Below are 109,654 nucleotides of genomic sequence, written 5' to 3' on the forward strand. Positions count from 1 at the left end.
TGTATAAGGTAGTTTTTGTAGAATTGTTAGATTATATGTTAGATATTGCTGCATTGTAGGATCTAGAAGCACAATCATTTCGCTACACTCGCAATAACATCTGCTAACCATGCGTATGTGACCAATATAATTTGATTTGATCTTTGACTAAAACATAATAATTTTAAACCTTGCATACATTTGTATACATTGACATATTATTATATTATGCGTGGGAATACTGTGGAACAGATTTCCAAAATTAAAACCACATGGAGCTGATTTGCTGGTGTTTTTACAGTATTTTATGTCCAACAATCAAAATAAAAGTGTTTTGTTTATTTTTGCAAAGAAAACTTGTGAACTGCAAGTTGGGGAACCCTGCCCGATAGCCTTGGTATTTGCTCTGATAGGGTGAAGTGTATCCTATTCTATGCCTTTAACACAACATGTACATATAGCATGAATCTTTTACAAAATATATATATATATATTTGGAGTATGTACGATGCATTCGGAAAGTATTCAGACCCCAAGACTTTTCCACATTTTGTTACGTTACAGCCATATTCAATATTGATTAAATCGTTTTTTCCCTTCATCAATTTACACACAATACCCCATACTGACAAAGTTTTTGTAAATATATTAACAATAAAAAAGGAAATATCACAATTACATAAGTATTCAGACCCTTTACTCAGTACTTTGTTGAAGCACCTTTGGCAGCGATTACAACCTCGAGTCTTCTTGGGTATGACGCTACAAGCTTGGCACACCTGTATTTGGGGTGTTTCTCACATTCTTCTCTGCAGATCCTCAAGCTCTGTCAGGTTGGATGGGGAGCGTCGCTGCACAGATATTTTCAGGTCTCTCCAGAGATGTTCGATCTGGTTCAAGTTGGGCTCTGGCTGGGCCACTCAAGGACATTCAGAGACTTGTCCCGAAGCCACTCCTGCGTTGTCTTTGCTGCGTGCTTAGTGTCATTGTCCTTTTGGAAGGTGAACCTTCTCCCCATTATAAGGTTCTGAACCCTCTGGAACAGGTTTTCATCAAAGATCTCTCTGTACTTTGCTCTGTTTATCTTTCCTCTCGATCCTGACTAGTCTCCCAGTGCCTGCCGCTGAAAAAACATCCCCACAGCATGATGCCACCACCACCATGCTTCACCGTAGGTTTCCTCCAGACTTGACACTTGCCATTCAGGCCAAAGAGTTCAATCTTGGTTTCATCAGACCAGAGAATATTGTCTCTCATGGTCTGAGAGTCCTTTAGGTGCCTTTTGGCAAACTCCAAGCGGGCTGTCATGTGCCTTTGACTGAGGAGTGGCTTCCGTCTGGCCACTCTACCATAAAGGCCTGATTGGTGGAGTGCTGCAGATGTGGTTGTCCTTCTGGAAGGTTCTCCCATCTCCACAGAGAAACTCTGGAGCTCTGTCAGAGTAACCATTGGGTTCTTGGTCAGCTCCCTGACCAAGGCCCTTCTCCCCAGATTGCTCAGTTTGGCCGGGCGGCCAGCTCTAAAAAGAGTATTGGTGGTTCCAAACTTATTTCATTTAAGAATAATGGAGGCCACTGTGTTCTTGGGGACCTTCAATGCTCTAGAAATGTTTTGGTACCCTTCCCCAGATCTGTGCCTCGACACAATCCTGTCTTCGAGCTCTACGGACAATTCCTTCGACCTCATGTCTTGGTTTTTGGTCTGACATGCACTGTCAACTGTGGGACCTTATATAGACAGATGTGTGCCTTTCCAAATCATGTCTAATCAATTGAATTTACTACAGGTGGACTCCAATCAAGTTGTAGAAACATCTCAAGGATGGTCAATTGAAACAGGATGCACCTGAGCTCAATTTTGAGTCTCATAGCAAATGGTCTGAATACTTATGTAAATAAGGTATTTCTGTTTTTTATTTTTAAAACATTTGCAAACATTCAAAAAATTAGATTTTCGCTTTGTCATTATGGGATATTGTGTGTAGATTGATGAGGATTTGTATTTATTTAATCAATTTTAGAATAATGCTGTAATGTAACAAAATGTGGAAAAAGGGAAGGGGTCTGAATACTTTCTGAATGCAAGTGTCTCCTTTACAGGCCATACAAAGTACGTGGACAACACTTCACATTAGTGGATTCGGCTTTTTCAGCCACACCTGTTGCTGAAAGGTGTATACAATTGAGCACACAGTCATGCAATCTCCAAAGACAAACATTGGCAGTAGAATGGCCTTACTGAAGAGCTCAGAAACTTTCAACGTGGCATTGTCATAGGACGCCACCTTTCCAACTAGTCGGTCAACTGTAAGTGCTGTTATTGTGAAGCAGAAACGTCTAGGAGAAACAACGGCTCAACCACACAAGCTCACAGAATGGGACCGCCAAGTGCTGAAATGTCTGTCCTCGGTTGCAACACTCACTACCGAGTTCCAAACTGCCTCTGGAAGCAACATCATCACAAGAACTGTTCGTCAGAATCTCCATGAAATGGGTTTCCTTGGCCGAGCAGCCACACACAAGCCTAAGATCACCATGCGCAATGCCAAGAGTAGGCTGGAGTGGTGTAAAGCTCGCCGCAATTGGACTCTTGGAGCAGTGGAAACGCTTTCTCTGGTGTGATGAGTCATGCTTCACCATCTGGAAGTCCGACTGACAAATCTGGGTTTGGTGGATGTCAGGAGAACGCTACCTGCTTGAATGCATAGTGCCAACTGTAGTCTCTGGTTCGAATCCAGGCTGCATCACATCCGGCTGGGATTGGGAGTCCAATAGGGCGGCGCACAATTGGCCCATCATCGTCCAGGTTTGGCCGGGGTAGGCCGCCATTGTAAATAAGAATTTGTTCTGAACTGACTTGCCTAGTTAAAGGTTAAATAAAAATGATATACAAAAAAAACTGTCAAGTTTAGTGGAGGAGGAATAATGGTCTGTGATTGTTTATCATTGTTCGGGCTCCTTGATTCCATTGAAGGGAAATCTTAGCGCTACAGCATACAATGACATTCTAGTTGATTCTGTGCTTCCAACTTTGTGTCAACAGATTGGGGATGGCCCTTTCCTACATAAGGGACTTAGCATAACAATGCCCCCTATGTACAAAGCAAGATCCATACAAAAATGGTTTGTCAAGATCGGTGTGGAAGAACTTAACTGGCCTGCACAGAGCCCTGACCTCAACCCCATTGAATACCTGTGGGATGAATTGGTTCACCCAAAATCAGTGCACAACCTCACTAATGCTCTTGTGGCTAAATGGAAGCAAGTGCCTGCAGCAATGTTCCAACATGTAGTGGAAAGCCCTCCCAGAAGAGTGGAGACTTTTATAGAAGCAAAGGGGGTACCAACTCCATATAAATGCCCATGAGTTTGGAATGAGATGTTCGACAAGCAGGCATCCACATACCTTTGGCCATGTAGTGTATATTTTCAAATAATTTGTTATCATAGGGTGGCTACTTTGAAGAATATAAAATCTAAAATATGTAATGATTTGTTTAAGACTTTTTTTGTTACTACATGATTCCATATGTGTTATTTCATAGTTTTGATGTCTTCACATTTATCCTACAATGTAGAAAATAGTAAAAATAAAGAAAAACCCTTGAATGAGTCGGTGTGTCCAAACTTTTGACTGGTATTGTACATCCACTGGAGGACAGGTGACATACGACTAACTAGCCATACTCTGACTCTGCACTAGCCATGCTAACGCGACTAAGGAACTAATATCTTGACTAGAAACGCGTCTTCACCCTGCTTCCAAATAAATGACAATTATTCTTCCAGTAACTTAACATTATGAAGTAATGTAGTAAGATAGTAAGATTCGATCTTAATCCTGTATTGACGCTTTGCTTGTTTGATGGTTCGTCTGAGGGCATAGCGGGATTTCTTATTAGCGTCCGGATTAGTGTCCCGCTCCTTGAAAGCGGCAGCTCTAGCCTTTAGCTCGATGCGGATGTTGCCTGTAATCCATGGCTTCTGGTTGGGATATGTACGTACAGTCACTGTGGGGACGACGTCATCTATGCACTTATTAATGAAGCCAATGACTGAGGTGGTGTATTTCTCAATGCCATTGGATGAATCCCGGAACATATTCCAGTCTGTACTAGCAAAACAGTCCTGTAGTGTAGCATCTGTGTCATCTGACCACTTCCGTATCCGTATTGAGCGAGTCACTGGTACTTCCTGCTTTAGTTTTTGCTTGTAAGCAGGAATCAGAGGATAGAATTGTGGTCAGATTTGCCAAATGGAGGGCAGGGGAGAGCTTGTATGCATCTCTGTGTGTGGAGTAAAGGTGGTCTAGAATTTTTTTCCCCCTTGTTGCACATGTGACTTGCTGGTAAAAATTTGGTAAAACTGATTTAAGTTCACCTGCATTAAAGTCCCCGGCCACTGGGAGTACCACTTCTGGGTGAGCATTTTCTTCTTTGCTTATGGCCTTATAGAGTTGGTTGAGAACGGTCTTAGTGCCAGTTTAGCTTTGTGGTGGCAAATAGACGGCTATGAATAATACAGATGAGAACTCTCTTGGTAGATAGTGTGGTCGACAATTTATCATAAAGTACTCTATCTCAGGTGAGAAATACCTCGATACTTCTTTAAAATTAGACATCGTGCACCAGCTGTTATTGACAAAAATATACACACCCCCACCCCTCATCTTACCAGACGTAGCGTCTCTGTTCTGCCGGTGCATGGAAAATCCCGCCAGCTCTATGTTGTCAGTTTCTTTGTTCAGCCACGTCTCGGTGAAACATAAGATGCTACAATTTGTAATGTCCCGTTGGTAGGGCAATCTTATTAATAGGTCATCAATTTTATTTTCTAACAATTGCAATTTAGTAGGGAGAATGGAAGGCATTGGGAGTTTACTTGCTCACCTTTGGCTTCTCAGAAGGATCCCCGATCTCCTTTGGATCTGGGCCTGTTCCAGTGAAAGCAAGATATCCTTCTCGTCGGACTCGTTAAAGGAAAAGGTTTCTTCCAGTCCGTGGTGAGTAATTACTTTTCTGATGTCCAGAAGTTATTTTCGGTCATAAGAGATGGTAGCAGCAACATTATGTACACAATAAGTTTTTTTTAAAGTTACACAAAACGCAAAAAAAATAAAATTGCACAATTGGTTGGGAGAATGCAAAACATCAGCCATGTTCTTCGGCACCATCTTAATTTGTCTCATTCTACTGTGTGGGAGTCGTTAAAAGCATGTCTAAGGTGCCAAATTATTTAATACACAGCATATGACAAAAAACGCACTAAACGCTTATCGGAGCTATCTCAACCCATTCTAGATGTGGACAACATGGATTCCTCAATAAGTGATGATGAAGCTACTCTGGCATTCCAGTCCATGTAGAATGGCAAAGCTTCTGGGCCTGATGGCTCCCCTATTGTAACAGTATTTTTATTGGAATTTCACAATTTTCACCCATATTAAGAGATACAACAACAGAGACAAAGCACACAGAAAAAAAACAAGAAAAACAGCACCCACTTACACATATCTAAGCGTATATATATATACATATACACACATATACATACATACATACATACACACACACATACACACCCATACATACGTACACCATTTTCCTCTTCCCGCTCGGTGCTTCTCTCACCCCATCACCAATACATACATTTTAAACAAACTTACAAACAGAAATTAAACAAAAAAGCTCAGTTTAAACCAAGAGGTTTAGGTTCCACACATGGAACGTACAGTGTAGTTCTGAAATACATAGATCCCCGCCATTCTACGAGAATCCTTGCAGCATAATAGCTGATACCTCAGGTTCTAGGTAATTTAGATAAGGTTCCCATACTTTGTAGAACTGGTCTGTTTTAGAATGCAATGTACATGTCAGATATTCCAGAGGCACCCATTCAAATAGTATCTTATGCCAATCTTTAATAGAAGGAACCTTATCACTAATCCACTGTAAAAGGATGTTTTTCCTCGCTGCGAAGGTAAGGATGTTGTAAAGCCTCCTTTTACCCACAGAAGTAACATGCCTACTAGGGAGACCTAACAGTAAAGAAACTGGGTCCAATTCTAGATCAACCCCTAGGATCTTTTCAATTTCTTGCAGAACACCAGACCAGTATCTTTGTATTTTGGTACATGACCATAAACAATGTGTTAGGGTGCCTGTATCAGTTTTGCATTTAAGGCACTGAGGGGAAGAGGAAGTGGGGCTAAAAGCATGTCTGCGATTTGGGGATATATGCAATCTGTGTATTATTCTTAATTGGATTGCTCTAGTACGATTACATATAGATATTGTTTTTGCATAAGACCAAATGTCCTCCCACATCTCTTCGTCAATAGTAACAGACAATTCTTTCTCCCACACTTGTTTCACCCTCTGTGTGTTGACAGCAGAAAAGGACCTTAAAGTATCATAAAACAGACTTACAGACATTTTCCTTTGTGGGAAAAAAAGCATTCTTTCAATGACAGACACATCAGGGTTACCAATTAAGGTGGTGCTCTTCAGAATATAATGTCTTACTTGTAGGAAGCGGAAAAAGTCCTGCTTTGGGAGTCGATATTTCTCGACCATCTGCTCAAATGACAACAAAATCTTATCAGCAAATAAGTCATTTAGCCTGCGTATGCCCTTATTAAGCCAAAAGTTAAAGCCAGCATCCAGCAATCCTGGACTGAAATCTGGGTTGTTAAGAATTTGGGTAAGAGCAGAGGTTAGTTTGGACCTTCCCAGGAAGCGTTGAACTGACCTCCATACTTTGAGTGTGTTAAGTGTAACGGGATTATTGCAGTGATCTTCTACAGACTTGAAACTTCTGAAAAATAAAAGATCCTGTAAGGGGTATTTTGAAAGAGAAGTCTCAATGTCTAATCAAATAGAGGAGTCATCATTTGTGATCCAGTCAGAAATATAACAAAGGTGGGCACACCACTGATAGAACCTGATATTGGGCAGGTCCAAGCCGCCCATAGAACTTGGCAGCTGCAATATTGCCATCTTAAGTCTTGGCTTGCGTTTACTCCATATAAAGGAACTTAGCCATCCATTTACATCCTTTATTATTATTGGAGATTAATACTGGGATCATTTGGATTGGGTAAAGTAGTCTAGGTAAAATGTTCATTTTCAAGAGGGATATTCTACCCAACCAAGAAATCGGGAGAGAGTTCCAGTGCTCTAGATCCTGTCTTATTGTATCAAACAAGGCAACAAAATTGGCTTTGTACATTTGCTGGAATTTAGGAGTTACAAATATACCCAGATACATGAAACCTGAGAGAGACCATTTAAAAGGGAAGGGGGGAGAAGTATTAGGTACAGAGTGTATGCTACCAAGTGGCATAGCCTCTGACTTAGTTAGGTTAATCTTGTAGCCTGAGAATTCGCTGAATAATTCAATAATATTAATAAGAGCTGTAATTGAAGTCTCGGGACTAGAGATGAATATCAGGACATCATCAGCATACAAGCTTATTTTATGGTGAACATCACCAATGAGCAGCCCCTGTATAGCAGGCGTTACCCTGATGGCCTCGGCCAGTGGTTCCATAACGAGTGCAAAGAGGAGGGGGGATAAAGGACAGCCCTGTCTGGTACCTCTGTGTATAGAGAAGCTATTTGACCTTAGCCCATTAGTAAGGACAGCAGCCTGAGGATCATCATATAAAACTTTCACCCATTTTATAAAGTTGTCACCCAGACCAAATTTATTTAGAGCAAATAATAGGTAAGACCACTCCACCCGATCAAATGCTTTCTCAGCATCTAGGGAGAGCACAAGACCATCCACAGCACTTTGTTGGTAAGCTTGAATTACATTAAGAAGCCGCCTGACATTGTTGCATGACTTACGGACCTTAATGAAGCCAGTTTGGTCTCCTTTCACAATTAGTGGCAGTGAGTCCTCTAATCTTGTGGCTAGGATTTTAGAAAGCAATTTTCTATCCACATTCAGAAGGGAAATTGGTCTGTACGAGGAACAAGACTCTGGACATTTTCCCTTTTTGAGAATAAGTGAAATGTTGGCTTCTCTCAGCGTTTGAGGGAGTTGGTCATTTGAAAATGAGTGATTAAACATATCACGCAATGGCTCAAGGATCAGGCCATGGAACTCTTTATAGAACTCACTACAAAACCCGTCTGGTCCTGGGGCCTTACCATTTTGCAGATTCTTAATTGCGAACATTATCTCTTCCTTGGTAATAGGGGCATTAAGGAGGGACCGCTGCTCTTCGGAGATAGTAGGGAGCTCAATCTTACAAAATAAGTTCTCCATTAATTTGGGTGCATCATTTGGCAGTTCTGAGGCATAAAGATTTGTATAAAATGTCTTAAATGAGTCACTTATCAATTTATTTTCATATAAATGATTACCATCAGAGTCAGTAATAGTAGCAATTGACTGAGAGTCAGCTCTCTTTTTAGCTAGGTATGCCAAGTACTTTCCTGGCTTATCGCCATGTTCATATAGCTTTTGCCTGACAAATCTCATTTTCTTTTCAGCGTCCTGTGTTAGGAGAGAGTCTAACGTTGATCTAATGACTGATATTTCCTTTAATAGGGCAGGAGTGGGCGTTTTAATGTAGTCCTTCTCTTTAGTTCCTAATTCACCCTCTAACATTTTTTGCTTTTCACGCTTTTTCCGTCTCTTAGTAGCTGTGTATGACATAATCAGACCCCTGGCATACGCTTTACAGGTCTCCCAAAGGAGCGAGGGGTTATCTGTTGATTGAGAGTTAATAGAGAAAAATGCTTTAAACTCTGTAATAAAATATGATGTGAATGTATGGTCTTTAAGAATGGTTGTGTTCAACTTCCAATGTCTTGACCGATTGAATGCCCCGTTGAGTTTTATGTCCTAGATCACCTCAGCATGATCAGATATGACTATGCTTCCTATCCTAGCGGATAGAACAGACTGCAGAGACGTCCTGGGCATAAAAAAATAATCTATTCTAGTCTGACATCCATGAGGTGCAGAGAAAAAAGTGAACTCTCTGTTGGAGGGATGAAAAGCTCTCCAGACATCCGCATACCCCAGATCATCACAAATAGCTTTAAGTGACTTAGCTTGAGGAGAGAGTGAAGCTATACCGCTGGGAAACCTATCAATAAGGGGGTTCAACAAGCAGTTAAAATCTCCTCCAACCACTGCAGTGTCCGAGTTTAATTCTGAAAAGTCTAGAAATACCTTAGTGAGGAAATCAGGGGGGTGGGCAGGGGGGTAAGTAAATATTCATTATAGAAATGTTCTGCCCTTGTAAAGTACCATTAATTATAACAAAGCAACCAAATTTATCTTTCACACAATTCAAGACCTTAAGTGGTAATTTATTTTTCACCAGAATTGCTACCCCTCTACTTCTGGATGTAAATGATGAGAAAAACACTTGACCAAACCCCCCTTGTTGAAATTTCAGGTGCTCCTTATCATCCAAATTAGTTTCTTGCAACAGGGCAATATCAATATTTTATTTTTTCAAAAAAGACAGTACCTTCTTCCTCTTAATGGGGTTATGGCTCCCTCTGATGTTCCATGTACATACACGCAGTCCGTTACCTGCCATTGTATCTTGACCATTCAATATCCAGGCAGGATCCCACTGTAAAAGTGGGGTTGTACCTTTTTCCATGTGTTGAACTCTCCTCTATCTCACCGAGCATAAACAAACAATATGAACCCTGAACTCGAACTATACTAAACCCAAAAATTAAACATGTAAAGATCCAAAAGGGGGTTTTCCCACTAGCTAACATGCAGTGGATTTCAACTCTCCAATGTAGACTCTTAAGTCTGCATTGCCACTCCATAGCCTCATCCTTTATATGTATGGAAAAGAAAATCAATAGGAGAATATTGAGGCTCTTCCACCTAAAACCAAGCCTGGGCACCAATATGGATTCACACATATCTCAGCCTGAGCTATAGCGGCTATTACTTTAGCAAGAAAAATAATAAAGATACGAATATTACTGAACAGGGGCACGTGAGGACTCACGCCACTGTGTCATGATCAGATTCAACCAAAAATAAACTAAGTTATCCAATGCTGCTGAGGTGCAGCTTAAAAGTTATTTACCCGAGAGAGTCAATAAACGCAGCAGCCTCTTCAGGTGTGTAGAGCTTTTTAGGTGATCCGTTGACCAAAATCTTCAATGTGGCCGGGTACAACAGTGCGTAGTCCATCTTCATTCTCCTGAGTCGAGCCTTCTCCTCATCAAACGCTTTGCGTCTTCGTACAACTGCAGTGGAATAATCATTGAAGAATGAGACCTTAGGACTTTTACGTTGACTGCCATCAGAGCCGATGTTTCTAGCCGCGTCCATGACGCGCTGCTTGTCGGTGAAGTTGTGGAACTTTATAACCACCGGCCGTGGGCGCTGATTGGGACCGGGTATCGGTACTTGAGAGCGATGGGCTCTGTCCAGCTTCACACGACCAGCCTTAGTGTCCATTTGTAGGTAGCCAGGGATCCATTCCTCAAATAATTTTACTGAACGTGTCCCTTCAGAATTTTCCGGGAGTCCCACAATGCAATATTGCATCTGTGTCCTCGATTATCCAAGTCATCAATGTGCTCCGCCATTTCGCGCACCTGTTTCTCAAGTGCTTTTATCTTAGCGTCCATAGATGTAGTTGAAGTTTCCACTGCATCAATTCTTCCTTCCGCCTCAACAACACGTTCCACACCCTCTGTAGTTCAGCTGAATGGCCTGCTATTGCTTCCAAGACCGTTCTTATCTTAGCATCGATCACTTTAGTAATGTTATCAGTCATCTTTTGAATCACCAGGTCCATTGTGCCTGGATCCGCAATGGTGCTAGCCTCGCTAACGTTAGCTAGCTCCTCATGTACATCCACAGGGGTGGTGGTTTTGGTCGACTTCTTAGTAGTTCTGTTGGGCATGTTGTCGGAGATTTTTGCGAAATAGCCGTCAAGACTCATTATATGGTAACTTATTTAGCCAATTCTACCACTTTTTCAAGCTAGGAGATTAATGTAAAAATATAAATTTACGAATGCCACGAGAGCTCGCTGAAACACCGTGTTCTCTCTACGGCGCCATTTTCATCCATGGCTCCCCTATTGAATTTTATAAAGCATTCTCCTCTAAACTATCCCCTATCCTCAGCTCAATGTACAATGAAATCCTTTCTAGTCAGAAACTGCCCAAGACACTTTCGGTTTTGCTTAAAAAGGACAAAAATCCCCTAGACTGTGGCTCATACCGCCCTATAAGCCTTTTGTGCTGCATTATAAAATTCTCACTAAAGTGCTCTCCCGCAGTTGAGACACATGATACCTAATATAATTAACTCTGACCAAACCGGATTTATCTCAGGTAGGCAATATTTCTATAATATGCGCCGGCTATTTAATGCTCTTTATTCTGCCCACTCAATTCAACAGCCAGAGGTTGTCATCTCTCTTGATGCTGGGAAGGTTTTTCGACCGGGTTGAGTGGGAATATCTATTTACAGTACTAGAGATATTTGGGTTTGACTCGTCATTCCTTTCCTGGATTAAGATTTTGTACTCGTCCCCAGAGGCTTGTGGCCAGCCTTCGATGATCTTCTTCATAGGACTTCATGTTACACAATACATGTATGTTTTGTTCGATAAAGTGCATATTTATATCAAAATATCTAATTTTACATTGGCGCTTTACGTTCAGTAGTTCTAAAACATGCGGTGATTGTGCAGAGAGTCACATCTATTTACAGAAATATTCATTATAAATGTTGATGAAAATACAAGTGTTATACATGGAATTATAAATATACTTCTCCTCCAACCGCTGTGTCAGATTTCAAAAAAACTTTACGGAAAAAGCAAACCATGCAATAATCTGAGTACAGCGTTCAGACAACAAAGCAGCCAAAAAGATATCCGCCATATTGGGTGGTCAACATTAGTCAGAAATAGCATTATAAATATTCACTTAACTTTGATGATCTTCATCAGAATGCACTCCCAGGAATCACAGTTCTACAATAAATGTTTGTTTTGTTCGATAATGTCCATAATTTATGTCCAAATAGCTTCTTTTGTTAGGGCGTTTGGTACACAAATCCAAAAGCGCGTTCAGGTCCAGCCGAACGTTGGACGAAGAAGTTAAAAAAGTTCCGTTACAGCCCGTAGAAACTTGTCAAACTAAGTATAGAATCAATCTTTAGGATGTTTTTATCATAAATCTTCAATATTGTTCCATCTGGAGAATTCCTATGTCTGTAGAAAAGCAATGGAATGAGAGCTAACTCTCTCATGACCGCGCCTCAGAGCCTGTGGCACTCTGCCAGACACCTGGCTCATTCCTCTCTCATTCGGTCCCACTTCCCAGTAGAAGCCTCAAACAAAGTTCTAAAGACAGCTGACATCTAGTGGAAGCCTTAGGAAGTGACATAACCAATATCCCACTGTATCTACAATAGGGGCTGAGTTAAAAAACTACAAGCCTCAGATTCCCCACTTCCTGGTTGGATTTTTCTCAGGTTTTCGCCTGCCATATGAGTTTTGTTATACTCACAGACATCATTCAAACAGTTTTAGAAACTTCAGAGTGTTTTCTATCCAATACTACTAATAATATGCAAATATTAGCATCTGGGACAGAGTAGCAGGCAGTTTACTCTGGGCACCTTATTCATCCAAGCTACTCAATACTGCCCCTGTCACCAAGAAGTTTCAAACATAACTTCAAATCACCCCTGGAGCGCACTAAGCAGAATTTCATTTCATTAGCAGGTCGCATTAATTCTGGCAAGATGACTGTACTACCTAGGTTTTTTTTATTCCAAATTATTCCTATTTTTCTGCCAAAGTCTATGTTCAAACAACTGGACAGCTACATTTCCAACTTCATTTGGAGTAAGTCAAATCCACGAATGATAAAGGTATATTTAGAGAGACCTAAGCCCCAATTTTCTACACTACTATTGGTCAGCAAGTATATCTAAATGTGTTTATTTGGTTTCTACATTTGAAAACAAGGATGGTCCAACTTCGGCCATCATGGAGTTACAGTCAAGCCTTCCAACTTCTCCTGTCTCGCTCCTGTGCTCCCCACTGCCCATGAACCTTGGCACCCATGTTTTGAATCCCATTGTCAAGAACTCCCTTAAAATCTGGTCCCAATTCCAAAATCACTTTAGGTTTAAACAAGCAAGCGGCTTCTCTATATTAACATTTAATGATCTCTTACCAACATCACAGATTGACACAACGTTCTGGTATAGGAATGGTCTGGTGTTTTTTTGTGACCTATTTGTTGATAACACATTTGTCTCATTCGATACTCTGAAGGGTTGACCATAATATTCCCAATACCCACTTTTTTAGATATCTGCAAACTCGCAGCTTTGCCAAAAAACATTTCCATTCATTTCCACTTGAGCCCACTTAGTGTTCAATTGATAGGTGCTTAGATCTTAACCCGTATCTGAAGGACACAATCTCCAAATTATATGACATAATACAGAACATTAATCCGCCTTCCTTGGCAGGTACAAAATCTGCATGGGAGCAAGACATTGGTGTTGTCCTACCCAATGATATATGACAACAAAGTATTGAGCATATCCACACCTCATTATTTTGCACAAGGCATGGGCTCATTCAGTTTAAGGTTTTGCACCACCTTCATTACTCAAATGACAGATTGTCAAAAATATATCCAAATGTTGACCCCAAGTGTTTGAGATGCCACCAGTCCAGCGACTTTGGGACACATGTTTTGGTCATGCCAATCTTTGAGTGGCTTCTGTGATCCCATTTTTGAGGCATTCTCACATATGTGTCATACAACTGTTAGCCACAACCCGTTCACTGCCGTTTTTGGAGAGCCTGTCTTCTACTTTGTTTTTAAAAAACTTTTTCCATTGTTTTTGTTTGTATTAGTGTTTGCTTCTGTCATATTTAATTTACTTTTCTAGCATATGATGCCTTGGTGGGTTGGAGGGATGGATGGATGGATGGGAGGGAGGGAGAGATGGGAAAATTAGGTGTTGGGGTACTGTTTCTGTTCTCATCTGAAAATCTATAAATAAAGTTATACATTTTTTTAAAGAAGTAAAACATTCACATCACTATACCCTTGTCCTAACACAGGTAAACTAGGCTGCGTCTAATAGTCAGTACATCGGTGGAAACCTACCATTTCTTCTCCCTTTTTTCTCCCTTTTAAAATGAAAATCAGCTCTTTTGCATTCAGGCTACAAAGCCCTACATCCATTATAAAATAAAACTTCCATACCACATCACCACCACCCAGACAGAGCCCAGACAGAGCCCAGACAGAGCCCAGACAGAGCCCAGACAGAGCCCAGACAGAGCCCAGACAGAGCCCAGACAGAGCCCAGACATAGTATGTCAGATCTGGTTTTAGCTTCAGAGAGATAAACCTGCCCAACCAGGGAGATGGAGGTCACTGAGGAAAGGTCCATCCTCTCCACAGTCACTCATGAACAGCACAGCAACCAGGAGAGGAATAGAGACACAATTTGTCACTTTAATGCTGCCTACTTTGTGTTAAATTATACATTCCCAGTACAGTAGAGAGCGAGATAGATTATCGAATGTCATCCCCAAAGCTAAGAGCTTTAAATAGCCTTGTCAGCTCTCTCAGAGGAGGCTTTTAGGATTGGGACTTTGTAGTGTTTAATGCTTAGTGATATTAATGTTTTCCTATGTTGACACTGTGAGACCAGAATCACCTATTGTATGTGATAGTTACAGTTTTAGGTTGCCTGTCTTTATTTTAGGTACTACTCTTTATTTTGCTCACCACTTGGTGATGTAATTTATTGTAAAATAAAAATGTGTGATGCACCTGTCAGGTATTCCACCCCCCCCCCCCCCCCCCCCCCCCCGCTCCCCCTCTCCAGCACTCGATGTCGCCAGTCTACTAACCAACGTCCCTTACGCACACCTGGACTTCATCATCACCTTGATTACCTTCCCTTTATTTAGCCCTCAGTAGCCTCAGTCATCAGGCATTATTGATTTATTTTCACATTCAGTACGCTACCCTTTTGTTAATCTACCTAGCATCATCATTATTAAACTCTCTTTCTGCACCTGCTTCTTGACCCCCTTGTGTATACGTGATAGAGGTGAATCACACAAAGTGCTTTTTAATGTAATTCTGTCTATCAATGTTCTGCTCATGTATGTGTCTAACTTCAGCATGATATGAAAATTATCCCCCTCCCACCTTCAGCAGTACAGGAGTGTCAGGAAACCTGAATTATGCAACAAATCTGTCTGTTTAATTCCTCCAGTCTCTCTGTGCCATGACTCATTCTGTTCCCTCTCTCTACTCAGTGGAGGAAGGAGAACACCCAGGTGAAATGTGTTTCTCTCCAGCCCAATGTTGTCAGAGTAGCTTTTATGAAATTGTGTGTGAGTGAGAGAAAGGGCAAAAAGAGCTGGAGAAGAGGGGTGAAATGTTTTCTCTCTCTCTCTCGGTTGTCAGAAGAGCTTTGTGGGATGTGTTCAAACCATGTTCAGTGGAACTTTCCTCAGACAATTCAGACCGTTGGGCTTTTACACCAGCCATGGTCACAGATACAGTTGAAGACAGAAGTTTACATACAGTACACCTTAGCCAAATACATTTAATCTCAGTTTTCACAATTCCTGACATGTAATCCTTGTAAAAATTCCCTGTCTTGGGTCAGTTAGGATCACCACTTTATTTTAAGAATGTGAAATGTCAGAATAATAGTAGAGGGAATGATTTATTTCAGCTTTTATTTATTTCATCACATTCCCAGTGGGTCAGAAGCTTACATACACTCAATTAGTATTTGGTAGCATTGCCTTTAAATTGTTTAACTTGGGTCAATCGTTTCAGGTAGCCTTCCACAAGCTTCTCAAAATAAGTTGGGTGAATTTTGGCCCATTCCTCCTGACAGAGCTGGAGTAACCGAGTTAGGTTTGTAGGCCTAATTGCTCGCGCAAGCTTTTTCAGTTCTGCCCACAATTTTTGTATTGAAATGTTGCTTCAATATTTCCACATAATTTGCCTGCCTCATGATGGCATCTATTTTGTGAAGTGCACCAGGCCCTCCTGCAGCAAAGCACCCCCACAACATGATGCTGCCACTCCCGTGCTTCACGGTTGGGATGGTGTTCTTCGCCTTGCAAGCATCCCCCTTTTTCCTCCAAACATAACGATGGCCATTATGGCCAAACAGTTCTAGTTTTGTTTCATCAGACCAGAGGACATTTCTCCAAAAAGTACAATCTTTGTCCCCATGTGCAGTTAAAAACTATAGTCTGGCTTTTTTTTATGGTGATTTTGGAGCAGTGGCTTCTTCCTTGCTGAGTGGCCTTTCAGGTTATGTCAATATAGGACTTGTTTTACTGTGGATAAAGATACTTTTGTACCCGTTTTCTCCAGCATCTTCACAAGGTCCCTTGCTGTTGTTCTGGGATTGATTTGCACTTTTCGAACCAAAGTACATTCATCTCTAGGAGACAGAGAACATCTCCTTCCTGAGTGGTATGACGGCTGCGTGGTCCCATGGTGTTTATACTTGCATACTATTGTTTGTACAGATGAACGTGGTAGCTTCAGGCGTTTGGAAATTGCTCCCAAGGATGAACCAGACTTGTGGAGGTCTACAATTATTTTTCTTAGGTCTTGGCTGATTTCTTGTCAAGTTAAAGGCACTGAGTTTGAAGGTAGGCCTTGAAATACATCCACAGGTACACCTCCAATTGACTCAAATGATGTCAATTAGCCTATCAGAAGCTTCTAAAGCCATGACATAATTTTCTGGAATTTTCCAAGCTGTTTAAAGGCCCAGTCAACTTAGTGTATCCTAACCGACTTGCCAAAACTATAGTTTGTTAACAAGAAATTTGTGGAGTGGTTGAAAAACAAGCTTTAATGACTCCAACCTAAGTGTAGGTAAACTTCCGACTTCAACTGTATCAGCTGGTGGCTGGAGCATGTGAGCAACAGCCTTAATGGTTGCACTATAACCCACTGAGAGCTTTACCATTTGAAAAGAATACATTTACTTTAACAAGAGCATTTTCACAGCAGTTTAAATGGTGTGTGTTGTGAGAAAGGTCACATAAGTAAACAGACTTATGGAGGCAAAAATGTAGGTGTATTATGTACGATATCAGCGTAGGCTACTGTCAATCATCTATAAATGTACTGTTTGATCAGTACATTTAGCGTATAATAAAATTATACCAGGTAGTTGTAGTGACATTTGCTCAATGTATTTTATATTATCTTGTTATGCTGTCTATTTCAATGATACATATATTTTTTTATACTATCGATATATTGTGTGACCATGATACTCTAGAGTAGGTTTCAGAAGCCTCCTTTATTACCTGGCACTAACATGCGCCCTTCGTCCTGATCTGGTCCACATTCTGATTGTGCCCACATTCACAGAAATATATCTACACATGGTAATAAACCGTTTTTCATATCCATTCACTGTGTCAGTATTGTGACCCAATTTACTGGTCCCTCCCTGTATGCAAATTATTTGTCAGCTATTCGTTCAAAATAATATTTATTTATTTGATACACATATTGATTTTATTGATTTTTATTTTTATATATTTTTTTTCACCTTTATTTAACCAGGTAGGCAAGTTGAGAACAAGTTCTCATTTACAATTGCGACCTGGCCAAGATAAAGCAAAGCAGTTCGACACATACAACAACACAGAGTTACACATGGGAGTAAAACAAACATACAGTCAATAATACAGTAGAAAAACAAGTCTATATACAATGTGAGCAAATGAGGTGAGATAAGGGTGGTAAAGGCAAAAAAAAGGCCATGGTGGCGAGGTAAATACAATATAGCAAGTATAACACTGGAATGGTAGATTTGCAGTGGAAGAATGTGCAAAGTAGAAATAGAAATAATGGGGTGCAAAGGAGCAAAATAAATAAATACAGTAGGGGAAGAGGTAGTTGTTTGGGCTAAATTATAGATGAGCTATGTACAGGTGCAGTAATCTGTGAGCTGCTCTGACAGCTGATGCTTAAAGCTAGTGAGGGAGATGTGTTTCCAGTTTCAGAGATTTTTCTACTTTGTTCCAGTCATTGGCAGCAGAGAACTGGAAGGAGAGGCGGCCAAAGTAGGAATTAGCTTTGGGGGTGACCAGAGAGATATACCTGCTGGAGCGCGTGCTACAGGTGGGTGCTGCTAGGGTGACCAGCGAGCTGAGATAAGGGGGGACTTTACCTAGCAGGGTCTTGTAGATGACCTGGAGCCAGTGGGTTTGGCGACGAGTATGAAGCGAGGGCCAGCCAAAGAGAGTGTACAGGTCGCAGTGGTGGGTAGTATATGTGGCTTTGGTGACAAAACGGATGGCACTGTGACAGACTGCATCCAATTTATTGAGTAGGGTATTGGAGGCTATTTTGTAAATGACATTGCCGAAGTCGAGGATTGGTAGGATGGTCAGTTTTAGGAGGGTATGTTTGGCAGCATGAGTGAAGGATGCTTTGTTGTGAAAAAGGAAGCCAATTCTAGATTTAACTTTGGATTGGAGATGTTTGATGTGAGTTTGGAAGGAGAGTTTACAGTCTAACCAGACACCTAGATATTTGTAGGTGTCCACATATTTTAAGTCAGAACCGTCTAGAGTAGTGATTCTGAACGGGCGGGCAGGTGCAGGCAGCGATCGGTTGAAGAGCATTCATTTAGTTTTACTTGTATTTAAGAGCAGTTGGAGGCCACGGAAGGAGAGTTGTATGGCATTGAAGCATGATGCCATAAGTCAATGGTGCCACCTGTAAATTATTTTAGAAGGTGGGATAATGATGATTTAAATGGTTTCACTGTCCAGATCAGTCTACACTTGTAAGTGTTCAATGTGTGCCTGACTACCTACGAAAGTAGTCAGGAAGATCTGATCACAATCCACTCCTTGCTCCCCTCCTGGCACTGAGGATGTCAAATGGTAGTAGCCCAGCTGTGAGATGTGCCACCAGAGAGGAGGATCATCTCACTTCCTGTATGAGATGGACATGCCAGCCATTGTGATTGCATTTGACAAGCAGACTGGCTGTTAGATGCCTGGATGGGCTCAGTGAGTTAGTTCTCTCTCCGGGAGAGAAACATGTGAAAGTGACAGAGGGGATAGAGGGCACAACAGCAAATAGGAGATGAGGAATAACCATAGACTTAAACCATAGACCATAGCTAGAAGACTCATATTTTAATTTGTCCCATTAGGTGTCTGTGAGAGCAAGGGCAGTGCCATTGATGACTGAAACAAATATTGTGTGTCATTCATTTATTGTTGCCACCAGTGGTGTAAACAACTTTTTTTTTACGTCACTATATTCCTAAAGAAAAGTATGTACTTTTTTACTCCATACATTTTCCCTGACAGCCAAAAGTACTTGTTACATTTTGAGAGGTGGAGGATGACAGGAAAATGGTCCAATTCACATACTTATCAAGAGAACATCCCTGGTCACCTCTACTGCCTCTGATCTGGCGGACTCACTAAACACAAATCCTTCATTTGTAAACGATGTCTGAGTGTTGGAGTGTGCCCCTGGCTATCAGTAAATTAAACAAAACAAGAAATCTGTGCTGTCTGGTTAGCTAAATATAACTATTTTTAAATGATTTATACTTTTACTTTGGATACTTAAGTATATTGTAGCATATATAATTACTTTTGATACTTAAGTATATTTAAAACCCAATACTTTTAGATTTTTACTCAAGTAGTATTTTACTGGGTGACTTCCACTTTTACTTTTATGTTAAGGTATCTTTACTTTTACTCAGGTATGACAATTGGGTACTTTTTACACCACTGGTTGCCACTAGATGGCGGTGATATAGCTTAAAGCCACTAACAAACAATAGCACCCAATTTGAAGAAGAAACAATGCTCTGATCATTGGCTGACTGCTCCCAACCCATAGGAATCCCCAGCCCACTATTTTAAAATGGTGGAAGCCCTCAATGGTAATGTCCTTGGGAAAAGGGGTTATTTCTAAGGAGAGATCCCTTTCCATCTCTATATGACTAAGACAGAGGAATGGATTTAGCTTTGAGGTAACAAAAATTATAACAAAATATTGTATGAAAATATGGGGTATTTAGGGGCATTGTAGTAAATCTTTCAGCACAGAAAATCATATGCTCCAACAACACGAGTCACGAAGCAAAAACAAAAACTGCTCTTCAAATGTCATCTAATACCCAAAGATCGATAAACTCACATCAGAGGGATTCCAGCCTAGCCTGAGGCCATCCGGTAGCAGGAAGGTGGTCTGTTTTCCAGGCTATTCTGCAGCAACTATCCACCCTGATCGGTCAGTGTCACTGACATAGGTGGCTGGCTGGTTTCATAATCAATCCACTCAAGTTAAGCTGTCTGTTTGTGACACACACAATTTATTTGTGTTCACCAGCTATGTGGAGACAGAAACATACAGCTGAGTTTGGAGGTCGAAAATAAACTTTGGAATATCTGCCAACCTTGTGTGACTGCATATTGAAAGTCAAGAGCCATCTGTTGTAAGTGATGGCAGGTAAGCTCTGACATGCCAGATACAGGTATAATATAATATACCTCTGCCCCCTCTCACCGTTGTAGTGCCAGGGAAAGAGTGGTAATATGAGCCAACCACAGGGGCTGTGAGCGTCTGGGGGCAGGAGGATGGGGGCTCATAAAGCTATACTGTAACATTGGCTCTGTTTAGTGTGTGAGTACCAGAGATGCTCCAGGGTTTGCCTATGAAACTGGGGAATGTTAGAAAAAACACCAGTAAAACCACTGGAAACACAGACATCACATCGGCAACAAAAATGTTTTTCAAACACTCCACTTGGAGATGCCTCATACTCCCATTGTGCAACCCAACGAAAGGGAACTCAACTACCTACATCCAGTGGTCAGAGAAGTTTTTCTCTAGAGATGCTGATTGCTTGTTTGTTTGTATTTGGAACCCAATTCAGTCACTGGTTTGTGTCTGGAAAGATAAATTATATCAAATATTTACAACCTTTCTTTCTCTTCATCGTTCATGTCGAGAGATTTGTCTGTAAGGGGCTGTTTTATCATTCTCTCCTGCTCCATCATGGAGTGCAATGGTAAATATAGCACTCCTACCCCTTGGGATTGGCTGTTTGCCAATAATTAATCACTCTGAGTGGGAAAGTGTGTGTGTGTGTGTGTGTGTGTGTGTGTGTGTGTGTGTGTGTGTGTGTGTGTGTGTGTGTGTGTGTGTGTGTGTGTGTGTGTGTGTGTGTGTGTGAGTGAGGAGGAACTGACCCATTTCTAAGTGTACAGTTGGTACGGATGAAGATCTATGCACAGTAATTTGAATATTTGTAATATATACTCAAATTATATGATTTGAATGATTTATTCTGATTTGTAATACAGTGCACTCGGAAAGTATTCATACCCTTTGACTTTTTCCACATTTTGTTACCTTACAGCCTTATTAAACCAAGCCATGAGGTCGAAGGAATTGTCCATAGAGCTCCGAGACAGGATTGTGTCGAGGCACAGATCTGGGGAATGGTACCAAAAAATGTCTGCAGCATTGAAGGTCTCCAAGAACACAGTGGCTTCCATCATTCTTAAATGGAATAAATTTGGTACATCCAAGACTCTTCCTAGAGCTGGCCACTCAGCCAAACCTAGCAATCTGGGGAGAAGGTCCTTGGTCAGGGAGGTGACCAAGAACCAGATGGTGACTCTGACAGAGCGTCAGAGTTGCTCTGTGGAGATGGGAGAACCTTCCAGAAGGACAACCATCTCTGTAGCACTCCACCAATCAGGCCTTTATGGTAGAGTGGCCAGACAGAAGCCACTCCTCAGTAAAAGGCACATGACAGCACGCTTGGAGTTTGCCAAAAGGCACCTAAAGACTCTCAGAAACAAAATTATCTCGTCTGATGAAAACAAGATTGAACTCTTTAGCTTGAATGCCAAGCATCACGCCTGGAGGAGACCTGCCACCATCCCTGCGGTGAAGCATCGTGGTGGCAGCATCATGCTGTGTGGATGTTTTTCAGCAGCAGGGACTGGGAGACTAGTTAGGATCGAGGGAAAGATGAACGGAGCAAAGTACAAAGAGATCTTTGATGAAAACCTGTTCTAGAGCGCTCAGGACCTCAGACTGGGGCTTAAGGGCGCTGTACTGCCGCACCAGCTGTGCCATCAGAGTCCCTGGTTTCGCGCCCAGGCTCTGACGTAACCGGCCGCGACCGGGAGGTCCGTGGGGTGACGCACAATTGGCCTAGCGTCGTCCGGGTTAGGGAGGGATTGGTCGGTAGGGATCTCCTTGTCTCATCGCGCACCAGCGACTCCTGTGGCGGGCCGGGCGCAGTGCGCGCTAGCCAAGGTTGCCAGGTGCACGGTGTAGCCTCCGACACATTGGTGCGGCTGGCTTCCGTGTTGGATGCGCGCTGTGTTAAGAAGCAGTACGGCTGGTTGGGTTGTATATCGGAGGACGCATGACATTCAGCCGTCGTCTCTCCCGAGCCCGTACGGTAGTTGTAGCAATGAGACAAGATAGTAGCTACTACAACAATTGGATACCACGAAATTGGGGAGAAAAAGGGGTAAAAATTTTTTTTTAAAGTTCCCGTTACAAAAGGACAGCAACCCTCAGCACACAGACAAGACAATGCAGGAGTGGCTTGGAACAAGTCTGAATATCCTTGAGTGGCCCAGTCAGAGCCCGGACTTGAACCCGATTTAACATCTCTGGAGAGACCTGAAAATAATTCTGCACCGACGCTCCCCATCCAACCTGACAGAGCTTGAGAGGATCTGCAGAGACGAATGGGAGAAACTCCACAAATACAGGTGTGCCAAACTTGTAGCGTTATACCCTAGAAGACTCGAGGCTTTAATCTCTGCCAAAGGTGTGTTGTGTCTTTGGCATCATGGAAAATCTTCAGATTACAAAGTTATAATTTTCCTAATATAACTCTTCTAATTAATTAATTATTCTTTACCTCACGTTAGTCTCATTCCAAACGTCGTAAATTGTTGGTTATCTGCACGAACCCAGCTTATACTATGAATCATCCATACACCAATTGTCTTAATCATTTATTTACTAACTAACTAAATAATCACAGAAATGCATAAACAAACAAACAGTAGATATGGTTACTAGGAAATGATAGGGGAGGTTCCCTAGTGGGCTAAGCTGATATGACGGCTTGGTGGATAATGGGAAGTGGGTGTGGACGGAGAATGGCGGGAAAGACAAAAGACACACTACACAGTTGATAATTATATTAATTTAAATGCTAATCCTTTGCACATGAATGCTCATTCATTTGGGAATAATTGTAATCAATATATATTTACGCTCAGTGTGTCGTCGTGATCTCTGTTGGAATCGTCCGTTTCTCTGTTGGAAAGTTAATCCAAGCGTCTCTATGCTTCCCTGGAGCCTTTCGTGGTTTGAATGGATACTTCAGAGTACCATTCAGAAATGTTCTTATAGAATAGATGTTTCGGTGGTTGTCGGTCTTCGCATCTCAGGTTCACATAATTTCTAGCTGCAGACTAGTAATTAGTATCGAAGATTTTCTCTTATTCTGTCTGGATCGATAGTCTCAGAGTTGAACCATTTCCACCCATGTAGCCAATGCTCCATGTGGTATGGTTAGGGATTCAAAAACCATTACAACCTTAGCTTATATTGAGGTTTTTGTGGTCTCTACTCAACCTTCGCCCCCTCAGCTGACCGAGGTACGTGTGGTCTGAAGAGGATTTCTTCAGGTGGGGTTTTTATTCATAACAGTAGAAAAGGGATGTCCCATGAGCCAGATCATGTCTGTGCTCATGGGGGCGGGCCAATGACTTAGTTGTCTGTGCCTCGACCTGAGTTGGGCAAAACTAAACATGGCGGTGTTCGCCTTAGCAATCTCACTAGGATAAAGACCTCCTCCATTCCTGTCATTATTGAAAGAGATCGTGATACCTCACATCTCAAAATAGGGCTACTTAATGTTAGATCCCTTACTTCAAAGGCAAATATAGTCAATGAACTAATCACTGATCATAATCTTGATGTGATTGGCCTGACTGAAAAATGGCTTAAGCCTGATGAATTTACTGTGTTAAATGAGGCCTCACCTCCTGGTTACACTAGTGACCATATCCCCCGTGCATCCCGCAAAGGCGTAAATGTTGCTAACATTTACGATAGCAAATTTCAATTTACAAAAACATTTTGAGCTTCTAGTCATGAAATCTATGCAGCCTACTCAATCACTTTTCATAGCTACTGTTTACAGGCCTCCTGGGCCATATACAGCGTTCCTCATTGTGTTCCCTGAATTCCTATCGGACCTTGTAGTCATAGCAGATAATATTCTCATTTTTGGTGACTTTTATATTCACATGGAAAGTTCCACAGACCCACTCCAAAAGGCTTTTGGAGCCATCATCGACTCAGTGGGTTTTGTCCAACATGTCTCTGGACCTACTCACTGTCACAGTCATACTCTGGACCTAGTTTTGTCCCATGGAATAAATGTTGTGGATCTTAATGTTTTTCCTCATAATCCTGGACTATCGGACCACCATTTTATTACGTTTGCAATTGCAACAAATATTCTGCTCAGAACCCAACCAAGGAGCATCAAAAGTCATGCTATAAATTCACAGACAACACTAATGTTCATTGATGCCCTTCCAGACTCCCTCTGCCTACCCAAGGACTCAGAGGACAAAAATCAGTTAACCACCTAACTGAGGAACTCAATTTAACCTTGCGCAATACCCTAGATGCAGTTGCACCCCTAAAAACTAAAAACATTTCTCATAAGAAACTAGCTCCCTGGTATACAGAAAATACCCGAGCTCTGAAGCAAGCTTCCAGAAAGTTCGAACGGAAATGGCGCCACACCAAACTGGAAGTCTTCCGACTAGCTTGAAAAGACAGTACCGTGCAGTATCGAAGAGCCCTTACTGCTGCTCGATCATCCTATTTTTCTAACTTAATTGAGGAAAATAAGAACAATCCGAAATTTATTTTTGAAACTGTAGCAAAGCTAACTAAAAAGCAGCATTCCCCAAGTGAGGATGGCTTTCACTTCAGCAGTAATAAATTCATGAACTTCTTTGAGGAAAATATCATGATTATTAGAAAGCAAATTACGAACTCCTCTTTAAATCTGCATATTCCTTCAAAGCTCAGTTGTCCTGAGTCTGCACAACTCTGCCAGGACCTAGGATCAAGAGAGACACTCAAGTGTTTTAGTACTATATCTCTTGACACGATGAAAATAATCATGGCCTCTAAACCTTCAAGCTGCATACTGGACCCTATTCCAACTAAACTACTGAAAGAGCTGCTTCCTGTGCTTGGCCCTCCTATGTTGAACATAATAAACGGCTCTCTATCCACCGGATGTGTACCAAACTCACTAAAAGTGGCAGTAATAAAGCCTCTCTTGAAAAAGGCAGAAAACATTGACCCATAAAATATAAAAAACTATCGGCCTATATCGAATCTTCCATTCCTCTCAAATATTTTAGAAAAGGCTGTTGCGCAGCCACTCACTGCCTTCCTGAAGACAAACAATGTATATGAAATGCTTCAGTCTGGTTTTAGACCCCATCGTAGCACTGAGACTGCACTTGTGAAGGTGGTAAATGTCCTTTTAATGGCATCAGACCGAGGCTCTGCATCTGTCCTCGTGCTCCTAGACCTTAGTGCTGCTTTTGATACCATCGATCACTACATTCTTTTGGAGAGATTGGAAACCCGAATTGGTCTACACGGACAGGTTCTCGCCTGGTTTAGATCTTATCTGTTGGAAAGATATCAGTTTGTCTCTGTGTCTCTGACAAATCAACTGTAAATGTTGGTGTTCCTCAAGGTTCCGTTTTAGCACCACTATATATTTTACCTCTTGGATGTCATCCGAAAACATAATGTTAACTTTCACTGCTATGCGGATGACACGCAGCTGTACATTTCAATTAAACATGGTGAAGCCCAAATTGCCCTCGCTAGAAGCCTGTGTTTCAGATATAATTCTAACTTTATTTAACTAGGCAAGTCAGTTAAGAACAAATCCTTATTTTCAATGACAGCCTAGGAGCAGTGGGTTAACTGCCTGTTCAGGAGCAGAACGACAGATTTGTACCTTGTCAGCTTGGGGATTTGAACTTGCAACCTTTCAATTACTAGTCCAACGCTCTAACCACTAGGCCCTGCCACCCAACGAAGTAAGGAAGTGGATGGCTGCAAATTTCTACTTTTAAACTCGGACAAAACAGAGATGCTTGTTCTAGGTCCCAAGAAACAAAGAGATCTTCTGTTGAATATGAAAATTACTCTTAATGGTTGTACAGTCGTCTCAAATAAAACTGTGAAGAACCTCGGCGTTACTCTGGACCCTGATCTCTCTTTTGACGAACATATCAAGACTGTTTCAAGGACAGCTTTTTTCCATATACGTAACATTGCAAAAATCAGAAACTTTCTGTCCAAAAATGATGCAGAAAAATGTATCCATGCTTTTGTTACTTCTAGGTTAGACTACTGCAATGCTCTAGTTTCCGGCTACCCGGATAAAGCACTAAGTAAACTTCAGTTAGTGCTAAATACAGCTGCTAGAATCCTGACTAGAACCAAAAAATGCGATCATATTACTCCAGTGCTAGCCTCCCCACACTGGCTTCCTGTCAAGGCAATGGCTGATTTTAAAGTTTTACTGCTAATCTACAAAGCATTACATGGACTTGCTCCTAACTATCTCTCTGATTTGGTCCTGCCGTACATACCTACACGTACGCTATGGTCACAAGACGCAGGCCTCCTAATTATCCCTAGAATTTATAAGCAAACAGCTGGAGGCAGGGCTTTCACCTATAGAGCTCCATTTTTATGGAATGGTCTGCCTACCCATGTGAGAGACGCAGTCTCTGTCTCAACTTCTAAGTCTTTACTGAAGACTCATCTCTTCAGTGGGTCATATGATTGAGTGTAGTCTGGCCCAGGAGTGTGAAGGTGAACGGAAAGGCTCTGGAGCAACGAACCGCCCTTGCTGTCTCTGCCTGGCCGGTTCCCCTTTCTCCACTGGGATTCTCTGCCTCTAACCCTATTACAGGGGCTGAATCACTGGCCTACTGGTGCTCTTCCACGCCATCCCTAGGAGGGGTGCGTCACTTGAGTGGGTTGAGTCACTGACGTGGTCATCCTGTCTGGGTTGGCGCCCCCCTTGGGTTGTGCCGTGGCGGAGATCTTTGTGGGCTATATTCGGCCTTGTCTCAGGATGGTAAGTTGGTGGTTGAAGATATCCCTCTAGTGGTGTGGGGGCTGTGCTTTGGCAAAGTGGGAGGGGTTATATCCTTCATGTTTGGCCCTGTCTGGGGTATCATCGGATGGGGCCACAGTGTCTCCTGACCCCTCCTGTCTCAGCCTCCAGTATTTATGCTGCAGTAGTTTATGTGTCGGGGGGCTAGGGTCAGTTTGTTATTTCTGGAGTACTTCTCCTCTCTGATCCGGTGTCCTATGTGAATTTAAGTACGCTCTCTCTAATTCTCTCTCTCTTTCTCTCTTTCTTTCTCTCTCTCGGAGGACCTGAGCCATAGGACCATGCCTCAGGACTACCTGGCATGATGACTCCTTACTGTCCCCAGTCCACCTTGCCGTGCTGCTGCTCCAGTTTCAACTGTTCTGCCTTCGGCTATGGAATCCTGACCTGTTCACCGGACGTGCTACCTATCCCAGACCTATTATTTGAACATGCTGGTAATTTATGAACATTTGAACATCTTGGCCATGTTCTGTTATAATCTCCACCCGGCACAGCCAGAAGTGGAGTTTTTCCTAGCCAACGTGCTTCAACACCTGCATTGCTTGCTGTTTGTGGTTTTAGGCTGGGTTTCTGTACAGCACTTGGAGATATCAGCTGATGTACGATGGGCTATATAAATACATTTGATTTGATTTAATTTGAGTTAAACTTACCAGGGAATACAATTCTCTCACATTAACGGTTCAACATCACCTTACATCATTTCACAAATAGTTTAATCTTTACTCATTCATTTTATACAATAACTAGACGCAAACCTCATAATGGAGCCATATGTATAAACAGAGTTATGGTAATGTGGCTGTATTGTCTTTCATGAGGTCACAAACATGAAACAAAATGGGCCGGGTCGTAGCTGGCTTCTCCACCGACCGCTTACACATTCTCCAAAACATGGATATTGTTCAGTTCTCAGGTTCTGTGATGTAGAAGAAGTTCCTTTTCTACTGTGAAACTCTCTCTCTCTCTATACTGCATGGCCAGAAGTCGAGAGTCTCCTCCAGGAACTTATGACCTGAGATAACAGAACCTGGGTGTAGGAGGGAGAGAGGGAGAGTGGGATGCCACGCTCTATCCCCAGAAAGTGCCATGTCATGACAGGTGCTTCAAAAAAGTACTGAGTAAAGGGTCTGAACTCCAATTTGCATACCGCCCTAACAGATCCACAGATGATGCAATCTCTATTGCACTCCACACTGCCCTTTCCCACCTGGACAAAAGGAACACCTATGTGAGAATGCTATTCATTGACTACAGCTCAGCGTTCAGCACAATAGTGCCCTCAAAGCTCATAAATAAGCTAAGGACCCTGGGACTAAACACCTCCCTCTGCAGCTGGATCCTGGACTTCCTGACGGGCCGCCCCTAGGCAATAAGGGTAGGTAACAACACATCCGCCACGCTGACCCTCAACACAAGGGCCCCTCAGGGGTGCGTGCTCAGTCCCTTCCTATACTCCCTGTTCACTCATGACTGCATGGTCAGGCACGACTCCAACACCATCATTAAGTTTGCCGATGACACAACAGTGGTAGGCCTGATCACCGACAATGACGAGACAGCCTATAGGGAGGAGGTCAGAGACCTGGCCGGGTGGTGTCAGGACAACAACCTCTCCCTCAATGTGATCAAGACAAAGGAGATGATTGTGAACTACAGGAAAAGGAGGACCGAGCACACTCCCATACTCATCTACGGGGCTGTAGTGGAGCAGGTTGAGAAATTCAAGTTCCTTGGTGTCCACATCACCAACAAATTAACATGGTCCAAGCACACCTAGACAGTCGTGAAGAGACCATCGAGAGCATCCTGACTGGTTGCATCATTGCCTGGTATGGCAACTGCTCGGCCTCCGACCGCAAGGCACTACAGAGGGTAGTGCATACGGCCCAGTACATCAATGGGGCCAAGCTTCCTGCCATCCAGGACCTCTATACCAGGAGGTGTCAGAGGAAGGCCCTAAAAATTGTCAAAGACTCCAGCCACCCTAGTCATAGACTGTTCTCTCTACTACCGCACGGCAAGCGGTACCGGAGCGCTAAGTCTAGGTCCAAGAGGTTAATAAACAGCTTCTACTCCGAAGCCGTAAGACGCTTATGAAATGGCGACCCAGACTATTTGCATTGCCTCCCCCTCACCCCCTCTTTTTCTCCGCTGCTACTCTCTGTCATTATCTATGCATAGTCACTTTAATAACGCTACCTACATGTACATACTGCCTCAATTACTTCAAACAGCCGGTGCCCCCGCACATTGACTCTGTACCGGTACCCCCTGTATATAGTCTTGCTATTGTTATTTTACTGCGGCTCTTTAATTACTTGTTCCTTGTATTTCTTATTCTTATTCATAATTTTTCTAACTACATTGTTGGTTAAGGGCTTGTAAGGAAGCATTTCCCTGTAAAGTCTACATTTGTTGTATTCGGCGCATGTGACTAATACAATTTGATTTGATTTGAATACTTATGTAAATGTATTATTTCATTGATTTATTTTTTTTATACATTTGCAACACATTTTTAAAACCTGTTTTGTAATTATGGGGTATTGTGAGTAGATTGATGAGGGAAAAATGTTAGAATAAGGCTGATCTGAATTCTTTCTGAATGCACTGTACAATTATAACTTTATCTTAGAGAAACATACTAGAAACAAATCTGTCTCATGAAAGGATTCACACTGTGACAGTTCAGATGATTGTGACAAAGAAACTGTTAATGTGTCATTTTATGCTGCTAACTGAAGTTCTCCTCGGCTCTGCCATTTGTAGTGCCTCTTATCTACAATTGATTAAAATGACATTTAATGTGTGCTGGAAAGGTTACAGGGGTGACCTTCTGATGTGGTACATATGTGGACTGCATCACTAACAGAGAGAAGTAGCCTTGAGTTCTTCACTGAAATGATAGTGGTCATGTTACACTGATTAATCTTATTCTATAAAACAAGCATTCAGAAAGTGAATTTTTGTTTGTAATTCTGTAGTGAGGCTGTTGTTCTATCTCACTGATTACATGAACTGAATGTATAGTAGTTTAAGTTGGTGTGGTTAAGAGCCTTTGCAGGATAAATTACTATATGGACAGTAAACAAGAGGGAGAGAATCACTGTTGGGAGATTACACTGTAAATCTTTATGGCTTCATTGGAGGAGCTCTGCCTCTGAAGGTTCTCTCTCACCTTCACATAATTTACAGTGAGTGAATAACTGCCAAAAGACATGCCCTCTCAAAGCCTTAATTTCAGTCCTTGGTCTGGGTGGGAAAAGACAGTCGGGCGCAAATGCACAGGCATGTCCTAGTTTTCCTGACCTTGGCCTCATTTAAGCATAATGACCCTGTCATGAGAGTTCTCTGCCCTGCTGCCCTGATGATGGGGCGAAAGGAGGCTGAAAGTGATGTTAAAGGCTGAGGATGCTGGGTGGGTGGTGAGACTGAGCAGAGATAGGTTAGGTGTGGTGTGTGGTGGGGAATCTAACTTGACCCATCACGACCCGCTTTGAAGGACCTGTTTGAAGCCAGCAGAAGAGGAAGATGAAAGTGGGAACACAGCGTGGGCACCACAAGAACAAAGATCCCTTTTAAAAGCTGAAAAAAACACCTGATGCACCTCACCTTAATGCTATTCTATCAAAAGGCACTTTTACATCAACAGGGAGGGAAGTGGCTGTCTGACGTGGCTCACTCTTTGTCCTACAAAATGGAACAAAATAGAGGATGGAAAAAACACAGACAGAAGGTTGTAAATGTACTTGTGATGATAATCACCATGATAAAAGGGACACTGGTGATGGTGATTGTATCAACATGCAGGGAGAGAATCAACAGGCATGTTTTATACAACTGGGTCAAATATAGCTTCAGAAATGATATGGAAATCTGCTTGCCATGGTGATGCAGTAGCCATGTCAAACGGCTGTTACCTTTTGACATGGCTGTAACTGTATCTTGCTGTATGTAAAAGCACAACTATTTCTACTTGCAGGCACAATATGCTATTGTGAGCAAAGAGAAAAATGATGTATGGTGTTTATGTTGAAATAGTTATAATAATAATCAAGGAGTAACATACTAAATCACTAGAGTCCTGCTGCAGCAGTATGGTATATGGTATATTTTTGATACATCATTGCGCGTCTTCATCAAATTTGAAGACCCAGTTAGCCTCTAAATAGTGCACAGTATTGACATTCCATTAAAATAATAGACGTTTGAAAAAAATATTCTACACCAAATTTATTTTTTCTCTTTCACTCCTTTGCTCTCCAATGCTGCCCTTCTGTTTTTCCAGAGGTGAGCATGTTTGCTGTGTTCCGAAGCGCTCTTAACAAGGCTGTCAGCTGAAAGGTCACATTCAAAAAGGAAGGAGAGATAGAAAAATAAGATTGAGTCCCTGCCACTCATGTCTGTGTTTAGATGAAGACACTGAATCTGACCTATACCAGGAAACCAGATTCAAGAGAGCCATCAGACATGGGGATTGTGGATGGTGGGGAGTGGATCGACATGAAGGGGGTGAGAGAGAGAGGGGGAGAAAAGTATAAAGGCACAGGCTGACAAATTCAACAAAAAAGGTTTGGCAAGCCTAAAGACTTTATTGTCTGTGCAATAACTGGGGCTTCAGTCTCAGCACTCACTTATTGACTGTTTATAAAAACTGCAGATGAGAAAAATGCATTTGCGGTGCACACACAGCATTTTTACTCCCATTGATTGTAACAACTAGGACTATCTCTGGATTTTAGCTGTTGCTTTTTATGGTAGAAAAAGTTGAAAGAACTCACGTACACAATCAGAATCATAGTTTTTCACGAGACAGGAATACCCACAGTTGTCACCACTTTATATAGCTTACATTTTACTTGGAGTATACATGCTGGACACAGCTTTGAATACTGCTGTTCAAAAACACCTCAGTTCTTACAAAGTATTCCACATTTTTACACAACGTATCAAAATATCTACAATTAGAGGACAACAAAATTATTCAGTGCTGCGTAGCTGTGATCTAGTCTGCATGTATATGAAACTGCACAAGCAAGCTATTTAAGACAGCTTTAACAGACCGCTGTACAGCCTGAAACGTCAGAATGAACTCATTGGTTTTCTTGCAGTGCGCAGGGTGTGAGGGTAACGACCCTACAAGTCCCTCCTCCACTCTCCTCAGTGCCCCTGCCCACCTGTCTATCTTTCTTATTCTGGACACATTTACAGTGAGAGCAGCTGTGGAGGTGGATGGATGATCTTCTCAGTTAGATTCCTCCACTACGGCCCCATACACCACTTCACTGCTGTCCTGCACCCCGTGATTCAGATCTTCATCTGGGAGACACATGGAGAGAGGTGTCACAATCAGATAGGGAAAGAGTCTCTCTCACACACACACACACACACACACACACTTTACATTGAGGTAATCAGAATATCATGCCAGGTTATCCTACCTGCGGCCTGGTCCTGTGTGGTCTGAAGAGGAGTGTGTTTGTGGGGCTGCATCCCGCCTGGGGCCTCTACAGAGTTGGGATCCATAGGGGGCCAGCGGAGCTCCCCGCTTTCCACATTGCCCCCATCAGAGGGCTCCACCACAATAGAGGGAAGTCTCTTGGACAGCTTGGGATTCCGCTCATGGGTATCTGGGAAAATCTGGACACAAGAAGTAGGATGGATTGACTCTTTATTAGGGTGTTTTACTCTTTCTTATAGGGATTTGAAGTTCAAATCTGAGATCCTTGCAATGAGAGCTCATACAACATTTTACCAGAAAGATCCAAAATTAAAGGCACATTCATAATTAGTAGGCTGTCAATTAAACTCTTGGTTGAGTGACTGGTGGATGGATGGATGGATGGATGGATTGAGGCAACAGTAGACTCACCTGAAAGGATATGCCCTGATCCCCTGATGCTGCTCCAGCTACACTGAAGTCCTTTATCACAGGTTCCTGTGTGTTCATCACCTCAGTCATCCTATGAACAACAAGGGGACCAAGGCAATACTGCTGTTGTATACCCTTTTATGCAAAGAAACGGATACAGATGTAGGATCTTAATTTGATCACCATGTTGCAGGATAACATTCTTGCAATACACTTGTTGTGTATTTGAGGTTTAAAAAGGCTTCTGAAGTTTGTAATTTCCATTTAGAAATTTCAGACTTGATTTTCCCTTACAAAAATGTATAAACCCCAACAAAAATATCCATTCATTATAATCCACATAATAATTCACATTTCCTGTTGCTGCAGGATTATTTTCCTGCTGTAGAAAACTGTCTCAAATGAAGATCCTACATCTGAATTGCAGTTCTACTCAGAGCTACTCAAGTCAATTGTGATGCTTTTTAATCTCCCTTCTTGGTCATTCTTACTTCCCTCGCTCACTCAGCTGTTGCTTATTTGATGACAACTTAGATCAGAGAGTACAGTAGTGCCAAGCCAGCCTTTGTGGTCCAACGAGACAGCCCTAATGCTGAAAGTGTTTTGACACAGAAATCATAGTCACTCTACAGGGTCCTGTACTTCCAGTCTCACATGCAAATAAGCATACAGAAACCTGGCGCTTCAAGAACAACCTAAACTCAGAAAATATGAAGACAGTGTAGCAGAAACTTGTCTGAAGAAGGCTTCTTTTTTTTATTTTTATTTTTGATGTGAACGTAAGCAGCGTATGAAATGGGAATGAAAGTCTGTGTGATTTTCTGAGTATAGCAGTTGGCAAAGTTTGGAAAAAGACAGCTGATTTGGGTGTTTTCAAGTGTGTACTATGTAGTAATTACTGATGATATGAAAGTCTGAATTCTGTCCTTTAAACCTGGATGTGTTTTGTTTTTTCTTCCTTGTGTCGTATTACTATGGTATATTTTCAAGCTAATTGCTCCTTTATTCCTACTCAAAAGCACATTGTCCCTAGATGGAATTCCTGTGGTCATTTTGTGTCTTGACCCCTCGGCCGTCCTCGCTCCAAGGGAAAGGCTTCTCTTATTCAATATCAGTTGGGAAGTCATGGTTCAACGTAATTGCGAAAGCTTGGGTACACATTGCTGTGGGTTAAGAGTTTGGTATGTAGTGTTACTCCATATAAACACACCTACCTACTGTAATGATGGCATGACACCAACAGACATCAGGTTAAAATAAAATACCACAGCATGATGTGACTAGGAGGAAAGGTGTGTGAGTGATAAGATGGATGCAGATGGAAAGAATGTCATCAAGGTGCATCCAACTATTCAAACGCAAAGTCTGCATACATTCCAACCCAATAAATTGTTTCCCTTGTCTGAGACACAGGTTCAAATACAGTAAGTGTAATCTTTACTATTGTCCTATTTCAGAGCCAAGCAATATTGTTTAGCTGGAGTAACTGCTAAAATGCACTCACCTATATCCAATCCTTTCATATTAGTAAGGACTAAGAAATATGACATAGGAAAGGAGGCAGATCCTCGTATTAAGACGCACCCATGTCATACCCTGACACAATGTAGTTGCAATGTCCAGCTCTGTCCGAAATGCACACCCATAGACTCAGTGCTAAACTGTAAAACACTACATTTGAACACTCTATTCTCTATCATTATAGGATATTTGTGTTCGTCCTACGCCATTTGTTGATAAACACAAACTGTTTATAGGCTACTAACTCTAACTGTGCGCACCTTAATCATGAATGTCTGTCTACCTGTTTGGAGCGTTTACGTCCTTCAAAGCAGAGTTGAGGAAGATGTTTTTTTCAGAATCTTTTTTTTTTCGATAGAGAGAAATCCGAGTGGCAAGTGTCCTTATACACAGTGATATCCGAATGAAGTTTCCCCAGCACGCGAGGACTGGAGTATGCGCACTTGCGTAGTCGGGTGACTCGACTGACACCATTGCCTACTGAGAGACCACAGGTAGGATAGAGACAAGAGAATAATAGATTATTCTGCCAAAAGTATTACCCAAGAGTGTACACTAGGGCAGTTGCGATTTTAACATGTAATTCTTGGTGGGGCAAAAACATCAAACAAATATTAATGCATGCCAGTAAGGCCACTACACAGCACAACACTAAAAAATATATTACTTTAACGGTGACAAAGGTACCCACAAACTGTTTGGGACTACATGAAGCTGTCCCAACAGCAGAGCTTTTTTTTCAGCACCATGGAGTGAATCCTTACCACCGCTACACCTGGCTCTCAAATCAAATTTATTTTATATAGCCCTTCGTACATCAGCTGATATCTCAAAGTGCTGTACAGAAACCCAGCCTAAAACCCCAAACAGCAAGCAATGCAGGTGTAGAAGCACGGTTGCTAGGAAAAACTCCCTAGAAAGGCCAAAACCTAGGAAGAAACCTAGAGAGGAACCAGGCTATGTGGGGTGGCCAGTCCTCTTCTGGCTGTGCTGGGTAGAGATTATAACAGAACATGGCCAAGATGTTCAAATGTTCATAAATGACCAGCATGGTCGAATAATAATAAGGCAGAACAGTTTAAACTGGAGCAGCAGCACGGCCAGGTGGACTGGGGACAGCAAGGAGTCATCATGTCAGGTAGTCCTGAGGCATGGTCCTAGGGCTCAGGTCCTCCGAGAGAGAGAAAGAGAGAAAGATAGAATTAGAGAGAGCACACTTAAATTCACACAGGACACCGAATAGGACAGGAGAAGTACTCCAGATATAACAAACTGACCCTAGCCCCCCGACACATAAACTACTGCAGCATAAATACTGGAGGCTGAGACAGGAGGGGTCAGGAGACACTGTGGCCCCATCCGAGGACACCCCCGGACAGGGCCAAACAGGAAGGATATAACCCCACCCACTTTGCCAAAGCACAGCCCCCACACCACTAGAGGGATATCTTCAACCATATAGCCCACAAAGATCTCCGCCACGGCACAACCCAAGGGGGGGGGGGGGGGCGCCAACCCAGACAGGAGGATCACTTCCGTGAATCAACCCACTCAGGTGACGCACCCCCTCCAGGGACGGTATGAGAGAGCCCCAGTAAGCCAGTGACTCAGCCCCTGTAATAGGGTTAGAGGCAGAGAATCCCAGTGGAAAGAGGGGAACCGGCCAGGCAGAGACAGCAAGGGCGGTTCGTTGCTCCAGAGCCTTTCCGTTCACCTTCCCACTCCTGGGCCAGACTACACTCAATAATATGACCTACTGAAGAGATGAGTCTTCAGTAAGGACTTAAAGGTTGAGACCGAGTTTGCGTCTCTGACATGGGTAGGCAGACCGTTCCATAAAAATTGATCTCTATAGGAGAAAGCCCTGCCTCCAGCTGTTTTCTTAGAAATTCTAGGGACAATTAGGAGGCCTGCGTCTTGTGACCGTAGCGTACGTGTAGGTATGTACGGCAGGACCAAATCAGAGAGATAGGTAGGAGCAAGCCCATGTAATGCTTTGTAGGTTAGCAGTAAAACCTTGAAATCAGCCCTTGCTTTGACAGGAAGCCAGTGTAGGGAGGCTAGCACTGGAGTAATATGATCAATTTTTTTGGTTCTAGTCAGGATTCTAGCAGCCGTATTTAGCCCTAACTGAAGTTTATTTAGTGCTTTATCCGGGTAGCCGGAAAGTAGAGCATTGCAGTAGTCTAACCTAGAAGTGACAAAGGCATGGATTATTTTTCTGCATCATTTTTGGACAGAAAGTTTCTGATTTTTGCAATGTTACGTATGTTACGCTATCAGCGGAGCCTTGTCTGGCAGCAAAACAGTTCATTCAGCCTCATTTACTGCAGTTTAAAAAACATAGCTGATATGGCTGACTTGCTTTAACAAATGCTGTTTCTACTGTAAATTGAGATGAACAAACTATGGCGTAAGGTAACGATGAGCGGATAAGAAGCCATCCGTAATTATCGTCGAAGGAAGGAGTGTTACATCGAGGGCTGTACTCTGGAGCAGGATCTATTTGGAGGTGGAGGGTCCGTCATGGTCTGGGGCGGTGTGTCATAGCATCATCGGACTGAGCTTGTTGTTATTGCAGGCAATCTTAATATTGTGCGTTACAGGGAAGACGTCCTCCTCCCTCATGTGATACCCTTCCTGCAGGCTCATCCTGACATGACCCTCCAGCATGACAATGCCACCAGCCATATGCTTGTTCTGTGCGTGATTTCCTGCAAGACAGAAATGTCAGTGTTCTACCATGGCCAGCAAAGAGCCCGGATCTCAATCCCATTGAGCACATCTGGGACCTGTTGGTTCGGAGGGTGAGGGCTAGGGCCATTCCCCCCAGAAATGTCCAGGAACTTGCAGGTGCCTTGGTGGAAGAGTGGGGTAACATCTCACAGCAAGAACTGGCAAATCTGGTGCAGTCCATGAGGAGAAGATGCACTGCAGTACTTAATGCAGCTGGTGGCCACACCAGATACTGACTGTTGCTTTTGATTTTGAACCCCCTCCCCCCCTTTGTTCAGGGACACCTTATTCCATTTCTGTTAGTCCCATGTCTGTGGAACTTGTTCAGTTTATGTCTCCGTTGTTGAATCTTGTTATGTTCATAGAAATATTCACACATGTTAAGTTTGCTGAAAATAAACGCAGTTGACAGTGAGAGGACATTTCTTTTTTTGCTGAATTTATAACTATTTGTTCAGCACTTTTGAAATGTACAGTGACAGAATTCAGAACATGGTCCATTCTTACAGTATTCTCTATGTACACCAAGTCAGAACCGTAGGATAAGTAAATGGGGCATATAAGCAGACAACGAAAGCTCTTACAATAGTCAAGGATTACATTTCTCTAAAACAGGCTATAGGCTACATGGGCACAACCAAGTCACAACAGTAGGCTATGTTATGAGGGGGAAAGGGACCAAATTATTAGGGTGAGGCACATGGGCTACTAACAGCTTACTACACAACATACACTTAGTATTACTTTCTAAGCTACAGTATACATACCTCCCTGGCATATTACATAATTTATGCAACAGCATACAATACATTTTTGGACTCACATTGTTGTGCTGTGCCCACTTGAACAGGAAGGTGGCGCGGCAGTTCTTGTGGGAAAATTTTGTCATCAAACTTTGTCAAACAGGCAAAAAATAAATAATGTACTGTATATATATGTATATATGTATGTATGTATGTATGTATGTATCTATGTATGTATATGTATATATTATTATATATATACAGTTGAAGTCGGAAGTTTGCATAATCTAACACGGAACCCAAACCGGCTGCGCGCGTGTGCCATCGTGCGCTCTCGTGCATACATTTATTTTGTCCCCCTACACTAAACGTGATCACGACACACAGGTTAAAATATCAAACAAACTCTGAACTAATTACATTAATTTGGGGACAGGTCGAAAAGCATTAAACACATATGCAACTTGATAGCTAATTTGTCCTATTTAGCTAGCTTGCGGTTGCTAGCTAATTTGTTCTGGGATATAAACATTGAGTTGTTATTTCATCTGAAATTCACAAGGTCTTCTACTCCGACAATTAATCCACACATAAAACGGCCAACCGAATCGTTTCTAGTCATCTCTCCTCCTTCCAGGATTTTTCATCTTTGAACTTATATGGTGATTGGCATCTACACTTTTACCACGACAACCGGCAAAACATTTCGTCTTTCAATCACCCACGTGGGTATAACCAATGAGGAAATGGCACGCGGGTACCTGCTTTTATAAACCAATGAGGAGATGGGAGAGGCAGGACTTTCAGCGCAATCTGCGTCAGAAATAGAAAGGAGTTCTCTTTTAGCCCTTGGCATCGCAGATGCTCGTTGGGGCGCGTGAGCAGTGTGGGTGCAATAATTGAATAACGAGGATTTCAAAATGTATTTTGTGACACTCGTGCACGCGATGTGTCCGGACTGGTATGCATGTTAGGTTGGAGTCATTAAAACTTCTAGGGGGGCAGTATTGAGTAGCTTGGATGAATAAGGTGCCCAGAGTAAATTGACTGCTACTCAGGCCCAGAAGCTAAGATATGCATATTATTAGTAGATTTGGATAGAAAACACTCTGAAGTTTCTAAAACTGTTTGAATGATGTCTGTGAGTATAACAGAACTTATATGGCAGGAAAAATCCTGAGAATAAATCCAACCAGGAAGTGGGAAACCTGAGGTTTGTAGTTTTTCAACTCTTTGCCTATCCAAGGTACAGTGTAAATTTGGTCCGATTGCACTTCCTAAGGCTTCCACTAGATGTCAACAGTCTTTAGAACCTTGTTCAGGCTTTTACTGTGAAGGGGGAGAAAATGAGAGCTGTTTCAATCAGGTGTCTGACAGAAGGCCATGAGCTGGTCACGCGCGTGGCCGTGAGAGCGACCTGTGTTCCATTGCATTTCTAAAGACAAAGGAATTGTCCGGTTGGAACATTATTGAAGATTTATGGTAAAAACATCCTAAAGATTGATTCTATACATCGTTTGACATGTTTCTACAAACTGTAACGGAACTTTTTTACTTTTCGTCTGGACCTAGTGCTCAAGCATCATACATTTGGATTTGTGAACTAAACGCGTGAACAAAAAGGAGGTATTTGGACATAAATGATGGACTTTATCGAACAAACAAACATGTATTGTGGAACTGGGAATCCTGGGAGTGCATTCTGATGAAGATCATCAAAGGTAAGTGAATATTTATAATGCTATGTTTGACTTCTGTTGACTCCACAACATGGCGGGTATCTGTATGGCTTGTTTTGGTGCCTGAGCGCTGTACTCAGATTCTTACGGCTGAAATCCAGTTAACAGATTGACATGACAACAGCCAAACAACAGAAATCTCATAATTACAATTCCTCAAACATACAAGTATTATACACCATTATAAAGATACATTTGTTATTAATCCCACCACAGTGTCCGATTTCAAAAAGTATTTCAACGAAAGCATACAAATTCGTTTTTCAACCACTCCACAAATTTCTTGTCAACAAACTATAGTTTTGGCAAGTTGGTTAGGACATCTACTTTGTGCATGACACAAGTCATTTTTCCAACAATTGTTTACAGACAGATTATTTCAATTATAACTCACTGTATCACAATTCCAGTGGGTCAGAGGTTTACATACACTAAGTTGACTGTGCCTTTAAACAGCTTGGAAAATTCCAGAAAATGATGTCATGGCTTTAGAAGCTTCTGATAGGCTAATTGACATCATTTGAGTCAATTGGAGGTGTACCTGTGGATGTTTTTTAAGGCATACCTTCAAACTCAGTGCCTCTTTGCTTGACATCATGGGAAAAGGAAAAGAAATCAGCCAAAACATCAGAAAAAAATTGTTGACCTCCACAAGTCTGGTCCATCCTTGGGAGCAATTTCCAAAAGCCTGAAGGTACCACGTTCATCTGTACAAACAATAGTAGGCAAGTATAAACACCATGGGACCACGCAGCCGTCATACTACTCAGGAAGGACACACGTTCTGTCTCCTAGAGATGAACGTACTTTGGTGCAAAAAGTGCAAATCAATCCCTGAACAACAGCAAAGGACCTTGTGAAGATGCTGGAGGAAACAGGTACAAAAGTATCTATATCCACAGTAAAATGAATCCTATATCGACATAACCTGAAAGGCCGCTCAGCAAGGAAGAAGCCACTGCTCCAAAACCGCCATAAAAAAAGCCAGACTACGGTTTGCAATTGCACATGGGGACAAAGATCGTACTTTTTGGAGAATTGTCCTCTGGTCTGATGAACCAAAAATATAACCTTTTGGCCATAATGACCATCGTTATGTTTTAGGAAAAAGGGGGACGCTTGCAAGCCGAAGAACACCATCCCAACTGTGAAGAACGGGGGTGGCAGCATCATGTTGTGGGGGTGCTTTGCTGCAGGAGGGACTGGTGCACTTCTCAAAATAGATGGCATCATGAGGGATGAAAATTATGTGGATATATTGAAGCAACATTTCAAAACATCAGTAAGGAAGTTAAAGCTTGGTCGCAAATGGGTCTTCCAAATGAACAATGACCCCAAGCATACTTCCAAAGTTGTGGCAAAATGGCTTAAGAGCCAAAAAGTCAAGGTATAGGAGTGGATATCACAAAGCCCTGACCTCAATCCTATAGAAAATGTGTGGGCAGAACTGAAAAAGCGTGTGCGAGCAAGGAGGCCTACAAACCTGACTCGGTTACACCAGCTCTGTCAGGAAGAATGGGCCAAAATTCACCCAACTTATTGTGGGAAGCTTGTGGAAGGGTACCCGAAATGTTTGACTCAAGTTAAACAATTTAAGGCAATGCTATCAAATACTAATTGAGTGTATTTAAACTTCTGACCCACTGGGAATGTAATGAAAGAAATAAAAGCTGAAATAAATCATTCTCTCCTACTATTCTGACATTTCACATTCTTAAAATAAAGTGATGATCCTACCTGACCTAAGACAGGGAATTTTTACTAGGATTAAATGTCAGGAATTGTGAAACACTAAGTTTAAATGTATTTGGCTATGGTGTATGTAAACCTCCGACTTCAACTGTATATACAGCACCAGTCAAAGGTTTGGGTTTTTCTTTATTTTTACTATTTTCTACATATATTGAAGACATCAAAACTATGAAACAACAAATATGGAATCATGTAGTAACCAAAAAAGTGTTAATCAAATCAAAATATATTTCACATTTGAGATTCTTCAAAGTAGCCACTCTTTGCCTTGATGACAGCTTCTAATTTGGGTTGAGGTCGGGTGATTTTGCAGGCCAGGTCATCTGATGCAGCGCCCCATCACTCTCCTTCTTGGTCAAATAGCCCTTACACAGCCTGGAGGTGTGTTGGGTCATTGTCCTGTTTAAAAACAAATGATAGTCCCACTAAGCGCAAACCGGATGGGATGGCGTATCGCTTCAGAATACTGTGGTAGCCATGCTGGTTAAGTGTGTTCTAAATAAATCACTGACAGTGTCACCAGAGAAGCACCCCCACACCATCACATCTCTCCCAACAGATCCACAGATGCCCTTTCCCAAAAGGAACACCTATGTGAGAATTCTGTTCATTGACTACAGCGCAGCGTTCAACACCATACTGCCCTCCAATCTCATCACTAAACTCAGGACCCTGGAAATTAACACTTCCCTTCTGCAACTGGATCCTGGACTTCCTAACAGGATGCCACCAGGTGTTGAGGGATAGGCAACAACACATTCGCCATGCTGACTCTCAACACTAGAGCCCCTCAGGAGTGTGTGCTTAATCCCATCCTGTACTCCTTGTTAGAGGTCTTCACAGACCCACCTGTACCTGAATACCGAGACTCGATCCGGGACCTGAGCGGGTCCGGTTCCATAATCCATAACAATGTCACAGGTTTGGGTCGGATCAGATATAATTGTCACGGATCACAGGTATGTGTAATTTTAACTGACTTGTCCAGAAGCGCCTGTATAGACCCAAATGCAACTGCTGCAGTAGAGAGAGAGATACATTTTATAATTAATGCTGCTGCGCTTGCTTTTCACTAGAGTGGAGCATGGCATGTGTAGTTTGTTGTTGTTGTTGGTCAATTATAAGTCATCAAAGCGGCAATAGGCTACAGGCTATAGCCTCCGTGTGTGGTAAACGTTAGGAGATATCTAATCAATGGAAGATGGAATTTAAATGACTGGATTAAAAGTTAAAGGAGAAGGATAGGCTACAATGACGAAGAGCCAACAGGTAGGCTGCTACTTAATAGTCTGAATGGATCTGTTGTTATTTGCAACTGTAGGATGACAAAGTGCATGCACTGCAGCCTTAATTAGCCTAGCTAGCTAACTTTAACTAGCTTAACTAGCTTGTCCCGGTTTGATACAGTCAAGACGGGTACTATGTAATCATATTTTACAATAACCTAGCTATGGCAGCTATTGGTCTAGGCTTGGTTGGTTGCTTTCTCTGTCTCTCCCTCTCTCCTCCCTGCTCCCTGTGTCACTCGCTCACAGTACAGCCCCTCCCCCGCTGCACCTCTGTCTTCCTCCACTCATGCTTTATCAGCTCCGGTTAAGGAAGTAGCTTGAAAAATAAATGCTCTGTTGCTTCCCTCACTCTGGGTCTGGATCCAACCAGGTCTATACGGAACGGGTCTAGTTGTCCTCGGGTCAGTTCGGAACGGGTCTCAATATTTAAACAAATAAGCTATGCATATCGGGTGGGAACTTTTTGGACCAGTGAAGACCTCTACTCCCTGTTCACCCACAACTGAGTTGCCGCACATAACTCCAAAACCATTATTAAGTTTGCAGCCGACACGACGACAATGAGACAGCCTATAGGGAGGAGTTCAGAGACCTGGCAATGTGGCAAACTGGCTGCATCATCGCTTGGTATGTCAACTGCTTGGCATCCGACCAGAAAGGCGCTACAAAGGGTAGCGAGTACATCACTGTGGCCAAGCTCCCTGCCATCCAGGACCTCTATACCAGGCGGTGTCAGAGGAAGGCCCTAAAAATGGTCAAAGTCTCCAGCCACCCAAGTCATAGACAAAATTCTCTCTGCTACTACACGGTAAGCGGTACCGATGCACCAAGTCTGGAACCAACAGGACCCTGAACAGCTACCCCCAAGCCATAAGACTGCTTAATGCCTCCCGAGTGGCGCAGTGCCACTAGAGGTCTTGGTTCGAGTCCAGCCACTGTAGCAGCCGGCCACGACCGGGAGACCCATGGGGCGGCGCACAATTGGCCCAGCGTCGTCCGGGATAGGGTTTGGCCGGCAGGGATGTTCTTGTCCCATTGGGCACTAGTGACTCCTGTGGGAGGCCAGGCACAATGCACGCTGACACGGTCGCCAGGTGTACGGTGTTACCTCCGACACATTGGTGTGGCTGGCTTCCGGGTTAAGCGCCCATTGTGTCAAGAAGGAGTGCGGCTTGGCTGGGTTGTGTTTCGGAGCACGCACGGCTTTCGACCGAATTGGATACCACGAAATTTGGGAGAAAAATGGGTATAATAATACAAAATATAATAAAAAAAAAAAAGACTGTTTAATAGTTTGTTAAATAGTGAACCAAATAGCTACCCGGAATATATACAGTGCAGTCGGAAAGTATTCAGGACCCTTAACTTTTTCCACATTTTGTTACGTTACAGCCTTATTCTAAAATGTATTACATTGTTTTTTCCCCTCATCAATCTACAATACCTCATAATGACAAAGCAAAAATTGGTTTTTAGAAATGTTTGCAAATGTTAAAAAAATACAAAGCTGAAATATCACATTCACATTAGTATTCAGAACCTTTACCCAGTACTTTGTTGAAGCACCTTTGGTAGCGATTACAGCCTTGAGTCTTCTTGGGTATGACGCTACAAGCTTGGCACACCTGTATTTGGGGAGTTTCTCCCATTCTTCTCTGAAGATCCTCCCACGCTCTATCAGGTTGGATGGGGAGCATTGCTGCACAGCTATTTTCAGGTCTCTCCAGAGATGTTTGTTCGGGTTCAAGTCCGGTGTCTGGCTGGGCCACTCAAGGATATTCAGAGACTTGTCCCGAAGCCACTCCTGCGTTGTCTTGGCTGTGTGCTTAGAGTCGTTGTCCTGTTGGAAGGTGAAGCTTCACCCCCAGTCTGAAGTCCTGAGCGTTCTGGAGCAGGTTTTCATCAAGGATCTCTCTGTACTACGCGCCATTCATCTTACCCTCAATCCTGACTAGTCTCCCAGTCCCTGCCGCTAAAAAACACCCCCACAGCATGATGCTGCCACCACCATGCTTCACCGTAGGTATGGTGTCAGGTTTCCTCCAGACGTGACGCTTGGCATTCAGTCCAAAGAGTTCAATCTTGGTTTCATCAGATCAGAGAATCTTGTTTCTCATGGTCTGAGAGTCCTTTAGGTTCCTTTTGGCAAACTCCAAGCGGGTTGTCATGTGCTTTTTACTGAGGAGTAGCTTCTGTTTGGCATCTTTATCATAAAGGCCTGATTGGTGGAGTGCTGCAGAGATGGTTGTCCTTCTGGAAGGTTCTCCAAACTTTTTTTATTTTTATTTAATTTAATTTAACCTTTATTTAACTAGGCAAGTCAGTTAAGAACTAATTGTAATTTACAATGACGCCCTCCGAAAAGGTAGAAGGCCTCCTGCGGGGACGGGGTCTGTGATTTAAAAAAATATATATATGTATATAGGGCAAAACGCACATCACGAGAGAGACACCACAACACTACATAGAGACCTAAGACAACAACATAGCATGGCAGCAACACATGACAACACAGCATGGTAGCAACACAACACGACAACAACCTGGCAGCAACACAGAGTACCTCTGGAGCTTCTGAAACCGGTGTGAAATGGCTAGCTAGTTAGCGGGGTGCGCGCTAATGGCGGTTCAATCAGTGACATCACTCGCTCTGAGATCTTGAAGTTGTTGTTCCCTTGCTCTGCAAGGGCCGTGGCTTTTGTGGAGTGATAGGTAATGATGCTTCGTGGGAGGCAGTTGTTGATGTGTGCAGAGTGTCCCTGGTTTGAGCCCAGGTTGGGGCGAGGAGAGGGACGGAAGCAACACTGTTACACTCTGTCAGAGGTACCATCGGGTTCTTGGCCACCTCCCTGACCAAGGCCCTTCTCCCCTGATTGCTCAGTTTGGCCAGACGGCCAGCTCTAGGAAGAGTGTTGGTCGTTCCAAACTTTTCTTGGGGACCTTCAATGGTGCAGAAATGTTTTGTAACTCTTCCCCAGATCTGTGCCTCGACACAATCTTGTCTCGGAGCTCTACAGACAATTCCTTCGACCTCATGGCTTGGTTTTTTGCTCTGACATGCACTATCAACTGTGGGACCTTAAATAGACTGGTGTGTGCCATTCCAAATCATGTCCAATCAATTGAATTTACCAGAGGTGGACTCCAATCAAGTTGTAGAAACATCTCATTGATGATCAATGGAAACAGGATTTACCTGAGCTCAATTTCGAGTCTCAAAGCAAAAGGTCTGAATACTTGTGTAAATAAGGTATTTCTGTTTTTCATTTGTAATAAACTTGAAAATATTCTAAAAACCTACATTTGCATTGTATGGTGTATTGTGTGTAAATTGATGAGGAATTTTTTTTTTTAATACATTTTAGATTGAGGCTGTAACATAACAGAATATGAAAAAGGGAAGGGGCCTGAATACTTTCCGAATACACTGTATGTATGCATTGACCCTTATCGCACTAACTTTTTTGACTCATCAAATACACTGCTGCTACTGTTAACTATATGTCACTTAATTCATAATTATAAATACATATCTACCTCAATTACCTCGTACCCCTGCACATCGACTTGATGTAACCCTTGTACAGTATATAGCCAAGTTATCGTTACTCATTGTGTATCTAATATTATTACGTGTTTTACTTTTCTATTATTTATCTTGTTTCTGCATTGTTGGGACAGGCCCGTGCGTAAGCATTTCACTGTTCGTCTACACCTGTTGTTTATGAAGCATGTGGCTAATATTCTTATTTATTTTTATGAATTACAATCCCGACGCTCTGTTTTAACATTTAGAAATGTTTAGAATCCCTGCTTGAGCTATGGGTTTTGGAAATGTTTGGAACTTAAGTTTCGTAGGAAAAATAATTTTTGAAACACAAAAGAGTAACTTACAATGCACCATTTTAATGGAATCCCATGGAGGTGTTTTGCATTGCACATTTACCTGAACTAGCCTAAAACAACAACTGAGCTAATGGAAACTTGGGAGGGAAGAAAAAAAATTCATTGCCTCATGTACCTGTGTTACACAAAAAAACTCAGTGTAAATCTGTAAAACAGATAATAAGTCATTTTGGGCTGATAATTAAGTTGAGTATTCACGGTTTCCAAAATCGTATCATAACCAAGGATCTATTTGTTTCTAGAAAAAAAATGTCACACTTAAATAATCCCCTCAGCTAATCAAAAGGGATGTGGAATGACTCCAATGCAACGCAATTGGAGTCATGATAAGGGCAACTGTCTACCATTCATAGCCTCCATGACTAAACACCAGTGTTTAATATTTCAAGTTTCTCGTCATCTCAATTGCAATTCAAAGGCCAGGCATCTTCAGGTTTAACACCACACATCTGGAGCTTGTGAGATTTCCCTATCTTTTCCTTGTCCTTTTCCTTGTTTTCAATTCAAAATTGATAATGGGAAATTCCACGATAACGGATTTATGCTGAGATTCAGGTTTTTTTTACATGAAAGTGTGTGCCAAACAAAAACCATTGATTTCAAAGTTTAACAAGCCATACAACTCTATGCACAATCACTACTTTAAACAATTTACACAGTCAATCAAATTATATAAAACAATTACTGGAAAAACTGTGCAGATGCAAAGTTTGGCAACAGAATTACAGTAAAATCTCCCTCAGTTTTATTCTGTTAACAAACTTTGTATCTGCACAGTTATTCCTTTAAATTAGTTTTTGTTCAATTTTCAATGAAAATTGTGAAAAGTAGTCCTTGTGCATAACATTGCATGGCTTGTTAAACGTTGAAATTAATGTTTTTTGTTTGGTATACATTTTAAAGTGAAAAGTCTCTTGAGTAATTCTGTTGCCATGGAATTGCCCTTAAGTCACTTCCAATTGAAACAGATCCCACAAATGGAGATGCCACGACATTATTGGACATCACATACATAGCAGCCTACACTGTGTGTTGCACCGTTTATATTTATATTACATTATGAAGCTCACTCATTTTCCCTCAGAGCAGTTGAACAGTTAACTGGCTATCTACCTCCCTCTTTTTATGCAATATGGAAAGAGTAGGACACAGTAGGCTACTGTAGGCCTACAGTTACAACACTTGGATATAGGGTTGTGTTTATGTTGTGTGTAGATAGGGCAATTGGAGAACTGGTTAACAGTCAGTGGTCTGTCTGACTGATTCATTGTGGAGCTGCCGATGTAGCTTTGAGATATCACTGTCATCCCTGCTGCCATCCTCTAAGGCACGGACAACTTTACTGACACTGCTCTTACACAGCTGAGTGCCAAATTCATTCTGAGCTGTAGGATTAGAACACTACTAACCTCTAGTGACAGCATTCAGGTACTACTGCATCAGTTCATTCCGTTGCTGCATAAAACATGATTGAAACACTTCAACGCACTTCCTCAAGCAAACATACAGCTTTGCAAATGTTCCTATCATCCACATTAAATGAGAGGCATTTAGTCATGTTTATTCACTAATAATTGCAAACCTCTCCTCTCCTAGACATCTAACTAAGCCTGCCTGAGAAAGGGTCTTATGGTATTTAAAACCACACTGTCAAATGTGCACACATACCACCAAGAGTGGGCCTACCAATTCAATTATGTTGAATAACTCATAATCCACAACAATGGTCCGTAGCCTGCTATAGAAACTAGCTTGATTCTACATTGCTGGATATGGCATGTCTGTAAAGAAGAAAACAGAAATCTGAGTGTAGATACATGTAGCAGTAAGGACATACACTTCTTAATATTTTAGAATATTTATTATTCATAGTTTTGCAAATAAATTGACTACATCAGTGCAGAATAAGGCAATAGCAACAATCAAAATAAGGCAATATAAATGAATAAATCAACTATTTACATAGGTGTTAAAATGTTTCTACTTTGCACAAATTCAGAAAACAAAATCTATTAGTTTTACATTATGGCAAATCAAAACTAGGCATCATTATAATCAAAATATAGTTGCATCAATATATATTTTCTGCTTTTTACTGTGATTACAAGCATTCAATTTTAGCATCATGTATTTCATGGTATTAAGTGTACAGATTTGAATAGTTCCTTATATGTGTTCTGTTTTTGTTCTATTAATGTTGCATGGTTTGTATGTATATCATTACGTATTCATTTTTTCAGACTCATTATCATTTATACCTTATATCTATATATGCCTGCCCAGAAGTCGAATAAAGAGCAGACATCAGAGATCATTCATAAATGCATATGGCAGTGGATTAACAAGTTCCTCTTCATTATATGTACAGCATAACAATTTGCAGAGATGTCTAAAAACAGCAATGGTCTCAGTGGTGTACAATTCCATGGTAACAGAGTGACACTGAGACTCAGATATTTTACTTTAAAATGTATGTCAAACCAAAATCAATGATTGCAAAGTTAAACAAACCATACAACTTTATGCACAATGACTACTTTTAAAGCTGCATTACGTAACTTTTTGGGCAACGGGACTAAAATTCCTTTCTTTGAAAGCAAGAAGTGGAAGATCTGTTCTATGTGCGCTATTTCTATGCTTCCAGTTCTTACGTTTCGTTTTTGCGTCTTATATTTCCAGTTTTGTACACCAGCTTCAAACAGCTGAAAATGCTCTATTTTTAGTTATGGAAATATATTTCACAGTGGTTTAGATGGTACAATGATTCTCTACACTCTACATGCTTGTTTTGTCACATAAACTGAAATTAGGCAAACTATTACAATTTCTGCAAACAAGGAAACAACCACCAAAAATGCTGGTAACAGAATGAGGCACAAACTCTCATTCTGTTATAAAACTTTGCATTTGCACTGTTCTTCAAGTAAATGTATTTTTGTAAAATGTTCTGATTTTATGCGAAGAAAGTAGCCTATGTCAGATAAAAAAAAATCACAACAGACCTGATGGAAACAGCACATTTGTCAGTAAATGTATTTTTTGGGGGAGAAAACTAAATAAGCTAGACAAGGTGGGATCATTTTGTGTCAGTAAAATTAATTATGCGAGAAATGGTGGTGGAAATGCTTTTATGTGCAAATATTTACAGTATATAAAAACCATCATATTGAAGTCAATTGGAGTCACATGATGCTGCAACTCAGGGGTAGACCTAACATCGTAAATGTATATCCGATACATATCATACAATATGTTACGAATTTGCAAAAGGTATGATATGTTAAGAATTCCAATTTGTTGTGGCTAATGTTAGCTAGGTGGCTAGGTGGTTGATGTTAGCTAGACTAGGGGTTAGGGATTAAGGGTTATGGTTAGGAGTTAGGTTAAAGGGTTAAGGTTAGGGAAGGGTTAGTTATCATGCTAAGTAGTAGCAAAGTTGCTCACAAGTAGTAAGTAGTTACAAAGTTGATAATTAGCTCAAATGCAAACGTTGTCCATGATAAGATTCAAACAGACAACCTTTCGGTTGCTAGACTTTCCTGTTATACACCCACCCCGACCAGCCACCTTACATTTATTTTTGCTTTATGTAACCTTCTGTCTTATGTAACCATACCAAACTGATTTGTATGTTGTAATTGCGTTTACTATGTTATGTCTAGTCTATGAGACCAGGCTGAATGCTATTGTATGGTCCACCCACTATGACTTTGGAAGAGGCAAGTCACCCCGATAGATGTCAGTATTGGATGACCATTCATGTCTGAGGAAGTTGGGAGATGATGTGTATTTGCCAAAGGTTTCATGTTCGAATCCAGCGAAAGAAAGTTTTTTTTTATATTTTTGTTTTATGCCTGTCCCAAATCCTTAACCTTTACCTTAAACATTTGGGGTTAATGTCTAACTTTAATAATTCTGAGTTAATGCATAAACTTAAAGAAAAATTCCACCCGGAAACGATCTTTTGGTATTTGTTTCATTAGTTCATTGTTGACATAGTCCCAAAATGTTTTGCTTGTCTGCAATCAAGTTTTCAAAATATGTAACTTTCAAAATATAGAAATCATCCCTGTATGCTGCAAATTGCATCATACGGGGATGATTTATGTATTTTGAAAATGACATATTTTTAAAACTTGATTGCATATTTTCTTTATGCAGATTTTTGAATATTCCCAATTGGATGGAAACCTAGCTGCTGTCACTCTGTTACTGTGGAATTGACCTGGTCTCAGCGGAAGTAATTACATTGACAAAGTTGGCTTTTACAACGCTACCTGTATCATGGGGCTTGTATGCCAATTTGTGTACTTATATAGTGTACTAGGTAAACACTCAAAACATTGAACTGTATATATTAAAACTTGGTCATAAGTGAAAGCACAATTAATAAGAGCACAATAATAATCTGACTGATATTACTCCTGAATGGAGGGATTTATCATACTGTATTCCTCCCAGTCACTCCAATTCAGCCCCATCAAAAAATGTCATTTTCTCAGACTGCATAGTGTCTTTTATCTGTTTGATAGATGAGGCTGTTTCATCTGAGATGGGCTCAGCCACAAACACATGTGTAATTTTTTGGGTTATGACAACCGTTTCCTTGTCAGTGCCTGACATTTCCCTAACTACATGCCTCTCAATAACTGTTTGCCCATCACTCTGTGTTTTGTTGGTGTCGTCCACTGACCAAGATGCAGAAGAAACTCCGGCGGTCCCTGTCTGCACTCCAAAATCTGTTAAGAGTGTGGCCTTCTGTGTGTCTGGTATTGCTTGTATATTGGATGTGCTGACATGTGTACCAGACTCCAATTTTAGGGTGTCCACTGATGAGGAGGAAACTCCGGAGGACATTGGAATGGTGACTTTATCTGCCAAGTAGGGTTCAAAGGCAATCAATTTTGTCCTTTCTGTGGAGGTGATGACATCACCCTGTACTTCAGTGGCAATAGGGTCAGAATATTTCACTGTGACTTTGGTTGGAGAGGCCAATGGTGGACCAAATTGTTCGCTTGTGACTATTGAACTAATATCTGCAAAAGCATCTGATGAGTGTACTGAAAAGGTCAAGCTGGCGTCCTGTTCCACAGAGTCAGGGCTTTTCTCACTTCCTCCTTTCTCAGAAGTGTCTTTTTCTAAAATCTTGGCAGATTCTGAAGGAGAAGATAGTCCAAATGTGGGAAACTTAACCCACCCAAATTTAGATTGTTCTTTGGCTTCTTCCTCTTTATGCACAGACTGGGTTTCAACACTGGTTTGAGCATTTAGTTCGGTTTTCCCTGAGGATGTTATATCTTCCCTTGAGCCTGTGAGCTTCTCTTCCACTTCCTCTAATTTGGGAACATCAAATTCAACATCAATGCTTCTTAATAGCTCCCCAAATGTTGTCAAAGTCAACTTTGGTGATTTCTCTGGTCCTTGTGGTTTTACTTGAATCTCATAATTCTCCAAAATAACATTTGGATTTATATCATCATGTTCATTCTCAGGTTTGGATTTTGAAATGCTTAATCTGGGCATTTTAAAGGTTGGAAGTTTGAATTTACTAGGCGAGCCTTGACCTTTGCTGGGGGAACCATGGCCTTTATCATCAATTGTCAGTTTTGAAACTTCAACTTCATGAACATACACTTCGGCTATTGCCATTCCACCTTTAACTGAGGGCCTTTCAGATCCAGCATCATGTAGATGTACTTCTCTAGATCCTTTAATGTCAACTGTGTCCCCGTGCTCGGGTAAATCAATTTGTAATGAAGCTCGAAGTAGTTGATCTATAATTTCTACCCCAGGCACTTTAATATCCTTCTCTGTATCAGAGACATCAACTACAATCTTTGACGTTGCGCCAAATTTAGGGAATTTGAATGTTGCCATTTTGAATCCCATCTCTGATGTTTCTAGTTTTCCATCAACTGATAAATCTTCATGTTTCATTTCAACTTGACTCTCCGGAGCTTTCATTTCCACCTCAGGCTCTTTGACCTCCACATTTCCCTCTGAAAGCGAAATGTCAACCTTTGGACGACTGACATCAATCTCAGGTGGTTTCACTTCTGGTTTGGAAAACAATCCAAATGACATCTGTGGTATTTTCATTTTCACATCAATTCCTGTAGCAGCTCCATCGGGCATTTCAATTTCACCAGAAGGCACTTCGATATCAACATCAGGTGGTTGGACCTCCACTTGGTCCTCTGGTAAAGTGACATCTATGACTTTCTTTGATACACTGAAATCCATTTCAGGACCTTTTACCTTTGGCAATGACATTCCAAATTTGGGTAGTTTGAACTTACTTCCTTGTCCCTCAAGCTCAATATCATGTTTCACTTCAACTTGAATCTCTGGAGCTGTCATTTCCACCTCAGGCTCTTTGACCTCCACTTTTCCCTCTGGAAGAGAAATATCCACCTCTGGAAGACTGACATCAACCTCAGGTGATTTCACTTCTGGTTTTGAAAACCATCCAAATGACATCCGTGGCTTTTTCATTTTCACATCAATTTCTGTAGCAGCTCCCTCAGGCATTTCAACTTCACCAGAAGACACTTTGAGTTCAATTCTAGGTGGTTGGACCTCCACGCTGGCCTCTGGTAAAGTGACAATTTCAAGTGTTTTACTCTTCACATCCACATCTATAGATGGGCCTTTAAGGTCAACACTTGGCTTTTCAATGTTAATTGCTGACATTGTCAGTTTGAGCTCTGGAATTTCAGATCCATGAACCTTGACGTCCTTGTCCACATCAGGTACCTCTACTGTGATGTTTGGAGCAGCTGCTCCAAATTGAGGGAATTTTAAAGTTGGCATTTTGAATCTTGAGGGGGAGCCTACGGTATCTTTCACCTCAATTTGAATCTCTAGAGCTTCAATTTCCATCTCAGGCTCTTTGACCTCCACCTTTTCTTCTGGAAGAGAAATATCCACCTCTGGATGACTGACATCAACCTCTAGTGCTTTAACTTCTGGTTTTGAAAATCCAAATTTGGGGAATGACATTCGGGGCTTTTTCAATTTCACATCAAAATCTTTAGAAACTGCTTCTGGTATTTCAACTTTAACAGAGGGCACTCCTACTTCAACATCAGATAGTTGGTCTGCTCTTCTCTCTGGTAAGTTGACATCTACATCTGTCTTTGAGATACTTAAGTCAAACTCAGGACCTTTAACCTTCGGCAATGAGATTCCAAATTTTGGTAGTTTGAACTTACTTCCTTGTCCCTGAAGCTCAATTCCATGTTTCATTTCAACTTGAATTTCTGGAGATTTAATTTCCACCTCTGACTCTTTGACCTCCACCTTTACCTCTGGAAGAGAAATATCTCCCTTTGGAAGACTGACATCAACCTCCGGTGATTTCACTTCTGGTTTTGAAAACCATCCAAATGACATTCGTGGCTTTCTCATTTTTACATCAATTTCTGTAGTAACTCCCTCAGGAATTTCACCTTTACCAGAAGGCACTTTGAGTTCAGTGCTAGGTGGTTGGACCTCCACGCTGGCCTCTGGTAAAGTGACAATGTCAAGTCTTTTGCTCTTCACATCCACATCTATAGATGGGCCTTTAAGGTCAACACTTGGTTTTTCAATGTTAATTGCTGACATTGTCAGTTTGAGCTCTGGAATTTCAGATCCATGAACCTTGACGTCCTTGTCCACATCAGGTACCTCTACTGTGATGTTTGAAGCAGCTGCTCCAAATTGAGGGAATTTTAAAGTTGGCATTTTGAATCTTGAGGGGGAGCCTACAGTCTCTTTCACCTCAATTTGAATACCTGGAGCTTCAATTTCCATCTCAGGCTCTTTGACCTCCACCCTTTCCTCTGGAAGAGAAATATCCACCTCTGGAAGACTGACATCAACCTCGGGTGCTTTAACTTCTGGTTTTGAAAATCCAAATTTGGGGAATGACATTCGGGGCTTTTTCAATTTCACATCAATGTCTTTAGAGACTGCTTCTGGTATTTCAACTTCAACAGAGGGCACTCCTACTTCAACATCAGGTAGTTGGTCTGCTCTTCTCTCTGGTAAGTTGACATCTACATCTGTCTTTGAGATACTTAAGTCAAATTCAGGACCTTTAACCTTCGGCAATGAGATTCCAAATTTAGGTAGTTTGAATTTACTTCCTTGTCCCTCAAGCTCAATTCCATGTTTAATTTCAACTTGAATTTCTGGAGCTTTAATTTCCACCTCTGACTCTTTGACCTCCACCTTTACCTCTGGAAGAGACATATCCCCCTTTGGAAGACTGACATCAACCTCCGGTGCCTTCACTTCTGGTTTTGAAAACCATCCAAATGACATCCGTGGCTTTCTCCTTTTTACATCAATTTCTGTATCAACTCCCTCAGGCATTTCACCTTTACCAGAAGGCACTTTGAGTTCAGTGCTAGGTGGTTGGACCTCCACGCTGGCCTCTGGTAAAGTGACAATGTCAAGTATTTTGCTCTTCACATCCACATCTATAGATGGGCCTTTAAGGTCAACACTTGGCTTTTCAATGTTAATTGCTGACATTGTCAGTTTGAGTTCTGGAATTTCAGATCCATGAACCTTGACGTCCTTGTCCACATCAGGTACCTCTACTGTGATGTTTGGAGCAGCTGCTCCAAATTGAGGGAATTTTAAAGTTGGCATTTTGAATCTTGAGGGGGAGCCTATGGTATCTTTCACCTCAATTTGAATCTCTGGAGCTTCAATTTCCATCTCAGGCTCTTTGACCTCCACATTTTCTTCTGGAAGAGGAATATCCACCTCTGGAAGACTGACATCAACCTCGGGTGCTTTAACTTCTGGTTTTGAAAATCCAAATTTGGGGAAAGACATTCTGGGTATTTTCATTTTCACATCAATATCTTTAGAAACTGCTTCTGGTTTTTCAACTTTAACAGAGGGCACTCCAACTTCAACATCAGGTAGTTGGTCTGCTCTTCTCTCTGGTAAGTTGACATCTACATCTGTCTTTGAGATACTTAAGTCAAATTCAGGACCTTTCACCTTCGGCAATGAGATTCCAAATTTTGGTAGTTTGAACTTACTTCCTTGTCCCTCAAGCTCAATTCCATGTTTCATTTCAACTTGAATTTCTGGAGCTTTAATTTCCACCTCTGTCTCTTTGACCTCCACCTTTACCTCTGGAAGAGAAATATCCCCCTTTGGAAGACTGACATCAACCTCCGGTGCTTTCACTTCTGGTTTTGAAAACCATCCAAATGACATCCGTGGCTTTCTCATTTTTACATCAATTTCTGTAGCAACTCCCTCAGGAATTTCACCTTTACCAGAAGGCACTTTGAGTTCAGTGCTAGGTGGTTGGACCTCCACGCTGGCCTCTGGTAAAGTGACAATGTCAAGTCTTTTGCTCTTCACATCCACATCTATAGATGGGCCTTTAAGGTCAACACTTGGCTTTTCAATGTTAATTGCTGACATTGTCGGTTTGAGTTCTGGAATTTCAGATCCATGAACCTTGACGTCCTTGTCCACATCAGGTACCTCTACTGTGATGTTTGGAGCTGCTGCTCCAAATTGAGGGAATTTTAAAGTTGGCATTTTGAATCTTGAGGGGGAGCCTATGGTATCTTTCACCTCAATTTTAATCTCTGGAGCTTCAATTTCCATCTCAGGCTCTTTGACCTCCACATTTTCTTCTGGAAGAGAAATATCCACCTCTGGAAGACTGACATCAACCTCGGGTGCTTTAACTTCTGGTTTTGAAAATCCAAATTTGGGGAAAGACATTCTGGGCATTTTCATTTTCACATCAGTATCTTTAGAAACTGCTTCTGGTTTTTCAACTTTAACAGAGGGCACTCCAACTTCAACATCAGGTAGTTGGACTGCTCTTCTCTCTGGTAAGTTGACATCTACATCTGTCTTTGAGATACTTAAGTCAAATTCAGGACCTTTAACCTTCGGCAATGAGATTCCAAATTTAGGTAGTTTGAATTTACTTCCTTGTCCCTCAAGCTCAATTCCATGTTTAATTTCAACTTGAATTTCTGGAGCTTTAATTTCCACCTCTGACTCTTTGACCTCCACCTTTACCTCTGGAAGAGACATATCCCCCTTTGGAAGACTGACATCAACCTCCGGTGCCTTCACTTCTGGTTTTGAAAACCATCCAAATGACATCCGTGGCTTTCTCATTTTTACATCAATTTCTGTAGCAACTCCCTCAGGAATTTCACCTTTACCAGAAGGCACTTTGAGTTCAGTGCTAGGTGGTTGGACCTCCACGCTGGCCTCTGGTAAAGTGACAATGTCAAGTCTTTTGCTCTTCACATCCACATCTATAGATGGGCCTTTAAGGTCAACACTTGGCTTTTCAATGTTAATTGCTGACATTGTCGGTTTGAGTTCTGGAATTTCAGATCCATGAACCTTGACGTCCTTGTCCACATCAGGTACCTCTACTGTGATGTTTGAAGCAGCTGCTCCAAATTGAGGGAATTTTAAAGTTGGCATTTTGAATCTTGAGGGGGAGCCTATGGTATCTTTCACCTCAATTTTAATCTCTGGAGCTTCAATTTCCATCTCAGGCTCTTTGACCTCCACATTTTCTTCTGGAAGAGAAATATCCACCTCTGGAAGACTGACATCAACCTCGGGTGCTTTAACTTCTGGTTTTGAAAATCCAAATTTGGGGAAAGACATTCTGGGCATTTTCATTTTCACATCAGTATCTTTAGAAACTGCTTCTGGTTTTTCAACTTTAACAGAGGGCACTCCAACTTCAACATCAGGTAGTTGGACTGCTCTTCTCTCTGGTAAGTTGACATCTACATCTGTCTTTGAGATACTTAAGTCAAATTCAGGACCTTTCACCTTCGGCAATGAGATTCCAAATTTTGGTAGTTTGAACTTACTTCCTTGTCCCTCAAGCTCAATTCCATGTTTAATTTCAACTTGATTTTCTGGAGCTTCAATTTCCATCTCAGGCTCTTTTACCTCCACCCTTTCCTCTGGAAGAGAAATATCCACCTCTGGAAAACTGACATCAACCTCGGGTGCTTTCACTTCTGGTTTTGAAAATCCAAATTTGGGGAAAGACATTCTGGGCATTTTCATTTTCACATCAATATCTTTAGAAACTGCTTCTGGTTTTTCAACTTTAACAGAGGGCACTCCAACTTCAACGTCAGGTAGTTGAAGAGCTGCTCTTCTCTCTGGTAAGTTGATATCTACATCTGTTTTTGACACACTTAAGTCAATTTCAGAACTTTTAACCTTCGGCAATGAGATTCCAAATTTAGGTAGTTTGAACATACTTCCTTGTCCATGAAGCTCAATATCATGTTCCACTTCAACTTGACTCTCTGGAGCTTTAAATTCCACCTCTGGCTCTTTGAACTTCACCTTTCCTTCTGGAAGCAAAATGCCCACCTTTGGAAGACTGACATCAACCTCCGGTGCTTTCACTTCTGGTTTTGAAAACCATCCAAATGACATTCGGGGCTTCTTCATTTTCACATCAATCTCTGTAGCAGCTCCCTCTGGCATTTGAACTTGACCAGAAGGCACTTTGATTTCAACATCAGGTGGTTGGACCTCCACTTTGTCCTCTGGTAAAGTGACATCTATGACTTTCTTTGATAAACTTAAATCAATCTCAGGACCTTTTACCTTTGGCAATGAGATTCCAAATTTGGGTAGTTTGAACTTACTTCCTTGTCCCTCAAGCTCAATATCATGTTTCACTTCAACTTGAATCTCTGGAGCTGTCATTTCCACCTCTGACTTTTTGACCCCCAGATTTCCTTCTGGAAGAGAAATATTCACCTTTGGAAGATGGACATCAACCTCACATACTTCAGGTTTTGAAAATCCAAGCCCTGGAAATGAAATCCGTGGCTTTTTCATTTTTACATCAATCTCTGTAGCAGCTCGTTCAGGCATTTCAACTTCATCAGAAGACACTTTGAGTTCAACATCAGGTGGTTGGATCTCCATGTTGGTCTCTGGTAAAGTGACATCTATGTCTTTCTTCGATACACCTAAATCTATCTCAGGACCTTTTACTTTTGTTAATGAAATTCCCTGATTTGGCAATTTAAACTTGCTTCCTTGTCCCTCCAGTTCACGTCCTTTAGTCTTCACATCCACATCTATAAATGGGATCTTAACACTAGATTTTTTAAAGTCACTCTGTTTTTCAAAGTCAACTGCATGTACTTTTCCTGATATTGACAGCTTGGGTTCTGGTCTTTCAGTTCCATGAAGTTTGATATCCTTGTCCACATCAGGTAACCCTACTGTGACGATTGGAGCAACTGCTCCAAATTTAGGGAATTTTAAAGTTGGGATTTTAAATCTTGTATCTTTCACTTCCACTTGAAGCTTTGGAACTTCAATTTCCACCTCAGGCAATTTGACCTCCATGTTTCCTTCGGGAAGAGAGATGTCTGGTTTTAGCACACTAACATCTATCTCTGGGGCTTTAACTCCAAATTTGGGGAATGACATCTGTCGTTTTTTCATTTTCACATCAATATCTTTATAAACTGTTTCTGGTATTTCAACTTCAACGGAGGGTACTTCGGCTTCAAAATCCGGTATTTGGATGTCTGCTCTCCCGACATCAACAGATTGAACATCAATGCCCATAACTGCTTCTTTAATGTCAGATGAAGGTACCTCTGGCATTGTTTCTGAGCTCAAAGTTTGTATTGTAGGTGTTTGAAGGTCTGTAACATGAGTTTGGATAGTGGAATATTCAGAATCTGGTACTTTGCTGAGTTTAATTTCACCCTCTGACATTTTCATTTCAAGGTGCAATGCATTGCTTTCATCTTTGACCTCATCCTTCTTTTCCACCGAGGTGTCTCTTTTTGGTAGTCCAATCCCAATGTCTGAGAATCTAATATCCGTTTGTGTTATTCCAAACCTAGGCATTGAAATATTTGCTTTCTTATCTAATCCTTTAGTGTAAGTGGCAGGTATACGATTTCTCTCCTCAGATGTGATGGTTGGCCCCTCAGGTACTGGTACTGCCAACTTAGGCTCCAGAATTTCACCAGTCTCTTTTTCCTTTTCCACTTTGTTGGGAGTTCCTTTTTGTTGTATAGTTTCCAATCCAGCTTTCTCTATGTTCTCTTGTTTATGGAGTTCAATTTGGATTTCATCCTCATTGGTCTTTCCAGCTTCCTGTTTTCTTTTTGTATGGTCTATTTCTGTCATAGTAATAGGTTCATGAGCACCTAGATCAAAAAGTTGGGTCTTTGGCAATTTGAATGTGGTCACTGAGCTCCTGCTCAAATTTTCTGGTAAAGCATTTATGTCAGTCTTTTTGACATACGTGTCCAACTGTGCCTTTATGTCTGTGATTTTAGATAGTGTGGCATCTACTCTTTCTGCATTCACGTCTGTCATTGTGATTTGTTGATGAGCAGGCAGGCCTGCAATGTCACCCTTCGGCAGCTTGAACCCTGGCAATTTGGAGACAGCCTCTTTAACTCTATCAACGTCTATAACCATCTGTACAGTCTGCGCCTGGATTTCTTCAACAGGAAGAGTGAATGCTGTTTTAGGCTGTTTTATCACTGGGGCCTTGGTGCTAGTTAATGATGCATCTTCTATGCCTGGGATCTCAATATCCTCACGGCTTGGAAGTATCTTTAACCCCTTATCCTCAACTGTAAGGCCTTTCACGTCCTTTTCTACAATCTTCACATCTGTCATTTTTATGGGTTTGTCAGTAACAAAGTCAGCAGGGTCCACCCTCTGCAGTTTGAATTTGGGAGCAGATCTTGTACCAATTTGTGCTAAAACATCATCAATGCTTCTCTCTGTAGGTAACTTTGAAGCTTGTATTTCCATCTGCGAGTCTGGTTCCATTGTAATACTGATGACCTTAGCATGTATGCTAATTTCCTGTGCATTCACATCAGTTTTAACATATGTTTCTTTCAGGTGTTGTTCTTGTCCAATCTGAGGGGATTTCCTGATAAATCCTATATCTGACATGTCAAGGCAGATGTCTACTTTTGGCATGCTCATTTCCTTATCAGTGGAGGGTAGGGTTTCCCCTGAACTCTCATTGATGATTACTTGAGTGTTGATATCAATTGGGAGTTGACACTCCTCCAGCTCAGTATGTGATACTACAGTTGGGCTCAGCAATGTATTGTCGTGTGCAGACAGATCAGATGTTATCATATCTGTTCTTGGTGTCTTCAGGTTTTTTAGTGATAATTTTACTGGTATGTTTTGCTTGTGTTTGTCTTTTTTCTCATTTCCCTTGAATGTAAACTTTAGTTCTGACCTCTCTTTATTCTCTTTCTTCTTTGTCTTTCCCTCTGGAGATTTCTTGGTTGAGGGACTTTCTTGATCAGCAAGAGCAACTGTTATGTCTGTGGTTTTCAAAGTTTTGTCCAGACTAATGAGTTCTACCTTGTGTTTTTTAGTTTCAGAGCCTGCCAGGTCTGGAATAATGCATTCATTTCTTATCTTGGTGGGTTCAATTTTTTCAGATTCTGATTCTAACACATATACTTGAGATATATCTACTGATGCGCTCTCTAGACCATCCGGTGAGTGTATGTAATCTTGACTCCTTTGGTTTTCCATACCCTCTACACGTTCTACAGTTAGTATGTCTATGTCCTGGTCCGGCTGTTCAACAGACATGCTCTTGCGGCCCTTCATCTTCATGCTTGATAACTTTATCTTATGCTTCTTTGTCTTGCCCTTGACAGCCTCCTGAGATTTTATTGGCGACTCTGTGTCACTTGTTGTAGGGCTAAGCTCCAGCTTCCTCTTATCATCTGCCTCTGAAGTACTGTGAGACCTCTTAAAATGGGACTTTTGACTTTTGCTGAAGGAGGGGAACTTGGGCCAAGAGATTCGGTCACCATGCCTTTTTGTCTTTGAATGTCCCCTCATTTCCGGAGAGGAACCTTCTTCCACCTGTAGGATAACAAAAAGTGCATAGCTGATTGATTGCTGAATGAGAAAAAGAGCCAAAGACATAACACTACTCTACAGATCCAGAAAAAGAACATAGTGATAGTTACTTGGATCATTTCAAGGGCTGGTTCACTCTCAAGGGTGGATGTCTTTATTGGTTTGCGTTTCAGAAGTAACTCCATCTTGTAAGGCTGGGCATGTTCCAATATCTGTAGAGCATCTTCATATGTAACATCGTCAAAATACACAGTGGCACTGAGTATCTGATCACCTGAATGAACAAAAGGAAGACATAGAAATACCAATAAATCAACATTTGAACTGTAGAACTCTAGCATATGCGATCATTCAAAGCCAAAAATGTGGGAGTCTGTTACCCTGGAAAGCAAAAACAATCTTGGCTCCGTTACTTCACATTTAACCTATTTCACTCCACATTTCACTGATATGTCCTTTGCTTTCAGGTTAACTTTTTATAGGCTACTTTTTTGGTTCAGCTTCTGAAAGAACATGGTATGAGCTGGTTGTCTGCTTACCCTCATGTACACTAAGAAGCTTTGAGGCTGGTGACTCTGGCCTCACTTCTTTGATGAAGATTCCCTCCTTCCCTCCACTTACAACGAGGCCCTCGGCACATGTCTCTTTTGCCATTTTCACAATCACTCCTGACTCTGGGCTCTGAGTTTACACAAAAAAATTATAATTAAAGAAAAACATGAGAAATGTTGAACCACCAACATGTTATGTACCACCAATGAAACCCTGAAGCCATGCTTCTCCATGAGTTAAAGATAATGCAGACTTGTCTGACCTCCAGTTGACTCATCTTGGCAGGGGAGCGCTTTTCAAACAGGGACCCAAAACCTCTCTTTCCTTTTTTGCCACTCCCACCTCCACCCTAAAATGAATGTTAAAGAAATCAGACGGTCTGACAAAATTCACACTGCAAGTCAACATGATGGTTGGATGAAATATACAGCATTGTACCTGTTTATCACTGTCCTTGTATTTGTCAGTCTCAGGGTATTCATCTACAGGGGAGGATCCTTGAGGGCGAGGTCTCTCCCCCTCTATAAACTCAGATGACTCTTCACATATCTACAACAAAAATATGTTCAAAGTAAGTTCCTTTTGTTACTATATGGAGATTAATTCAAATGAGTTGGGTGTCTTTCCCATAGTCTTTAGTATTCACATGATGTCCACCAATGCAAACAATAGGTTTGCCATATCAGTAGAGCCACTCACTGAATCATCCACCGTGTCAGGCTCTGGTCCCTTCAGCCTTCGTCCGGACCCTACTCAATATAAAGAATAAAAAGAGAAAAATAATAAGAGCATATTTAGTTCAAGGTAAACCACCACAGTTCTCAAAAGGTTGCAACCCACTGGTTGGTGCTTATTTATAAAACCCTCTTAGGCCTCACTCCCCCCTATCTGCGATATCTACGGCAGCCCTCATCCTCCACATACAACACCCATTCTGCCAGTCACATTCTGTTAAAGGTCCCCAAAGCACACACATCCCTGGGTCGCTCCTGTTTTCAGTTTGTTGCAGCTAGCGACTGGAACGAGATGCAACAAACACTCAAACTGGACAGTTTTATCTCAATCTCTTAATTCAAACACTCAATCATGGACACTTACTGACAGTTGTGGCTGCTTTGCGTTATGTATTGTTGTCTCTACCTTCTTGCCCTTTGTGCTGTTGTCTGTGTCCAATAATGTTTGTACCATGTTTTGTGCTACTACCATGTTGTGTTGCTGACATGTTGTTGTTATGTTGCTACCATGCTGTGTCATCATATGTTGCTGCCTTGCTATGTTGTTGTCTTAGGTCTCTCTTTATGTAGTGTTGTGTTGTCTCTCTTGTCGTGATGTGTGTTTTGTCCTATATTTATATTTATTTATTTTAAAAATGTTATCCCAGCCCCCGTCCCCGCAGGAGGCCTTTTGCCTTTTGGTAGGCCGTCATTCTAAATAATAATTAGTTTTTAACTGACTTGCCTATTTAAATAAATGTTAAGTAAAATAAAATACAAATAAAGCCTCAGAATATCTCTCATTAGGTAACCAGGTATTAGATAAGATTTCCATGTTTTGTTCACATCTATTGTGAATATTATCGGGATATAACATTATCAAAATATTTCAGATGATTGTCCCTCCCTCCCTGTCTGACCAGGGTATCAGAGTTCTTTAGAGATACTAAAGCCCAGGAGGAGATTATTGGAAGTTCTTCCTGGCAAGAATTCCCAAAGGAACCAGCTTCCACAGCTGCCTGTTAAGTGATCCACTCTATTGATCTGGAGATTTAACTTGAAATTTGCCTTGAAGTCTGCAGTAGGTAAGGGAGTGTAGTTTTCAAAATGTATCATCCGGATCAATGTGATTGTTATTATTATCATCTTTGATATACAATCATAATGTGATCATGTTTTCCCTTGTCAAGTTACCCCTGCGCTGATGCCACTTGAGTATCCATTTCTGAGAATAAAACAAATATTCTAAATCAAATAATGCTATCAATGTTATCATATTAGCTGCTGAGTACCCTCATGGTTGGACTGAAGCTTCACAATAGACCTACTGGAAGTCACTGGTCAGATCATTGCAGCAGTGAAAAGCAGTGGGGTCTCATAAAATCACAAGACGCAGTGGGGTTGAATAAACTCTCTTCATGTTGATGTGAAAATCAAGATTGTCTATCAAAGATGCTGTAACAAGGTTACTGGTGAGACAAGTTCCCTGCTCAGTATTATCCAATGCTGAGTTTACATTCTGAGATGCTGTATGTGATATCGATTGACTTAGGCAAGTAAACATGTTTGATGTGTTCTGGTCGAAACATTGCAAGCAATAAAGTGTAGAGAGCCCAAAACATGTATGAAAACATTCACAAGATTTTAGAATCGTAAATGAATTGACATTGTATGCCCCACTTGAAAACATGCTGGTTAGTTTGAGCGATAAGTAATGGGGAATTGCTGTGTATACAATTCTTTGTTTGCTTGTGAGTTTGTGTGTATACAGTGATGTTAACAGACTCTGAGAGACGAGAAGCAAGTACATGGAGTGAACGTTAAATAAATAACTGACATGAAACAAACAAGGACAGCATCTGGACAGGGGAAACATAACGACAATAATGCTGACACGGGGATGAAACTGAGGAACAGACAGATATAGAAGGAGCAATCAACAAAGTACAGGTGAGTCCAAAGGAGTCCAGGTGAGTCCAAAGAAGCGCTGGTGCGCCTAACAATGGTGACAGATGTGTGTAATGATGGGCAGCCTGGCGCCTTCGAGCACCAGGAAGGGGGAGCGGGAGCAGGCGTGACATACACTATGTGTGGGAACATCCTATTGAAAGGGTGTGTCATTCCCTTAGCAAGTACCTTATGAGGATCAAGGCTCAGGTGGTTCAAAGGGAGTCACACTATGCAGTAGAACAACTTTTTCGACATGACCATGTGTCAGTGCTGTGTCAGTGTGTCAGTATTAAACTGCACATACAGTGCCTTCAGAAAGTATCCATACCCCTTGACTTCTTCCACGTTTTGTTGTGTTACAGACTGAATTCAAAATGGATTAAATAAATAAAAATCCTCACCCATCTACACACTATACCCCATGGCTGGTGTGTTTACGGACATATTCAATCAATCCTTATCCCAGTCTGCTGTTCCCACATGCTTCAAGAGGGCCACCATTGTTCCTGTTCCCAAGAAAGCTAAGGTAACTGAGCTAAACGACTACCGCCCCATAGCACTCACTTCCGTCATCATGAAGTGCTTTGAGAGACTAGTCAAGGACCATATCACCTCCACCCTACCTGCTTACTGCCCAAATAGGACCACAGACAATGCAATCTCAACCACACTGCACACTGCCCTAACCCATCTGGACAAGAGGAATACCTATGTGAGAATGCTGTTCATCGACTACAGCTCAGCATTTAACACCATAGTACCCTCCAAACTCGTCATCAAGCTCGAGACCCTGGGTCTCGACCCCTCCCTGTGCAACTGGGTACTGGACTTCCTGACGTGCCGCCCCCAGGTGGTGAGGGTAGGTAACAACATCTCCACCCCACTGATCCTCAACACTGGGGCCCCACAAGGGTGCGTTCTGAGCCCTCTCTTGTACTCCCTGTTCACCCACGACTGCGTGGCCACGCACGCCTCCAACTCAATCATCAAGTTTGCGGACGACACTACAGAAGTAGGCTTGATTACCAACAACGACGAGACGGCCTAAAAGGAGGAGGTGACGGCCCTCGGAGTGTGGTGTCAGGAAAATAACCTCACACTCAACGTCAACAAAACTAAGGAGATGATTGTGGACTTCAGGAAACAGCAGAGGGAGCACCCCCCTATCCACATCGATGGGACAGTAGTGGAGAGGGTCGTAAGTTTTACGTACACATCACAGACTAACTGAATTGGTCCACCCACACAGACTGCAACCTCAGGAGGCTGAAGAAATTCAGCTTGTCACCAAAAACACCCACAAACTTCTACAGATGCACAATCGAGAGCATCCTGTCGGGTTGTATCACCGCCTGGTACGGCAACTGCTCCGCCCACAACCGTAAGGCTCTCCAGAGGGTAGTGAGGTCTGCACAACGCATCACCGGGGGCAAACTACCTGCCCTCCAGGACACCTACACCACCCGATGTCACAGGAAGGCCATAAAGATCATCAAGGACAACAACCACCCGAGCCGCTGCCTGTTCACCCCGCTATCATCCAGAAGGCGAGGTCAGTACAGGTGCATCAAAGCTGGGACCGAGAGACTGAAAAACAGCTTCTATCTCAAGGCCATCAGACTGTTAAACAGCCACCACTAACATTGAGTGGCTGCTGCCAACATACTGACTCAACTCCAGCCACTTTAATAATGGGAATTGATGGAAATTGATGTAAAATATATCACTAGCCACTTTAAACAATGCTTCTTAATATAATGTTTACATACCCTACATTATTCATCTCATATGTATATGTATATACTGTACTCTATCATCTACTGCATATTTATGTAATACATGTATAACTAGCCACTTTAAACTATGCCACATTGTTTACATACCCTACATTACTCATCTCATATGTATATACTGTACTCTATACCATCTACTGCGTCTTGCCTATGCCGTTCTGTACGATCACTCATTCATATATCTTTATGTACATATTCTTTATCCCTTTACACTGTGTGTATAAGGTAGTAGTTTTGGAATTGTTAGGTTAGATTACTCGCTTGGTTATTACTGCATTGTCGGAACTAGAAGCACAAGCATTTCGCTACACTCGCATTAACATCTGCTAACCATGTGTATGTGACAAATACATTTGATTTGATTTGATTTGAATGACAAAGTGAAAACGTGTTTTTTAATGTTTGCAAATGTATTGAAAATGAAATACAGAAATATATGTTTTACATAAGTATTCAGACCCCCATTAGCCAATACTTTGTAGAAGCACCTTCGGCAGAGATTACAGCGGTGAGTCTTTCTGGGTAAGTCTGTAAGAGCTTTCCACACCTGGATTGTGCAACATTTGCCCATCATTTTTTACAATATTCTTCAAGTGCTGTCATATTGGTTGTGGATCATTGCTAGATGTAGCGTGGTTCGTTCTGCGTTGTGTACTTTTAATTAGGACGCTGCCACAACTGAAGGTCTGCTAGTTGAATTATTTTGATTTGCCCTGCACACGAAGAGACAACACACATTATGTTAACCCTTGGCTCAGTCCTAGCTCTCAGGCACCTTGCTAGCCGAATGTCAGGCAAAAGAGCACCAAAAGGAAATAACAGGTGCTGCGTGCACACATTCAATGCACAACAGCACACCATACAATACAAGTAAAATGATACAGAACATAATTCGGACAAAATAAAAGACATACGTGCACATGAAGAGACAACACACATTATGTTAAACCTTGGCGCAGTCACAGCTCTCAAGCACCTGCGCAAGCACATGGACACTCACTCAAACACTGTCCCAAGTACTCACAAGTTACAATAGATACCCTAGTTAGCGAGCTTTGTGAAACTTGTTAACATAAATCTTTATATTATCCACATTGTAACACACTTATGGTAGCATAACAGTACATTGTGTAACATTACCACGGTTTTATATTGAACAATTTCGGAGCCAAGGACAACATACCTTGCTAGCCAAAGGTCAGGCAAAAGAGAACAATAAGGGGGTACGGAAATACAGATAACCCGCGATGGACCAAACCAAAATATACAAAACTTTTACAATCACATGTATGTACAATATTGATATGAAAAAGTGTTTTTACACCAAAGAAATACATTAGCTATGCAGCTGTAATTAACTAAAAGATTAACTAAAAGACTAAGAGATTTGTCCTGCTGAAAGGTGAGTACATCTCCCAGTGTCTGATGGAAAGCAGACTGAACCAGGTTTTCGTCTAGGAATTTGCCTGTGCTTAGCTCCATTCCGTTTCTGTTTTGTCCTGAAAAACTCCAGAGTCCTTAAAAATTACAAACATACCCATATCATGATGCAGCCACTATGCTTGAAAATATGGAGAGTGGTTACTCAGTAATGTGTTGTATTGGATTTGCCCCAAACATAACACTTTGTATTCAGGACAAAAAGTGAATTGCTTTGCCACATTTTTTACAGTATTACTTTAGTGCCTTGTTGCAAACAGGATGCATGTTTTGGAATATTTGTATTATGTCTATGCTACCCATACAGCCTACCCTCAATGTAGGCTATCTGCTAGCTGTTGGCTAGAGCACACATGCCAAGACTAGAGTAGGCACTTTTGCTATTTAACGCAACAGTTTTTGTGACAAAACTATTGTGACAGAAATCAGTAAAGTTAAATATAGGATGGAAACACACTGAACTTAACATTTTTATTTAGTTAAATTAAAAGGTAAGCAAAAATATTTTGTGCACTACTGTGCACTACTGTCACGCCCTGACCATAGAGAGCTGATTATTCTGTTTATGTTGGTTGTTGGTTATGTTGGAGCTGTTTATTCTCTATGTTGGTTGGGTCGGGTGTGATTTAGGGTGGGTTATCTAGGGGAATTGTATTTCTATGGTGGCCTGATATGGTACCCAATCAGAGGCAGCTGTTTATCATTGTCTCTGATTGGGGATCATATTTAGGTAGCCATTTTCCCATTGTGCTTTGTGAGATCTTGTCTAGATATAGTTGCCAGTGAGCATTATTATTAGCTGCACGTTTTGTTGTTTTGGTCTTTGAAGTTTTCATTTCCAAAATAAGATGGAAACATACCACGCTGCATCTTGGTCTACTCCTTATGACGAACGTGACAACTACGTCATCACACACTGATTTTTATTGGCAACAGGTCTGTTTGGTGGAAACACACCACTAGTGGGAAAATGCACATATTTTCTTCATGAAGATTTTAGAATATTCGCATGAAAATCAGTTGCCGGCCTCCCGGGTGGCGCAGTGGTTAAGGGCGCTGTACTGCAGCGCCAGCTGTGCCTACAGAGACTCTGGGTTCGCGCCCAGGCTCTGTCGTAACCGGCCGCGACAGGGAGGTCCGTAGGGTGACGCACAATTGGCCTAGCGTCGTCCGGGTTAGGGAGGGCTTGGCCGGTAGGGATGTCCTTGTCTCATCGCGCACCAGGCTGTATCACAACCGGCCCGGGTTTGGCTGACGTAGGCCGTCATCGTAAATAAGAATTTGTTCTTAATTGACTTGCCTAGTTAAATAACTACTACTACTATGTTTGCTTGGTTCAGCCAAGGCTAATTCAACCACATAAGAACACTTTCATGGAGAAATTCTTATATCAAGAGAGCTTACCTGAAGGAAATATCTCACCCTTAAAGCTAAAGTAGCAACCTGCTTTATCCATTTAATACCGCCTCAGACAGATTCCACTCAACCATTCCAACCAACAGACTGGAAGAAACTCCCAACATAGCTGCTATGTTTTTGCTCCCAAGAGAGTAAGAGCAACCAACCTTTGATGAAGGGTGGATACTGCCCACTTTTTGAGTTCCGGTTCAGTTGCAGCTCAGCCTTCTAGATCAATCTTGTAACAGTATGAGTAACACACAGCAGGGGACAGTCTGCCAAATCCTAGGACTGGAGTTGCAAATCATATTTTAAATACTTCTCATGAAGGTGTGGATGTTCTCCAAAATACATATTTGTATATAACCCTTTCCACTCCTACAGGGGATGTACACCGCAGCTATAAATATAGAAATATTATGTAAACTTTACAGTATTTAGTCATTTCCACTCTCATCTCACAGAGACTTCTTTACACACCTTTTTCTCCAGATTAACTGATTTTCAGCAAATGCTGTATACATGTTCAGAGAGAAGGGTAATAATGGAGAGGGTCATGACTGTGGAGAGAGACAGTGGACTCTCTGAGGAACAAGGGGACTCTCCCTGTGTGGGCTGAAAGGAAGGGCATACTTCAAATAATCCAGAACAATTCCAAATTGATATCTCAATTAAAAAATAGCCAGAATTGCTGATGTTCATGTTATATTATATTGTTGTCAGGGGCTGGCATATATTCCTCATACCAAGACTGGCACTTAGCGTGGAGAAACTCCCTACTCAAATATTTGTCATATGGGTGCAGCAGAAAGGTGACACACTAAAAGTATCTAAGTTAATTCACTGTCTGCCGTACTTTATGTAAGTTGTCCCTACAAACTGTGTTGACATAGTAATTGCATACTGTAGGCAGGTGTAGTTAGGTAACCAGTTTTATAGTTGGTGTGTGATTGTACATTGAGTTTTATATGATTACACATTTAAATGATTCATTTTGCAGGCCTTAGATTTGTCAGCAAACTCTCCGTTACTGTACAATTTAAAAGGTCCCCTCAATGTTCAAATGTATTTGCACATCTCTAAAATTGTGCAAGTCACAAACAATTATAACAGTTGGGTAAGTAATCTGTAATGATGTCTTACCACATCGTACATGACAATGTAATTACTGTGTAAAACACATTGTTTTAGTGACACTTATATAAAGTGGGACCAAATAATGAATTCTGCATTCCATCAGGTAATACCATAAATTAATGGCCATTCAAGGACAGGGCCCAACTAACAGACACGTACTGTCTGCACATTTCTGCTCTGTTTGTCCTCTGCTGTTCAGGACCCAAAACACATTAGTCAATATGACTATTACTTTATAATAGCAAAATATTTTACATTGTAAAGATTTGACAAAACAGTACAGTTGGAACATTTCATTGAGTTAATCTAGCATGACTCACGTCGGGTGCAACTGCACCATTGTCTTTGGGTGTGGTCACCCTCAAGGCTGCGTCTAGCTAGCAATAATGTGGTAGAGAATGGGCCTCAATCTCCTCCCTGAACAACGTGTTAGGCTGTAAAACTAAATGTTACTCTCAGTCTTAAACAGAGCCAACATCAAATAGTAAATAGTCATGCTTCTACACCCGTGCTTCTACACCGGAATTGCTTGCTGTTTGGGGTTTTAGGCTGGGTTTCTGTACAGCACTTTGTGACATCAGCTGGTGTAAGAAGGGCTTTATAAATACATTTTATTGATTGAAATTTGGTTGATGTGCAATTTCCTGTTAATAAATGGGATTGCACCTTAATATGTGGAAGGCCATTCAAAATCTTGTCTACGAATGCATTTGTATCAACAGTGGCTACATAACTATTTTGAAATTATATATGCTCAAATAAATAATGTAATAATAAAAACCTGGAGCACTACAGCATCGTTTTTTCCTCTAACAACTTATCAAACATCTTCTCTGAACATAACCAGCTGACTCATGACCCTTATTACAGCCATTTGTCACGCCCTGATCTTAGAGAGACGTTTTTCTATTTGGTTAGGTCAGGGTGTGATTTGGGGTGGGCATTCTATGTTGTCTATTTCTTTGTTTTTGGCCGAGTATGGTTCCCAATCAGAGGCCATATCATCTCGTTGTCTCTGATTGGGGATCATACTTAGGCAGCCCTTTTTCCCACTTTCTGTTGTGGCATCTTTTTTTTGTTAGTTGCTGGTTTAGCGCTACATTACTTTACGTGTTGTTTATCTTTCTTGTTTTTGTGAATTGTTCATTTAATAAATTCTAAATGTACGCCTACCACGCTGGAATTTACTTCCTCATAGGCCCTGGGAGGACCCTGAGCTCTGCTCATTAGCCAAATACATTAGCCAAATGAATTACATGTCCCTCGTTTACAGAGAAGCAGGGCATGATTCCTATACAAGTTTAGAAGAGACACAAGCTCCTTTCTCTGGGGGGTGGTTTGTTTGCATTTAAAGCATAATCAGATTTCTGTCAGGGAGAAAAAAACAGAATTTGGAATTTGGATTTCTCCCCACGATTATGTGGACATGGGACTGTGATCCCGCATGCTTTCAATCTAGCAGGCCACAACATTAATTGATACTCACCTAACGTGGCAGGAGTTTCATAATGGTTTAGGAATTCAACTATCAGAATTAGCCCCTATTCTCACATGATGCCCTCCCAATACTAGTACACAAAATAGCACCACTGGGAGAGAGTACATGTCCATGCATATATTACATTTATAAGCAAACAATAAGTGAATACCCACCCTCTAATGGGGCCTGTACTGCTGAATACTTCTATACAGAGGGGAAAAGTACAATAATATGTCTATAAAAGTCAGCAACATCCCCCAGACTGTCTGTAAGAGATTGCCAATGTATATGGTGTATAATTGATGATATCGTTGATGATATCTTAAATGGACTTTCAATGGGCTCTAATGCTGAGTAGACCATCTATTACAGTAATTCTGGGCCAGTATTTGGCACAGGTCTCTGCTCAGGGGAGAGGGCACTTATATCTCATTAGATCATCGCCATCCCTGCCCCATTTTGGCTTCAGTCCCTCCCAGGCCTAGGAATTCACTTTCCTCCATAACCTTGAGCCTGTGCCCAAGTAAAGCACTTTTTGTACAAAAGTATGATACACTAAATACTGCATTGTAAATGGAATGCTTATATTTGTCCTATTACACACAAGTGTGTAATGGAAATGTGTTTCTTGCACACCCCAACTCCCCCTGAGACACCCACAGGGAGAGGGGTCACAGCCAGGGTCACCACTGTACAGCATCACAGGAAAAATGAGGGTTAAGTGCCTTGTTTAACGGCACAGCAACAGAGATTTTTACCTCCTAGGCTCCGGTACTCAAACCAGCAACCGTTCGTTTACTGGCCCAACGCTATAACTTCGAGGCTACCTGCCGCACAATGCATACAAAATCAATCAGAAAGCAATGCGAAATTCACAATAGTGTGTTGTATAAAAAGATTCTGATTAACATTTGGTTGAGTTGTCAACTAACATGAATTCAAAGTGAAATCAACAAAAAATGTCACCCTGTCATTGGATTTAGGCTAAAAGGTTAAAAAGGACACAATTCCCTCATGTTGATGACTTGTTGCAAATCCAATCAGTTTTCCACGTTGATTCAACGTCATCACAAAGATTTTCTTTGTTGAAATGGCATGGAAACCATGTTGATCCAATCAGTTTTTGCCCAGTGGGATGGACCCTTACAGATTATGTTAGAGAATAACATTGAGATGATATGGACTGCATTAGTCAAGAAAATGTCATTATTTAAGTCAAGATAATATGCAAAAATAAACATTATTTGAACATGTCAAGGACAAAATAATTTACATTATCAAAATCTAATAACAATGTCCACAAAATCTAGCATTTAAAGAAAATATGGGCTATGTTACAAACTTTCAATGAGTTTGGCCTTCAGAATTTGTGTCTATATGAAACTTAAATAAGTTAAGTTTGCATTGTGAATGACATTTGGTGAACTGTGCATTCATCATTTGATACATTCTGCCTGGACTCTTGGATAATAACTATACCCCTGGAAAAAAGTACATCAACTCATGTAAACACATCAAGCACATCCCTATGCAGCAGGCACACCCAGGCAGCACACTGCAGACACACCCATCCACACACTGCAGGCAAGCAGACAAGCAGCAGGTCAGCAACACGACTCAGCACTCTGCTCTTAGCAGCAGCAGCCTCCCAACACACTTACTCACACATGCTGAGCTCTAGCGCTGAATCAAGGAATAGTTGAGGACAACCATAGAAACAGAGATAGGAGAGAGAGGGATGCCCACCTGTGCCCAGCGAGCCATGCCAGTTGGGGAAGCCCAGGTTGAAACAGTCGCACATGTTGTCGGTCCACCGGGGTCCTGGGAGGGAGAGGGGGTCCTGTCCTGGGATTGGCAGGCGGCGGCACAGTGGCTGCTGATGAGCTCTGGCAGTTTCCCTGTCCTGGCGGAGCTGGAACTGCAGCCTCTGCCTCAAACTGCCTTCTCTCAGTCAGTCACAGCTGGAAGGGATGAGTCGCAGGACCAGAGAGAGAGTGAGAGAGGAGAGTGAAGGAGTGAGCGAACGAACAAGCGGCCAGCGAGACAGAGGGATTTCTGCAGCATCCACAGTCGGAGCAGTCCACACTGGAGTGACGCAGGGCTCTTCTAATCTCTCCTGTAAACATAGACCTCTGGAGCAGCACACTAACCCAATTATGGGAGGGGCTGCCCCCCACCCCTCTGTTCAGCCCCCCCCCCCCACCAGCAGTATAGTTCAGACTAATCTCTCACAGGACAAGATGCTACATATTACAGTTGTTGGGAAACAGGTATAAGAGGGAAAGGCAAAAGAGGAGCTAAACACAGACTTTAGAGAGTGTGTATATAGGGTTTGATCAGAGAGAGGGACGATGATGAAACATTTGAGGTGCCGCAGTGGTGCCTAGTCACCTTGTCTGTGTCTGGGTGTGTTTTCAAAGGGATGCTTCCTGTTAAATGATTTAAGAGCCTAGGCTAAAATAAAGTATGAGCTCACAGCAAGAGAGAGAGAGTAGGACCGCTGCATAGCAACCCAGGCCAGACAAGCATCATGTACAAACCCACACAGGGAAAAGACAGTATCAGGCACTAAAAGCCAGGCACTAATCAGGCACTAATCATAAAGGTAAGCTTTGCGTAATAGATTGTCAACTGGTTAGGGTGAGAGACCTTGTTTGTAGCTTGTCTATTTGCAATCCTTGGGTGTGTTGTTAGTGAGAGACTACTATGGTCTGGTTAACTGACTGGGGCTGTTCCATGGCTGTGCTGTTGTACATCTAAGATGTGGACCTGTGTTTAACATTATATAACATGCACTTATATAGAGAGAACAGAGATGAAACATAGCTGGTCATCCATAAACTATAACACTGATTTATTATCCCATCTTTAAGTGTATTCGACATTGAGTGACGTTTTACCCCAGAGTGAGCAGTACATTAGACATGATGTTTTGGCAGAGGGCGATCAATACAACACAAATGGAAGGCAGTATACTGTACATGCAGGGCAGTAATGTGCAGTTGTCGAAAGTTTACATACACCTTAGCCAAATACCTTTTAACTCAGTTTTTCACAATTCCTGACATTTAATCCCAGTAAAAATTCCCTGTCTTAGGTCAGGTAGGATCACCACTTTATTTTAAGAATGGGAAATGTCAGAATAATAGTTGAGAGAATTATTTATTTCAGCTTTTATTTCTTTCATCACATTCCCAGTGGGTCAGAAGTTTACATACACTCAATTAGTATTTGGTAGCATTGCCTTTAAATTGTTTAGCTTGGGTCAAACGTTTCGGGTATCCTTCCACAAGCTTCCCACAATAAGTTGGGTGAATTTTGGCCCATTCCTCCTGACTGAGATGATGTAACTGAGTCAGGTTTGTAGGCCTCCTTGCTCGCACACGCTTTTTCAGTTCTGCCCACAATTTTTCTATAGGATTGAGGTCAGGGCCTTGTGATGGCCACTCCAATACCTTGACTGTGTTGTCTTTAAACCATTTTGCCACAACTTTGGAAGTATGCTTGTGGTCAATGTCCATTTGGAAGACCCATTTGCAACCAAGCTTTAACTTCCTAACTGATGTCTTGAGATGTTGCTTCAATATATCCACATCATTTTCCTCCCTCATGATGCCATCTATTTTGTGAAGTGCACCAGTCCCTCCTGTAGCAAAGCACCCCCACAACATGATGCTGCTTCACGGTTGGGATAGTGTTCTTCGGCTTGCAAGCCTCCCCCTTTTTCCTCCAAACATAACGATGGTCATTATGGCCAAACAGTTATATTCTTGTTTCATCAGACCAGAGGACAATTCTACAAAAAGTACCATCTTTGTCCCCATGTGCAGTTGCAAACCATAGTCTCGCCTTTTTATGGCGGTTTCGGAGCAGTGACTTCTTCCTTGCTGAGTGGCCTTTCAGGTTATGTCGATATTGGACTCGTTTTACTGTGGATATAAATACTTTTGTACCTGTTTCCTCCAGCATCTTCACAAGGTCCTTTGCTGTTGTTCTGGAATTGATTTGCACTTTTCGCACCAAAGTACATTCATCTCTAGGAGACAGAACGCGTCTCCTTCCTGAACGGTATGACGGCTGCGTGGTCCCATGGTGTTTATACTTGCGTACTATTGTTTGTACAGATGAACGTGGTACTTTCAGGCGTTTAGAAATTGCTCCCAAGGATGACCCAGACTTGTGGAGGTCTACAATTGTTTTCTGAGGTCTTGGCTGATTTCTTTTGATTTTCCCATGATGTCAAGCAAAGAGGCACTGAGCTTGAAGGTAGGCCTTGAAATACATCCATGGGTACACCTCCAATTGACTCAAATTATGTCAGTTAGCCTATCAGAAGCTTCTAAAGCCATGACATCATTTTCTGGAATCTTCCAAGCTGTTTAAAGGCACAGTCAACTTAGTGTATGTAAACTTCTGACACACTGGAATTGTGATACAGTGAGTGGTTGAAAAAAGCGTTTTAAAGACTCCAACCTAAGTGTATGTAAACTTCCGACTTGTACTACACACTTGTACATGTTTGAAATAGAACAAATATATACACCCACCTAATTATTATACTGTATTGGTTAGATTCTAATGAATTCCATGTTTCCAACTCGATGGCTTGGTCACTTCAAGACAGTTGCATATACATTACTGCCAGTCTTCTTCAGACCTTTTTTTTAGAGCTGTTAGATGATACTGCATTAGCTTTTGGCACAGGATCAAACAACAACTCCAAACCAGAATCAATGCTGGGCCAAGAGAAACAAGAACATTCTGTATCCCCATTCATCCTGTACCCATTCAAAATAATCAGGCTATACCTAATCTTCTTTGTGGATCTCATGCTCCTGAAAAGCACCATACAATATTTCATAATGTTAGAAACCCAGCATTAAAGGGCCACTCTGCCACTTTTCAACCTCATATTCATTATCTCCAGCACCATACTAGTGTCTACATATGTGAAAACGGCGCATTTCCATTATTTTGTAGAAAATAATATAACGTTAAAAAGTTCTACCCCCAGAGCTGTGCCACAACCGGCCGTGGCTAGGAGTCCCATAGGACAACTGGCCCAGCGTCGTCCGGGTTAGGGGAGGGTTTGGCGGTGGGGCTTTACTTGGCTCATCATGCTCTAGTGGCTCCTTGTGTCAGGCCAGGTGCCTGCAGGCTGACCCCGGTCGCCAGTTGAATGGTGTTTCCTCCGACACATTGGTGCGGCTGGCTTATGGTTTAAGCTGGCGGGTGTTGAGGAGCACGGTTAGCCGTGTCATGTTTCGGAGGACACATAACGCATAGAAACACGCCAGGCTAACTGGGACGGCAGAGCGTTGGACTAGTAACCGAAAGGTTGCAAGATCAAATCCCCGAGCTGACAATGTAAAAATCTGTTGTTCTGCCCCTGAACAAGGCAGTTAACCCACTGTTCTGAGGCAGTGATTGAAAATAAGATTTTGTTCTTAACTGATTTGCCTAGTTAAATATAGGTAAAATATGTAGACACTGGTTTGGTGCTGAAGATAATGACTATGGGATTGCCCTCATTGTCACTATGTAGTATGTGGAGAAGAAATACTGTATGCCGCTATGCAAGGTGTATGTGTCTTTAGAGCCATCCAGCAGCATACGATGTTACCTAGATCAGTTCCAGAAAACCTCCTTTAAAAAAGTTGAAGTGTGTAGAAGAATCCTGTGAGAAGATGCTCATGGCTCAGAGAAAGGCCACACAATAGGTCGAGGGGTGATATTTAGGCATCGGCTCCAGTAAGCACACCGTAAACAACAAACCTAAGGTTCCCAGACATCTAGGCATCAAATGACATCTGTAGCCTACAAAACACACAAACATAGCCTATATACACAGACACATACCTATACCCTTGTACAAACAACTTCCATCCATAAACATGACAACACCATTGGAAACTAAACATCATGAGATCCTAAATCATGCATATTTGAGCTTTTTCCATCGGTATCATATAGGACAGGACCCCTTCCGTCTGCCATTTAATTATAAAATCAATGTTATGTATACTTTCCGGCATCTCCAGTCTCCACCTGAAATGCTGATGAATCCGAAAGTCCTTCATGGACCATGTCAACAATAATGCCCTCTGTGCCCACAAAGACAGACAGAGCTGCACAAAATGGTGTTAGTCTAAGAAATGTGCTTTCCAGAAATACTGCATGCATTCCTCAACGGAAAAATAGTCAACTCAGAAAATCAAGAACATGTTTATGTGTACTTTTTTGTGTCCATGTGATATAACTGCCCATGTCTTTACGGGAGAGATATCTGATGGTGCAGTAGATGGAAATGTACTTCCCATCTGTAAATGTGAGAAAGCTGAGGCAGAGAAAGATCAAATTAGTTACATCCCTCCATTTCCATGCTTTATCTCTACATCGAGACAGATTTGAGATTTGCTCTTGTCATGTGATTTAGGAAGGAATTGCAAAGGGAAAAAGTCAAGAAATGAATAAATCCACTGTAGTATTTGTTTAGCAAACGAAAGAGAAATAATGCATTGTTAATGGTGATTTAGTGGTTAATGGTGATTTAATGAAAAACATCTTAATCGTATAATGAATACTAAACATTTAACAGATTTTCCATGAACCAGATTAGGACAACTAAGGTGGATTTGGGTTGACTCCCTCTGATATGATAAAATATAGGTAGAGTAACTGCCAAAATTAAGGAAACACTTGAGAAAATGAAAGATACAAAATATATTAAAAGCAGGTGCTTCCACACAGGTGAGTTAGTTAAGCAATTAAAACATCCCATCATGCTTAGGGTCACGTATAACAATTCCCAGCTGCCCATTATTTCAGCTACCATGGCTAGAAGAAGAGATTTTAGTGACTTTGAAAGAGGGGTCTCAAAGGAGTATAGGGTGTTAAAGGAGGGTGTGTGTGTGTGTGTGTGTGTGTGTGTGTGTGTGTGTGTGTGTGTGTGTGTGTGTGTGTGTGTGTGTGTGTGTGTGTGTGTGTGTGTGTGTGTGTGTGTGTGTGTGTGTGTGTCTCAGTCATCAGATCTCAACCCAATTGAAACTTATGGGAGATTCTGGAGTGGTGCCTGAGACAGTGTTTTCCACCACCATCAACAAAATACCAAATTATGACATTTCTTGTGACGAATGGTGTCACATCCCTCCAATAGAGTTCCAGACACTTGTAGAATCTATGCCAAGGTGCATTGAAGCTGTTGTGGCAGCCCTGGGGGATCATGGTGACCCAACGCCCTACTAAGACACTTTATGTTAGTGTTTCCTTTATTTTGGCAGTTACCTGTATTTTTGCCTGTATGAATGAGTGAAGACCTTTAATGGTTAAATGTGCAAATAAATATATAGATCGTTTCAGTTCCTACCATGGTTTTTGGTTGAGTAACATACGGTAGCTCTGATGGACATGTGGACATTAGGCCTAGTAAACATTTGCACATTACATGGCAAATTTCATCAGCTTCAAAATCCCCCTCCCCATTGGCTCTATGTGACTGAGGGCCATGTTATAACAAGAGAAAAACATGTTTTATCACCACATGATGGAGACTACTGCACCAATACAAGACCTGTAAAATGTTGATGTTGAACAGTTGAGTTTGAAAAAAATCCCCACGTTGAGAACAGTGCAGAGCGGACTAATAACTTATACTCTGCCTTTAATTACCCATCTTCATAATTCATTTTGAGTTAATTCAATTGACGAGTGTAACTTGCATAACCCCATGGCATACCACGGCTCTTGTTCTGCATAGACAGTAGAAGACGTGCTCTAGTCCAAAGTGACAGACACATTTTTATTTGTATTTATTATGGATCTGTCTTGGCAGCAGCTAATGGAGTCCAGCAAAATTAAGGCAGCTATAAAAAATTTCAAACATTACAATACATTCACAGATTTCACAACACACTGTGTGCCCTCAGGCTCCTACTCCACCACTACCACATATATACAATACAAAATCCATGTGTACTTGTGTGTATAGTGTGTATGTTATCGTGTGTGTATGCATGTGTCTGTGCCAGTGTTTGTGTTGCTTCACTGTCCCCGCTGTTCCATAAGGTGTATTTTGATCTGTTTTTTAAATCTAATTTTACTGCTTGCATCAGTTACTTGATGTGGAATAGAGTTCCATGTAGTCATGGCTCTATGTAGTACTGTGTGCCACCCATAGTCTGTTCTGGACTTGGGGACTGTGAAGAGACCTCTTGTGGCATGTCTTGTGGGGTATGCATGGGTGTCCGAGCAGTGTGCCAGTAGTTCAAACAGACAGCTCGGTACATTCAACATGTCAATACCTCTCACAAATACAAGTAGTGATGAAGTCAATCTCTCCTCCACTTTGAGCCAAGAGAGATTGACGTGCATATTATTAATGTTAGCTCTCTGTGTACATCCAAGGGCCAGTCGTGCTGCCCTGTTCTGAGCCAATAGTCATTTTCCTAAGTCCCTTTTTGTGGCACCTGACCACACGACTGAACAGCATTATTAGTACTGTTACATATTGGTTTTTCATTTGAAATGATATCTCATTTGAATGTAATAGTGTGGGCCCTCACTATAGCAGGGATCCTCAGGGTAATTTAGTGAAGACTTTAGGATTAAAAAACTCTGAATTTCAGAGAACTTGTCCTCTTGAATGTTGCTGTTTTGCATCACTTCCCACTGGGCACAAACTGGTTAAAACAACTTTGTTTCAACGTAATTTGTCAACGTATTGTGAGATAGAATCTATGTGGAAAATACATTGGATTTGAAAAAAGTCATCAACACAAACTGTTATGAGGGTGACATTTCTAGATTATGTCATCACTGTAACTCATTTTCAACATAGACACACACCTTGTTTAAAATACGTTTCATTTGTACCTTTGAAACAACGCCAGATCTTCAACGTTATATCCACCATTTTAAAAAACAATAGGCTGAGCAGCACCTCCTACTAGAGAGTTGATGTACCTTGAACCTTGATTCGTTTGGTCTCCTATCCAAGGATTTTTAACCAGCAGTGCTTAGCTTTTATATTTGTCACTGACTACTACTAATGTGCTAACGTGAGAATGATTATTGAGAGACCTCTTAATAACTAAATATATTCTCTGTTGCTATTGAAGTCATTCCAAAGTGTAGGTTTAACAGACGGCCGTGATTGGGAGTCCCATAGTTCAATAAATAAATAAATGTTTTCAATTAAATGTAAACATACTTTATAAGTCATATATTTAATTCCAGTTTGTCTACAAATGAATAACTGATTTGTTGGATTCACATCTCCATCTCAACCAAAAATCTAAGTTAAAGAATAGGACTAAAATAAATCAAACCAACCTTTAAATACACTTTAAATAAAGTTTGATTTGATTTAGTCCTGTTCTTTAACTTTGATTATTGGTTGAGATGGAGACGTGACTACAACATATCAATTATTCATTTGGAATCAAACTAGAATTGGTTGACAAGCAAACACAATTCAATAATACTTTTGCAATACAGTAAAAGATGGCTAATTAACTTGTTGACAAATGATATGATGGATTCACTTCTGCAACTAAACCAAAAATCAAAGCTAAGGAATAAGGATTAAGCCAGTTGTTCAGATGAAACTATATCTAAGCATACTGTATCCTTTAAATGTTGAGATTGGTTGTCAAACAAACATAATTCAATAATATTTTTGTAAAACAGTAAATAGCCTTAAGGTAACACATCCATGGCCACATTTTGAGATTAGCCTGCTGTAATTATAAATGTCTTCTTACATAATCATAGAAAGTAGGAATGTTCAAGATAGCGTGCAAAGGTCGTAGGTCTGTGGAGAACTTCACAGTTGCTGTAATAATCTGTTCAGAATCTTGACTAGCATTGATCACTGACACAATGCACTTTTAATGTAATCTCAACTGCATTCCAGGTCATTTGGATGTGCAATTAGATGAAGCACAGTGATAATACATAATGTTGTGTATAAATACAAAATATCTGACATTGTATTCCCATCTGAACTTTGTTGTGCTTTTAAATGGTTGAAAGTGTAGTGATAACACATTTAGACGACAACTAAACAAAAAATTGGACATTGTTTTTCTTTGGAATTTGCTTGAAATTGGGGATTCAACAAAGGTCTAGCTGTCTTTTTGAATGGGTGAATAAAGGTTGAGCTCTCATTAATCAACGCCTCAACCAAATATTACCCAAACGTCCACGTTGAAATGATTGGTGAGCCCAGTGGGTTTTGGCATGAATGCTTTGGCAATAACTTGCTGTCACATATTTGCCACCAGGTCCTTCCTTTTACAATTACTATTCTGAGTTCACATGGCATGCTTTGAGTAAAATGGTGTTGAGGAATGCCTATTCTGAGTTCACATGGCATGCCTTGAGTAAAATGGTGTTGAGGAATGACTATTCTGAGTTCACATGGCATGCTTTGAGTAAAATGGTGTTGAGGAATGCCTATTCTGAGTTCACATGGCATGCCTTGAGTAAAATGGTGTTGAGGAATGACTATTCTGAGTTCACATGGCATGCTTTGAGTAAAATGGTGTTGAGGAATGACTATTCTGAGTTCACATGGCATGCTTTGAGTAAAATGGTGTTGAGGAATGACTATTCTGAGTTCACATGGCATGCTTTGAGTAAAATGGTGTTGAGGAATGCCCCATTTCGTTATACTGTCTGTCAACAAGACTTGGGAAAAAAGCCTAATCACATGAGTCTTGTCAGATTCTGTCTGTGAGAAACAGTGTGTACTATTACTACTAATTGAGTCTGTGGTTTTGATTGTAACCATGTGGATGGATATAAATATTTCCTCCGATGTAATTGGTCTCATTGTGTGAAACCATAAGAGTCAGAGTCAGGCTGTGAATTTATTTCCCAAGAAAATACATGTTTACGCACAGTAATAGTCCTTGATTGCTTGACTGGACTGGTATGGAAGAGCTCTTCAGAGGATAAAACTGAAAGGACAGCCACGTCATTTACAATAAACTATAGCCACAAAAACATGCACTTCCTAGTCATGTCTTGACAATTGACTCTGTCACCTACAGATATTATTAGTACATGTGTTTTGATTGACCACAACAGTGACTGAAACACACATATTAGAACTTAGGGCGCCCTCTGTCGGTTTCAGTTGGGTGTAGCTCTCGGCTGTCAATACACCTGCGTCAGGTAAGGTTTCGTCATCGGGACGGCTCCAAAACATTAGGAAGTAGGCTGCTGTATTTTATCATCTTCCAGATTCTTTAAAACTGAATCTGTTATAGAGACCCGCTACCAGTAAGGAATATTGTCCTATTTAGCTGTCTATCAACAAAATATAGACAGCTAATACAGTGTGTTGTGAGTTTAATGCATACAGTCAATGGTTTAATGTAATAATAACGAACGTAAGAGGGATATTTCAAATTAGTTCAGTCACAGTCTAGCAACGGCTTAGCATTATGTGTAGGTTATGGACCGTGTTTGTTGTTTTATTAATCAGGTGTGTATAATTCTCTTTATATGCATATATCGCTGTTTTTGTGGCTATCGTTAACTGACATGGCTGTCCTTTCAGTAATATCCTCTGTTAAACCTAATATAGAGTACAAGGGAATCATAACAATAGAGAGAGTGAAGTCACTGAGGCTACTTCCGATCATCACAGCATTGCCTGATCTGTCCAGACGTTGAGAGCATCTGTGGATGTGGACGGACGGATACATTTCAATTTCCTCCATTATCTGATCCTTGTCCAAGAACAGACTCTTATTCGTTCAATAGAGGAATCATTCATTTTTGCTTACGGGGATTTTGAAGACTGGTCTGTCCAAACGGCTTGGGAAGAGAATGACCCCAAGGTGCATTTAGGGACTGGAGTTCTGCCAGGTCAGATACAGTTGACAGATCTTCATCTTTACCATGTTCTTCACCCATGAAAAATAAACATATCTCTCAACAAAGGTGAGAGTGCACCCATGTTTTTGTTGATTCAAAGTTTACCCAGTTAAAAGGAAATGATTACATTTAGAAGTCTATTGTAATTGTAAAGGTCAGCAGTGAAGAGGCGACTCCAGTATGCCTTCCAGGCAGAGTTCCTCTGTCCAGTGTCTGTGTTTTTTTGCCCATCTGAATCTTTTATTGGCCAGTCTGAGATATGTATTTTTTTTTCAACTCTGACTAGAGGGCCAGCATTCCGGAGTCGCCTCTTATCTGTTGACGTTGAGACTGGTGTTTTGCGGGTACTATTTAATGTAGCTGCCAGTTGAGGACTTGTTGCTGCCAGTTGAGGACTCTGTTTCTCAAACTAGACACTCTAATGTACTTGACCTTTTGCACAGTTGTGCAGCGTGGCCTCCCACTACTCTTTCTATTCTGGTTAGAGCTAGTTTGCGCTTCTGGGAAGGGAGTAGTACACAGCATTGTACGAGATCTTCAGTTTCTTGCCAATTTCTCACATGGAATAGCCATCATTTCTCAGAACAAGAATAGACTGACGAGTTTCAGAAGAAAGTTATTTGTTTCTGGCCATTTTGAGCCTGTAATCAAACCCACAAATGCTGATGCTCCAGATACTCAACTAGTCTAAAGAAGGCCAGTTTTATTGCTTCTTTAATCAGGGCAACAGTTTTCAGCTGTGCTAACATAATTGCAAAAGGGATTTCTAATGATCAATTAGCCTTTTAAAATGATAAACTTGGATTAGCTAACACAATTGCCGTTGGAACACAGGAGTGATGGTTGCTAATAATGGGCCTCTGTACGCCTATGTAGATATTCCATTAAAAATCAGCCGTTTCCAGCTACAATAGTCATTTACAACATTACCAATGTCTACACTGTATTTCTGGTCAATTTGATGTAACTTTTTAATGGACAAAAAAAATATTTTTCTTTCAAAAACAAGGACATTTCCAAGTGACCCCAAACTTTTGAATGGTAGTGTATATATTTTGATACAGAGTGCAGTTACAGTGTTACTATACCATTTTCTATGAATGTACTGAGTGATTTATTCTGTTTAACAATTGTCAAGAGCAGAGGGAACAATGCTCCTCTTGAGATGATGCAACTCCGTGGAAAGACTGGAAGTAAGTCACAGCACACCACTAGAGGGCAGACTGGCCTCAAGTCCTGAACCCCATTTTGCAGACAAACAAAACTGTCTGCTGGCAATATTCACAAGCAGTCAGCCCTGTGTGAGCTAGACATAAAATTGACATTAACCAATATTTTATTGAAGATATTTAGCCTTTGTGTGGTGTTGTGGGTCCTTGGGACTCATTTTCAATGTTTACTAAAATAAAATTATACTATTAATAACTTTTTCAACCTGAGACTCATTGGCCTTGGCCCATTTTCTCTGAAAAACATGTAAAAGAACACATTTTCATTGAGTGCACACTGTGCACCCACCTACACATTTATATTACATATGTGGTGTTCGGGTCCACTGGATCCCAGGGTAATATAAGGTTGGAGAAGTGTGTGTGTGTGTAGGTGAAAACAAGTAAAACTTAAACAAAAAGGTTTGCTGTGTGCCTTCACTCTGTCTTCCTCCTCCCTGGGCCTGCTGTTTCAACACAGCACCAAGAACCTGTCTGTCTCCTTGCCTGTCTCCTACTTTTCTTGCACTCTTTACCCTTTGTAGTGTGTGAAACTACACAATGTCTTGCGGGAACCTGCACAATGGTATTACAATACATTATTTTGACACATTGTAAAAAATGAAGTCTTTTGCCACGCTCTACCCCACCCAGGTGCAAATTGGGGGAGGGACACAACAAATAAATAACTTTGCATGTGTGGCTCCTTCACAAAATCAATTAGTATGGCAAAAATAATCGCTGCTCTATGAGGGCCTTAGAAATCATTTTTGCAGAGAGAGAAGCTAGTGTAGAAGGAATGTCTTCCACTTTGGAAGATGAACAATTTTCAGAAAATGAGGATCGTGTCTTTGTCAATTCAGAGTCTGACAGTGAGTTGGAGGAGGATGAGATTGACCCTCAGCCAGCCCCAGGACCAGCCTGTCAGCAACCAGCCCCAGTACCAGCATGTCAGCAACCAGCTCATCAGCAGCCTGCAGGAGGAGAAATATGGATGTCAAAAAATTGCCCAAGAAATGAGGCACCCCCGCATGGCTGCCAATGTGATAAGGATGCAACCAGGGCCGATGCGGATGGCGGTAACTCACGTTCATTCCAGACACCATATAGAAAATAATTCTGGACTGCACTAATTTGGAGGGATGTCTCTGGAAAACTTCCACATTATTTCCAGGATTATCCGCTTTGATAACCGAGACACCAGACCAGCTCGGCGGCAGAGAGACAATCTATCTGCAATCAGGACAGTGTGGGACAAGTGAGTGGACTGCCTTCCCCTGTTATACAACCCTGGGCCCAATGTTACTGTTGATGAGCAGCTTATGCCATTTAGGGGCCGCAGCACCTTCAGGCAGTACATACATTCTGGTCTGCCTGTGAAACTGTTTCATCATATGTGTGGAACTTACAAGTGTATACGGGGAAGCCAGATGGAGGAGCCCCTGAGAAGAACCAAGGGATGTGGGTTGTCCTGGAAGTGACACAGGGACTCCGTGGCTACAACATCACATGCAATAACTTTTTCACTTCGCTCAAGCTGGGACAGGAACTCCTTAAGACGAAGCTGATGAATGTAGGAACAGCCTCCCGAGAGGAGTGGTGGTCTAAGGCACTGCATCACAGTGCTAGCTGTGCCACTAGAGATCCTGGTTCGAGTCCAGGCTCTGTCGCAGCTGGCGACCGGGAGACCCGTGCACAATTGGCCCAGCGTTGTCCGGGTTAGGGGAGAGTTTGGCCGGCAGGGATGTTCTTGTCCCATCGCGCACTAGCGACTCCTTTGGGGGACCGGGTGCAATGCACACTGACACGGTCGCCAGGTGTACAGTGTTTCTTGACACATTGGTGCGGCTGGATTCCAGGTTAAGATTCCTGGTGCAGCTGGATTCTAGGTTAAGCACCGTCGAGAAGCAGTGTGGATTGGCCGGGTTGTGTTTCGGAGGACGCGCGGCTCTCGACCTTCGCCTCTCCCGAGTCCGTACGGGAGTTGCAGCGATGGGACAAGACTGTAACGACCAATTGGATACCATGAAAAAGGGTACATATTTTTTTTATAAAAAAGAGCTCCCACCTCAGCTGTTGAATAGATGGAACAGGCCTATCAATTCCTCTAAGTTTGTGTTCAAGGCCGACACGTCCCGTGTCCTATGTGCCAAAGGCAAAAATGTGGTACTCATGACGTACACTGCATAGGGATGGGAGAATCTGTGGCCAGGAACATCAAAAAAACAGAATGGATTATAATGGATTATAATGCCACAAAAGGAGGGGTGGACAATTTAGACAAGCTGGTGACTGGCTACAGCTGCAAAATAAGAACCCTACGCTGGCCACTTCTGATATTCTTCAACATCTTGGACATCTCGTTTGTCTCGTACAACGCGTTTGTTATCTGGATGGCGTTGAACCCAGATTGGAACAGAGGGCTGCTCCAGAGGAGACGGCTATTTCTCGAGAAGCTGGTCAAAGCATTAATAAGACCTCAAATCCAGAGGCAACATATCCCAAGGACCCCAGCTTCTGCAGCCATCGTGAGGAGGATTCAGGAGGAGGATGCTGGTGCCCCATCCGCCCGACCCACAGAACAAACTCCAATACCGGAAGTAAGTGTGAGTGATGTTGCATGTGTGTGTGTCTGACTCTCCTACCTTGGCCTGCTGTAACTATATAAGTGAGTGAGATGTTAGTTAAATTCCTGAACTAAGTGTTTTCATCATTCTAGATTACAGCCGGTAGCAACAAGAAGAAGCGCTGTGATGTGTGTGGACCCAAGAAGGACAGGAAGACACAGTACACATGCATCAAGTGCAAGAAATACATTTGCAACAAACACACACACAGTACAATGTGTCCTTCCAATTTGTTCAGTTCAAAGAAATAAACATGAATAGTGATGCAAACCCTGTTTCATTTGTATAGCTTCAAGATAAACATGATTTATTCCACCCAAGTCTTGATTGTAATTGATTTGTTTACAAAAATCACATTTTATCAAAAAACAAATGGTGCTTTAATTGATAAATGTGATCTAGCTGAGGTAAATGGCTAATATTAACCATGTATGCTGTCTATATTTCTTGTAATTGATATAAGTCAACATCTAAGTAAAGTATTTTTTTACGGAAATTGTTATGGCTGATTAGTTTTAAAAATCCAATAATGTTGTGGGTCCATCAGACTTGCGAACATTGGGTTAATAACAAAAACATGAAAACCACACAAGGGTTAATATTCATTAACAAAAATCAAGAGGCAAATCTCTATTACTTTTTCATTATTTGTGGGTCAGATCTATGTCATGGTATGTGATTATGTTAAATCAGAATTAAACACAGAAATTGCAATAGGAAGACATCCACTGACGCAAAGCATTGTATAGTTTAAAATGTTATTAAACATAATTTAATTTCAATGTACGTATAAAACAAATACTGACATCTGACTACATGAACCAGGATAATGGCAGAATCTTTTCTAAGAGTTGATTCATTCCATATCATAATTATTTACAAATCTAAAAAGTTGATATTGCACTTAAAAACCATTGAACACATTGACTAGTAGTATTTGATACAGCAGATCTACAAGCCAAAGTTACTATCAGCCTCCTAACAAAACATGAATGAGCTGGAGGAAGACATGTAACTTGCTAATAAGAGGAGTCATTCTCATGACCAATTGTTCTATTTTTGCTACATCTCAAAACAATGATCTGGAGAAACAAAAGCTTACCCATTTGTCCATATATTTGATCAAATATCCATCTCTAAGATTGCGTTTACACAGGCAGCCAATTTGGATCTTTTTTCCACTAATTGGGCTTTTAACCAATCACATCAGATATTTTTCTGAGCTTCGATCTGATTAGTCAATTAGACCAATTAGTGAAATATCAGAATTGGGCTGCCCTGTAAACACAGCCTTAGTCTCACTGTAGAAACCTGGCTTGACATCTTGAGGAGTGCATGGTACAAATAGAAATATAAGTAATGATTGGGTGTGTCTTCTTACTGTGGATAGGTGTTGTGGAAAACTGGATTGTTTGTGCTTTAACTATTTATGGAATCACATTATTGGCGTCTTCCACATCTATCTTTCCCCCATTGTGTTCCTCTGCTTTGTTAACCTGCCTAAATACTCTAAACCACAGAAATGTTTCATGGGATTGGTCAATGGGGTATGATGGAGCTAATCAGCACAAAGCAGCGTAACAGGGAGGTTATTACATGTGTACAACTCCATCTGAGCCAGTTCTCTTCCATACAGTGAAAACGAGGGGTTGGTGGATGAGAACACTCCTCCCACATGTCATTTGATTGGTTGGCGGGTTGAGTCTATGAATAGAAATGTAATACTGAGAGCAAAACAATCACCTTTTCACAAGTAGGCCCATCCTACATGACAAGATATGTAGTCCTACATTTTCCTCCCCCACTCTTATTTCCATCTCTCTCTCTCATCTCCTCCCAGCTAGTGCACTGGTGGGATGTCAGAGTGAATTAAGATTACATTCCAGTGCAGTGGCTGAAGAGAGACAAAGGGACATGGAGGAAGGGAGGATGATCCTGGGTTGTATTGAGCCTTTACATGACACTCACACGTGGAGGAAAGCACTCACTGCTCAGCTCTCCACTTGATATATTTCTTAACTTTCCTCATTGAAACTCAAATACTACATTTCTACAGAATTATTTTAAGTCTTTAAGGCACTGTTTTTTTAAAGGGAAAAGTGGCTGCTATAATTTGATTAAATGCAAAGATAATGTACAATTTCAAGAAGATGCATTATATAATAGCACAAGCACTAAAGGTAAAATTATTTTTTCTCGCATTCTGCTGACTCCCTCAAGAACTGAACATTATGTTCTCAGTAGATACACCGTCTACGTCACCTTAATAAAACCGCTCTCGTATGACAAAAATACTGATGATGTCCAAATCCTTAACAACCAGGTCATGACCCCTTGATGTGAACTACATGTTTCATGAGTTGACTAGGATCTCCATAATGTGGTCCAGATCATTGAGGTCGGTCAGACACCGCTTTAGTCCCTTGTCCCCCCAGGACGAAACCCCGCACACCCAGGATGGGTAGCCGGCCAAGGCCGAGGGGATATCAGAGTCGTACATGGAAGTGTCAATGCCCTCAAAGATGTCATCCAGGGCAAGGTCCGTGAGGTAGCCCAGGGCTTTGTGCTCTCTGGTGCCCAGAGGAGCTGTCCTGTAAGGGAGATGTAGGCAACAAAGGGTGGGGCGGCGAGGGCGAGGAGACACCCAGTGCGTTTCCTTCAGCACACCCTGGGCAGGTGAGTGGGCCATCCTCCTCCCAAATACCATCACTGAGAGAGTCATGGTGGACAGCATTTAAAGGCAAGTTTGAGAGGTCAGTTGTGTGGGTAGGTGCATCAGGGTAAGGGGAGAGTGACTGGGCTGACAGGTCAAGACTACCTGGCAAATCCCTGTGCATGTCCTATTGAATCTGCCTCAGGGTATTCACCAGCAGCACTGAGCGGTGCAGGCTTAGTTCTGCTCCTGTTCGACTGCGCTGTAGCTTGTCCAGGCATAGGCTGAGCACCAGCTGCTGCAGATGAGGCAGGTAAGAAGACCCACCCTGAGCCTTGACCTCAGCCTTCTCTGGCAAATAGACCTTGAGCCCCTCTGCCTCATTACAACTGTTTCCGCTTCACGCCACGACCCAACATAGATCTAGACAGGAAAGACATTGATCACTTTCACTGATCAACATTTGAGTATGAAATATACACATCACTTGAGTCTGGTCTTCATATAGTTTTAAATCTAGTTTGTAATGTAAGGCTCTTGTTCAGTGAGTCGATAGGCTACTGTATCGGCCTACATGTGCAACGTGTGTACTTGCTGTTACTGTATTGGCCAGGTCTATATGTGCAACATTAGCCTAGACAGCAGATAGTGGGCGCTAATGGATGATGCTTCATGTACAAGCAGGTCCAATGGGGACACTTGAGTATATTACCGGCTGGGCACATCAATCCTGGACGATAATGTAGCTCTAGCGCCCAATATCGGCTGCCTAGGGTAGTGCAACTTCTGTCTCGCTGTTGACAGTGCTCTAATTAACTACTGTATTTATGCATATTTTCATGTGTAAAACAGCAATAAATATGAGCTTGAGTAAAGGATGAATAATGCGTTCCAATATTTTTTCCATTATAAAATTAACAATTTATGAAGTGCTGTTGAGACACGACTATCTAGAAAACGCAAACACAACATGCTAGTAATACTACCAATACAAATCACATAGGCTAATCTACCTGTATTATGGAGCTAATGCATTTGATTCCAACTCCTCGGTTTATAAAATATCCTGCGCATTGTAGATGATTCGTTGCTCTCTCAAAAGACCGTCATTTACACAGTTGAGTTTTCACTGCATCTTATTGAAATGTGAGGAAGGCAAGAAATCGTACAAATGTTTCGTTCAAAGGCCGTGTCTCTTTTCGTTACGGCTATCCCCCTGACCGCTGATAAACGTGTCTGTTTTGCTTGGAGGGGTATGGGACTACAGGGACACATGGAAAGGCAGAGACAGTTCCCGGATACCCATTATGAAAGCAGTTGGTCGGCGAGACCGCAGACCAAGCCTCCACTAATTGTCATTGGGCGGTCTCTGCCACTCACGGGGCTGGGAAATGTGCAACACATTTGAGGTTTGTAACTTTTTACATGCGTTGAAATTCACAGTACCCAGTCTACATCGCAGCGCATTTGACTGCAAATCAAGAGTTGTTACTGTTAAAACCATCGAACACGGTTACAGACGCATGGATTACGAAGTTATTTCATACAATGTAACAATTACATTTTCCTTATGAGAAAATAACTATTGTGGTGGATTGGCCCATGTACATCCACGCAAGGTCAAAAGTCTATTGTAATTGTAAAAAGTGTGTGTCCACATTACAAAAGTAAAGTATTACCTTGGGAGGAACAAATTTGGAGATCAATGTGTCTTTCAATGTTTTCGACATTTCAATGAAGATTTGGAAGAATATTCCATTATAAGTACAGTGCCTTGCGAAAGTATTCGGCCCCCTTGAACTTTGCGACCTTTTGCCACATTTCAGGCCTCAAACATAAAGATATAAAACTGTATTTTTTTGTGAAGAATCAACAACAAGTGGGACACAATCATGAAGTGGAACGACATTTATTGGATATTTCAAACTTTTTTAACAAATCAAAAACTGAAAAATTGGGCGTGCAAAATTATTCAGCCCCCTTAAGTTAATACTTTGTAGCGCCACCTTTTGCTGCGATGACAGCTGTAAGTTGCTTGGGGTATGTCTCTATCAGTTTTGCACATCGAGAGACTGACATTTTTTCCCATTCCTCCTTGCAAAACAGCTCGAGCTCAGTGAGGTTGGAAGGAGAGCATTTGTGAACAGCAGTTTTCAGTTCTTTCCACAGATTCTCGATTGGATTCAGGTCTGGACTTTGACTTGGCCATTCTAACACCTGGATATGTTTTGGATCATTGTCTTGTTGGAAGACAAATCTCCGTCTCAGTCTCAGGTCTTTTGCAGACTCCATCAGGTTCTCTTCCAGAATGGTCCTGTATTTGGCTCCATCCATCTTCCCATCAATTTTAACCATCTTCCCTGTCCCTGCTGAAGAAAAGCAGGCCCAAACCATGATGCTGCCACCACCATGTTTGACAGTGGGGATGGTGTGTTCAGCTGTGTTGCTTTTACGCCAAACATAACGTTTTGCATTGTTGCCAAAAAGTTCAATTTTGGTTTCATCTGACCAGAGCACCTTCTTCCACATGTTTGGTGTGTCTCCCAGGTGGCTTGTGGCAAACTTTAAACAACACTTTTTATGGATATCTTTAAGAAATGGCTTTCTTCTTGCCACTCTTCCATAAAGGCCAGATTTGTGCAATATACGACTGATTGTTGTCCTATGGACAGTCTCCCACCTCAGCTGTAGATCTCTGCAGTTCATCCAGAGTGATCATGGGCCTCTTGGCTGCATCTCTGATCAGTCTTCTCCTTGTATGAGCTGAAAGTTTAGAGGGACGGCCAGGTCTTGGTAGATTTGCAGTGGTCTGATACTCCTTCCATTTCAATATTATCGCTTGCACAGTGCTCCTTGGGATGTTTAAAGCTTGGGAAATCTTTTTGTATCCAAATCCGGCTTTAAACTTCTTCACAACAGTATCTCGGACCTGCCTGGTGTGTTCCTTGTTCTTCATGATGCTCTCTGCGCTTTTAACGGACCTCTGAGACTATCACAGTGCAGGTGCATTTATAACGAGACTTGATTACACACAGGTGGATTGTATTTATCATCATTAGTCATTTAGGTCAACATTGGATCATTCAGAGATCCTCACTGAACTTCTGGAGAAAGTTTGCTGCACTGAAAGTAAAGGGGCTGAATAATTTTGCACGCCCAATTTTTCAGTTTTTGATTTGTTAAAAAAGTTTGAAATATCCAATAAATGTCGTTCCACTTCATGATTGTGTCCCACTTGTTGTTGATTCTTCACAAAAAAATACAGTTTTATATCTATATGTTTGAAGCCTGAAATGTGGCAAAAGGTCGCAAAGTTCAAGGGGGCCGAATACTTTCGCAAGGCACTGTATAATGGTCTCACTTCATAATATAGTAAAATCTAAGTACCTAATTACTCCATTGTTAATATTTTTGTTATCATGAAAATAGTCCAAAAATGTACCGTTTCAAATCCTGTGTTAAGAAATGCAATGTTAGTCTCATGGAATATAATTTCTTGAGCACTACAGAAATCAATTGATATTATGGTGTGCATTTACGTTTTTGAAGGTTGTACACTGATTGGTATGCACATTACACAGCTTACACTACAAATCAACCACAATACTTTAACTTACCTTTATACTAGCGGTTAGGATTCCTGGTTTTCACTCAGGCGGCCGGGGTTCGACTACCGGTATGGAAACAACTGTTTTGGGGCGACAGGTAGTCTAGTGGTTAGAGCATTGGGCCAGTAATCGAAAGGTTGCTGAATCGAATCCCCGAACTGACAAGGTAAAAATCTGTCATTCTACCCCTGAATAAGGGGAAGGCTGTCATTGAAAGAAAGAATTTGGTCTTAACTGACTTGCCTAGTTAAAAAAATATTCACAAAAGGTCTTTAAATAAAAGGGGAAATTTCATTCAAAAAAAATAAAGTATTTATACTAAGACTAATTTGATCAAATTATTAAAAAATAAAAAATGACAAGATTTGCACCTTTTATTATAAAAAAATATTTACAAAGGTCCTAAAATGTTTTCTTAATATAAAAATGCATATACTTTACAATTGTTAAGGTCTTTGAAATTCTAGCTGCTGTTTGAAGCAGTGACATCATTCAGAGGAGTTTTGTGGTAGTAATGACCAGAGTAATACTGTCAGATTTTACTGGTACGGTTTGCCTGAGTAATCGTTTCATCATGATAAGGAGACATTATGAACAGAAATCTTTAGAGAAAGAGCTGCTTGTAAAAATAAATTTTAAAAATGATAGTTGAATTCTGTACAAAATATATTTTTGCAAAAGAAATGCATAGTGAATAGGGGGAGGGGGGGGGGGGTATTGAGTTGTAATTAAGCAATAAGGCAAAAGGGGGTGTGGTATATGCCCAATATATACCACGGCTAAAGTGTGCCTGGATAAAGCCCTTAGCCATGGTATATTGGCCATATACCACAACCACCCGAGGTGTCTTATTTCTATTATAAATTGGTTACCAACGTAATTAGAGCAGTAAAAATGTCATACCCGTGGTATATGGTCTGATATACCACAGCTTTGAGCCAATCAGCATTCAGGGCTCGAACCACCCAGTTTATAATATATCACATGGGTATACACAGCTCAGTTTAAAAATCTACGTGGCATGTATGTATCTGTATTTAATAAATTAAATAAATTAAAAGGAATAACTTAATGGGTCAACCAATAATTCTTAATTTGTAGTAATACAAATATCAGAAAATAAGGCTTCTTAATGTTGATATCAAGCAAGAGTTTCTCTAAATACTTTACAAATCTAGTCTAGGTTGTAAGGGATGGATTCCAATCAAGTAGGAAAAAAACTGTGCCCATCTTGAGACTTAAATGCTTAAAACCAAACCATAGGAAGACATTGGGAGACTGGCTAAATTAAAATTTATCATATTCAAAATATGGGGGGAAATTATATTAAATCATACTGGTAAATTTCCCAAACTGTAAATTGCAAAAATATATATTTCTATATACATACAGTTGAAGTCAGAAGTTTACATTTACTTTGGAATCATTAAAACTCGTTTTTCCACCACTCCACAAATTTCTTGTTAACAAACTATAGCTTTGGCAAGTCGGTTAGCACATCTACTTTGTGCATGACCCAAGTAATTTTTCCAACAATTGTTTACAGACAGATTATTTCACTTATAACTAACTCACTGTGTCACAATTCCAGTGGGACAGAAGTTTACATACACTAAGTTGACTGTGCATTTAAACAGCTTGGAAAATTCCAGAAAATTATGTTGTGGCTTTAGAAGTTTCTGATAGGCTAATTGACATAATGAGTCAATTGGAGGTGTACCTGTGGCTGTATTTCAAGGCCTACCTTCAAACTCAGTGCCTCTTTGAATGACATCATGGGAAAATTAAAAGAAATCAGCCAAGACCTCAGAAAAAAAATTGTAGACCTCCACAAGTCTGATTTATCCTTGGGAGCAATTTCCAAACACCTGAAGGTACCACATTCATCTGTACAAACAATAGTACGCAATAATAAACACCATGGGACCACACAGCAGTCACATCGCTCAGGAAGGAGACGCGTTGTCTCCTAGAGATGAATGTACTTTGGTGCGAAAAGTGCAAATCAATCACAGAACAACAGCAATGGACCTTGTGAAGATGCTGGAGGAAACAGGTACAAAAGTATCTATATCCACAGTAAAACGTGTCCTATATCACCATTACCTGAAAGGCCGCTCAGCAAAGAAAAGGCCACTGCTCCAAAACTGCCATAAAAAAAAGCCAGACTACGGTTTGCAACTGCAAATGGGGTCAAAGATCAGACTTTTTGGAGAAATGTTCTCTGGGCTGATGAAACGAAAATATAACTGTTTGGCCATAATCACCATTGTTATGTTTGGAGGAAAAAGGGGGTCGCTTGCAAGCCGAAGAACACCATCCCAACCGTGAAGCATGGGGGTGGCAGCATCATGTTGTGGGGGTGCTTTGCTGCAGGAGGGACTGGTGCACTTCACAAAATAGATGGCATCATGAGGGACGAAAATTATGTGGATATATTGAAGACACCAGTCAGTTAAAGCTTGGTCGCAAATGGATATTCCAAACGGACAATGACCTCAAGCGTACTTCCAAAGTTGTGGCAAAATGGCTTAAGGACAACACAGTCAAGGTATTGGTGTGGCCATCACAAAGCCCTGACCTCAATCCTATAGAAAAAGTGTGGGCAGAACTGAAAAATCATGTGCGAACAAGGAGGCCTACAAACCTGACTCAGTTACACCAGCTCTGTCAGGAGGAATGGGCCAAAATTCACCCAAATTATTATGGGAAGCTTGTGGAAGGCTACCCAAAACGTTTGACCCAAGTTAAACAATTTAAAGGCAATGCTACCAAATACTAATTGAGTGTATGTAAACTTCTGACCCACTGGGAATGTGATGAAAGAAATAAAAGCTGAAATAAATCATTCTCTCAGCTATTATTCTGACATTTCACATTCTTAAAATAAAGGGGTGATCCTAACTAACCTAAGACAGGGAATTTTTTACTAGAATGAAATGTCAGGAATTGTGAAAAACTGAGTTTAAATGTATTTGGCTAAGGTGTATGTAAACTTCCGACTTCAACTGTACGTACATGTTTCACTAATATTTGTTTTACTCTTTAGGAAAATATGCATCGCTTCAGAGGGTCTATTTGTGTGTAGTGTAATGACATTGTTCTTCAGTCCATACATATTACAATAAATAAAAACAAAACTGGAAAAATAGATTGTATGACAAAAAGAAATATAGAAAAGTATGTCAAATAAGAAAAATCATAATGGTATAGGTTGTAATCTCTGCCCACTTAGAGATGCACAGCTGCATGTCGTAACACTGAATAAGTTCTTGATTTCATAAACCCTCAACATCTGAACGTATAATAACACCATATCCAAATATACGCACCACGTGCACAGTCTGTAACGAGTCTGCAAAGTAAGTATGCAAGGAAGTGTGTTGTTTCTCAGGAGCCCACTATGATCTCCATGATGTGGTCCAGTTCATTGAGGTCTGATCGGCAGCTGGTGCTGGAACTGAGGGGTGAGGGCCCATGGGAGGACAGGCTCTCCAGGAGGTCATAGGGCCCCATCTTAGGAACACTCTGCATTCCTGTCAGCACTGTATCAAGGTCGTAGTAAGACGCATCCACGTCTGAAAACAGTTCCTCCAGAGCAGGGTCGGGGCTGGGCGCAGGGTTTTTGATCTCGAACGTGCCAAAGACCTGCTCTGCTGTCCTGGTGTCCTCCACCAGGCTGTCACGCTCCCTCTCCTCCCCCTCTGAGCCAGACCCACACTCCTCACTGTCCTCCTCCTCCTCCTCATCATCATCATCATCATCTTCACCTGTCTCCTCCTCTTCCCAGCAGGGGTCCATGCCAAAGGTGCCTGGCAGGTAGGAGGTTGGGGCTTGGGGGGAGACAGTGGACATAGTCATCCCCACCTCTGCCGCCGCCGCCTCCTCCTCCAACACCTCCTCCGCAGGGCAGCCCTCTGAACCCACCACTGGGAAGGGCTTGGGGACCTGCTCCCCCTGGGCTGCCTCTGTCTGCCGGCACAGAACCTCGGTGGCCACCAGGCGGTCTGCAGAGCACTGGGCAGCAGCGTTGGCAGCACTCAGGGCCTGGGTCATGATCTGCCAGGTGCCGTCCTGGGTCATCTCCTCCTGGATTTGCCTAACCGTGTTGGCAATCAGCACCGAACGGCACAGATTAGGCTCCACCAGCATGTGGCACAGCTGCAGTTTGATCAGGGACATGTCCAGCAGGGACTGCCGCTGCAGGCTGTAGGACGACAGCATCCTCACAGCTGCCAAACTCGACTGATTCACATCCTCACCGCCTGCCACAGGTTCCTCCCTGGAGTCTGAAAACTTGCGCTTCGTGCCCTTCGGGAACATTTTGGCTCTCTGGGGTGAAGGGAAACGGAAAGAGTGTTATTGGTGACAAACCTGTCACAAAAACTTCACATTCTAACAAACACACACATGATATCATGAAATACTGTGTTGTCTTGATGAATTTTAGTTATCAAAACTACATTCAAAAAATGTATGAATTTATAATTTGTGGTGTTATGTTTGAAGTGTGTGGCATAAGGACTTTTCATTGGTAAGAGAATTTCATGAAGAAGAATCTCTACAGGTTAGCTAAATATTAATGTAATGTGCTACAGTATAAATAGCTTGTTGTTTTTCTGAAAGTTTGCTATACCTTTCCTGTTGAGAGGCACAGGCATTAGCATAGCAGCTTGGTCCCGGCTGCAGCGCTTCAGTACTTTTGTACAAGCAACAAGCAGCTTTTGTTCTGCACCCTTTCTGCCCATTTTAGGCCAGTCTGAAGCAAGGCTCCTGCTGGGCGGAACAACCACACTTTTAACAGACCCACTGAACCACCGAAAATACAGCATGTTACCAACCAACTACCATCAATGCGGTCAAAATCAGGACAGGTCAGGCTTTTCTCAACAACAAAAAACACAATCAGCTCATGTACATACACTATCCCACCCCACGTCCACCTGTCGTCAAACATCTAAATATTGGCAAAAGTGAGTTCACTTCTGTACTACCGGAGTGAAGTTAATAGGACACATACTGGGTGAGAAAAGTCAAAAGAATACCACACAGGTTTAAATGTGATATGTTTGAGATATACACACCATGCTCCAAAAAATAGAACTGCTATAATGTAATTAAAGGGAAAGGAGGAACAGTGAAAATAACCTTCCTGAAGCAGTATCTCTGTCTGAATGAGAAGATATCAGAAGACTTGCCTCAAAACAACAGGGGACGGCTGTTGACTCCAAGGGACCAACAAGCAGGGAAGAGCAGAGTAGGGAGAGAACACAGGACAGGAGCCTGTGTGACATCACACTACATTTTCCATCAGACTAAAACAAAGGAACTTCTGTCAGGGTGTGCATCTCCTCAGAGAGAGCAGTGGCTGGGGCAGTAATTGGAGTTACTACTCTGCTACATGGATCAACCATCTACGAAGCAAGAAATGATATCAAACAGGAGACAAGTATGAAATAAATTAAGCTAATAAAGTAACATTTTGGTTCAAAACAGCAAACATTTGCACTTAATAGATTTTAACACTATACTAGCTTATGGCAAAAAAAGCACAGTTGATAATAGCAACTTAAGCAATGTTCCTAATAAGCAAATGTCTTGTATCTATCTATTCTAGGGCTGCAGGGATACACTGGACATCACAGGGGCACAATCTATCAGTCTGCCAAGCAAAGGACATTGAGCTTTGGTCCTACCTGAGAAGACATCTCAGCACTGAAGCAACAAATAACATCACAAGTGACACTGTCGCATTTACTGTATGTTTTCACCATTGGAAGCAATCAGGAGAGTGCTTTTGAGTGTGTTAATGAACCTAACTTGAATGCAGACTTTATGGCCGACCACTTAGCCTAACCATTGCTTTCACTAGAGGGTGGTTATGTGCTTCTAATGTCATTAGCCATCAATAAACCATGATGAAAAACAATATGTCACATAATTGGACTGGTGCCCTTACTGAAATCTAAGATCATGTTAGCTGCAAGAACTGAAGACTGCAAATGGACCTGCGTCAGACCACAGATAAAATGCACAAACAGTCTGATACAATCCTCTGGGGTACAAGACAACTGTCAAATTCAGCAAATGTTGTGTTCTAAATAGCTAAAACCCAAATAATAATTCCATATTTTCTACAATTCATGAGTAGCGTTGCCAGGTACCTTATTCAAAATACAAAATGTGAGGCAGACATGAATGTACTTTCTCTGTTTCTCTTTTGTTACCTTAGTGGTAACTGTAAAAAAGAACGGAGAATTTCTAGCTAAGAAGCAAAATACTACACAAGTAACAACAACACAGGGTTCATGTTAATGCACCATTTCACCCACAAACAATAGGTGTCTACTATGGGAGTATAGCTGATTGGATATCTGAAAACAAGGAAAAAAGGAGGCGCAATCATTTTGATGAGAAAAAACGAGTTAGTGGTGCCAGGCAGGGGACTTTTTGCTCTTTATGAACACTGCAAACCTAAAATGGCCTGTTCAATACAAATCTGTTAGGTTGTAATCCATTGACAAATAGGATCTAATAGGTTAATGTGGCTATAAGAAAACAAAACATAGGTCAAGCCAACATACACCCCTTCAAATTAGGACGGCAGGTAGCCTAGTGGTTAGGACGTTGGGCCAGTAACCGAAAGGTTGCTGGATGGAATCCCTGAACTGACAAGGTAAAAATCTGTCGTTCTGCCCCTGAACAAGGCAGTTAACCCACTGTTCCCCAGTAGGCCGTCATTGTAAATAAGAATTTGTTCTTTACTGACTTGACTAGTTAAATAAAGGTTAAATGAAAAAAAATATATTTAAAGTTGAATCATTGTTTTGATGAATCAAGGTTTTTGTACTCCAAACAATTAATCTGTCAGTACCAAATGTAAGGAGGGAACCTCATTCATGTATGCTGTGCTTGTTGTACTGTATGTGTTATGCCTCAGTTATATTACACCGTTCTAAACGTCAAAGAGCAGCAAGGCTTAATACATAAAATAGCATTAACACCCACAGCTCCACCAGAGATCCTCCTCCTCCTCGTCTCTGGCTCCACCTAGGAATAGTCTCCCCTCCCCCACAATACTGACGTTGACAGTATTTCCGCTGCCGCTTATGCTTTTTTGAATGGAGAAATTAGCTGACTACGCAACAGTGCGAGTGTGTATCCTGCAATTCATAATAGGTTAATACAAAAATATGTACATAATGAAATTAGTTATTTATATTGCACTCACTGCAATAGCGCATGTCCTTCTCTGGTAGCTGTACCGCATGCTTTGTCTAGCTCGAGCAACAGGGACGCTGGGGCGACAACGGAGATGAGGCCATTTTGAAATAACTAACTACGTTACCTACTGTAGCTAGCTAATTCCCACTCTGCGATATAATTGTTTAACTATAAAATAACGGATATAAATGGGGTCGATTATTACAACACTGTTTTTAAAATGATGAACTTCCCTTTTCCAACTACATTTCTCCACTCTCCCTAACTGACATGGATACTCCCGCATGAAAATTGTTTAGCTACCTAACTACCGTTAGCTAACGTTACCTAGCTAAATGTGTAGCTAGCGCACCCCCCCCCCCTCACCAGACTAACATTTGACAAGAGTTTCGGAGATAAACATTTCAATAAATGCCCCATATCAATCCTAACAAATAAATACAGTCGGTTAATTAATTTGGCGTACCTTTATTTTTACTTTATTCCGGTGTTGGTCATAGGATCCTCTGTAGAAAGCGGAGATCGGGCTGAGATGAGATCATTTATGCCACGGCTTCAAAACTAGCTACCTCGTCTTCACTGCTCCCTGCTTGCTACGGCCAGGGAGCAGGAGGGGTGAATGGGGCGGGTTCCATGCATCTTGATAGACAGGCTGTCATTGTCACTTGAACGAGAGCACCAGAACAAAAGGTACACTCCACACTCTCAAAACGCAAAGAAATGGCACAGCAACAACAGCACATGTAAATCAGAGCTCGCGTGCGTTTCCCCCCACAACTGCAGACTGTAATCAGCGCATAGCGAGGAAATTGTTATTTCAAAGCAAAACATTTTTGTTTTTAAATCAACAATAAATTAAATACAACTACGATGAGTTATACAGAATTACAGAATATAATGACATTGGAGCTTTTGACTTAATTTATATATTTTTTTCATTGTTCAAATTTGGTTTACCAAGGATTTTTGTCATCCTCTCTTTTGACAAATTACTCTTCCAATCTTACTCTAGTTCGTGGGTGTGAAATTGGATGTGTTTGGCCAAAAACGTAGTGACGGTACAACACCGTAACCCGATCGGAAATTGCGGCGAGTAGTGCGGACGAAAATGAGAAGTGTAGAAAAAGTTGGTGAAGCAACAGCTGTGCTGGAATGCGAACAATAAGGGTGGTAGTTCTGAGGGTATATAATGGGAGGATGAGCGTCAAGGACCGGAATGGTCAGTGGTGGAAAGACATAGGAAGAAGAGAGATCATTATACAGAAAGCAGTAGTGATGTGTTGGAGTGGAAAGTTGTGATAAATTGTCACGCTGAGTAAATGTAAAGATACGTTCATAGAAAATGATTCAAATAAAAGTGAAAGTCACCCAATAAAATAGTACTTGAGTAAAAGTCTAAAAGTATTTGGTTTTAAATATACTTAAGTATTAAAAGTAAATATAATTAAAAGTATAAACAATTTATTTTAATTTATTTTAATCATTTAATTTATTTATATTTTTTATTAACATTTACGAATCGCCAGAGTCACACTCCAACACTCAAGACATAATTTGCAAATGAAGCATTTGTGTTTAGTGAGTCCGCCAGATTAGAGGCAGTAGGGATGACCAGGTGATCTTCTCTTGATAAATCTGGGAATTGGACCATTTTCCTGTAAAAATGTAACGAGTACTTTTGGGTGTCAGGGAAAATGTATGGAGTAAAAAGTACATTCTTTTCTTTAGGAATATAGTAAAGTAAAAGTTGGCAAAAATATAAATGGAAAAGTAAAGTAGAAATACCCCCCAAAACTACTTTATAACAATAAGTACTTTAAAGTATTTTTATATTAGAACTTTACACCACTGGTTGTGATAGTGTTTAATGAGACGACAGGGCCTCACTTACACCCTATCCGACTAACTAATTCAATTGAGATAGAGGTACAGTTGGAAGTTTACATAGACCTTAGCCAAATAGATTTAAACTCAGTTTTTCACAATTCCTGACATTTAATCTTTGTAAAAAATTCCCTGTCTTAGGTCAGTTAGGATCACCACTTTATTTTAATAATGTGAAATGTCAGAACAGTAGTAGAGAGAATTATTTATTTCAGCTTTTATTTCTTTCATCACATTCCCAGTGGGTCAGAAGTTTACATACACGTAGGATTTCCTATTTAGAATGTTAGAGAACTTGTCCCATATGCACTGCAGTGTTTTAAAAGCCAAATAATGGGACATGTAGCTGCTCAGTGTAACACTGCACATGAGTATGGTGAATGTGGAAGCAATGTGAAGGTTAAGTCCTGTAATTATGGGGGAAAACACAGTGCTGCATTTTGTGGATGCCAGGTACAGAGAGAGGCTAGAGAGGCTCAGAGAAATAGAATCAGTCATGATGTATCATATGCAGAGGCCGTAAAACAAATTGTACAACATGTAGAGCTTACATGGATGTACCTGTAGTAAGTGGACCAACTGTCGAGGCTGGTGCTTCTGATGGTCTTGGCATGGTTTCGAGGCCTGTTCAGAAATCTTGTGCTCATGAATGTGTGGTGTCAAAGGACACGTTGATAATGAATAAAGTTGACTTCATAGTTTTTATTGGTAAGGTTATCAATATGACTCGGTTTGTGGAAAGCAGAAATGCCAGGTTGAAGGTTTTTTTGGAGATGGCAAAATAGATTTTGGGGGTAACAGATATTACTGTTGAAATGGTTGTTGACATGCTGAACAATCCAAAGGGTGGAGTGTCTCAGCATGATATAGATCAAGTTTAATGGGGTTTTGGGGGGAGGGTGTGGTAGAAGTTAGGGATTTTTCTGGTTTTGAATTTTATTTTCATGGCAGTACAGAATTGGGCAGATCATGATTGATCATACATTCCAGCACAGTAGGTGGCAGCATGTACTTAAACGATTGTTTGCGTACCGCCATGACATCATAGAAGAAGAAGAAGAAGAAGAAGAAGAAGAAGAAGAAGAAGAAGAAGAAGAAGAAGAAGCAGCAGCAGCAGCAGCAGCAGACGAAGAAGAAGACCACGATGACAGCGACAGCGACCACGTTTGTCAAGCATTTGTCCTGCAGGGAGAGCTGTTGCCAATTCAAGTAATGACTGGCAGATGTTATAAGGTTTTGTATGGCTGTTATAATAACCTTTTGTGTTTGGTTTCAGATGAGTGTATGTACTTCTCATGTTTGCATTTGTGCGTACCAGTTAGATTGTGTGAATGTACAGTTGAAGTCGGAAGTTTACATATGTAACCGATGTGAAATGGCTAGCTAGTTAGCGGCGGTGCGCGCTAATAGCGTTTCAATCGGTGACGTCACTTGCTCTGAGACCTTGAAGTAGTGGTTCCCCTTGCCCTGCAAGGGCTGCGGCTTTTGTGGAGCGATGGGTAACGATGCTTCGTCAGTGTCAGTTGTCTATGTGTGCAGAGGGTCCCCGGTTCGAGCCCGGCGAGTGTACGGATGAAAGCTATACTGTTGCACATACACCTTAGCCAAATACATTTAAACTCAGTTTTTCACAATTCCTGACATTTAATCATAGTAAGAATTCCCTGTCTAAGGTCAGTTAGGATCACCATTTTACTTTAAGAATGTGAAATGTCAATAATAGTAGAGAGAATTATTTATTTCAGCTTTTATTTCTTTCATCACATTCCCAGTGGGTCAGAAGTTTACATACACTCAATTAGTATTTGGTAGCGTTGCCATTAAATTGTTTAACTTGGGTCAAATGTTTCGGGTAGCCTTCCACAAGCTTCGCACAATAAGTTGGGTGAATTGTGGCCCATTCCTCCTGACAGAGCTGGTGTAACTGAGTCAGGTTTGTAGGCCTCCTTGCTCGCACACGCTTTTTCAGTTCTGCCCACAAATGTTCTATATCCACAGGTACACCTCCAGTTGACTCAAATGATGTCAATCAGAAGCTTCTAAAGCCATTACATTATTTTCTCAAATTTTCCAAGCTGTTTAAATGCACAGTCAACTTAGTGTATGTAAACTTCTGACCCACTGGAATTGTGATACAGTGAATTATAAGTGAAATAATCTGTCTGTAAACAATTATTGGAAAAATGACTTGTATCATGCAAAGTATATGTTCTAACCGACTTGCCAAAACTATAGTTTGTTAACAAGAAATTTGTGGAGTGGTTGAAAAACTAGTTTTAATGACTCCAACCTAAGTGTATGTAAACTTCTGACTTCAACTGTATTCTTTTAAAAAGTTAAAAAATACACACATCTAATTTCATAATAAATATTTTTGTCAAATGTGGTTCAAGTAATCACAAAAACAAGGGGCAAATCATTACTGAGAGCAAAGGCTCCATCCATACAAGTTAGAACAACTTTGTAAATTAAATAAATACTTCTAGTAATATTCTTACTATTAACACCCAACTTATCTTTGACTTTTTTATTATTATTCAATATAATACTGCAACCAAACAAATACAACTATATACAAATAAATCCAATACAATTATATACTTCATAAACATTCAAATAACTACCAGAATCCTATTCAATAAGAGAGTTAAACACGGTTTGGAATTTCATAACATGTTTACATATGTTTTCTTCCTATATTATTCATATATTTTTATTGATACAAATTTGAGATCAAACGTGATACTTTATTTTTTGTCATTACTAGAGTATAGTAATTTTGTTTATCAAAACAGACATTTAGCCTCAGTAAAATAGTCAAACAGATGTGAAGTAAAGTGCAGTAATTACAGAAAAAAAGTTTCAACAACAGCTACAAGAAAAACATACTTTGCCAGTTGCAACACATTGTTGCAGGTCCCATGTGAAACCACTACTAAATCTTTGTTGGATCTGACATTTTTTGGGGTTATTTTACACTACATCAGGAGTTGGAAATGGTGATAAAGAATTGGGATATAATTGTATTAAATATCCAAAAGGAAACTAATTAAATAACATGAAACTAAGTCATTAATTATGATTGAACCAGTACATCCATGTTATTAAGCATATAATAGTACATTTTAAACATTCAACAAAAATACTGCATAAAGTCATGCATCCCTGAAAGTGTATGGAACCAAACAATTAACAGCTCATCATTTGTAAATAACAGATCAATGTCGTTTGCAAAACGTATGCATATAAAACTCTAAAAGCATTAATACCAAGTAGAAAACAATGATTAGGTGCTTTCAACACTGCACCTTAGCCCAGGGCTAAGAGCCTCCTTAGCCCTGGTCTAAGGGAGATTTTTAGCTCGGGACTAAGCAAGTGTTCACACTTGCACATTAAAAAGTGGGCTAGCACCAACCTTAGCCCAGGGCTTGCACCGACGTTTCGGCTCTAGCCCCAGAAACACGGTGTGTGTGAAATAGCCAGTGTGATACGCATAATTTTCACTGTCCAATCACATAAGCTACACATTCACTTAATTGGCATATGCTTGTGATGCGTCCTGCATGGTATTTTAAGTAAATGTATACTACTTCATCCTCCCATCTGAGTTTTAAAAATCCTACAAAAAAAACGATTGTCTTTCCAATTGAATAAGAATATGAATATACACTGTATATTCATTCACACGGCATCATACCCACACCGCCGTGCACGCCACCTTTTGTCCCTTATTTGTTAGTGAAAAAGTTGGCACCCCTAATTGTTTACCAGGCACGACAGGCAGACAGTAAGGTTTATACAAACCATTACCGTTGGAAATAAAATGCTAGACTAAAAGCAAGAGGAAATAATTTGTTAATAAAAAAAATGCCTTATTGCTTAACATTGGTCGAGTGACAGAGATAGAATGTTGGTCCATGTGTGTTTGTACAAGTGTGAATCCTCGGCCCAGGGCTAAAGCCCACCCTTATTCTGCAATTACTGTGTCCAAAATACCACAGTCAACCGCAGTTACTGCACGTTTACTGCAGTTTCAAAACAGCAATCTTTCTTTATAAGGGCAGGGTTAACAAATGCTTGTGCAAACAGGATAAACTAGCCCAGGACCAGTCTTTGCCTGGGGCTAAGAACAATGCAGTGTGAAAAGGCCTAAAGAAACCTTTTCAGTAGCAACGTATTTTAAGAGAAAAGCACAGACAGCCAGCAGTGGTGCAAACAGAAGCAAATTATCCACATTTTAGTGCAAAAAGGCGCTCCTCTCGCCCACTGACTACCCCAACACTATGACTAGATAAGAACCACATGTGGTCAGAACAACAGGACCGTGCCTCAAGTCAAGATATAGTCAGTAGAATAAGAACACGTTCTTTGCTTGCCCTCATGCAACACACTGTTCAGCCACTAGACCAGCGTTTCCAAAACCCGGCTCTCGGGACCCCAGAGGGTTCCGTTTGGGGTTTAGCCCTAACACTACACAATTTATTCAAATGATCAAAGCTGGATGATTAGCTGATTATTTGAACCAAACCCCACACTAGACTAAGTGACGTAGCAATAATTTTATTGGCTTTTTGAATGGTTTTCAATCGGCAAAACGTAGTGAATGGTCTTAGGACAGAAAACGTAGTGAATGGTCTTAGGGCAGAAAACATAGTGAATGGTCTTAGGGCAGAAAACGTAGTGAATGGTCTTAGGACAGAAAACGTAGTGAAGGGTCTTAGGGCAGAAAAGGTAGTGAATGGTCTTAGGGCAGAAAACATAGTGAATGGTCTTAGGGCAGAAAACGTAGTGAATGGTCTTAGGGCAGAAAACATAGTGAATGGTCTTAGGGCAGAAAACGTAGTGAATGGTCTTAGGACAGAAAACGTAGTGAATGGTCTTAGGGCAGAAAACGTAGTGAATGGTCTTAGGGCAGAAAACGTAGTGAATGGTCATAGGGCAGAAAACGTAGTGAATGGTCTTAGGACAGAAAACATAGTGAATGGTCTTAGGGCAGAAAACATAGTGAATGGTCTTAGGGCAGAAAACGTAGTGAATGGTTTTCAATTGGCAAAACGTAGTGAATGGTCTTAGGACAGAAAACGTAGTGAATGGTCTTAGGGCAGAAAACATAGTGAATGGTCTTAGGACAGAAAACGTAGTGAATGGTCTTAGGGCAGAAAACGTAGTGAATGGTCTTAGGGCAGAACACGTAGTGAATGGTCTTAGGGCAGAAAACATAGTGAATGGTCTTAGGGCAGAAAACGTAGTGAATGGTCTTAGGGCAGAACACGTAGTGAATGGTAGGGCAGAACACGTAGTGAATGGTCTTAGGGCAGAACACGTAGTGAATGGTCTTAGGGCAGAACACGTAGTGAATGGTCTTAGGGCAGAAAACGTAGTGAATGGTCTTAGGGCAGAAAACGTAGTGAATGGTCTTAGGGCAGAAAACGTAGTGAATGGTCTTAGGACAGAAAACATAGTGAATGGTCTTAGGGCAGAAAACATAGTGAATGGTCTTAGGGCAGAAAACGTAGTGAATGGTTTTCAATTGGCAAAACGTAGTGAATGGTCTTAGGACAGAAAACGTAGTGAATGGTCTTAGGGCAGAAAACGTAGTGAATGGTCTTAGGGCAGAACACGTAGTGAATGGTCTTAGGGCAGAAAACATAGTGAATGGTCTTAGGGCAGAAAACGTAGTGAATGGTCTTAGGGCAGAACACGTAGTGAATGGTCTTAGGGCAGAACACGTAGTGAATGGTCTTAGGGCAGAACACGTAGTGAATGGTCTTAGGGCAGAAAACGTAGTGAATGGTCTTAGGGCAGAAAACGTAGTGAATGGTCTTAGGGCAGAAAACGTAGTGAATGGTCTTAGGACAGAAAACATAGTGAATGGTCTTAGGGCAGAAAACATAGTGAATGGTCTTAGGGCAGAAAACGTAGTGAATGGTTTTCAATTGGCAAAACGTAGTGAATGGTCTTAGGACAGAAAACGTAGTGAATGGTCTTAGGGCAGAAAACATAGTGAATGGTCTTAGGGCAGAAAACGTAGTGAATGGTCTTAGGACAGAAAACGTAGTGAATGGTCTTAGGGCAGAAAACGTAGTGAATGGTCTTAGGGCAGAAAACGTAGTGAATGGTCTTAGGGCAGAAAACGTAGTGAATGGTCTTAGGGCAGAAAACATAGTGAATGGTCATAGGGCAGAAAACGTAGTGAATGGTGGCAAAACGTAGTGAATGGTCTTAGGACAGAAAACGTAGTGAATGGTCTTAGGGCAGAAAACATAGTGAATGGTCTTAGGACAGAAAACGTAGTGAATGGTCTTAGGGCAGAAAACGTAGTGAATGGTCT

The 109,654-nt window shown here is 41.3% G+C and overlaps 3 protein-coding genes and 1 pseudogene across 6 annotated transcripts; all 4 read right to left on the bottom strand.

Moving 5' to 3' along the window:
• Positions 1–32,547: 32,547 nt before the first annotated feature.
• On the bottom strand, positions 32,548–33,264 carry LOC139384163 (protein LBH-like). Its single transcript, XM_071128861.1, has 3 exons — positions 33,175–33,264; positions 32,744–32,942; positions 32,548–32,621 (listed from the first exon to the last, which is right to left on the bottom strand). The coding sequence occupies exons 1-3, from the start codon at positions 33,262–33,264 to the stop codon at positions 32,548–32,550; spliced, it is 363 nt and encodes a 120-aa protein (XP_070984962.1).
• Positions 33,265–48,708: 15,444 nt separating this feature from the next.
• Positions 48,709–74,353, bottom strand: LOC139383595 (neuroblast differentiation-associated protein AHNAK-like). The gene is made up of 7 exons (XM_071128161.1): positions 73,980–74,353; positions 63,022–63,071; positions 62,761–62,871; positions 62,585–62,671; positions 62,310–62,451; positions 61,881–62,044; positions 48,709–61,773 (listed from the first exon to the last, which is right to left on the bottom strand). The coding sequence occupies exons 1-7, from the start codon at positions 74,032–74,034 to the stop codon at positions 51,322–51,324; spliced, it is 11,061 nt and encodes a 3,686-aa protein (XP_070984262.1). The 5' UTR covers positions 74,035–74,353; the 3' UTR covers positions 48,709–51,321.
• Positions 74,354–90,307: 15,954 nt separating this feature from the next.
• On the bottom strand, positions 90,308–91,913 carry LOC139383596 (SERTA domain-containing protein 3-like; annotated as a pseudogene).
• Positions 91,914–94,577: 2,664 nt separating this feature from the next.
• Positions 94,578–102,056, bottom strand: LOC139384119 (cell division cycle-associated protein 4-like). 4 transcript variants are annotated; one of them, XM_071128782.1, is made up of 4 exons: positions 101,906–102,056; positions 99,414–99,629; positions 98,852–98,988; positions 94,578–98,547 (listed from the first exon to the last, which is right to left on the bottom strand). In XM_071128782.1, exon 4 carries the CDS (start codon positions 98,536–98,538, stop codon positions 97,606–97,608), a length of 933 nt encoding a protein of 310 aa, XP_070984883.1. In that variant the 5' UTR covers positions 98,539–98,547; positions 98,852–98,988; positions 99,414–99,629; positions 101,906–102,056; the 3' UTR covers positions 94,578–97,605. The 4 variants fall into 4 exon arrangements, with proteins under 4 accessions (XP_070984883.1, XP_070984884.1, XP_070984886.1 ...); XM_071128783.1 differs by lacking the exon at positions 99,414–99,629 and having other exon boundaries at positions 101,906–102,020; XM_071128785.1 differs by lacking the exon at positions 99,414–99,629 and having other exon boundaries at positions 98,852–98,991; positions 101,906–102,020.
• Between the last annotated feature and the right edge of the window lie 7,598 nt (positions 102,057–109,654).

Source organism: Oncorhynchus clarkii, chromosome 25 (assembly GCF_045791955.1).
Source record: "Oncorhynchus clarkii lewisi isolate Uvic-CL-2024 chromosome 25, UVic_Ocla_1.0, whole genome shotgun sequence".
Taxonomy (NCBI): Eukaryota; Metazoa; Chordata; class Actinopteri; order Salmoniformes; family Salmonidae; genus Oncorhynchus; species Oncorhynchus clarkii.

Bases quoted from the DNA above. Each gene is read 5' to 3' on its own strand.
- LOC139384163 (XM_071128861.1), bottom strand. From the start codon at position 33,264: ATGACTGAGGTGATGAACACACAGGAACCTGTGATAAAGGACTTCAGT. The intron at 32,943-33,174 runs GTGAGTCTACTG...TCTTGTGTCCAG, and splicing joins ATCAGGGCATATCCTTTCAG to ATTTTCCCAGATACCCATGA. The intron at 32,622-32,743 runs GTAGGATAACCT...TGTGTCTCCCAG, and splicing joins CACACAGGACCAGGCCGCAG to ATGAAGATCTGAATCACGGG.
- LOC139383595 (XM_071128161.1), bottom strand. From the start codon at position 74,034: ATGTGCGACTGTTTCAACCTGGGCTTCCCCAACTGGCATGGCTCGCTG. The intron at 62,045-62,309 runs GTAAGCAGACAA...TTGTTCATTCAG, and splicing joins GCTTCTTAGTGTACATGAGG to GTGATCAGATACTCAGTGCC. The intron at 61,774-61,880 runs GTAACTATCACT...GTTATCCTACAG, and splicing joins CAGCCCTTGAAATGATCCAA to GTGGAAGAAGGTTCCTCTCC.
- LOC139384119 (XM_071128782.1), bottom strand. From the start codon at position 98,538: ATGTTCCCGAAGGGCACGAAGCGCAAGTTTTCAGACTCCAGGGAGGAA.